Source organism: Mya arenaria, chromosome 12 (genome assembly GCF_026914265.1).
Source record: "Mya arenaria isolate MELC-2E11 chromosome 12, ASM2691426v1".
Taxonomy (NCBI): domain Eukaryota; kingdom Metazoa; phylum Mollusca; class Bivalvia; order Myida; family Myidae; genus Mya; species Mya arenaria.
In genome coordinates this window covers 53330662-53463296 of record NC_069133.1, presented here as the reverse complement: position 1 = coordinate 53463296, position 132635 = coordinate 53330662, and the positions used below count along the sequence as shown (strand labels likewise).

The window sequence follows — 132635 nt, the reverse complement described above, 5'->3', positions numbered from 1 at the left end:
ATGTGCATGTTTGGTGGATTGAAAGACACTGGCAATAAATAAATTTATGAGTGAGTGAGTGAGTGAGTGAGTGAGTGAGTAGTGAGTGAGTGAGTGAGTGAGTGAGTGAGTGAGTGAGTGAGTGAGTGAGTGAGTGAGTGAGTGAGTGAGTGAGTGAGTGAGTGAGTGAGTGAGTGAGTGAGTGAGTGAGTGAGTGAGTGAGTGAGTGAGTGAGTTTTGGGTGGGCTTTGGATGGATGGATGGGTGGATGGATGGGTGGATGGATGGATGGATAAATGAATGAATGAACGAACGAACGAACGAACGAACGAGTAAATGACTAAATAAATAAAATAAAAAATTAATAAATAAATAGTAAAAAAATAAAAAGAAAGAAAGAAACAAAATGATAAATAAATAAAGAAGTAAATAAATAAAACAAAGTAAATGTATCATAAAGCATGCACAATATTCGCAATAAAAGAGGCATATCGAGCGTTCAGCGTAATATCAAACTCTGAATTAAGTTTTGGCACAATCGAACACATATAAAAACCAGAATATAACGTAATGTTAAAAAACATATAAATGTACTACTTAAAACCCCACCATTGAAATGTCCCTGACAAACGAATCTTAGTTTGCTTTTGAAAGTTCTCCATATATTTGTTTGAGGTAAGCTCCCAGTTTAACACCGTCGTTGGCCACAATGTAAGCGTTGTAAACGTCGGAAAGTAGAGACGATGTATATCCGTCCAACAGCTTCGGCTCGTATTCGGGCATATCACCTCCTTTGGCTCTAAGTGCCAGTACAACACTGCAGGCTGTGCTTTGAAGCTTGTTTTGAAGCCTGTCAAGGGCGTTTTGCAATTCAGCATTGGCGGCGTCGATGTTTATGCTTAAACTTTCAGCTCCCTTAATGTCCTGGATATGGACGATGTATTCAAAAAGGAATTCGTAGTGGGATTGTAGAGCCTCAACCTGCTGTTAAACAAAATAGAAGAATAGAAGCATTTATCCGACAGATTATATTTAAATCAAAACCAAATGACCTGTTGAACATATGAATGTGTTTTAAAACACAATCAAATAAATACGATATATCTTAAAAATCAGATCAACAACACAAAAGTAAAACACACAACATAGTAAATTTGGTTATTTCACGTGTTCCCTGTTGCAGAATAAAAATATCTCACTGAGTGAATTTAAAAACACAAACAATCAAATGTGATATACAGTATCTTATGAATAATGTCAACAATACGTTTAGCACATTGGCTTAGCTATTTTGAGTATTGTATTTTTACTAAGATCAGAGGTTCGCTTGTTCTCCGTTGCTAAATTATTTTACAGTAATAAAGGTTAAAATTGTATGTGTCCATCATTCTTTAAGAATATTTCACTGGATGAATGCGCCTTTACGTTTAAATTTAATTATTCTAGTTCATGAAAGAGTTCAAATTACAATGTATATTTCAATACAAATATTTGTAAACATGATTGGAAGCTAAAACCATAAGTCAGAGATCATTGCCTTTAAAATGTTTCAATTATAATCTTTATTGTGTTTGTTTTCTCCAGACTGTACCATCTATACCCGTACGACTAAACAGGATTGGTTTGCTCAATATTTACTTGTACATAAACTGATGTTCATTACTTTGTAGCACTCGAGGGATGGGTAGATATAACTGAAGTTTATGTTCTGTTTAAAGACACATGCAACAGAATATCCAATATTGAGTGTTAGAATATTTATAGTGAATATGTGTGATTTTGGAATGCTGACCTATAGTTGGAAAGGCCACTTGGTCATTGTGGAATTCCATCAGTGGCGGAAGGTTATTTCCCCAATCAAACCAAATTTCAGGATTAACTGGCCGACCGACCGACCAATATATTTTGAATGATATTTCAATTTTGGTTTGACCTTTCACAAGAATACTTTCCATTTCGTATTTGTTAAGCAAATAAATGTATAAACATGCCCGTTACATGTCTGTTAGACCAATTTGAATGTATTATTTAACATGGTGTATGTACAATAAGTTGTTATAGAACAAGTATGTACTCACGTTGTTCACGGCGTCTGATATTTTATCTTGCGATATGGTCATTCTATCTGTATCCGCGAAATTACGACTATCCAAAATTGATGCAGTAAATAAATTCACTTTTCCAGATTCTTTGAGCTGTAAAAAAGCAATTTAAAAATTCATAATATACCTTATTGCAAATACACAAAATTTCATCAGCAAGTGTATCCAACTTATTCCATATATAAGTATTACCAAACTTTAATTCAGTATAGTTAGTTTCATCGAATTTAAGCGTCGGTGTGTTTATTGATCATAACGGTCGTCTTCAATTATGTGTTTTATATAGGATAAGACAATTTTATTTAATACATAAATAAAAAAAATACGAGTGTTTGTATACCATAAAAACGTCTATACCAATTTGGATATAATGCTACTGATATAATCTAATTAAGCTAAATACATGTTATAAAATACAGCAGTATGTATACTTGTGTCTTAATGCCCTGGGTGTCAAGCTCGATACCCTCAGATCTGGTCTGTATGTCAGTAAGTCTGATGCTGTAGTCCGAAGTCCCCACAGGGTCTTCTGCCAGTACCAGATTACAAGGGTTGTCCGCAGCAACAGATCGAACGGATCTAGGATGTGCAAGAGCACAAAGCGCGATACCAAAAACAACCATTGCCTTTAAAATCGACTCTGAAAATAAGAAATGAAAACTGCAATGCATTTGTGTGTGTTTTTATTTAATTGTTTAGTCTTTTGACATAAACATATTTAAATGATTATGATTATTTATGATAAGCAAATTTGAAGCTCCACATCTAGTGTTCACATATCAAATCCATATAATAGTTGATATTAGAAATAAAACCTTATTATATTGTACATTTTGATTCATAACTATTTCCAAATCACAATTTAGTTTCGTCAGCATATACTTGTCAAAATAGACATAAAGTGTTGTAGAAGTGCCTAATAGTCCCTACTTAATTCACAGTACAGTTATTAGTTTGTGTTCATTTCAGTTGATTTCAAATTAAAGAAATATATATGTATGATGATCACTCAAGTGACATATCTTGAGTATGAAGCCATGTGTTGTTAATAACTTAACTGAAACTTAATAGAGCTGTGTGATATCTGTCAATCTATTTTCACTATTCATATTGTAAGTGAAATTTTATTATTTATTTTTAATTTTTATATTACATCAATTAATATTTAAATTAAGTGTACATTCTTTATTCCTTTAATTCAATTAATTATTTTACTTATATGAAGTAAGGATAATTTTTTAAAGCTATATTATTCAGTAAACGCTTTTATTAACACCTTTATAATTCGTATAGGTAATATAAAGTAATATAATATCCTACATAAATGTGCGAAATATTGTCGCTATTAAACTTATCTTTTTGTTCAATAAAATACATGAAATTGCTTTGAAAATCTTGAATTGTAATATAACGTGTTCGGTGTAATATAAGAAATATAACACACGACTTCGGGCCATATGTCTATTGTCTCGGTCCATATACACGTTCGGGGGCTGACTGGTCGGTCCTTATAATGTCATTTAACCCTCAGTGGTGTGTAATATTTCTTACATAGTGAGATTAACAAAGCATTCGTGATCTTACTTAAAATGAACATTTTCGGAATGAAAAGTCAAATCCAGCTAACTCGAAAATAATAATCAGATGCACTACTTTGAGACAGTGATATCACATCGAGCCTCAAGTCTTTTTATACTAGCTTGAAAAAGAATTCCTGATATGCCTTCATGAGTAAAGAACTTTCGCTCTCAATATCACCTCTTGAAAGAAATATGAAACTTAGTTTAACTGTAATATCTTACGGCTGATTAGTTTATTAGGGAGAAACTGTTTTATCTTTACTATAATAACCTACATTTGGGGTGTACAAAATGCAAGGTATGCCATTCATAACTTTAGTGTTCTGAAACCGGATACTTTTCGGTACGCACGAGTCAACTTTACTTCATGTAAAGTTTTAAACTATTTCATTCATAAGGAAGTGAATTCCGTTCAAAGTAAGTGATTTATGCGAATATCAGCAAAGTACTTATTCATGTTATAAGTGGCATCTCGCAAACGGCATTTAAACTCAACTGCAAAATGTACAAATCGAGGGTGAATGCGAAAAGGATATAAGGTTTTAAGTGACACTCAACCCTCAATTTGAACATAGATACATGTAAAAGGGCAAGTCGTGTATCATATGCATCTTAATTATTTCCATTTCAACTAAAACAAAAGTTGTCCATCATCTGTACAATTTAAGTAATGAGCTATAGTGAACCAACAGATAAATATCGACTATAATATTAAAATAGGGCATGATGTTTTTTTAGTTTGTAATTTAATATTAAGGTGAAGTAGATATGAAATTGAACATTGGACACATGCCAATCTCAGGAAATGCAAGATAAGAAAAGATTCAATCTAGGCACTGACCACGCGCATCAATCCTGATCTCTTTCGAAGTTTATGCTGACACGTGAATACATTTTGATAGTGTCCTAAATCGAAGACCCCGAAGAGTGAGAGAGTGCTGTTTGGGAAGTTTTTAGCAAATCGGATTTGATTCCTTGTACAATTCCATATTTCCCTTTATTCTTATTAGGCCTGTTTTATATATTGGTTAACGGATTTTTTTTGAAAAAGTGTTGGACGGGTGTTGCGAAAAAAAGGAGTCACCTGATGCTGATGCAAAGACATCACTTAAAGTTGAGTTGTCAGCTCTTACAAAATATCGTTTAAATGCAGATGGAACGATGAAACTGAGAATTTATTTTATGTATGATCTCAGCTTCATTGAGGGCGCCATTTGGGGAACAATTTTTAAAACTGCACCCTAATGTTACAATGGAACAGACAACAGGTTTAAAATTAACATACATCAATTTCTACGTTAGTAGAAAAAAAATCTGATATCTTTTTTCAATTTTTTTTTGCAAATAATTTTTTCAAATGTTTTTTGGCAATTTTTTTTTTAGATTTTTTTAAAAATTGGGCGGCGGATCTGTTAACCAATTTATTAAAATAAAAGACCTATGTCGCTAAACTTTATATGGTTGGAATGAAAGTACAAGTAACTGTTATATGATTATTTATGAACAAACATAATGAATTTCTGTTTACCGATCAGCACTTGATACATAAAAGGACAGCTCATCAAGAGACTGTTTCGTTCATAGAGTTCATTTCCCAATAACTTGGTAAATCTGATTAGTAAATTCAAGTACTATTCATTCAAATCTTATCATTCTGATACTAGTGAAAATCCAAATTAAAAGCATACGCACTCTAAAAGTATGTATTTCAATCAGAGCGTTTAAAAAGATAAGAATATACATATAAGTTATTCATCACTTTTAATTGAAATTTACCAATGCGAGGGTAATTATAAAATGAAGCCAGATAAATTTCGTTTATAATAGTTTAAGATATTTATGATTTATCAGATGGCATATATACATATGGGATGAAAGAAAACTAAACTGTAATCTGGCTGATAAAGTAACAACTATCGAAAGGTTTTCATCAATATGAAATAGGAGGGAAAGCTTATCATTAAAACGTTTCAAAACTTCACTTGCTTTATTTAGTTTTCAGTTGCATCTTTTTACAATAGTGAAAAACACATCCTTATTCACAATTTCAAATGTTTTAGGAGCAACTCTTGCAAAGGAATATTTTATGAGAGATTTGTAAAGAAATCCATTTTAATTATTTGTGTTAAACATGTATGTTAATGTTTAGTTAAAAATGTGCTTGACTAGCCAATTCTTAGTGCCTTTTTGATGACATCTAGCCAAGTAAGTAAGCAATTTAAAACATTTTGACTTGACTTCATATCCTTGTTAAGAAAATACGAAACCTTTATTAAGGTAAAAGCAATAAACACAAAAGAAACCATCATTTGAACAGTGTTGAGTGTTTGACACCTGAAACTAGTCCTATTCTTGAACGACGTACGTTTGAGTGCAAGTGTTGCTTAAACTACATTCTGTTGATATCTTCTTTCGTAAAATTTGCTTAGTCATCAAAAACACCGTACATGTATAAACGGAAACATTTTATTTTGCTTGCTATATATTTAACCATAAAACAAAACAAAGCCTTACTATTTGGACATATTATGTTTTGGTCCTGTTGAGGTGACTACTACTACAACTGCTATTTCTTCTTCTTCTTCTTCTTCTACTACTACTACTACTACTACTACTACTACTACTACTACTACTACTACTACTACTACTACTACTACTACTACTACTACTACTACTACTACTTCTACTACTACTACTGCTACTGCTACTGCCGCTGCCGCTGCCGCTACTACTGCTACTGCTACTGCTACCACTTCTACAACCACTACCACCACTACCACTACCACCACCACCGCCATTACCACCACCACTACCACCACTACCACCACTACTACTACTACCACCACTACCACCACTACTACTACTACTACTACTACCACTACTACTACTACTACTACCACTACTACTACTACTACTTCTCCTTCTACTTCTACCACTACTATCAAACTTAGTCATGCAACGCAGTACATTTTACACACATGGATTGTCCCCGTTTCCCGGAGTTATCGTGAACATGTGTAAACCTCATTGCCGCGGCTAAACAAAACAAATATCATCGCAAGTGATGATTGAACATAGAAAAATCGCACAAAAAGCAAAACGCCTTGTGGGTTTGAGGGGGTTGGGAATAAATAACGAAAGAAATATAACAAACAAGTTGTTTTGGCCGCCAAAGATAACGTCTATTATGTCTGATAAAATAAAATGTATGGTTAACTCTCTAACATACATTTACTGAAAGGTAATCGGTATGCAAATACCTTTCAAATAATTCCAATATTGTATAGGCTAACATTGCATGAACATTAAACATTACTTATAGTGGAATTATTAGAGAACTAGCTTATGTTTCGGACAGATTTATTAAGGAATATGGAAGTAGATTACATTACGAATGATTTTTATTGTCCTACTAACTTAGAGTGAAACCTGTCAATATAAGTAAGTCTTGTACAGTATTTGAGTCTACATCATGTGAACAAAGAATATTCAAAAACTATATATCTACCACTTAGTTTTTATTGCTCTTAGCTTCACCATTTTGAGGCGAATGCCTGTGTGAAATGGCAACGTACCTTAGTAGATAAACCACCACTCTCTGCTAGAGTCAGCTGAATAAACTTATTTTGCAGATGATATTTGTGTCCTGTAATTGAGTATCTGAAAAACAGATAACACTTTTCAAAATGAGTTCTCATTCATGGCATACGATTCGTACCTAGTGCGCCTTAAGCCGAGAACAGTAACCTTATTAAGACAAAAATGGGAAAGGAAAAGTTTAAGCAGTGGTAAAATGTGTGCTTTAAACATCTAGTGTCCCCTTTGTGTTGTAAATTTAAAATCGGCTTCATATTTATGTGCACTGGTTAATTTTATTCACGTCAAACTAAACCGTTATCACTTCTGACTTGACATAAACTTCAATAATGTTTTTTTTTAGAAATGCTAAGAATGCTTCAAAATTGTAGCTTTAATGCTTTAACATTAGACCAAATATTAAAGGTTTGAACTGTTTTTGTTTCATTGAGTTAATGGTCAACATAATATGTCTATATATGTGGTATTGCTCTTGATTATACTCGAGGGAAAATGTCTCATGTCTCATGAACTGAAACGCTTATTTCCATTTTACCTTGGGTCTAGCATGGCGTTTGGGGAAAACTGCTGTAAATGACACTAACGTTCGAATACTTTTATTATTTGGCACATACATAATATAGAAACAATACAACACAAAATTGTATCAATATTTTCATTATTTAGAAATTGACCTTCTGATAGTGAGACTACATTCAGACGTACGATTTGTGTGAGCCTCCTCAACTCAGGCTACATACCATCCTACTGCTGTTATCCATTTTGGTATCAACCATTTTAATTGCTTCGCTACCTTCTATAGTACATTGGAATAAACAAGGAGATCCATCGTCGCCAAAAACCATCTATGTCAAACAATAATTATCTTCCCAATTATCAAAAGCTTATGTTGAAACAGACAACACCAATCTACACATAATTGATTGGAAGGGTCAGCAAAACCACATAAGATTTCCTTAGAGGCGAAACAGTCATGTAACCCTCAGCCTCACACTTTTTCCTACATTTAACAGATAAAGCACAATCGAATCGTCTTTCCATAAATTCGTGAACGGTGGCTCATTTCTAAATCCTTTTTTTAAGTTTGGAATATATTTCTCTTGCTATTTCATCAACGTCTGTAGCTATATCGTTTTTTCACTTTAAACCTTCTGGAGGTTACAGAAAAATACATCCAAAGTATGTAATGTCATACAAAATTGATCCGATGTTATGTGTCAAGTACCAAAACAACCGTCTAGAAAGAAGCAAGAACATATCGAAAAAGCAACCATAGTGTAATTATTTGTTTTAGTTATATACAAAGTCAGTTGGAAAGCAATCTGGCAATTATAAACTTGACCAACAACATTACACTACCATACATATGCAGGTTATTAAATAACTAAAGCTAATTGTGCTTATGTGTTACAATATGATTCTTAACCTGTTTTAAAATTATCTTATAATCATAAAAATGTTATATTCGCTTCTTTTATGTTTTGTGCTTTTGTTCTTTGGTTTCAGTATCTAAAACAACACAATTTGCATGGCCTCAATCGGAACTCCACGGCCATTTTCAATCAAAATTTTAAAACTCCACGCTTGAAATGTCCCTGCAAAATAAAAGCTAGTTTGCTTTCGAAACTTTTCCATACATTTGTTTGAGAAAGGCGCCCAGTTTGACACCGTCGTTGGCCAGAATGAAAGCATTGTAAACGTCGGAAAATGGCGACGTTGTATATCCGTTTATCAGCGTCGGCCCGTGTATTCGATGATATCACTTCCTTTGGCTCTAAGTGCGAGTACGACGCTGCAGGCTGTTCCTTGAAGCTTGTTCTCAATGCTTTCAATGACGTTTTGCAGATCAGCATTGGCGGCGTCGATGTTCGCGCTTAAATTTGCGCCATTGATGACCTGGATATGGACGATGTAATTAAGAAGGAATTCGTAATGGGATTGTAGAGCCTCAACCTGCTGTTAAACAAAATAGAGGAAATAAAATATTTATCCGACAGATTATATATAAAACAAATAAAGTGATCTGATGACCATGAAATTGTGTTTTAAAAACACAAACAAATTTTTAAGAATCAGACCAACAACAAAAAGTAAAACACATTGGCTTAGTCATTTTGATTATTGTATTTTACTTTGATCAAAGCATGGCTTGTTTTCCGTTGTAAAATCTTTTCACGCTGATACATGCTCATAATGTATTTGTCCGTCGTTTTTAAGAATATTTTACTGGATCAATATGCCTAAATGTTTACATAAAACAGATTTTAATCACGAAAAAGTTAAAACGACAATGTATATTTCAATACAAATATTGGGGAATACGATCGGAACCTAAAGCCTTATAAAGATCTTCTTCTTTAAAATAGTTCAATAAAGATCCATACCAATACGACGAAAACAGGGTTTATCTTTGAAATGAATTTGCATTAGCTACGCTGAATTGTATTCCTTCGTCTGCAGATAAAGTCGGGATCCCTTATCTTTGAAGTACTTAGGGATCACTTATTAGTTTATTATTATTTGTTTTATAATTAAGTTTCCTCAAGTTGATGCGTTCTTTGATAAGATTCACCTTTTACTTTTTTATTTTATTCGGGACTGTTGGGATTAAAGTGAGGTAGTCATAAACTGTTTTAAATCTCCAGTATATTAACATTTTACTGACCGTTCCAAGGCGGTACCTAACAATCCATCATAAACACATCTTGTTGTTTTATATAGTATATATGTACAGTGTTGTATGTGGAGTTTTGTGCTGTTGTTCCATGTTTCTTGTTTGTGACTTTTTTGTTCTATGTCTTGGGCATTCATCCTGTACCATTAAACGTGGTTTATGTTTAAACTTCTTGGCTATTGGACTTTTTTCTGTAGTTTTTCAATGGAAAGCATTAATTCGTACATAAACTTCAAGCAGGTTAGATGATAACAGAAGGGTGTGCAGACATGATTGAAGTTCATTTTCTGTTTGTAGACCCATTCAGCAATACCTAGTAGTGAGTGTGTTTAAATATTGATAGTGAATATTGGTAAAGGCCACTTGGTCATCGTGGAATACCATTAGTGGCGGAAGGTGATTTCCCCAATCAAACAAAACCTCAGGATTTATTGGCTGACCGACTGACCAATATGTTTGAATTGAACTTTCACCAGACAATTTGGATTGAACATTCATAAAGGTACTGTCAATTCCGCATTTGTTAAGCTAATAAATGTACTAGTATATACATGTATGTTACACCAAAATTGAATAGATTATTCAACGAGATATTCTACTGCACATACGTTTCATTATAAACATGCTGTATATATTATAAATTAATATCAAACGGGTATTCTCACGTTATTAACAGCTTTTGATATTTTACTTTGCGAGATGTTCACTCTTTCTGCATTCATGAAATTGTCACCATCCAAAATCGCTGCAGTAAATGAATTCACATTTCCTAATTCTTTGAGCTATAAATAAATAATTGAAACATAAATTATGTACTTAATTGGACTACACAAAATTATACCAGCAATTGTTTAGCAATATTTCCATTAACGTACAGTCAGTATTTATTGTTTGGTCTTATTTAAGCGTCGGCGTTTTTATTGATCATAACACTCATCGTTAATTATTTGTTTTATATTAGATGAGACTTTTATTTTGTTCAATAAAATAACGCGTTTTTTGAACGTATTTTTGAATTCTACAGAAACATATACGAATCACCTCTAATGATACATGTCTATCTAAATCAAGCTTAAGAATAATAAAGTTTACATCAGTATGTACATGTATGTCTGTGTTTTGATGCGCTGGGCGTCAAGCTCGATACCTTTGGGTCTGGTCTGTAAGTCAGTTAGTCTACTGATGTAGTCGGGTGTCTCTAAAGGATCTTCTGTCAGCACCAGGTTCAAGGGGTTGTCAGCAGCAACAGAGCGAATAGGTATTGGATGCGGAATAGCACCAAGCGCGACCCCAGACACAACCATTGCCTTTAAAATCGACTCTGAAAATTAGTAGAGATAGTAGCGGTGATAATTATGTCTATTTTATCTACTTTAGGTATTGTTAAGTTCTTGCAAATAAAGGTATTAAAATATAAACCAATTATAACGCATATTCCATTATAGGTACAATTAAAAAAATATTTGTTAAAAATAAATGAGTTATGAGTGGATTTCACTTATTCAAAACTGGATTTCTCTTCGATTTCCGATCAATTTTCGAAAAATTGCTGTTACTTTTTCATTGTTTGACAAATTTCAATAAAATTTGAAATTCAAACCCTTTATAAAGCCTATTCCAATATGTATGCAATCAATTTTATTAATTGTTTAAAATAAATGAGTTCTGAGTGGATTTCACATTATGAGTAGATTTCATGTGAAATCCATTGGATTCCGGTATCACCCCGTTTTTATCTTGATACGCACTATGAAATGATAATAGTAATCAGTTAGTTTTATAAGACTATTTATTTTAGGTAAGACTGTAAATACGAAATGGGAGGACAAGCTAAATATCAAAACGTTCATATAACAAATGGTGCACCTGTAGAAAACATGGATTTACAAGCTCGGTGATTTTGGTGAATGTAAAGGAGCCAGTTGCAAAAATATAGAACGACTCGAGGACATAAATGACGTGAATATGTAATAAGCTAGTATTTTGCTCTTCGCCTGATGTACTGTCAAGTAAAAGTTTTATTAGCAAATTCAATAAGAACATTGCCAGTACACAAAAAAACATACTAGATGATATTAATGACAACAAAAAAGAGTGAACTATAAACATGAAATAAATATGAGATTATTTTTACAACATTTTATCTTAATTAAGGACAAAAGTATGAACTACAACTATACATGAAATGTATTTAAACATGTTAATTATGCTAAGCTAGCATTTCTTTTATCCGTTGCGAATGATAAATAAGTAGCAATATTATTAAATATTTTATCATTATTACAGGACATCAAGTTGATTAAATGTGGTCATATAAGGCCAGTGAATATAATATCTTGGTATATAGTTTGTACGTTAATCCAAATAATGAGGACACACTAACAAAAAGTGATATTCGTTTTCTACAACATTCATATTACTTTTATTACAGTTTCTATCTTCTCGGTTTTTATTTCTATATCTTCCTTCTTCAATATTAATGTTGTGTGCCGAACATCTAATCTAGTAAGTAGTATCCTTAATTTATTGCTATTAATATAAAATAAATATTTTTTCAATTGCATAATCTTGTTTAAAATTAACATAACACTGTAGTTTGTTTGAATTTCAAACATTTGTATACCATTGTTGTAAGTAAGTACCATATATTCTTCTAACGGCAGCTATCTGTATATTCGTTTAATTCTCAATTCACTATTAACTGCAGCATTGCATAATTGCTGTCTTACACCTAAAATTTGTTTTAAGAGTTTTATTTGTACTCTCTCGATATCCTGTGTACGAGAACTTAATTGTATGCATGATTATTTTTATTTTATTGTTTTCAACGATTTTTAAACTACAATTTGTTAGAATTGAAACATGATTATAAATATGTACATGTAATGAGCTAGTATTAATCCCTATACTGATAGTAGCAATAACAACGTGACGTCGTATTTTACACTTCCCTATTCTGTACAATGTTAATACCACCCCTCACTCCAATGGATATTACTCCTGCAAACATTTATAATTACTGCCGAAAATGGTACCAAAATAATCATGAATAAATTATCTATCAAGTGTAGTACGGGTTTAATCTAATTATGTGAAACAAAATAAAACGTGCAAAAAGTTTCACAAGCATTTTTTCTAATATGACTTTTTTTCTGCCGGTCGTGGAACGGTGATAGGTTGTACTATATATAATGATATATTTGAAAACACAATTTTGAATTGTATTGTTTTAAAGCAACTCTTTAAGTACATTATTGGAATAATAATAGCTAGTCAAAACAAATTAATTTCAATATGGTTAACTTTTACTTACAGTTATAGTTTTAATCAAATGGTTTGTTTTGTGATGAAATTGAGGTGTAACAAAAATTAAAATTGTCGTTAATTAATTACAAGTAAACTACCTCAAGTTCTTTTTTCAGTATTTGAATTGAGTTGGTGGGGTAATTTAACATGGCAAATAGTGTACACTCACCATCACGGTGGATCACCGTACACCGGATATAGTAGCAAAAGTGAGCCGTAAACACTGCCAATTTATCAGAAAGGACAATGGTTTACTTATTTTTTGTTGTAAATAACCTTGTTGGATACAATGAAGTATCAATATATTGAGAATAGACATGTCCAAATCAACAGAAATCAACACAACTGTGGTGCATGACTTAAAAGCGTAAGTAAACGAGGGGTAAAGTAAATAGCGAGCGGGAAAAGGCAGGTTGAACAAACGTATTTTTAATAATTTGGCTTGTTAATGTCAAATAACAGAATTCTAACGGTGGATGGCGTCTGATAACACATTTAAGTTATCATAAATCAGGGGGGGGGGGGGGGGGGGGGGGGGGGGGGGTAGTGTGAATGCGGGTATCGAGGTATGGAAACTTTCTCTTATACTTATTTTGATAATGTTGTGCATATGGTGTTCGAGTTAGGAAAAATAAAAATGGCAAAACGCGACATAAAGTCCGGTTTTAAATTGTTACCTTTTAACCCCTGCTTCTAATTAAAATAAAAAATAAATATTATTTAGATGTATGCTACCCTATGCGGGTTAGTTCTGCACCATATCATTTTGATTTTTTTTTTCAATTTTTGTTCATTGAATGGGCTCTGAAATTTTAAAGTCAAAAACTTTAGACCATTATTTAGATGATTATAGGTTTTGTAGATCAAATGAAAAGAATGATTGCGATTTTTTGGTAAAAACATTCGACTTCGTCTGTAATGAACTAGGAATACCAATCGCCGAACAGAAACATGTTGGCCTTACAAATAAACTTGTTTTTTTCTGGTCTTGAAATTGATTCCAACGAAATGGTATTTCGAATTCAATTTTCAAAGCTGATAGAGCTACGTAATTTATTGAAAGCATTTTGGCAAAAATAGAAAATAATGCTAAAAAATTACAGTCTTTAGTTGGAGAGCTGTGTTTCTTCTCACAGGCAATATGGTCTAGCAGAGCCTTTTAAGGCGATTTTATGACGCTATGAGTGGCATCAAAACAACAAATACATAAGAATCGAAGGAGAAATGCAGGAGGACCTTTCAATGTGGCTTCTATTCCTGTCTGACTTTAATGGCTTATCATATATCCATGAGGATAAGTGGCTTGAGAATCATGTTTTTCAATTATTTACTGATAGTGCATGCAATGTAAAATTGGGATGTGGTTGCTTCTTTAACAGTTGTTGCTTTTTCTTTGCCTGGCCTCAGAGTTGGAGATTTTCTGAAGTACTGTTTGATATCACTTTCTTAGAAATGATTCCTATATTATTGGCTATGTTTTTATGGGGTCCCAAGCTCGAAAACAAGAAAGAATAAATAATGAGGGTCTTGTATCAGCAATAAACAAACAAACCTCGAAATCAAAGCGATAAATGGCAATAGTTCGTTGCTTTGTTTTACTTGTCATGACGCACAACATTGTCTTAAAGGCCGTTCACATTTCTTCCAAAGAAATTTTTACATGTATTGCGGATTCTGTTTCTCGCAGACAGTGAGACAGATTCATTGCAGTAGCGCCACACACAAAAGGCCAGCCAGATCGAGTCCCGGAAGCTTTTCTACTGACGATATCCGAAGTGAAACTGCAAGGTTAATTGATAAATCTCTTTCATTTCAATCAAGTTGGCCTTTATAAATTTGAAGGATTTAGGCGTTTGTATGGCATGTCCGAAACTTGGCCACCAAGCTTAGACGTGGTTGTTATGTTTCTGTCCTCTTTGTCACTGGTAGGTCTAGCTTATAGCATTGCAAGACTGTACAAAACAGCTATTGGCTGGAAATGCAAGCTTAAAGGGGAAAATATAAGTCACAGATAGTCATGTAGTTTCGACAGTTTTACTTAACAATTGATCCATCCAAAACTTTCATGACTATTGTGATTCGAGGGTCAAAATCGTGCCAGGAACAAAAGGGGCAGGTCATTCGGATTCCGCGTACATATACATACGTTTGTCCAGAAAAGGCCGTTCTTAGTAATATACAACGTGGACCACCACAGTCAACGGTCCGCTGTTATGCCACCTCGACGGCAAACCATTATCTAGAGTTCAATTTTTAGCTGTGTTGAAAAGTATTCTTGCAATGTTAGGGGTAAACTACAAAATGTTTAGTACCCATTCGTCTCGCATCGGCGCGGCGCCATCTGCAGCTATGTGTGGCATTGAAACACGCGGAATCATATCGGCCGGACGCTGGCGTTCAGATACATACAAAGGATATATCCAAATAGAATCAGTTATTGAAATGCCGGTATATCTGTTCTATTTTCGGACTTAGGACCGGCAACTGCAGTTTGGATTGTGGGTTCGTCCATCTAAAATGGGGCATTCACTTTAGCTAGACACCGTGGAATGAAGGTGAACTTACTCAGGCACGTGAATGTATGGTGGCAGGGATATGGGGGCTTGAGTTTAAGTGATTTAGAGAACAAGATAAGATTAATGGAAGAGACAGCTTCAGATGATCCGGCAATTATTATAAATCACTGTGGTGGGAATGACTTAGGGATGTTTAAAACTGTTAACATCTCAAATGTGCTTGCGAAAATGTTTGCCTGCTTTAAACTATTGTTTCCGTTTACAAAAAAAGTTTTGTTCTCAAATACTTCCAAGAACTCAATGGCGACATTCACACAACAAAAAGGCAATGGAAAACGCCCGGCGTAGAATAAACTGCGGTGTATGGAATAAAATGCGAAATGGGGATGGAGAGCATCTTTCAGACACCGGCAATGCCTTGTTTTTAGCCAGGATATCAGAATGTATTTTGCGAATTACGGCAAACCGAACCCTTGTAGAAATACAGTAACAAGATGAGCCAATTTAGTGTTGTTCATTGTAATTAGATTGGCTCAAGTTTGAATGATACCGTGCAAAAATATTAAGTTATTTTTGGCAGTGTTAGCTCTTTCATATCCCATTATGGCATAATACGGAGCATTCAAACTTTTCTGATTATACGACAAGTCTATAGCTTCTACGATTGGTTTCGTCGCTGGAAATTTTTTATGTTGAGCCGTTGGGCATATATAATAAGGACATGTTTAAGCTTAGTTTAGCATATCTATTGTTTTGGCCGTTGGGCCCAAATGTCCATAAAGTTTAATTCCTTATCAGTTAAAGAAAAAATGACATTTTGTGAATTTGAACTATATTCTATACTTTAAAAGTAAGCATAACTTCAGCGTTGTTTACCGCTCTGAAAATTTGTTTTCGTCTGTTTGATTGAATATTAATTGTATTAATTAACGTAAAAAGTACTCATGCCATTTACCGCCAAGTTGGCCGGCAGCTTAGTGGACTTGTCGTTTGTGTGTTACATGTATTGTGTTATATAAAGAGCCATGCCATTTACTGGCAAACCAAAATAAAACATCTCTTATTGAAAAGATACAGAGTTTTTGTGTTTACTTATTGACATGCATAGTCTGGAAGGTGTCATGATTGGTTACCGATAATCTTTTGACAGTGTTGATATTTAGAATTCCTAGTCAAAAACTTCAAGTTACAGAAAGTATATGTACCATATTTGGGGATTTTAACTTTTCTATTTTTTTTTTCTTTTTAACTGTGCGTTGTGGTTATTTTGTATCGTAATTGATTTATTTCATACCAGAAATTAATAGTGACACAATCACCACGCTGACGATGTGAAATTAATAGTAATGCATATGCTCCACAGCATTTTATCTCGTTTTGATTAAAAATCACTTATATAACGTCTGAAATAACAGAACGGCTTTACTTTACTGGCCATGCAAGTTCTCACCACCATTTGCCCTGATTAGATGATACATTAGGAACATATAATATTTTAATGTTTCTACAAATACTAATTATTACGACTATACCACAATCAGTATACTATTATCCACAGTACACTATTTTCAAATATACGGCTATACCAAAAGAAGCATTACACAGAAGAATACCCAGTACACAAAAAAACTACTAGTATACCCAATCCATATAATGTGAACAAAAAAGGCCGTTGGAGCACATCTTCACAGACAAATACTTGCATACAACTTACTTTTGAGAAAATGAACGATTCCTATAGTTCAGAAATTTATGTAATTTGTACATTCCAACTAAAATCAGATCAATATTGAACACTTGTGTAAATTTTGAGCGCGCTGTTCAAGTTTCATAAACGAATTGCTCTGCTTTCAAACACATCTGGGAGCTGTCGCATATTTTCTGGTTGGATAAAACATCTGACAATTACAATCAATGTTTATTAACATTTAAAATTAACAAATAGCATCAATATCATGTTTAAACTTACCTGCCGTATACATAAATTTTGACATACCGCGTTGTTTACGTCTCACCTTTGCTACTATATCCGGTGTACGGTGATCTCTCACCTTTGCTACTATATCCGGTGTACGATGATCTCTCACCTTTGCTACTATATCCAGTGTACGGTGTTCTCGCCCCATTGCTACTATATCCGATGTACGGTGATCCACAGTGACCATGTTTGCGATAAAAATGCATTAAATGCTAAACTCTGTCTTCTTTATTTTTTTGTTTTCAGTTAAGTTTTTGTTTAAATTTCCACAATAACCTTTATTTCAAAGGCTTCTTTTCTTCCCATTATTTTCCCATTTTCCCGTACCTGTTGGTTTAAGGACTTTTTTCTGAATTACTTTAGTCATTCAGCAGCACAAAGGATTGTTCAGACGTTCAGAAGAAATTTGTTAGAGGTTCCGGTTATATTTAGGAGAAATTGACACAAGGGTATATGCTCAATGTGCCATATTATGACTAACCATCATGAAGTTAGATCAACCTTAGCCATGCATAGGTGATGAACCAAGAAAATCTCACAAAACATGTAATACCCTTGTGCCTGGCTCTTGTCTTTGACCCAGAGTCAATTTTAGGTTTAGGCTTACGAGTCTGTCGCTGTTGTATGAGCCTTTTCATTACATTTTAAGCTATAACTTTTTCGTTATTACTCTTTTAAACTTCATTTAATAAAGATTAACTATTTAATAATAATTATCCATTTATGGCATACAATTCATAACTATTTGCCCCTTAGCAATTCAATTCAATTCAATATTTTATTGCCTCCAATAATGAAGATAGGAAAGTACATATGTAATACACGAAACACATACAAAGGGATTTGGTGAATAAACATGCATTTATATAATATATATATATATATATATATATATATATATATATATATATATATATATATATATATATATATATATATATATATATATATATATACATATACATACACATATACATATACAAACAAATATATACAACTAAACAAAACATTCATGCGTGTGATCATTGTTACAAGGTAGCCAATATCAATAACAATTCAAGAATATTTCAAGAAATATGGAGAATGTTCACGTATAACAATATTGTGAATAATAATAGATATAAGAAGCTGTTTATCTATCTATTTAGATACATTATGGAAATGCAGATGATTAGTGGTACAACAGTGATTATACGGTTACGACTTAAACAATATCATTGATTAATAGGTTTCTTCTATTATTTGCCTGTACCAAAACGACAGTAATGAATATAGATTTATATATGCTGGGGAAGGGAGATAACTAGAAGAGGTATTATTATGTCTTTTATCATCTTTTGTTCCCCTTGCACTGCAAATTTAAACACGGATTCTTATGCATGTGCATTGGTAAACGTTATTCACGCCGGGGTTATCAGTTAAGATTAAATTGATTGCTATGCTTCAAAAGTGTAGCATAAGTCAATATTGTTCCAATGAGTTAATCAGTAACATATAAATCCATAAAATATAGGTATCCCAACCAAATGTGCTCATTCTTAGTGTCATAAATATCTTGAACCACATGCAGGCTAGTACATCACAAAAACAAAATATGTTCATGAGATACAAATTCTTAACCGGATTCAACATCAGTTTTAGTTTGGAATGATAAGATATTTTTTGTTTATTAAAAAAGATTAATAATATAGTTTAAAATCCGGTGCCAGTGGTAAATCATTACTTTCAATTATTATATTCAACTTCGACCCATGACTACTTTTTACTCCATTCAAAATTGATTCCTCGACATCCTGTGGGAAAATACTGATTTTTTTAAACAGAAAAACAAACAAACACAAAATCAAAAAGTTTCCCAAAATAAAGATACATCAAAGATAGTATTTTATGAAGCTAAGATAATGTTGAATCAGGTTAAGAATTTGTAACTAATGAACATATTTAGTTTAAGTGATGGAGGCATACATGCCATGACCCCGGCGGGATCGGGGGCGGAATTTCGAGCCATCCTCTGGATGATAAAAATCCTAGATCTGATGTTTACCAGTCGTGTATATTGGCCATTGTCCTTTCAAACGAGACGCGCCCAGCAAAGACTATTATAAGTTGACTTTATGTCTCGTGACTTAGCTCGGCAGACGATCGCAAATCTGATAATTATGGTGGCACATTACTGCCGTAAGATAGCGTCTGCGATACTTTCTTGGTCATATAAATATCATAAGACTAAAACAGGCGTGAAGTGCTCAGAACTGCCACCTATTACCCTTTTTTAGCTATACAACAATAACAGGTTAACTAGTTATGGTTTGCGAATTCCACTTAAGGCCACACCAAATAAATGTTTCGTTCCTCGGATTTTTGCCCAAAAAAAGGAGCGAGCGAACGAAAAAAAAATAAAATACAATTTTGTCAGTTTTCATTAAACCCGAGGCGAACGAAGAGCTAAAATTATTATTTTTTCTTTATTATCAATAGAAATAAGAAAGATTGTTCAGTATAATTGCCCTCAAAGCTGCACTCTCACCGATTGAACGTTTTGACAACTTTTTTTTGTCTTGGAACGAGCCATTTTTTTTGCAAAAGTAATATAAGACTACTGACAAAAAATTAAATCACAGTTTTTTTTATATTTCAGTTACTGCTGTAAAATCCCTGCCAAATGATCCCCCCCCCCCCAACCACCACCACCCCGGGATACCTAGGTAAGGCCCATTCCCAGGTATTTTCAGTGTGTAGGCAAAACCACTGCATTCACTTGGCAATGCGGGGCCACATGAAAGTTAACAAGAGGCACATCAGTGCCTGTGCTCCACTGGCCAAAAGGTTCAAGCAAAGACCACCTAACGAACATTTTCGTCAAGTTTCATAGAAATACAATCATCAATTTTTGAGGAGAAGTTATTTAAAAAAACATTTTACTTTAATAGCTCTGGCTGCCATGTTGTGCAGTGGACCGAAATGATTTGGGCAATTTGAGTAAAGGAGCACCAAACAAACATTTCTGTCAAGTTTTATCGAAAAAAGGTCATCGGTTTCGACGACAAGTCGTATAAAGTTTTTTTTATTTTTTAGCTCCGGCAGCCATGGTGTGCAGTGGACTGGAACCATTTAACAAATTTTGGTTAATGACTACCCAAGTAACATTTCTGTCAAGTTTCATTGCAATACGATCATCGGTTTCTGAGGAGAAGTCGTTTAAAGGTTTTTCTATTTTTACCTCTGGGGGCCATCTTGTGCAGTGGACCGAAACCATTGAAGCAAATTTGATAAAGGACCATCCAAGGAACATTTCTGTTAAGTTTCATCAAAATCTGATCATCGGTTTCTGAGAAGATGTTCTTTAAAGGTTTTTCTATTTTTTTGCCCTGGCAGCCATGTTGTGCAGCGGACCGGAACCATTTGAGCAATTTTGGTTAATGACCACCCAAGGAACAATTCTGTCAAGTTTCATCAAAATCTGCCTATCCGTTTCAGAGGAGATGTCGTTTAAAGATTTTGCTATTTTTAGCTGTGGCGGCCATATTGTGCAATGGACCAGAACCATTTGAGCAATTTTAATAAAGGACCACCCAAGAAACATTACTGTCAAGTTTCATCAAAATCTACCGAACCGTTTCAGAGGAGATGTCGTTTAAAGATTTTGCTATTTTTAGCTCTGGCGGCCATATTGTGCAATGGACCGGAACCATTTGAGCAATTTTGGTAAAGGACCACCAAAGGAACATTCCTATGAAGTTTTGTCAAAATCCGCTTATCAGTTTCAGAGGAGATGTCGTTTAAAGTAAAAGTTTACGCACGCACGCACGCACGCACGCACTCACGACGGACAATCTGTGACGACATAAGCTCCATGGCCTTCGGCCAGTGGAGCTAAAAACACGACCCATTGCCCCCGCTGTCACCGGTATTCCCGGGTAGGGGGCAGCGGTTGCAATTTACTGGTGCATTATTGTCCCGGATTATGCTGCAAATGGAAACAAAATTTAAGGTGATAAACTTAGGTTTACCTATGTTTGGTCAATCTAGACCAGCGTTTATATCGCTATTGGTGAAAAGATATTTGTTCAAAACTGTACTATAGTAAGTAGTTTTGTCAGAATTTGGTGAAAAATGAGCTTAATACATGTTTACTCATGTCCCTGTTAAGTTGAGCTGTCATCTTCAGCATCGTCGTAACAAGGTTAAATTTCAGTCGCTTGTATTATGACTTGAATAAAATAATACTTAGTTGACCATTCCGATTTCTAACAGTCTCTAACAACACAATATAACAGCTACTAGTCTCAGATACACCTGCTTTATTGCTTAATAAATGATCCTTTAGTGCATGAGACAATGAACTATGACTTCAAGCATGCTAAAAACACATTTATTGTCAAAAATAAGATTTAATTTCCAAAATTTGAGCCACATTGTTTATACCGGAAGCCGCCATTTTGAATCTATTGAAACCCATGCTAAACCGATAGATATACAGAATAAAAAAAACCCATCGCATCGGTAAATTCCCTTTACAAAAACACGTAAACTAGCGTAGAAAAATGACAATTGATTATTTTTCAGCCTATTAAAAAAATATTTCGTGAAAAAATCTTGTTGGCGATCAAAATGTAGGTGCGCACCCAAATTTTTTTTTTTTATATTCTCTAAAAAAGGAGCGGTGAATACGCGGAGAGAAACATCAATTTGGTGTGGCCTAATAACTTAATAAGTAACATTATAACTGGTTAACTAGATAATATTTGTGTTACCACTTAGCTATAAATGCACTTTTAGCTTCTAGCAGTAACTGGTTATCTAGTTATGAATTGCGAATTCCACTTAATAAGTAACATAATAATTGGTTAACCAGTTCATGCAGTACAGCTAAAAAGGTAACAGATGGTAGTTCTGGGCACTATCAAGCCAGTTTTTAGTCTGATGATATTATCTTACCGAAAGAGTTTCGCGAAAATTAAATGGTTAACACGAAACAATTCGCGAACTTAAACTGGTTATCGTACGGCAGTTATATGCCACCATAGAAAATGACTATAAAAATAACGAGATTATTCAAACCAATGTTATTAGCATTTATGATGATCTGCAATAGACAACAACAACTAAGATATGCCTTAAGCGTTTCAGGCATAAAATCACGATGTTATGCAAGATATATACTATATGAGCCATAGTAAATACGTTCATTTCATGTCGGGAAGGGCGCAATATGAATTATCGGCTGAGAGTGGACTACATACATGCGAAAAAATGTGTTTGATAAACTGTTCAAACAAAATGAATGTGAAGAGATGTAGACATGTAGCCCGAGTTAGAAAAAAAAACAAAAGAAATTCGGGTTTCTGTTTTTTTTATTGCCCAAATGTTCATTCATACAAACATTTATAAATGACATAATTATATATGCATACCATTTAATACAAACCGTTATACTAAATAATATCAATGTGAACAAATAAATATTGATCTAACTCTTTGTTTGAAAATTCCTATTAGCGTTTGGGACTTGTTTTCAAATAAAAAAGGTAGACAAAAAAAATAAAAAAAATGGGAGAGGTGGTGTGTATTTGATGTTTCGGAATAGTGTTCCTAATATAAATGTTAAATTTAAAAATGAAAAAAAAAAACACCTACTAACTTTAAAAAACCTACTTGCTTTAAAAGAATGGATCTTATAAAGTACAGTTCTTTGGTGGATATTTCATTCAAATGCGCTTTTACAATACTACTATATACTGGAGCTGTTTTACTAAGATAATAAGTGTTCTAATTGTTGCCATCGTCTATTATAGGTGTTGATTTTATTCTTCATTGTTGCTATTGTTTTCTCTATTTTTAGTCGTTTATTGAGATATTGGACAAACATGGCACGTGTTGGTATTTTTCCTTCACATTTTGATTTAAAAATGAAATATTTTCCTAGAAGTATCATAAAATTTACTTGATAACCAAATTTTTCATTGTTTGGTATTAAATCACAAAAGAAATTACGTCCTTCATATTCAAGGAAAATATCAATATAATTGGCTAATAATAAGGGTTTAACTGTTGGCGGCAAATACTATTAAATGCTATTGTTTTAAATGGAAAGAATACTTTCGAATTGTGTACACCATTGATGAAACATCCGGATTCGATGAAAGTGTATGAACTATTACTTGCGAATAAAATGGAGAACACAATGCCAAATTCTTAGCGAAACTCGAATGTTTTAATTTAGAACATGACCATTACTTTACATTCTATTAAATAATTGTCTTGAAATTCGTTACAGAATTAAACGTTATTTTGGAAGTCAACAGCACCAACAGCAATTTATTTAACCATAAACTTACATCCCAACAGTCACATGAAGTACATTTTTTTTAATACAAAATACATTTGAATCGGTTTCAGTGTAAAATTTTATTATACAACAATCATAATGCAACATATCAAATGTATACATGCATGATATTACAACGTATAAGATATCAATTGTATACTAGTTTACCATTAATTCTAACAATGCAAGAAGTATTGACTTATTAACAGTTAAACAAAATTTAGTAAAAATGTATTTTTTGCTGGAACTCTTTTGTGCTTATAGTGAAAATAATTGCGTATGGATATGCGATCAATCGTGGTTGTTATGGATATGCGCGCAGCGATTCAGATTATGTTGATAGTCAAATCGGTCTTTAAATAGATCTTATAACCATAATTTTCAAAGGTGCGTGAAAACTGTTTTATGGTGTCATTTGAAGCGAGAAATACTTAATTAGCGTTCTAAATATTGGTACCCTCCGCTCGGGTCGGAATGAACCTATCTTACACTCTCGACCATGGGAGATACTTATAATCTGAGGTGGGAGAAAAAAGCATCTTTATTCTCTGGTTTACACGTGTTGTTATGATTACCCGAGTGTTTTGTGCCATGTGTATTATGATCAGAATCATTTACATTTTAAACATCAATGTTCCCCTACTTTGTACATTCAACAAAATGTTGATCTGATTAGAGCCATTCGTTATAAACGATGTAAACTGATTTAACAAAATTCCACCTACTATACACTATTTACTATGCAACTTCCATTCCATAAATAAACTGCCTTTCGGCAATTGCTGATTTCATCCGATGAACGCAATTTCTTCGGTTATGTTAGGATCGCGAATCATCGCATAACACTATGTATACATGGACATTGTTTATCTTGTTATTGTTATGCCCCCACAAAGTGGCGGCATATAGGGTTGCCCTTGTCCGTACGTACGTCTGTCTGTACGTACGTACGTCCCGAAGATTGTTTCCGATCTAATTCTTGAAAACTGTTTGTCCAATCCTCACCAAACTTTAAACACATGTTTGTGACCATAATATCTTGATCAAGTTCGATAGTCATGGAAATCGCTTTAGTCAGTTAGGAGTTACGGCCCTTTTGCCAAAAATACTTCAAAAATATATGTTTCCAATCTAATTCTTGAAAACTGTTTGTCCAATCCTCACCAAACTTTAAACACATGTTTGTGACCATAATATCTTGATCAAGTTCGATAGTCATGGAAATCGCTTTAGTCATTTAGGAGTTACGGCCCTTTTTTGCCAAAAATACTTCAAAAATATATGTTTCCAATCTAATTCTTGAAAAATATGTGTCCAATGTGGATCCAACAAGTTTTTTCCTGCCTGAATGGCGCCATATAACCTATACAGTCTTGCGATGCCGTAAAACCCAACTCAACTCAACTTATCCATATATGTGCAGATTATCCTGAATAATCATTATGGCTTATTTTCTGTGACAAAAAATCGAAGTGGGGGCATCCGTGTCCTATGGACACATTTCTAGTTTGTATTGTGTCAGCAGGTCCCGTACAAATCATCAACATATTAGAAGATGTAAATTTATGATATGTTAAATGTTTCGTTACCATAAGCTAGTGTTTCAATTTCACGTTTCAAAGTGATTTCAAGTGGTTGATCTTTTCCGCGTTATTGTGACGTCATTTGATAAACTGTTTCCGGTAAGGGTCGGGTCGTTCTATTAACAGAGTGTGTAAAAAGGATTTCTATAAGGTTTCCTTAAGTGAAATAAAGTGTTTTTTTAACAATCTCGAATGAAATCATGAACTATATTTATATAAATACAAGTAATGTATTGCGGGATTGATATCATTATCGGGGATATGAAGGCATTTCAGGGGTGGTTAAAGTACGCTTGGAGTCCTTCAGAGACTTTAACCACCCCAACTGCCTTCATACCCCGATAATGACATCAATCCCGCAATACCATCCCCAAATCATTAACTAGATCTTGAAGTTTATATATTCATTATTATTATTATTATTATTATTATTATTACTATTATTATTATTATTATTATTACTATTATTATTATTATTATTATTATTATTATTATTATTATTATTATTATTACTATTATTATTATTATTATTATTATTATTATTATTACTATTATTATTATTATTATTATTATTATTATTATTATTATTATTATTATTACAGACATGTTATTTCTTCAAGAGACAAAATGGAATCAGAAAGAAAGAGAAATACGAAGTTTTAAAACATTTATTTCTTAATTAATTTACTATGAAATCAACCACATCACATAATAAAACAAGAACAATTACGGTATATCTCAAATTCACAACGAAACAAAATTTTCATCACATTCTGACGCCATAAATCCCTCCAACCGTTTAGGGGGAGCTGGGCTGTCTTCATAATTCCTCCCATGTACTGCGCCCAACATGCGGTAATGGGCTTGTCGAGTTGCGTCGATTGCTTGAATAATGTGTTTCAAGTCACCGCAATCGACAGCCAACTACACTAAATCCGCCTCTCGTCTAAGATAAAAGACACAAGGCGGTAGAACCCCAATCAGGCCCCATCTGCCTTTGAATTGATGTGGTGAGGCCAACCTGAATAAACTACAGTATATTAGTAAAAGTGTGACACCAAATTGAACCTTTTGACAAAGAAGTATATTTATTTAGTAAGGATGTTATTAACATTGCAAAGCTTGCCATGATATATTATGCATTATGAAATTGTGTTTTGAATTGAATAACTCTTCGCGCAGGTTCTAGATGTAACGGGCATAGTCCTACAATACTAACAGAATATACTTACCGCTATCATGGTGCTCAGCTCCAATGTCGGCATTTCTGTTTGCTGGCTCTTTATGACGTCTAAGTACTGTACGCGGTCTGGGAGATCCCTGAAAAAAGCCTTGTTTTATGCATGTATGAAATACCCACTGAAGCGACATCCTGCCTCTGACACGTGACAATACATAATCATTAGTAACACTACACGTAAGGTAACGCTGCACTTTGTAGTAACTTAGCAACAGTCTTGTTTATTAACAGATCAGAACAGAGGGTTTATTAGACACTTGTACTTGATCTGAATACATACAAAACGTTATACATATAAAAAAGGTTCACGAAAAAAGACTGACCTGTTCAACGAGTTCCGTGCTGCCGTCACTGGTACCAGTCACAGTCAACATAACAGCTGCTGCTGTCAGTGGCACCAGTCACAGTCATCATCCCAGCTACTGCCGTCGTTGGCACCAGTCACAGTCAACATGCACCAGTCACAGTCAACATCCCAGCTGCTGCTTTCGTTGGCACCAGTCACAGTCAACATCCCAGCTACTGCCGTCGTTGGCACCAGTCACAGTCAACATGCACCAGTCACAATCAACATCCCAGCTGCTGCTTTCGTTGGCAACAGTCACAGTCAACATCTCAGCTGCTGCCGTCGCTGGTACCAGTCACAGTCAACATCCCTGCTGCTGTTGTCGCTGGCACCAGTCACAGTCAACATCCCAGCTGCTGTCATCGCTGGTACCAGTCACAGTCAACATCCCTACTGCTGTCGTCGCTGGCACCAGTCACAGTCAACAGCCCAGCTGCTGCCGTCGCTGGTACCAGTCACAGTAAACATCCAAGCTGCTACCGTCGCTGGCACCAGTCACAGTCAACATCCCTGCTGCTGTCGTCGCTGGCACCAGCCACAGTCAACATACCAGCTGCTGCCGTCGCTGGCACCAGTCACAGTCAACATACCAGCTGCTGCCGTCGCTGGCACCAGTCACAGTCAACATACCAGCTGCTGCCGGCGCTTCCACCAGTCACGGTCAACATCCCTGCTGCAGCCGTCGCTGGTACCAGTCACAGTCAACATCCTAGCTGCTGCCGTCGTAGGCACCAGTCACAGTCAACATCCCAGCTGCTGCCGTCGCTTGCACCAACCTTAACATCCCAGCTGCTGCTTTCGCTGGCACCAGTCACAGTAAACATCCCCTGCTGCTGTCGTCGCTGGCACCAGCCACAATCAACATTCATCCAGCTGCTGCCATCGCTGGCACCAGTCACAGTCAACATCCCAGCTGCTGCCGTCGCTGGCAAAATTCACAGTCAACATCCCAGCTGCTGCTTTCGTTGGCACCAGTCACAGTCAACATCCCAGCTGCTGCTTTCGTTGGCACCAGTCACAGTCAACATCCCAGCTGCTGCTTTCGTTGGCACCAGTCACAGTCAACATCCCAGCTGCTGCCGTCGTTGGCACCAGTCACAGTCAACATCTCAGCTGCTGCTTTCGTTGGCACCAGTCACGGTCAACATCCCAGCTGCTGCTGTCGCTGGTACCAGTCACAGTCTACATACCAGCTGCTGCCGTCGTTGGCACCAGTCAGAGTCAACATCCAAGCTGCTGTCGTCGCTGGTACCAGTCACAGTCAAGTCAACATCCCTGCTGCTGTTGTCGCTGTCACCAGTCACAGTCAACATCCCAGCTGCTGCCGTCACTGGCACCAGTCACAGTCAACATACCAACTGCTATCGTCGCTGGCACCAGTCACAGTCAACATCCCTGCTGCTTCTGTCGCTGGCACCAGTCACAATCAACATCCAAGCTGCTGTCGTCGGTGGTACCAGTCACAGTCAAGTCAACATCCCTGCTGCTGTTGTCGCTGGCACCAGTCACAGTCAACATCCAAGCTGCTGCCGTCGCTGGCACCAGTCAGAGTCAACATTCCAGCTGCTGTCGTCGCTGGCACCAGTCACAGTCAACATCCCTGCTGCTGTCGTCGCTGGCACCAGCCACAGTCAACATACCAGCTGCTGCCGTCGCGGGCACCAGTCACAATCAACATACCAGCTGCTGCCGTCGCTGGCACCAGTCACAGTCAACATACCAGCTGCTGCCGTCGCTGGTACCAGTCAAAGTCAACATCCCATCTGCTGCCGTCGTAGGCACCAGTCACAGTCAACATCCCAGCTGCTACCGTCGCTGGCACCAGCCACAACATCCCAGCTGCTGCTCTAGCTGGCACCAGTCACAGTCAACATCCCCTGCTGCTGCCGTCGCTGGCACCAGCCACAATCAACATCCCAGCTGCTGCCGTCGCTGGCACCAGTCACAATCAACATCCCAGCTGCTGCCGTCGCTGGCACCAGTCAGTCAACACCCCAGCTGCTGCTTTCGTTGGCAACAGTCACAGTCAAAATCCAAGCTGCTGCTTTCGTTGGCACCAGTCACAGTCAACATCCCAGCTGCTGCTTTCGTTGGCACCAGTCACACTCAACATCCCAGCTGCTGCTGCCGTTTTTGGCACCAGTCACAGTCAACATCCCAGCTGCTGCTTTCGCTGGCACCAGTCATAGTGAACATCCCAGCTGCTGCCGTCGCTGGCACCAGTCACAGTCAACATCTCAGCTGCTGCCGTCGCTGGCACCAGTCACAGTCAACATCCCAGCTGCTGCCGTCGCTGGTACCAGTCACAGTCAACATCCCAGCTGCTGTCGTCGCTGGCACCAGTCACAGTCAACATACCAGCTGCTGCCGTCGCTGGCACCAGTTACCGTCAACATACCAGCAGCTGCCGTCGCTGGCACCAGTCACAGTCAACATCTCAGCTGCTTCCGTCGCTAGTACCAGTCACAGTCAACATACTAGCTGCTGCCGTCTATGGCACCAGCCACAATCAACACCCCAGCTGCTGCTTTCGCTGGCACCAGTCACAGTAAACATCCCCTGCTGCTGCCGTCGTTGGCACCAGCCACAATCAATATCAAAGCTGCTGCTTTCGCTGGCATCAGTCACAGTCAACATCCCAGCTGCTGCTCTCGCTGGTACCAGTCACAGTCAACATACCAGCTGCTGCTTTCGTTGGCACCAGTCACAGTCAACATCCCAGCTGCTGCCGTCGCTGGCACCAGTCACAGTCAACATACCAGCTGCTGCCGTCGCTGGCACCAGTCATAGTGAACATCCCAGCTGCTGCCGTCGCTGGCACCAGGTACAGTCAACATCCCAGCTGCTGCCGTCGCTGGCACCAGTCACAGTCAACATCCCAGCTGCTGCCGTCGCTGGTACCAGTCACAGTCAACATCCCAGCTGCTGTCGTCGCTGGCACCAGTCACAGTCAACATACCAGCTGCTGCCGTCGCTGGCACCAGTTACCGTCAACATACCAGCAGCTGCCGTCGCTGGCACCAGTCACAGTCAACATCTCAGCTGCTTCCGTCGCTAGTACCAGTCACAGTCAACATACTAGCTGTTGCCGTCTATGGCACCAGCCACAATCAACACCCCAGCTGCTGCTTTCGCTGGCACCAGTCACAGTAAACATCCCCTGCTGCTGCCGTCGTTGGCACCAGCCACAATCAATATCAAAGCTGCTGCTTTCGCTGGCATCAGTCACAGTCAACATCCCAGCTGCTGCTCTCGCTGGCACCAGTCACAGTCAACATACCAGCTGCTGCTTTCGTTGGCACCAGTCACAGTCAACATCCCAGCTGCTGCCGTCGCTGGCACCAGTCACAGTCAACATCCAAGCTGCTGCCGTCGCTGGCACCAGTCACAGCCAAAATCCCTGCTGCTGTCGTCGCTGACACCAGTCACAGTCAACATCCTCGCTGCTGCTTTCGCTGGCACCAGCCACAGTCAACATCCCAGTTGCTGCTTTCGCTGGCACCAGTCACTGTCAACATCCCAGCTGCTGCTTTCGCTGGCATCAGTCACAGCCAACATCCCTGCTGCTGCCGTCGCTGGTACCCGTCACAGTCAACATCCCAGCTGCTATCGTTGCCTAACTTCATTCGATCACACAATAGAAAGATACATGCTAAGAATTAAACATAAAACCATCGATATTATTAATTTTGATATTAAAGGGTTTTCAAAAATATTAATGATTTTTAACCACATTTATATATTGTCCTCTTTGAGTTCGTGTTTCCTAAACAAAAATATTTCAATATTTCTAAATATCAATATTTTTAAACTATCCTTTTCTTTGTCTGTGTACCGAGTTCCAACCTCTTGCAAACCGGCTGCAACTTGAATGTCTGGTAACAAACAGGGTGGGCTTCAGCCTCTCTTACGGGAAATCAACTATATTTTGGTGCGTTTATTGCTTGATTGGGGGGGGGGGGGTAAGCTTATTTACCCTCGCTATCGGGTAATACCTATTCGGCAAGCACAATAAATTGATACGTCCGCGACGCGTCCCTTTAATACAGCTTATAAACAGGGAAGACAGTACACCCCTGATATAACAGCTAATAAAACATATCAGTGAATGCCATATTGATCCGATAAAATCTGTATCATTACTTTTTATCTAAATAAAAAGCGATTTAAGTTTTGTGCAGAATACGTTTTGGCGCTAAGTTTAAGTCTATATCAATCTAAATCTGTATGTCCATTTGCAGTACAAATCAATAATTTTATGTACATTCAGTGTCATCATAGGATATATACCATCTTTGTGTGGCAACTTACACAAATGACAATTAGTTATAAAGTTGAAACACAAAATAAAAAATAAAAACTTTGACAATGTTTTCATTTATTGTCTTGGAACGAGCAAGTTTATGCGAAAATGCATGGAAACCAGTCATATAAGACTGCCGCAGATTTTCATATGAAAGTGAAAAAAATATTTTATGCAATTTTCGTAAACCGTTTGTAAAGCTTTAAGCCATAAAACATCAATTTTCGAACGGAAATATGAATATCTGCGATATGATCTTTTGTCAGTAGTCTTGTATCCCTAGTTTGTAGATAATAACGCAAAAATTGGCTCATTCCAAAACAAGAAATAAAAAAGTTGTCAAAACTGCGAATCTGTGAGAGTGCAGCTTTAATATAATAATTTTATATGTAGAACACAAACAACTCAATTGTGAGAGAAATGTAAAGAGATGATATGGAAAACAAAGTCATTTCTTAATTCAAAAGCCTTTTAACTACAGTTGAACCCCGTTGGGTCGATCTCCGAGGGACCCGCGCAATTACCTCGAGCCTCGGCAAATTCGAGCCAAGCGGCAAGTTAAAGGAAATCATTCCTTTACATCTAGTTCGAGCCAACGAGGAATTCGAGCCAACGAGGAATTCGAGCCAACGAGGAATTCGAGCCAACGAGGAATTCGAGCCAACGAGGAATTCGAGCCAACGAGGAATTCGAGCCAACGGGGTTCGAGCCAACGGGGTTCGATTGTATTCATTGCTAGTTTTACCAGATGTGAATTAACTTTGACATACTAGGATGTTTTGAATAGTATAGTGGTATATAATTTCTACGAACATCAGCATACACTGGACACGTTATGACAAAATGAATTGACGTTTACAATGGTTGTACCATACACTGGACACGTTATGACAAAATGAATTGACGTTTACAATGGTGTACCATACACTGGACACGTTATGACAAAATGAATTGACGTTTACAATGGTTGTACCCGTATTTCAACTGATTTAAATATAGTCTTATAACCTGACGTAATGGTGTTCGATGAAGATAGATAAAGTGTTCACTAATCGAGGGGCAAAAGCGAAAAAGTTCTATCTTTTTTATTTAATGTCATTTAGAACCTTTTCGCATTCACCTCTTGACTTTATCTTAATCTACTTGATCTAAATATAATGCAACTACTGAAACATGGAATGAGTGAAAAAAAATATATTTTCATTGGGAACCTGAATTTTGCTGTACTATCAGATAAAGTAAATGCACATCCTTTTACATTAAGTGGGAGGCCCTTGATTTTTCTTCAAAAGAAAAGATTAATTTTAGTTTAATTCGATGTTTGTAAAACCATGTTTGTATGCATACTTATGTATTGCTTTACAATGTATTATTGTCAAGCAAAATATATGGGTATTTTGACACCAATCTGATTTTCGAAAAATTTACACCAGATCCAAGAAAGAGTTCAATAGAGAAAAAACGAACCGCTCAATAAATTATTACATTCAGCTATCGAAATTTAACTCCCACAGGTAAACTTGACAAGTTTTACCTTTAAAGAGCGAGCTCATATCCAATCTATTATGGTCATTATACATTGCAAGCTTTCATGTCTATATTAAAAAATGTTTGCGGGTAGAGGTATTGTTTAAATGTATAAACTGCAAGTACTTGTATATAGCATTTTAACATAAGCGTGCACATGTTCAGCAATTAAATAAAAACACACATAAAATCGCCTTTTCTAGGTATGGGAATATCCTACTTTCGTTTTAACAGTCGTGATACCCGATTGGATGGATGGCAATATTAGTCTATATTTGGTTTTCCTGCAGCGGGGTGGGTCTCCCACGACCACAAATAGGTGTACAGTCCAATCAGGAGTAGGGTTAGCAATTTAATTGCAGGCTCCTTTTCAAAGGTACCAACCTTATGCAAAGTCAGGAAATGCCGACTGAAAATTCTCATTTATCGCATTTAAATAAGCTATCACAGACAAACATGGCATCGTTCGAAAGTGTTTTCAAATCCGATAGAAATGAAGAGTACTTGTAAGTCTCAGTTATCTGAATGAAATATATAGCAATTGTCTCCAATATAAAAGATGCATCTAAAATCCGTATATGCATCTCATTGTATTATCAAAGCTATAAATATATAAATTATTATTTATTTCTTCATTTTCAGGTCCAATCGTCTGTGTTCTTATCACCATATGGTGCCTCGATAATGTGACGGGTAGCATATTTTCCGTAGAGGCGGATGGAGAATTATGCCGCCCGTGCCGCGGTTCGGCGTCCGTAGTCTGTCAAAACCTGAGGCACTTCCCAGGGGTCGGCGAAATCGTTGGCCCATTCATTGGACGACTGCAAGAAGATATAACTGATGTATACAACATTATTGCAAGGACCTCCGAAGATCTGGTAAACTTTCAAATGTTCGGTTATTTCAGTTTACAAGCACAGCTCTTCATGCAGAATGTGAGGCATGAACCAGTTCATACAAGAACTGACGATATTAACTCGCCGTACCACAGTGTCTTTTGGATTTAACAACATAATGTCTATACAGTCGAACCCCGTTGGGTCGAACACGCTTGGCTCGATTTCCTTGTTGGCTCGAACTTGATGTAAAGAACCGATTTTTTTTATACTGAAGGTTAGCATTCCCGCTCGAGCCAACGGGGTTCGACTGTATTGTTATTGATAAAAAACGGATTGTACTTTTATGGAGGTGCCTAGCTTGCTAGTTATTAATTTATTACAATGCAACTCGTCAAAAAGCAGAGAAGACGCAAAAGCAGTTTGTAGGAAGCATGCAATCTAGAAATAAACTTCTTTATTTCAAACGCAATATAACAAACCAAACCAATTTCTTACTTTCAGCATGTGCATCATAACGCTGACCAACGCTTTGCGTCCATCACTATTTCTGAGCTGGAAGACATTAACAACTGGGCATGCGCAAGACATCTTCTCCAGGAATCGCCACTGGTCAGTTATACCTCTTTAGTAACATGTCATATTTTTGTTTTTAAAATTAAACCTTGTTTTTAAAACCGGTTTAACTACCACCTAGTCAATTCATTTTGCACAGAAAGATTAACAGTGGCAACCCAACATTTATTGATAAGAGAAATTAAATCCCAAACATATTACTTACATTATACGCTATCTATTTTCTGTTTTCCATTGACGTTGTGTGCTCATAAGAAATCGCATTTTAGGAGTGTAAATAGTCGTTAGTTAATTCGCATGATGTTTCACTTTCAGGAAGGGTTGTTACATAAATCGTATGCACGATTTCTGGTATTAAAGAGTTACCTTCGGCTGGTACCAACTCTTTTCCTCTCAGCTCAGCCGCGAAACAAGGTGTACAGAAAAGCGGGAAGGAAAGCGGGAAAGGAACTAAAAAGAGTTCAAATTGAAGTGCACAGAATTCTTTGCAAACTTTATAGCTTCATCACAGTGATGAATGTTGGAAATATTGACCAGCGCATTTGCGACTCAAGTTGTTCAAGCGTTCTGCAGCTTGACGACGAAACACCGCAGATTGGCGACGAAACACAGCATATTGACTACGCTCTGAGGATACTCACATACGGAAAAAACATCATGACAGAGTTGAACACATCAATGAGTGATCTCGGTGAAATCGCCAGTGAGTGTTCATTTAACAGCTGTTCCCAGGGGTTACAACTATCCTGTCCAGGTAACGAAAACAGACGAGATGTGGAGAGAGGTCCCGAGGAAAAACGCAATAGAAGAAAGCAAAACAGAACCAAGAAAAATAGACGTGGGGGGAAGAAAAATCGAAACAGAAAATGCAAGGGACTGAAAGGCAAGGAGAGGAAAATATGCAAACGGAGGCTTCGAAACAAAAATAAGAAAAACATTGGTCAGAACGTTTCAATTTAAATTCGGAAAATTAAGTGCATATCACATTGAGCTTATAAACATTGACATAAAAAATTCCTTTAGAGATATAACAAGTTTTAAAGATACTCATTGTAAATATCCATCGCTGTTTCATGTGTTTGCTATTGCATTTACTGTGACTCTCAGGTGATATGATCTCACAAGTATGTATTTAATAACTTATTGTGTACTTGTCTTTTATACAATGTTTTGATAAAAAAGATATAGCACGGAGCTTGCAATTATATATATTTACTTAATATTTGATGTTTTAGGTACTTTTACAAACTGCATTTCTGTTTTGTGCTTTGAATGCCTTTTTACAATTGTATTGCTCATTTACCGATAGTTGTATTTTGTATTTTAGTCCTTTTATTTAGGTAATTTTATTGTTATCCCTTTTGATAACAGAACTTGTATTTTAGTGTGATATCTATTGAACGTTTTGATATTACTAAAACGATATGTTTGTTCTATGTTCTACTTCTCGAATTTTATTTTGGAATAAAAGTTTACACATTTAAATGTTTTAGTTTAAAACTTGTACATATCAGGTAAACAATAAATTGATTAATCAATAAATAAATTGTCGCAAATGTACAAAAACAGCAAATGCATATCTACAAGTCTGATAAAAGCAGTCTGGGATGAATGAATGAAATTGAATAGTTCCCTGTCCACAAAACTGAATGCCCCCTTACACTGCGTTACTCGTTGTTGTTGTTTTTCGATAAAAAATAACTTACTTGTATTAACTGACCCAGAATCGTCAGAACGTCTGATTTATAGGGCAGTGAGTTATAGCTTCTTTACGAACCAGTTTTTAGAGATGGTTCTTTTGAGCAAAGATATCAATCTTATAAAAAATAGTATACCCCCCCCCCCCCCCCCGAAACATATTGATGATGATATAAAAAGTCAACATTGAGGTACTTACGTTCGTTAACACAATCTGGTGACTGTTACTTTTATATATGTTTTTTTGAGATACCTAGTACGAAAATGCACCATGATAGGCTGAACGTCCGCTGAAGTACCCTTTAAGCTTAATAAAATAGTTGAATAATTTACTACTTATTATTTTTAAAACATAAACCAAAAAATCTACTAAATGATTATGATGATGATGATGATGATGATGATGACGACGATGATGATGATGACGATGATGCTGATGATGATGACGATGACGACGATGATGATAACGATGCTGCTGCTGCTGCTGATGATGATGATATGATAATGATGATGATGATGATGATGATGATGATGATGATGATGATGATTTTTATTTAAGAATCCTTCATCAAAAGTTCAAAAGCTCGCTTATCTATATATCCCAGGGGTCAAGTGGCGATAAATCAAATGCCCAGATGGAACACTGTAATATATAAAATTTATTGAGTTTGATGGGTTTATAAAGTAAGTATGTCTAGTTAGTTTCATTATGTCTCTATAATAACAAATGAATGAACAAGAAATTTTATGAAAAATAGTCTGTTGGAGTTTGTTGGTGTAAATAAGGGTAATCGTGATATAAGCCGGGACAAGTACAAACATTCATAGTTTGTGTTTGATGTTTATATAATGGTTTTATTTTTAACGAAATGCGAGAGAAACAAATCCGTAAGTGAAAATAGTTTGTTGTATATATATACATATATTGTTTTGTTTTGAAAATCGCTTTTACTACTTACAATGTAGTCTTAGTATCAACATTTAAAATAGACTAACTTAGTCAAGTCTTATTTACTTTGTTTTTAACAAAAATCCAACTAATATCAAACGCAAAGCCTTGAAAATTCTGTAGTCTTCCGTCTGAAGTGGATTATCCCAAAAACATTCATTTTGCATACCAAATAGTAATATAATATATTAAAAAAATATCTGCAAGCGTACCACTTACTACCCATAACAACTGGCATAATGCGGTACGCAGAATGTCAAAATGGTTGAATTTAATTTCCTACGCAAGTAAAATTTCTGGAAAGACAACAAAATACAAAAACGTATTACCTTATACATGTATAAGTAAATCGCCGATCAAAATAGTTTCTATAGAAATCAAGTAGAATGTATTCAATATCGTAAACCGCAGCCGATGAAACATCTACTTATAATACACTTCTATTAAATAAAACAAACACTTTAGTCAAGAAATCAAGATTGCATTCAGTTCAAATTAAAACAATAAAGCAAATTAAACAGTATCAAATAGTAACAATAGAAGGCAAATCTTTTCATGACACATTGGAATATACAGCGGGTTTATATTTATCTTCTCATTGATTGGTTGGTTAAGTCGCTAAAGAGAAAGTAGTCTGGTATTCCACTATTTAAATGTAGTTCGATGCAAAAACAGGCCGCTCGATAGCCAATGGAACATACAAGGGTCTGATTGACCTTTGTGAAAAGTCTGGAATACCCTTAAACGTCATAGAAAATCAGAAGATGCTGCTGTATATAACATAGCATATTGTCCAAATGTAGGTTTAATGTTTTATTCCAACACAATGATCAGCTTAAAAGGTTTGCAAGCCGTTCATTCTAATGTTATATCATTTTTGTGTGCATGAGATATAAAATATTTTTGTAAAATATTGTAATTTAGCTGAAATAAAAATAAATAATGTAATTGATTTAAATGTTAACACTTATTAACAAAATCAAGGATTATTTCTGTAATTATTTATTATCTGTTTCCAGCTATTGTCTTCGTGTGCTGTGCGTACGCCGTACAGTCGAAAACCTTCAAAGTGCGTCTATCATCGGACAAATGCCGACCATGTGGCGGAAGTCGTGGTGCATCTCCGTTTACAAATCCAATCTGTCCCCGGCCAGAAGACGTGGTTAAAGGGTATGCTGATTACATCAAAGACGACGTTCATGAACTACAACAAGATGTTTCCAATCTGAACAACCGGATGGTTAGTTTGTATAAATCGTTGATAATGTCCTTCTTTTGTTTTAATGCGAATGACTTTTTTGTCACTGATGCGGCTTTTCTGTAAAATCAAGACGCCTAAACTTACTTTTTTGAATGATAAGTAAGTGAAAGTAGCAATTGCTGTTATAAACAGTTAGTTTTATTTAAGCTTAATACAATGCAGTTAAAAGTAATGATAGCCATGTCGAGTAAACGCAGGGAGCATGACATGATTTGACTTGACTTGTTTAAATAACTGATTATTATCTTTATACCCCTTCCTTGGATCGGGATTCGGCCTTGGTGTATTTGCTTTTGAGTTTGGATAATGGTCACTAAGTGGGACAGATTTGGTTTCCTCCGGGTATTCCGGTTCCTCCCCTCCCCCTCCCCAATAGCCCTACCCACAAATCAGGATCACGCCCAATCCGTGTAACACGGTGCCGATACGTTGAGCGATATACAACACACTGTTATAACAATGTTTCACAATATTTGTAAAAACAATTGTTTATCTATGTAAAATAATTTATGTATTGTCATTTGTTACAGCACGGGCAGGTCAATGGAGATATCCGATTTAATCCTTTGGATATACGAGTGCTTGATGACGTAGATAATTTGCCATGTTCAAGGAAGCATATCCGGCGAGGCTCACTCGTGGTAATACATTGATTTATTTCTGTAGATTTCGGTCCTGATCGATTATATTAGTTCTAAGTACTAGTACTATTAAACCTTGTAATTCGGACGACAATAATAATGAAAACTAATTGCAATGTTTGTTCTGCAAAATCTTATGAAGTATAAAAGTATGTTTTGTGCTTATGCTTTTACGATATATCTTCTAAGACATTATAAATTAATTATATTTGATGTATAAATTTGTAGTAAAAACAAGTATTCAAATCTTATCCAAACAAGTGATAAAAGTTCCAATGTTTTAAATTACAGGAAACGGAGCTTCACAAGATGTACGCAACCGTGTTATTAATGGCAGGCCATCTAGATCTGGTCCCCAACCTCATTTTGCAATCGGACGTAGAGTTCCAGAAAAGTGTGTCAAGGACGGTGACAAAGCTAGACACGCATATACAAAGATTATTGTGCAAGCTTTACGACTTGATGACCGTAATGGGTGTCAGGCGGATAAACAAGAAGTTATGTAAATGTCAACGGAAAATAGACTTGTACGTTAACGTTGAGAGGCACGAATATGCATTGAGGATAATGACACATACATTGGAAATACTGAACAAGACCGGCGATACTTTCGATAAACTTGCAATAATGTCCCAAAACTGCTTGTTAACCGGCTGTGCCGAGGGCTCAAGACTTCAATGTTCGGACGGAGAGGCAAAGGCAGGGGGAAGGAGAAGGGCCAGGGGCAAAAACGAGAACCGGAACAAGAGAAAGCTTCGCCGGAAATGTATGAAGAAGTGCAAGCAGTTGAAAGGACAAGTAAAACGTCAATGTAAACGTAAATGCAAAGGAGGAAAAAAAGAAAACAATAAAAACGTGAATATGAATAAATCGACTTAATCAGCTTAAAATTACAATAATTGTGTGCTATGTTTTTGAACCTCAATTCAAGTGTTGTGAATTTTCCATGAGAACTGAAATTGACAATGATTAGATAAATCATAAACATTTCGTGCAATACAACATTCCAGGTCTCTCAGGAAACAGTTTTGATGTGATTGTTTGCTCAGTATTTTTAAACTGATCATCAATATGGTTCTCTTGCCGTATGTCTTCATATACAAATACCCGTCCTAGTACACAGCTGTAACATTATTCGTACTATTTACACTTTTATTTTGTGATCATTGAATAAGAGTTTGTGTAGAAATCTGTGCGTGCGTGCGCGCGCGCGCGCGCGCGCGTGTGTGTGTGTTTTCCATCAGTCATTTCAATTAGTCATTGGATGTGATAAATGTGTTGTTGTTTTTGTTTGGTTTTTTTGCTTTGATTTAAAAAAAAATAATAGTATTACAAGTAGTGATCAATACTGTCATGTTGTGATTTGTTATTCCATATAAATACATTCCATGTTGTTTATTGCAACGTTTTACTGTTAAATATGTAGACATCAAATGTGTTCTCAACCTAGTTTATGCATTTAAGTACCAATTTAAACTAATTATAATTCCTTTGCATTTCTTTTATGTTTATACATGTTATGTTTTTGCTATTTTTATGTTGAATAAAAAGATAGTTTTAAATAAGTGGAACTTTTCATTTTCCTGTTCATCTGAAACAATGAAAAGAATGTTTGTTGAAAATTGTTTGGACAAGAGTGAGAACGAGAACCCCCAGTGAGCATCGATTGCCCGGACCGGGCAAAGGCGGCGATTCCAACAATTATCGATAAAGATATTTTGACTAATATGTGGCCTGTCTGTCTTGTTTGTACGTTGTAAGGATCGCGGTCAGTGTCTGTCGGTGTTGTTCGTACGTTGTAAGGATCACGGTCAGTGTCTGTCGGTGTTGTTCGTACGTTGTAAGGATCGCGGTCAGTGTATGTCGGTGTTGTTCGTACGTTGTAACGATCGCGGTCAGTGCCTGTCGGTGTTGTTCGTACGTTGTAAGGATCGCGGTCAGTGTCTGTCGGTGTTGTTCGTACGTTGTAAGGATCGCGGTCAGTGTCTGTCGGTGTTGTTCGTACGTTGTAACGATCGCGGTCAGTGTATGTCGGTGTTGTTCGTACGTTGTAAGGATCGCGGTCAGTGTCTGTCGGTGTTGTTCGTACGTTGTAAGGATCACGGTCAGTGTCTGTTTGTCTTGTTTGTACGTTGTAAGGATCGCGGTCAGTGCCTGTCGGTGTTGTTCGTACGTTGTAAGGATCGCGGTCAGTGTCTGTCGGTGTTGTTCGTACGTTGTAACGATCGCGGTCAGTGCCTGTCGGTGTTGTTCGTACGTTGTAAGGATCGCGGTCAGTGCCTGTCGGTGTTGTTCGTACGTTGTAACGATCGCGGTCTGTGTCTGTCGGTGTTGTTCGTACGTTGTAACGATCGCGGTCAGTGTCTGTCGGTGTTGTTCGTACGTTGTAAGGATCGCGGTCAGTGCCTGTCAGTGTTGTTCGTACGTTGTAAGGATCGCGGTCTGTGTCTGTCGGTGTTGTTCGTACGTTGTAAGGATCGCGGTCAGTGTATGTCGGTGTTGTTCGTACGTTGTAACGATCGCGGTCAGTGCCTGTCGGTGTTGTTCGTACGTTGTAAGGATCACGGTCAGTGTCTGTTTGTCTTGTTTGTACGTTGTAAGGATCGCGGTCAGTGCCTGTCGGTGTTGTTCGTACGTTGTAAGGATCGCGGTCAGTGTCTGTCGGTGTTGTTCGTACGTTGTAACGATCGCGGTCAGTGTCTGTCGGTGTTGTTCGTACGTTGTAACGATCGCGGTCAGTGCCTGTCGGTGTTGTTCGTACGTTGTAAGGATCGCGGTCTGTGTCTGTCGGTGTTGTTCGTACGTTGTAAGGATCGCGGTCAGTGTATGTCGGTGTTGTTCGTACGTTGTAACGATCGCGGTCAGTGCCTGTCGGTGTTGTTCGTACGTTGTAAGGATCGCGGTCAGTGTCTGTCGGTGTTGTTCGTACGTTGTAAGGATCGCGGTCAGTGTCTGTCGGTGTTGTTCGTACGTTGTAAGGATCGCGGTCAGTGCCTGTCGGTGTTGTTCGTACGTTGTAAGGATCGCGGTCAGTGTCTGTCGGTGTTGTTCGTACGTTGTAAGGATCGCGGTCAGTGTCTGTCGGTGTTGTTTGTACGTTGTAAGGATCGCGGTCAGTGTCTGTCGGTGTTGTTTGTACGTTGTAAGGATCGCGGTCAGTGTCTGTCGGTGTTGTTCGTACGTTGTAACGATCGCGGTCTGTGTCTGTCGGTGTTGTTCGTACGTTGTAAGGAGCGCGGTCAGTGTCTGTCGGTGTTGTTCGTACGTTGTAACGATCGCGGTCTGTGTCTGTCGGTGTTGTTCGTACGTTGTAAGGAACGCGGTCAGTGTCTGTCGGTGTTGTTCGTACGTTGTAAGGAACGCGGTCAGTGTCTGTCGGTGTTGTTCGTACGTTGTAACGATCGCGGTCTGTGTCTGTCGGTGTTGTTCGTACGTTGTAAGGAGCGCGGTCAGTGTCTGTCGGTGTTGTTTGTACGTTGTAACGATCGCGGTCAGTGTCTGTCGGTGTTGTTCGAACGTTGAAAGGATCGCGGTCAGTGCCTGTCGGTGTTGTTCGTACGTTGTAAGGAGCGCGGTCAGTGTCTGTCGGTGTTGTTTGTACGTTGTAACGATCGCGGTCAGTGTCTGTCGGTGTTGTTCGTACGTTGTAAGGAGCGCGGTCAGTGTCTGTCGGTGTTGTTTGTACGTTGTAACGATCGCGGTCTGTGTCTGTCGATGTTGTTCGTACGTTGTAAGGAGCGCGGTCAGTGTCTGTCGGTGTTGTTTGTACGTTGTAACGATCGCGGTCAGTGTCTGTCGGTGTTGTTCGTACGTTGTAAGGATCGCGGTCAGTGTATGTCGGTGTTGTTCGTACGTTGTAAGGATCGCGGTCAGTGCCTGTCGGTGTTGTTTAAACGTTGTAAGGATCGCGGTCAGTGCCTGTCGGTGTTGTTCGAACGTTGAAAGGATCGCGGTCAGTGCCTGTCGGTGTTGTTCGAACGTTGTAAGGAGCGCGGTCAGTGCATGTCGGTGTTGTTCGTACGTTGTAAGGATCGCGGTCAGTGTCTGTCGGTGTTGTTTGTACGTTGTGAGAATTTCGGTCAGTGTCTGTCGGTGTTGTTCGTACGTTGGTGAGAATTTCGGTCAGTGTCTGTCGGTGTTGTTCGTACGTTGTAAGGAGCGCGGTCAGTGTCTGTCGGTGTTGTTCGTACGTTGTGAGAATCTCGGACAGTGTCTGTCGGTGTTGTTTGTACGTTGTGAGAATCACGATCAGTAGCTGTCTGTTTTGTGTCTACGTTGGGTGGATTTCGGTCAGTAGCTGTCTGTTTTGTTTGTATGTTGTGTGGATTTCGGTCCCGGAAAATTGAATTTTGGAAGTGACATTGCCAGAAAGCACTTATAAATTTGCAAATATTACAGTGGACTAAAAAATTAAATACAATGGAAATAATCAAGACAAGCACTGGATATACAATATAGCGAAAACTCTGTTTAGAAGTACCAAGTTGAGGCATCACAGACACACGGAACACACAACGCTACCAACACCCAGTTTCTAGGTAGAAAGTTGAGGCACACAGATACACGGAACACACAACGCTACCAACACCCAGTTTCTAGGTACAATGTTCAGGCATCACAGATACACGGAACACACAACGCTACCAACACCCAGTTTCTAGGTACCAAGTTGCGGCATCACAGATACAAGAAACAAACAACGCTACCAACACCCAGTTTCTAGGTACAAAGTTGAGGCATCACAGACACAGGGAACGCACAACGCTACCAACACCCAGTTTCTAGGTACCAAGTTGAGGCATCACAGACACACGGAACACACAACGCTACCAACAACCAGTTTCTAGGTACCAAGTTGAGGCATCACAGAAACACGGAACTCACAACGCTACCAACACCCAGTTACTAGGTACCAAGTTGAGGCATCACAGATACAAGGAACACACAACGCTACCAACACCCAGTTACTAGGTACCAAGTTGAGGCATCACAGACACACGGAACACACAACGCTACCAACACCCAGTTACTAGGTACCAAGTTGAGGCATCACAGACACACGGAACACACAACGCTACCAACACTCAGTTTCTAGGTACCAAGTTGAGACATAACAGACACACGGAACCGACAACGCTACCAACACCCAGTTTCTAGGTACCAAGTTGAGGCATCACAGACACACGGAACACACAACGCTGCCAACAATCAGTTTCTAGGTACCAAGTTGAGACATAACAGACACACGGAACTGACAACGCTGCCAACACCCAGTTTCTAGGTACCAAGTTGAGAAATAACAGACACACGGAACCAACAACGCTGCCAACACCCAGTTTCTAGGTACCAAGTTGAGAAATAACAGACACACGGAACCGACAACGCTACCAACACCCAGTTTCTATGTACCAAGTTGAGACATAACAGACACACGGAACCGACAACGCTGCCAACACCCAGTTTCTAGGTACCAAGTTGAGGCATCACAGATACAAGGAACACACAACGCTACCAACACCCAGTTTCTAGGTTCAAAGTTGAGACATAACAGACACACGGAACCGACAACGCTGCCAACACCCAGTTTCTAGGTACCAAGTTGAGAAATAACAGACACAAGGAACCGACAACGCTGCCAACACCCAGTTTCTATGTACCAAGTTGAGACATAACAGACACACGGAACCGACAACGCTGCCAACACCCAGTTTCTAGGTACCAAGTTGAAAAATAACAGACACACGGAACCGACAACGCTACCAACACCCAGTTTCTAGGTACCAAGTTGAGAAATAACAGACACACGGAACCGACAACGCTGCCAACACCCAGTTTCTATGTACCAAGTTGAGACATAACAGACACACGGAACCGACAACGCTGCCAACACCCAGTTTCTAGGTACCAAGTTGAGAAATAACAGACACACGGAACCGACAACGCTGCCAACACCCAGTTTCTAGGTACCAAGTTGAGAAATAACAGACACACGGAACCGACAACGCTACCAACACCCAGTTTCTAGGTGTAAAGTTGAGACATAACAGACACACGGAACCGACAACGCTGCCAACACCCAGTTTCTAGGTACCAAGTTGAGAAATAACAGACACACGGAACCGACAACGCTACCAACACCCAGTTACTAGGTACCAAGTTGAGGCATCACAGATACAAGGAATACACAACGCTACCAACACCCAGTTACTAGGTACCAAGTTGAGACATAACAGATACACGGAACCGACAACGCTGCCAACACCCAGTTTCTATGTACCAAGTTGAGACATAACAGACACACGGAACCGACAACGCTGCCAACACCCAGTTTCTATGTACCAAGTTGAGACATAGCAGACACACGGAACCGACAACGCTGCCAACACCCAGTTTCTATGTACCAAGTTGAGACATAACAGACACACGGAACCGACAACGCTACCAACACCCAGTTTCTAGGTACCAAGTTGAGACATAACAGACACACGGAACCGACAACGCTACCAACACCCAGTTTCTAGGTACCAAGTTGAGGCATCACAGACACACGGAACACACAACGCTGCCAACAACCAGTTACTAGGTACCAAGTTGAGACATAACAGACACACGGAACCGACAACGCTGCCAACACCCAGTTTCTATGTACCAAGTTGAGAAATAACAGACACACGGAACCGACAACGCTACCAACACCCAGTTACTAGGTACCAAGTTGAGGCATCACAGATACAAGGAACACACAACGCTACCAACACCCAGTTACTAGGTACCAAGTTGAGTAATAACAGACACACGGAACCGACAACGCTACCAACACCCAGTTTCTAGGTTCAAAGTTGAGACATAACAGACACACGGAACCGACAACGCTGCCAACACCCAGTTTCTATGTACCAAGTTGAGACATAACAGACACACGGAACCGACAACGCTGCCAACACCCAGTTACTAGGTACCAAGTTGAGGCATCACAGATACACGGAACACACAACGCTACCAACACCCAGTTACTAGGTACCAAGTTGAGGCATCACAGATACAAGGAACACACAACGCTGCCAACATCCAGTTTCTATGTACCAAGTTGAGATATAACAGACACACGGAACCGACAACGCTACCAACACCCAGTTTCTAAGTACAAAGTTGAGACATAACAGACACACGGAACCGACAACGCTGCCAACACCCAGTTTCTAGGTACCAAGTTTAGGAATCACAGATACAAGGAACACACAACGCTACCAACTTCCAGTTACTAGGTACAATGTTGAGACACCACAGACACACGGAACCGACAACGCTGACAACACCCAGTTTCTATGTACCAAATTGAGACATAACAGACACACGAAACACACAACGCTACCAACACCCAGTTACTAGGTACCAAGTTGAGGCATCACAGATACAAGGAACACACAACGCTGCCAACATCCAGTTTCTAGGTACCAATTTGAGGCATCACAGATTCAAGGAACACACAACGCTGGAACACACAATGCTACCAACACCCAGTTTCTAGGTACAAAGTTGAGACACCACAGACACACGGAACACACAATGCTACCAACACCCAGTTTCTATGTACCAAGTTGAGACATAACAGACACATGGAACCGACAACGCTGCCAACACCCAGTTTCTAGGTACCAAGTTTAGGAATCACAGACACAAGGAACACACAACGCTACCAACATCCAGTTTCTAAGTACAATGTTGAGGCAACACAGATACAAGGAACACACAACGCTATCAACACCCAGTTTCTAGGTACCAAGTTGAGGCTTCACAGATACAAGGTACACACAACGCTACCAACACCCAGTTTCTAGGTACAATGTTGAGACACCACAGACACATGGAAAAAAACAACGCTAACAACACCCAGTTTCTAGGTACAATGTTGTGGCATCACAGATACAAGGAACACGCAACGCTACCAACACCCAATTTCTAGGTACAAAGCTGAGGCATCACAGATACAAGAAACAAACAACGCTACCAACACCCAGTTTCTAGGTACCAAGTTGAGGTATCACAGTCTCACGGAACACACAACGCTACCAACACCCAGTTTCTAGGTACCAAGTTGAGGCATCACAGATACAAGGAACACACAACGCTACCAACACCCAGTTTCTAGGTACCAAGTTGAGGCATTACAGGCTCACGGAACACACAACGCTTCCAACACCCAGTTTCTAGGTACCAAGTTGAGGCATCCCAGATACAAGGAACGCACAACGCTACCAACACCCAGTTTCTAGGTACCAAGTTGAGGCATCCCAGATACAAGGAACGCACAACGCTACCAACACCCAGTTTCTAGGTACCAAGTTGAGGCATCCCAGATACAAGGTACACACAACGCTAACAACACCCAGTTTCTAGGAACAAAGTTGAGGCATCACAGATACAAGGAACACACAACGCTAACAACACCCAGTTTCTAGGAACAAAGTTGAGGCATCACAGATACAAGGAACACACAACGCTACCAACACCCAGTTTCTAGGTACCAAGTTGAGACATCCCAGATACAAGGAACACACAACGCTGCCAACACCCAGTTACTAGGTACCAAGTTGAGGCATCACAGATACAAGGAACACACAACGCTACCAACACCCAGTTACTAGGTACCAAGTTGAGGCATCACAGATACAAGGAACACACAACGTATGATAACGCTACAAGATGACACTCATCGCACATGAAAACGCTTAACATAACAACGACCGCATGAGATAACGGATAACCAACACCGCATATGATAAAGCTACAAAATAACTAACTCCGCATATGATTACCCTACAAGATAACAAATACCACATATGATAACGCTACATGACAAAAATCATCGCTCATGATAACGCTACAATATAACAAACATCGTACATGATAACAGATAACAAACACCGCATTATTGTATGATAACGCTACAAGATCACTAACACCGCATATGACTACGCTTCAAGATAAAAACACCGCACATGATATCGCTACAAGATAACAGACACCGAATATGATTACTCTACAAGACAACAAACACCGCACATGATTGGGCTACAAGATAACAAACACCGCTTATCATAACGCTACAAGACAACAAACACCGCACATGAAAACGTTACAAGATAACAAACACCGCACATGATTACGCTACAAAATAACAAACACCTCATATGATAACGCTACAAGATAACAAACATCACGCATGATAACGCTACAAGAAAACAAACACCGCACATAATAACGCCACAAGATAACAAACACCGCACATGATAACGCTACAAGACAACAAACAACGCACTTGATAACGCTACAAGATGACAAACACCGCACATGATTACGCTACAAGATAACATACACCGCACATGATAACGCTACAAGACAACAAACATCGCACATGATTACGCTACAAGATAACAAACACCGCACATGATTACGCTACAAGATAACAGACACCGCACATGATTACGCTACAAGATAACAAACACCGCACATGACAACGCTACAAGATAACAAACACCGCCCATGATAACGCTTCAAGATAACCAACACCTCTCATCATAACGCTATAAGACAACAAACACCATACATGATAACGCTACAAGAAAACAAACACCACACATGATTACGCTGCAAGACGACAAACATCGCACATGATAACGTTACAAGATAACAAACCCCGCACATGATAACGTAACAAGATAGCAGACATCGCACATGATAACGCTACAAGATCGCAAACACCACACATGATAACGCTACAAGACAGCAAACACCGCACATGATAACGCTACAATATAACAAACACTACACACGATTACGCTACAAGATAACAAACATCGCACATGATAAGGCTACAAGATAACAAACCCCGCACATGATACCGCTACAAGATAACAGACATCGCACATGAAAACGCTACAAGATAATAAACGCCTCATATAATAACGCTACAAGATAACAGACACCGCACATGATAACGCTACAAGATAACAGACACCGCACATGATAACGCTACAAAATAACAGACATAACAATAAACCAGACATAAGTATCTTACTATCTATGTCTTATACAAATGATATATAGACTCAAAAGAAATGTTACATGCACTGTCAAACCTTAAAAAAGACCCAGTTTATCGAAGACCTTCAAGACTCTTAAAGAGAGACACAAAATAAATACATACACAGACCACACACCATACAAATCCTGGACAGACCACATACCATACAAAACCTTAACAGACCACAACCCATACAAAACCTTGACAGACCACACGCCATACAAAACCTTGACAGACCACACTCCATACAAAACCTGGACAAACCACACATCATACAAAACCTTGACAGACCACACAACATACAAAACCTTGACAGACCACACACCATAAGAAACCAGGACAGACCACACGCCATACAAAACCTTGATAGACCACACACCATACAAAACCTTGACAGACCACACGCCATACAAAACCTGGACAGACCACACACCATACAAAACCTGGACAGACCACACACCATACAAAACCTGGACAGACCACACACCATACAAATCCTGGACAGACCGCACACCATACAAAACCTTGACAGACCACACTCCATACAAAACCTTGACAGACCACACACCATACAAAACCTCGACAGACCACACACCATACAAAACCTTAACAGACCACACACCATACAAATCCTGGTCAGATCGCACACCATACAAAACCTTGACAGACCAAACTCCATACAAAACCTTGATAGACCACACACCATACAAGTCCTGGACAGACCACACACCATACAAAACCAGGACAGACTACATAACATACAAAACCTTGACAGACCACACACCATACAAAACCTGGACAGACCACAGAACATACAAAACCAGGACAGACCTCACATCATACAAAACCTTGATAGACCACAAATCATACAAAACCTTGACAGAACACACGCCATACAAAACCTGGACAAACCACACATCATAAAAAACCTTGATAGACCACACATCATACAAAACCTGGACAGACCACACACCATACAAAACCTGGACAGACCACATAACATAAAAAACCTTGATAGACCACACATCATAAAAAACCTTGATAGACCACACACCATACAAAACCTGGACAAACCACACATCATAAAAAACCTTGATAGATCACACGCCATACAAAACCTGGACAAACCACACATCATAAAAAACCTTGATAGACCACACATCATAAAAAAACCTTGATAGACCACACACCATACAAAACCTTGATAGACCACACATCATACAAACCTTGACAGACCGCATAAAATACAAAATCCGGACAGACCTCACACCATACAAAACCTGGACAGACCTCACATCATACAAAACATGGACAGACCACACACCATACAAAACATGGACAGACTACACCCCATACAAAACATGGCCAGACCATACAACATACAAAACATGGACTAACAATACACCATACAAAACATGGACAGACCACACGCCATACAAAACATGGACAGACCACACGTCATACAAAACATGGTCGGACCACACACCATACAAAACATGGACAGACCACACACCATACAAAACATGGACTAACAACACACCATACAAAACATGGTCGGACCATACATTAAAACGCATAAAATAGTGATAAACATTGGGGTTAGCACCATGGAACTGTCAGTAATATGATATAATATGGAAGTACATAAACATAAATAAGTGATGGGAAATTTGATAGTATGACTACTACCTACATTCCCAATAGTACCTTGGCATTACTGTAATTATATAAGGTTAAACTTCAATCTACATCATCTACGACGGTATTCCAATTAAAACACTGTTGATAAAAGAACATATTTATTGAGGATTCCTGTGTGGAGTATTTAGATTATCGGGAACCCTCCATCACCTTGGCTGTTTATTTATCAACCTAATATGATATGAACGGAATATTTTACTTCCTTGTTAAATCTTAAACCGGGAATAAAGTGATTTAAACCTCAGAGTTGCGCAAACAACTGTGAATATAAGGACAGTTTCGTTATCATAACCAAGGTCTACCGATGATATTTTAAACTCCCACGCATGCCGCAATTTGATAGTATTTGAATAGCTATTGAATTTGTCAAGGACTTTCGATATTCTGGTATGTGATTCATGAAGCTAAGACACGTTGACCTAGATAGCGTGGGAACCAAGCTGTCCACCAATCGCATTCTCCTTGTCATTTATATCGAAACCATGAAACTATACATCGGATTGTAAGCAATGTGGGTATAGCGATAGTATTGGAAAATTCGCTGACTAAAGGCCGCTTTAAATAGTAAACTAGCGTGCTTAACCGCAGCTTTACATGGGGAAAGCGTTTAACTATGCTTAACATTGGAAAAGCCCAAACGCAAATACTACAAGTGTGAATGAAAGTTATTTTTTGTATAAAAGACATTGATATGAAATTTAAACTAATTCGTAGCATATTTATCAAGGAGCATTCACCAACACCGTATGTCTTGTAACTTGACACTATAAGATGTAAAATACGTGACAGTAATAGAGTGACACATTTAGTTTCGTTACTATCTTTCAGCAAACCAGAAACTATCCACAACATGATTTTTTTTTAGATTCTTTGCATTAAACTAGCCATCGATTGAAAACAATATTAAACAAAACATGTTATAAAAGATGTTATTTTAGGAAAATAGTAAATATTATAAAAAGATCTAAACAAATTAAGATGTCGTTTGTTAAAAAAATCATAAGTGTATGTGAAAGTTCAATTTCGGCGATCTACAAAAAATATAGCGGGCCTATCTCGGCCACAGAGGCAACCCGCTCATTTTTTTGTAGATCGTCAAAATTTGACTCTAACTTATTTGGTGATTATTGGTACATTCGTCAGAATCGATCTACATCAAACAAATGAACCGATCTACATCATACAAATGAACCGATCTACATCATACAAATGAACCAATCTACATCATACAAATGTACCGATCTACATCATACAAATGTACCGATCTACATCATACAAATGTACCGGTCTACATCATTCGAACAAAACGAAAATTTGAAAAATCGACGATATTCATTGGCCCACATAAAATGCAAACACTGAATATATGATAATTTTTACTAATGTCACTAGTTTGAAAATTAGCCTTCGTGAAAAAAAGACTGACTGAGATATACCCTTCAAAACTATTTTTGTGCATTCGTCAGAATCGATTTTCGTTAAATAATTGAACAGACAATTAAAAAATCCTCCATTGTCATTGGTCCACTCAAAAATGCAAACACAACGTGCATAATGGAACTTGATTTGCCACTTCGCATTTTGAGTAAGCCCCAGTCAACAACGCACGCAACAACGTATATCTCCCATTATATCTGACCAATTTCTTTTTCGCATTAAATACCAAAACTGCGGTTCATCATTCTAATTAACTGACTGTCAGACTTCCTCTTTTTTTCTTTTTTGATAACCAAATTTTTGTGGGATTCCTTTGTATAATTATAGTTCCAAATCAATCGCTATTCTTCCTGGATAAGATTTCCGACCAGATCACATGGGAAGCTCGGCATTTGGTTTCCGCCGGGAGATCTAGTATTCCCAAATTGCGTTTATCTTACATATGTATATCTTATTTTTAAAGCAACGAAAACAAAAAGAGAACTATATGAATGTAAGGATTGCGTCATGTTATTTGCGTTCATACAATATGAACGGTCTGATGCAGTTTTGCCCACTACTATTGAATACTTGACATACAGTCGAACCCCGATGGCTCAAACTCGTTCGGCTCGAATTCCTCGTTTGCTCGAACTAGATGTAAAGGAACGATTGCTTTAAACTGAAGGTAAACAATCCCGCTTGGCTCGAATATCCCGAGGCTCGAGGTATTTTCGCTGGTCCATGGGAGTTCGAGCCAACTTGGTTCAACTGTATGTGATATAAAACCATTTTTTTTTAATTCAGTAACTGAGAGTTCGACCATTGGAATTAAAGATGTTGATGGATATCGTTATGAAAAAAGAAGCAATTGAAATGCTTTATTGTTTTTAGTTCTACCATGAGAAATGTAGAAATGAGAGTGAAAAAGGTTGAAAGTAACCTGAATTTAATCTGATAAAAATGCAAAGAAACGCTTTTCATATTTGTTTACGTATTAAATATAAATTAAGGATTCACCATAAAAAATATTGTATTAGAAGCCTTCAGCTCAACCCACCTTTAGTAAAACAAATAAATATGCTGAACTAATATTTTAAGCAAGTACCTTAATTCTACAAAAAAATGTTTTAAAACCTGTTAGCTTTATAACTCTTGGAAAGGAGTACGAAGATCTGACACTGGCGTTATTGATTTGTGTTGTATTTATTTTACATGAACTACCATTAATTTAAGAAGTGTCCTGGAAAAAATTAGTAAAGTTTTATTTTCCCTCATTACAACAATCTAAAGGGACATTCTTGAATAACAAAATATGAAACAGATCTCGGATTTCATCCCGTACCCATTTATTCTGAAGTCCCTCCTACGCTGACTTTGTTAAAGAGATAGCTGTTTTTACACTAACTAGGCTGTAGCAAGATAATCATTGACACGAAATACCCTCATGACTCTTCTTATGAAATAATTATATTTTCCTTTATTGTCCAGTGCGCCATTAGGTAGGAAAATGCCTTCTTGAATTGTTGTATGGAAATATGAGTCGTTATTTAAACCTTTTTTTGAAATAAGATATGATTAAACAATATAATCTGGCGGAGACAAATATAAAATCCCTTCTTGTTAACCAATACCCTTATTGCTGGATTATGTTTCTTTTTAATAACCATATTTTCTATGTAAATGAATAATAGAAAGTATTGATTTTTACTTTCATTTCCTTAAATACAAAACTCCAAAGAGGCTTATCAGTCTCACGCTAATCTTAGAAATTCTGAAGTACACACTGAAGTGAGAATCAGATGATTTTATGACACAAACTACCTTATGTGCACAAAATACATAAAAATGGTAAAATAATTAAAAACGCTTACCTATTGTGTCGAATATAAAGCATGCGTTGGTGCAATGTTATACAATAACACCTTGAAGTAGGGGCAAAAAGTTGTTTTAACACATATTTAAATGTAAATGCCAATTATTTCATAGTATCGATTAGTTAATTTTCAGCTTAATTTTTGCTTTAAGTAACAGGTCTTGTACCATAGCGTCTTGCTCAAAGTGCAGTAGGTAGCGCGTGTATATTATAATACCGTACCATACTTACTGTGCGCAGCTTACCGTGCAGTAGGTATCGCGTGTATATTATAATACCGTACCATACTTACTGTGCGCAGCTCACCGTGCAGTAGGTAGCGCGTGTATATTATAATACCGTACCATACTTACTGTAAGCAGCTCACCGTGCAGTAGGTAGCGCGTGTATATTATAATACCGTACCATACTTACTGTGCGCAGCTCACCGTGCAGTAGGTAGCGCGTGTATATTATAATACCGTACCATACTTACTGTGCGCAGCTCACCGTGCAGTAGGTAGCGCGTGTATATTATAATACCGTACCATACTTACTGTGCGCAGCTCACCGTGCAGTAGGTAGCGCGTGTATATTATAATACCGTACCATACTTACTGTGCGCAGCTCACCGTGCAGTAGGTAGCGCGTGTATACTATAATACCGTACCATACTTACTGTGCCCCAGCTCACCGTGCAGTAGGTAGCGCGTGTATATTATAATACCGTACCATACTTACTGTGCGCAGCTCACCGTGCAGTAGGTAGCGCGTGTATATTATAATACCGTACCATACTTACTGTAAGCAGCTCACCGTGCAGTAGGTAGCGCGTGTATATTATAATACCGTACCATACTTACTGTGCGCAGCTCACCGTGCAGTAGGTAGCGCGTGTATATTATAATACCGTACCATACTTACCGTGCGCAGCTCACCGTGCAGTAGGTAGCGCGTGTATATTATAATATCGTACCATACTTACTGTGCCGCAGCTCACCGTGCAATAGGTAGCGCGTGTATATTATAAAACCGTACCATACTCACATTGCGCAGCTCACCGTGAAGTAGGTAGCGCGTGCATATTATAATACCGTACCATACTTACCGTGCACAGCTCACCGTGCAGTAGGTAGCGCGTGTATATTATAATACCGTACCATACTTACCGTGCGCAGCTCACCGTGCAGTAGGTAGCGCGTGTATATTATAATACCGTACCATACTTACTGTGCGCAGCTCACCGTGCAGTAGGTAGCGCGTGTATATTATAATACCGTACCATACTTACTGTGCTGCAGCTCACCGTGCAATAGGTAGCGCGTGTATATTATAATACCGTACCATACTTACTGTGCCGCAGCTCACCATGCAATAGGTAGCGCGTGTATATTATAATACCGTACCATACTTACTGTGCCGCAGCTCACCGTACAATAGGTAGCGCGTGTATATTATAATACCGTACCATACTTACTGTGCCGCAGCTCATCGTGCAGTAGGTAGCGCGTGTATATTATAATACCGTATCATACTTACTGTGCCGCAGCTCACTGTGCAGTAGGTAGCGCGTGTATATTATAATACCGTACCATACTTACTGTGCCGCAGCTCAACGTGCAGTAGGTAGCGCGTGTATATTATAATACCGTACCATACTTACTGTGCCTCAGCTCACCGTGCAGTAGGCAGCTCATGTATATTATAATACCGTACCATAATTACTGTGCCGCAGCTCACCGTGCAGTAGGTAGCGCGTGTATATTATAATACCGTACCATACTTACTGTGCGGCAGCTCACCGTGCAGTAGGTAGCGCTTGTATATTATAATACCGTACCATACTTACCGTGCGCAGCTCACCGTGTAGTAGGTAGCGCGTGTATACTATAATACCGTACCATACTTACTGTGCCGCAGCTCACCGTGCAGTAGGTAGCGCGTGTATATTATAATACCGTATCATACTTACTGTGCCGCAGCTCACTGTGCAGTAGGTAGCGCGTGTATATTATAATACCGTACCATACTTACTGTGCGCAGCTCACCGTGCAGTAGGTAGCGCGTGTATATTATAATACCGTACCATACTTACTGTGCGCAGCTCACCGTACAATAGGTAGCGCGTGTATATTATAATACCGTACCATACTTACTGTGCGCAGCTCACCGTGCAGTAGGTAGCGCGTGTATATTATAATACCGTACCATACTTACTGTGCCCCAGCTCACCGTGCAGTAGGTAGCGCGTGTATATTATAATACCGTACCATACTTACTGTGCCGCAGCTCACCGTGCAGTAGGTAGCGCGTGTATATTATAATACCGTACCATACTTACTGTGCGCAGCTCACCGTGCAGAAGTTAGCTTGCGGATAGTATGATACCGTACAGTACTTACGGTGCGACAGCATTACTAAAATGCATTTATGGAAAATAGTAATTACTGATAACAAGATTGTCACCGTGTATTTAACAGCTGAAAACGCACAAATATTAAATGACTGATGAATGCTAAAATATTTACAGTGATCAACTATGGTCTCACGAGGTAAAAATACCGTGTTTTCTGCCCCTTTCTTTCAAATTCAACAAGGTATCCTTCATAAGAACCATTGTTTTCGATATTAATCATGCTTTTCGGTAAATTAAAGCAATTGTATTAATTGTGGTATAACTTATTTGGGAGTAAGAGTGCATCTTTAAGCTATTGGGCGTGGGCCTGTAGTTTTCATAGTATTAGGTAGAACAGTACTATTGAAAGGAATTTAAAACGTTGACTGAGTGAAAATACAGATACTCTGGCCCCTCCATATTTTGATTATGGAAGTTCTCTGAGGCACGGATGCCGGAATGTTGACCAAATTATAGCAGTTGAATTATGTTATATTCCCTAAACTAATTAATTCTCTAACTTTGTTTAAGGATTTATTTTCTTCAGTCCTTAGGTTGTTGGAATATGTCCATGTTTTGCTGTTGTTATTATTTATAATAATCTTTTTTATAGATACAATTCTACGTTTCGACTCATATTCATATTTTTTATACAGCTGATGTTACTTGTATGTGTATGTCCAATAACCAACACTGACTTCATCTTATTAAATATAATAAAGCAATTGTGAAACTTGTATAAGGAATCATATCATTCCAAAATCGTGTCGTCTTTGAGATAGATAAGATATACCAATTCCTTTTACTTAACACTAAAGGTTTCCCAGAGTTTGTTAAGTAAAGGGAGGTCTGTCGTTGTTTGATCTATCATGACCATTTATAATTTCTATGGTAATCAAAATAATATATTTAACATCAAAATTCCCCAACACCATATAATAAAACACGAAAACACGGCTAAACTAAATAATTTATCCTTAAGCGAACTTGGGGAAAGTTGCCATCAGTTTACTTGATACATTGTTAAGCAATGATTCTGATTATGAAAGGTAAACTATCATATTACAATAGTTGGTTTCATAGTATCGAAACCTCACTTTCTGTAAGTAAGTCAAATATTTGAATAGTTACAGTTGCAAACCCATGACCGTATAAATACCCGACCATGCAAATAGGAATCATTTACTATTTGGTAAACTAGACAAGAGGATGAATTCTTTAGGTATTCATTATATTAATTTACATCGCGCTCTATCATTTTCTGATCATTCTAACATCCGAGTTTTAATTGTTTTAAAAAATCTAAACATATGTTTTATATATTCTTTTAGGAGTGTTGATATTATTTTTGGCGATGCATCTTGTGCTCGCCACTCCAATAAGACGCATCTCTCGGAAGCGGAACGCACACAACCGGACGAGAAAATTGCTGCTCGATGGCGACATGTGCGACCAATCGCTTTCAGGGTCGGGGCAAACCTTTCCAAAATGGCTTCCGTACTTCATGAATCTCGAAGCAGATTATAAGAACACACTTCATCATATCGTAAGTATGTTTGAACGTAGCCAAAACTAGCGTATTCATTATTGGATGATTCAAGTGACATCATTTTAACATTAGTTAAAGGCACAACGGAACAAACACGCTGCATGTAACATAACAGTTAATTATAGTCCATACGACCGGACATGCCCATTTCAACAAGCTATATGAAACAGTTGCAACCACTAGTCGAGTAATTGACTTCAATGAGGTTATATGATGACGTAACTGATGTAACAGTTGCATCCACTAGTCGAGTAATTGACTTCAATGAGGTTATATGGTGACGTAACTGATGTAACAGTTGCAACCACTAGTCGAGTAATTGACTTCAATGATGTTATATGGTGACGTAACTGATGTAACAGTTGCATCCACTAGTCGAGTAATTGACTTCAATGATGTTATATGGTGACGTAACTGTTGTAACAGTTGCATCTACTAGTCGAGTAATTGTCTTCAATGAGGTCATATGGTGACGTAACTGATGTAACAGTTGCAACCACTAGTCGAGTAATTGACTTCAATGATGTTATATGGTGACGTCACTGATGTAACAGTTGCATCCACTAGTCGAGTAATTGACTTCAATGATGTTATATGGTGACGTAACTGATGTTACAGTTGCATCCACTAGTCGAGTAATTGACTTCAATGAGGTTATATGGTGACGTCACTGATGTTACAGTTGCATCTACTAGTCGAGTAATTGACTTCAATGAGGTTATATGGTGACGTAACTGATGTAACAGTTGCATCCACTAGTCGAGTAATTGACTTCAATGAGGTTATATGGTGACGTAACTGATGTAACAGTTGCATCCACTAGTCGAGTAATTGACTTCAATGAGGTTATATGGTGACGTAACTGATGTAACAGTTGCAACCACTAGTCGAGTAATTGACTTCAATGATGTTATATGGTGACGTAACTGTTGTAACAGTTGCATCTACTAGTCGAGTAATTGTCTTCAATGAGGTCATATGGTGACGTAACTGATGTAACAGTTGCAACCACTAGTCGAGTAATTGACTTCAATGAGGTTATATGGTGACGTAACTGATGTAACAGTTGCATCCACTAGTCGAGTAATTGACTTCAATGAGGTTATATGGTGACGTAACTGATGTAACAGTTGCATCCACTAGTCGAGTAATTGACTTCAATGATGTTATATGGTGACGTCACTGATGTAACAGTTGCAACCACTAGTCGAGTAATTGACTTCAATGAGGTTATATGATGACGTCACTGATGTTACAGTTGCATCCACTAGTCGAGTAATTGACTTCAATGAGGTTATATGGTGACGTAACTGATGTTACAGTTGCATCTACTAGTCGAGTAATTGACTTCAATGATGTTATATGGTGACGTCACTGATGTTACAGTTGCATCTACTAGTCGAGTAATTGACTTCAATGAGGTTATATGGTGACGTAACTGATGTTACAGTTGCATCCACTAGTCGAGTAATTGACTTCAATGAGGTTATATGGTGACGTAACTGATGTTACAGTTGCATCCACTAGTCGAGTAATTGACTTCAATGAGGTTATATGGTGACGTAACTGATGTTACAGTTGCATCCACTAGTCGAGTAATTGACTTCAATGATGTTATATGGTGACGTCACTGATGTTACAGTTGCATCTACTAGTCGAGTGATTGACTTCAATGAGGTTATATGATGACGTAACTGATGTAACAGTTGCATCCACTAGTCGAGTAATTGACTTCAATGAGGTTATATGGTGACGTAACTGATGTTACAGTTGCATCCACTAGTCGAGTAATTGACTTCAATGAGGTTATATGGTGACGTAACTGATGTTACAGTTGCAACCACTAGTCGAGTAATTGACTTCAATGAGGTTATATGGTGACGTAATTGATGTAACAGTTGCATCCACTAGTCGAGTAATTGACTTCAATGAGGTTATATGGTGACGTAACTGATGTAACAGTTGCATCCACTAGTCGAGTAATTGACTTCAATGATGTTATATGGTGACGTCACTGATGTAACAGTTGCAACCACTAGTCGAGTAATTGACTTCAATGAGGTTATATGATGACGTCACTGATGTTACAGTTGCATCCACTAGTCGAGTAATTGACTTCAATGAGGTTATATGGTGACGTAACTGATGTTACAGTTGCATCTACTAGTCGAGTAATTGACTTCAATGATGTTATATGGTGACGTCACTGATGTTACAGTTGCATCTACTAGTCGAGTAATTGACTTCAATGATGTTATATGGTGACGTCACTGATGTTACAGTTGCATCTACTAGTCGAGTAATTGACTTCAATGAGGTTATATGGTGACGTCACTGATGTTACAGTTGCATCCACTAGTCGAGTAATTGACTTCAATGAGGTTATATGGTGACGTAACTGATGTTACAGTTGCATCCACTAGTCGAGTAATTGACTTCAATGAGGTTATATGGTGACGTAACTGATGTTACAGTTGCATCTACTAGTCGAGTAATTGACTTCAATGAGGTTATATGGTGACGTAACTGATGTTACAGTTGCATCTACTAGTCGAGTGATTGACTTCAATGAGGTTATATGGTGACGTAACTGATGTTACAGTTGCATCCACTAGTCGAGTGATTGACTTCAATGAGGTTATATGGTGACGTCACTGATGTTACAGTTGCATCTACTAGTCGAGTAATTGACTTCAATGAGGTTATATGGTGACGTAACTGATGTTACAGTTGCATCCACTAGTCGAGTAATTGACTTCAATGAGGTTATATGGTGACGTAACTGATGTTACAGTTGCATCCACTAGTCGAGTAATTGACTTCAATGATGTTATATGGTGACGTCACTGATGTTACAGTTGCATCTACTAGTCGAGTAATTGACTTCAATGATGTTATATGGTGACGTAACTGATGTTACAGTTGCATCCACTAGTCGAGTAATTGACTTCAATGGTGTTATATGGTGACGTAACTGATGTTACAGTTGCATCCACTAGTCGAGTAATTGATTTCAATGAGGTTATATGGTGACGTAACTGATGTAACAGTTGCATCCACTAGTCGAGTAATTGACTTCAATGAGGTTATATGATGACGTCACTGATGTTACAGTTGCATCCACTAGTCGAGTAATTGACTTCAATGAGGTTATATGGTGACGTAACTGATGTTACAGTTGCATCCACTAGTCGAGTAATTGACTTCAATGAGGTTATATGGTGACGTCACTGATGTTACAGTTGCATCCACTAGTCGAGTAATTGACTTCAATGATGTTATATGGTGACGTCACTGATGTTACAGTTGCATCTACTAGTCGAGTAATTGACTTCAATGATGTTATATGGTGACGTAACTGATGTTACAGTTGCATCCACTAGTCGAGTAATTGACTTCAATGAGGTTATATGGTGACGTAACTGATGTTACAGTTGCATCTACTAGTCGAGTAATTGACTTCAATGAGGTTATATGGTGACGTCACTGATGTTACAGTTGCATCTACTAGTCGAGTAATTGACTTTAATGATGTTATATGGTGACGTAACTGATGTTACAGTTGCATCCACTAGTCGAGTAATTGACTTCAATGGTGTTATATGGTGACGTAACTGATGTAACAGTTGCATCCACTAGTCGAGTAATTGACTTCAATGGTGTTATATGGTGACGTAACTGATGTTACAGTTGCATCTACTAGTCGAGTAATTGACTTCAATGAGGTTATATGGTGACGTAACTGATGTTACAGTTGCATCCACTAGTCGAGTAATTGACTTCAATGAGGTTATATGGTGACGTCACTGATGTTACAGTTGCATCTACTAGTCGAGTAATTGACTTCAATGAGGTTATATGGTGACGTAACTGATGTTACAGTTGCATCTACTAGTCGAGTAATTGACTTCAATGAGGTTATATGGTGACGTAACTGATGTAACAGTTGCATCTACTAGTCGAGTGATTGACTTCAATGAGGTTATATGGTGACGTAACTGATGTTACAGTTGCATCCACTAGTCGAGTGATTAACTTCAATGAGGTTATATGGTGACGTAACTGATGTTACAGTTGCATCCACTAGTCGAGTGATTGACTTCAATGAGGTTATATGATGACGTAACTGATGTAACAGTTGCATCCACTAGTCGAGTAATTGACTTCAATGAGGTTATATGGTGACGTAACTGATGTTACAGTTGCATCTACTAGTCGAGTAATTGACTTCAATGGTGTTATATGGTGACGTAACTGATGTTACAGTTGCATCCACTAGTCGAGTAATTGACTTTAATGATGTTATATGGTGACGTAACTGATGTTACAGTTGCATCCACTAGTCGAGTAATTGACTTCAATGAGGTTATATGGTGACGTAACTGATGTAACAGTTGCATCCACTAGTCGAGTAATTGACTTCAATGGTGTTATATGGTGACGTAACTGATGTTACAGTTGCATCTACTAGTCGAGTAATTGACTTCAATGGTGTTATATGGTGACGTAACTGATGTTACAGTTGCATCCACTAGTCGAGTAATTGACTTTAATGAGGTTATATGGTGACGTAACTGATGTTACAGTTGCATCTACTAGTCGAGTAATTGACTTCAATGGTGTTATATGGTGACGTAACTGATGTAACAGTTGCATCCACTAGTCGAGTAATTGACTTCAATGAGGTTATATGGTGACGTAACTGATGTTACAGTTGCATCTACTAGTCGAGTAATTGACTTCAATGGTGTTATATGGTGACGTAACTGATGTTACAGTTGCATCCACTAGTCGAGTAATTGACTTTAATGATGTTATATGGTGACGTAACTGATGTTACAGTTGCATCCACTAGTCGAGTAATTGACTTCAATGAGGTTATATGGTGACGTAACTGATGTTACAGTTGCATCTACTAGTCGAGTAATTGACTTCAATGATGTTATATGGTGACGTAACTGATGTAACAGTTGCATCCACTAGTCGAGTAATTGACTTCAATGATGTTATATGGTGACGTAACTGATGTAACAGTTGCATCTACTAGTCGAGTAATTGACTTCAATGAGGTTATATGGTGACGTAACTGATGTTACAGTTGCATCCACTAGTCGAGTAATTGACTTCAATGAGGTTATATGGTGACGTCACTGATGTTACAGTTGCATCTACTAGTCGAGTAATTGACTTTAATGATGTTATATGGTGACGTAACTGATGTTACAGTTGCATCCACTAGTCGAGTAATTGACTTCAATGAGGTTATATGGTGACGTAACTGATGTTACAGTTGCATCCACTAGTCGAGTAATTGACTTCAATGATGTTATATGGTGACGTAACTGATGTAACAGTTGCAACCACTAGTCGAGTAATTGACTTCAATGAGGTTATATGATGACGTAACTGATGTAACAGTTGCATCCACTAGTCGAGTAATTGACTTCAATGAGGTTATATGGTGACGTAACTGATGTAACAGTTGCATCCACTAGTCGAGTAATTGACTTCAATGAGGTTATATGGTGACGTCACTGATGTGTTCTGTATTGTAATTTATCAGCACGCTAGTTGTTGCATGTTGTAGCTACATTCTGATAGTAGACTTCATGTAAATATTCAAACAAAGAAAGCACACTACATTATGGAATAAATCATCGTTAAAATAAGTCCCCAACTTGACAAAATAAAAACAAATAAATATTAACTTTTAGCTATTGCCTGTTTTACCATTTTAAGTCATATCATTGTTAAATGGTCAGCAGGAATACATGTACCAGGAAATCCTTATATTGGTGTAAAAACATGAAGCCCGACATACTTCCATAGTGTTAATCATTCTATTTATTTTTTCTTAGGCGTGCAAGTTCAACGCCGAGTGTAACACGCCGACCTTTGCCTCCTATCAGCCAAGCCAAGACAGTCCAAAGGTAATTTGCAATCAAATGATGTAGCTTTTTTCAAAAAACATACAATTAATGTTCACTGGATAAACAATATTTTGTTTGTATGTCATATCTAAGTTTGTGCAATTAACATACAATTTTATTATAAAAATAGTGCATGTAAATAATATACTCGCATTTAGTATTTAAAGTATAAATTATCATTTTAAAACCACCAAATCATCGGAAAAGCGAGTTGAGATGATTTCGAAGCTAATCGTGATGAAAGTTGAATGGCTGTTTTATCGTAGTGAAAACATAATACATCAGAACAGAAAGCGAAGTGGAGAACGCATTGACTTGAATAAGAAAACAAACGGGAATTGATAGTTTGTTTAATGATACAGTTAAACGTAAATATAAATGTTAATGTTATTAGGAAGAAAAACTATATTATTGTAAATTTATATCCAAGTAATTTTATAACATGTGTGTTCTATAAAAGGCGAGATGTGCCAGGGAATACATCGAAAAAACAATGGAAACCCTAGAGAAATATCTGGACACATTTCTTAGCATGTCTCACTGCATCACACCTATGGAGAAAGATCTAGGAGAACTTAACAACATGCTAACGAACGATCTCCACGACACCATAGAGTTGCAGGCGCCGCAGTTTCGTGTTATAGAGACGGGCAGGAACAGGTGTCAGATGCAGGTGTCTAGTCTTTATGAAGTTTATGTGAACAGCTTGAGAGACTTCGGGTCGTTCTTGACTAACGTGATTGGCATGTTAAAATTAGAATAATTTGATGAAGATGAATTAATAGACAACGATAAAAGTTGAGAAAAGCCAAGCAACCTAAGTTTGGTAATCAAGTAGTCAAATTTATTTGTGAACTATATTTCGTACAAAATTTATATACTCCTAAATGTGTTCAATTTGTACTCAAAGAGAGGTAACTGTGTTATATGATATCGGGGTTTTAGGGCAGGACAGTAATCTCTCTTGATTGTTCCATATCAATTATGTGTACACTTTTTTATTGTCGTTCTATAGTATTTATGTTGTTATTGATTTTATATATATTTGCATGACAAAGGCATGAAATTTGTTGTATTTGCGAAAGTGGTCTTATTGTAGCTATTATGATGTATGTTGTATATTGCAAAGTTAAAGTTTGGCAGCTTTTATATTTTGAAAATAACGATGACTTTGAAAATTGTAATAGAAATACTATCTATAGCATACCTATGTTTGCATTGACTTATTGCAAACAGGTTTGAGTGAATATGTATGTGTTGTTTAAGTTTTCAAACTGTTATAAAATCTGGAATATACCAATTTTACCTTAAAACTTAAAGCTTAAACTATTCCTTTTGAACTAAACAGATGTTTTCATGTATTTTCATGCATGCACATTTCAGTCAATTATTTCTGAAATGACTTCGGGTTTTATGTTCATATCATCATAACAAAATGTACCGGAATTGTTTACGAATAAGACGCAGGATGAGCTACCATTCGAATTTGTATCCAAAGTCGAGCCGGATTTAGCGCTAGTCTTGCTTAGCTGCGGTTTCTTTATTGGGACAAGCATTTCAATATTTGTATGTTAAGTAATACTACTTTTTTAAATGTGTTACCGCATACATGTACAAACAAAAATCTGTGATACAAAAATATTTACATAACTATGTACGACCTACCGTGCGAGTGTTATATGGTGATTAAAATACTAAAACTGCTTTTGTTTCCTCTGATTCCATAGCAACAAACTTGTAAGACAAGCCGTCATCCATCATCCTCCCAGAATTAAGAAACACATGCACTATGAATAATAGTTGACCATCCCCGGCCCAGTTTAAACAGATTATTTCAAACAGATATCATAAAAGTAGGGATGCAAACGAATGGCAAAATTATTATTCGAATATTCGGTAATTCTTTCGATCGAAAATTCGAATATTCGATTACCGAAATACATATTTTGGAAGATCTAGCAAACTAGTAGTATCATTCGCTTAAAATTACAATGGCCGGGGCAATTTGACCCTATTTGTCGTAGCGGCGGACCCCGATTTTCCCCAAATAAGTCTTTGAAATTCGCAATTTTCAGGAAGAAAAAACAATACATTATAAACAGACAAACAACAAAATCGAATAATTTCAATTCCGCTACCTTTATAATATCTGTTACAATGTAAAATTAGATGGATTCCTAGTCAAATAGCGTTTTGCGCCAACGGATGGTCTTTCAGTAGGACAAGCAGCCTCGTTCTGAGATTGACCTCTAAATTGACTAAATATAACTATGGAAACCCAAACCAACCCGGGAACTAGAAAATAATTTAAAACGAAAACATATCTGGACTTGACTTATCCAGAGTTCAACAATAAAGGAAAAATTTCCTAAAACGCTATACTATACATTTACATTTCAACATTGTATCGAAACATGGAAAACAATTTAAACCACATATATGTAACAACATTAATGTAGCACATGGCATTCATATCACCACGGCGATTTTAGCTACGTTGCAAAGCTTAATTTGCAGCCAAGACAAAAAATTGGTGTTAAAGCCGATTCCAAGTCAGTTATAATAAAAGCGGGGGGACTTTTTACAGAACCCGACGATATGTCCCTAAATGGCATGTGATACGTGTTAGTGTATTGTCATCGCATTCACACCTCTGGCATTAGGGCCCAGTCGTTGTAAAAACAAAACAAACGAACTTTATGAACAACAACAGTGTTGTAGGCAAAATGATTTTTATTCTCTTTATTGAGAATTAGTATCATTTCTCTTTTTGTCCGAATATTCGAATACCGATTTTGACATTCGAATACCAAACGTTTGATCGAATATTCGAATATTCGTTTGCATCCATACATAAAAGCAATGAAGTTAGGAATTGACAAAGATACAAGAAGTAGCTGCTTCTTATAAGATATTTTGAAAATAAAATATGGCGTATAAGTGTTCATTACCTTTGATTATATCATTAATACTTATATTGTGCAATACAGGTGTGTTTGATAACAGGCTCATTGTTAATCGTGTTACTTGTACGTGTTCGATATGCTATTTCACTATTTCACTATTTCACTATGTAATAATAATGACCAAACACAATTTTGCCATTATGCCAAAAACATGTGAACTGTAAAAGCTACAGAGCTTAATCAGTCAGAAGATAACGCATAATTCTACATAGCATATCTATCTTTTTATATAAGGCTTTTGAATGAAGAATTGAATGTGTTTTCTAAATTGTCATGTTTACAAATGGCACATTTTCTTAGATATTTTATTAATACAAACAATTAAATTTTCTGAGAGTCAACGATGTCGTTGAAATTGTTAAAAGTGAGAGCGGGATTCAATTTCAAAAACAGTCAACAATATCAAAATATTATTTAACTGTTTGATCATTTTTATTTAACTAATAAATCTCTATAAACTACCGGAAGGCATATAATAACCAGTTATCATTCTACTTATAAGCCATACTATGGCCGATCAACAATCAAGCATGTTTTACCTTTTTTCATAGCGTATATTGATTGCCCTGTTCCCATCCCAACAGTTGTATACTTATTTTTGGGATGGATACGATTACTCAGGGTGATACAAATGAGCAGCAAGACCGTGGCTCGAACACGGGACCCTTCGCGTACAGGACGAGTGCTCTACCGACTTAGCTACAGAACCGCTTACACACCTCCTCACCACCTGTATAAGTATCGGTACCATGACACTCAAATGTGAAAGCAAACACTTCTAAATTCATTCGGTAAAACGGAAGAAATTTCATTGTCATTATTCAAGACAGAGAAGACCCTTTGGGTATCCTCCAACATTTATTACATGTGCGGTAACGTTCCAATCATCATTATAAACGAAAATATCAACAAGGCAGTAAAACAGCCAAACTCCATGTACACATTTAAATACGCGCGGTTTCACCACTTGGAACCGCGCTTGATACAAACAACAAGTGAACGTCCGGTAAAGAAAGATGATCACCGGAGCACTACTAGACAATGTTACAAACCAAATATCCGGTTAATAAGTTCCGAGCCTTAAGGTTAGTTTTCTAACTTTTGGTTATCACGGCAAACAGAGTTCTCAGTGGTGTTGTATGATTTTCTTCGAACAATTTCGGAAGGGTACCACCAAATGAACATCCCTGTAAAAAGTGGCTAATCGGTAAGGAAGAAGATGTCGTTTAAAACAATTGCTGACGGTTTTCCTATAAATATATTTGCAAAACAGGTGACCTCGGGGTCAATAGACAATGGTTTCTTTTAAGAATATTTTTGAAGTTTTACCTTTTTGTTGCCAAGACGACAATACTTTTGTATGGAATTTATTTCTTTAATCAAACTTTAGTATGAATCAAAAAAGAAACCTCCTTGTGAAGTTTCATCAAAATTGGACAGGCGGTTAAGGAGGAAATGTCGTTATAAAAATATTAACGATTTCCGTAATATAATTAAGGTGACCGCGGGCATGGTTAATTTTCATCCCAGGGTCATACTTTGAAGACCAATATACAATGTAATACATCAAATGGCTTAGCACTAGACCTCATGTTTTTTTAAAGAAGGTTTTTAAAGTTTTACCTTTTAGCTGCCATGACAACAACAGATGCCATGTCGATCAGCCTCGAACAAAATACAGCGATACAATACGGTCTTGGTTTAATTTAAAGCCACTGTACTTCTAGCTTTCAATGCATTATTGATTCACGTGCCGTTAAAAAGGTCTTGATTAACTATTTAGCAACTGGGCTTGTTTCACATAACTAACGTTCCTATTGCTTTATTGGTCTTGTTGCCTTTAAGCATGGACTTGCTTAACGTTTAGGCTACATAGCTTGTTTTTGCAGTTTCTATTGCTTCGTTGCTCCTTGTGCCTTTACACAAGATATTACAAGCTACTGGCCTTGTCCCCATAATTTCTTTTGTTTTATATGTTCAGATTTTGAGATTATACAAATAATTTTTATTTCATATTTTTATGCTTGTTGTCATATCGCGTCTCGCTAATTCGTTTTCTTTATTTCTCATTGTGCGAATAAACAAGGTATTGGTTAAGTTTAGGCTTCAATGTTTTTCCCTGTTGTTTCTATTTCTGTATTGGTCATTCAGTACTTTCACAATGACCTGGTTAAAGTTTAGGTTACACGGCTTGTCCCTATAGTTCCTTTTACTTTATTAGTTCGTGTGTCCCTCAACATGGTCTTGGTTAAATTAAGCTACTAGGCATGTCTCTGTAGTTTGTATTGCTTCATTGGGCCTTTTGCTCTTAGACAAGGCCTTGATTAAATTTCAGGGTACTGGGCTTGTCCCTGTTTTTTTATTGCTTCATTGGGCCTTTTGCCCTTAGCCAAGGCCTTGATAAATTTGGGCTTGTCTCTGTAGTTGTTATTACTTCATTGGTCCTTGTGCCTTTAAACATGGCCTTGATTAATGTTCAGGCTACTGGGATTGTCCCTGTATTTGCTATTACTTTATTGGCTCTTTTGCCCTAAAACATAGCCTTGATTAAATTTCAGGCTACTGGGCTTTTCCTTGTAGTTTTTATTGCTTTACTGGTTAGTGTGCCCTTAAACAAGATATGGTTAAATTTAAGGCTACTGGGCTTGTCCTAATAGTTGTTTTTGTTGAGTTGGTCCTTGTCCTCTTACACAAAATATCAATTAAATTCTCAGCTACTAGTGGGAATGTCCCTATATTTTCTATTACTTTATTGGCTCTTTTTTCCTTAAATAAGATGTTGTTTAAACGTTAGACTACTGGGCTTATTCCTGTATTTTCTATTGCTTTGTTGGTCCTTTTGCCCTTAAACAAGGTCTTGATTAAATATTAGGCTTCTTGGCTTGTCTCTGTACTTTCTATTACTTGACTGGTTCTTGTGTCCTTAAACAACGTCATGGTTAAATCTAAGGCTACGTGACTTGTAGTTTATATTCCTGCATTGGTCTATGGGTTTTTTAACAAGGCCTTGGTTACTAAGTTGTTTGTGGAGTGTTGTGCTGTTGTTCCATGTGTCTGGTTTGGGATTGTTTGTTTTTGTATTCTATGACTTTGGCGTTAACACTGTGCCATTAAACGGGGTTTAAGTTTCCCCAAGTTAATGTTTACTTTGATAAGATTTACCATTTACGTTTTTTACTTTATTCGGGATTGTTGGTATAAGAGTGAGGTAGTGTACACAAAATGGTTTAAACCCCCAGTAAATTTACATTTTACTGACCGTTCCAAGGCGGTACCTAAAAATCCTTGATAAACAAACGTATTTTTTTATATATATATAGTATATATTCACTGTGCTGTTTGTGGAGTTTTGTGCTGTTCTTCCATGTTTCTTGTTTGTGATTTTTTGTTTTTGTGTTCCATGTCTTTGGCGTTTACCCAGCGCCATTAAACCGGGTTTATGTTTGTTGTTGTCTTGGGTTGTTGGAACATTTCCATGAGCTATTTTAATATAATTCTTAATGTTGCGTAACAAAGAGATTAGCTAATCAACAAAACAAATACTCCGCTTTATAACATATACAATTCTTCGTTTCGGCGTATATACATATGCGTTCTTTTCTTATTGAGCAATAAAATATACGTGGATGATCGTTGTACGTGTATGTCCATTAATCAATAATTACTTCATTTTATTTAAACATTATGAAGCATTGTTAAACAACTCGCAAATTAGGAATTATATCATTTCAACACAATGTCGTCCTTAAGATACATAATATATTCAAATTCCCTTTATTGAACCATAAAGGCATCCCCCATCTTTAAAACAAAAAGAGAGGCTGATCGCTATTTAATTTTACCATGACCTAATGGAGTTTATATGGTATTCAAAATAATATATCTAACATACAAGTTCCCCCAATAATATGACATAAAGCATGAAAATACGGGTTCAAATAAATCACCCATATACCAACAGGAGGATAATCAAATTAGGATTGTGATAATGAAAGTAGACGGACATTCCAGCATCATGTTACATATAACGAAACTATTCTCTCTGTGAGAAAGTTTCATAAAACAAATATTTAAAATAGTTACAGTTGCAGACCCATGACCGTTACTATAAAATACCACTACCATGTAAATTGGCACTTACTGTTTGGTAAATTATACAAGAAGATGAATACTTTAGGTACCTAATAAATAATTTACATAACCTTCTAGTTTGTCTCTCATCATATTTGCATCTGATTTTTAATTGATTTGAAAATAACTATATATATTTAATATATGCTTTCAGGATTATTCGTATCATTTTTGACAATGCATCTTGTGCTCGCCTCTTCAATAAAACGCAACCCCCGGAACGTGCACAATGGGAGGAGAAGATTGCTTTTCGATGATGACATGTGCGACCAAACGCATTCAGGGCCAAGGCTCACCTTCCCAGTATGGCTGCCGTACTTAATGAAGATCGAAGCAGATTATAAGAACACACTTTATCTTATCGTAAGTAATTTTGAATGCAACCAAAATCTAGTGTGTTCATTATTGAATGATTTTAGTGACATAATTTTAACATTAGTTGAAGACACAATGAAAGAAAGTCGCTTATCAATTTAATATAACAATAAATTATAGTCCATACAACCCGAAATTCCATCTGCATGCTCATTTTTACAAGCTATATGTAGCAGCTATTGCATCAACTTTCCAAGTTACTATCTTATACACGCGAGGTTATTGGATGAAGTAACTAATGTATACCATGCTGTTAAGGGCATCGTTCAATAATTATAACAAATATAAGTGAATACAGTTGTAAGTTATCAGCACGCTAGTCAGATTTTATTAAAATATGATAAAAAGGAAAAGCTCGTCAGTGTGGTACATATAATTCTTTAAATGAGTCCCCAACATTGACAAGGTTAAAAGAATAACAATATTGAGCTAACTCATGCCTTTTGTTAACCATATTCAGTCATGTCATTAATAAACGGTCAGCAGGACAGCAGAAATACCAGGAAAATCTTTATTATGGCTTAAAAACATTTTAGCTCACCATATGACAATATGATAAACTGTTCTATTTACCTTTCACTTAGTCGTGTAAGTTCAACTCCGAGTGCAACGTGCCGACCTTTGCCTCCTACCAGCCAAGCCTAGATAGTCTTAGTCCAAAGGTAAAATTAGTCAAATAATCTACCATTTTGTTTAAAAAAAACTCAAATAGAAAGTTAATTACTGATTTAATGAAAGTCTATGTTCACTTAATATACAGTATTTTTTTAGTTTGTCATTTAACGTTTGTGCTGTTAACTTCCAATTTAATAATAATAATAATAATAATAATAATAATAATAATATCCTCGTAATATTTTTTTCGTAGCTAATGGTGATGAAAGTTAAATGGCTGTTTCTGCAATTCATACTTCATACAATTGATATGTTTTTGTGGTCAAAACATAATGAATCAGACAAAAAAGCGACATGTGGAGTACATTAGTTTGTATTAAAACATTATCAACAAGTAAACACAAACCTATTTCAATAACACTGTAATACAGATTGTAATATTATTAGAAAGAAGTTTTTTTTTTAATTGTGAATGGTATTTATATCTAAGTATTAAACATCACATTCGTGTTTTCTTACAGGCGAGATGTGCTAGGGAATACATCAATAAAACTATGCAAACTCTAGAGACATACTTGGACACATTTCTTTATATATCTGACTGCATCACATCTCTGGAGAAAGATCTAGAATTTCTAGGAGACCTTAACATTCTCACGAACGATCTCCACGACACCATAGAGTTGCATGCTCCACTTGTCATAGAGACAGGCCAGAGCGTGTGCCCAGAGCGGCTGTCCAGTCTTTATGAAGTTTATGTGAACAGCTTGAGAGACTTCGGTTCATTTTTGACTAACGTGATTGGCATGTTAAAATTAGAATAATTTGGTGAAGTTGAATAAACATACACTTATAAAGTTGTGAATTAGCCAAACAATCGAAGTTTGGTAATCATAAAGTCAAACTTAACATTGATTTGATAATTATATTTCGTCCGAAATGTATATACTCCTAAATGTGTTCACTTTTTTCTCAAAGAGAGGTAATTTTGTTATATGATATCGGGTTTTAGTGCAGGACAGTAATCTCTCTTGATTGTTTTATATCAATACTGTGTTTACGTTTTATTGTCTTTTTTGAAATGATATATATTTAAATGAAAAAAAATATGTGTTGCACTTGCGAAAATGGACTTATTGCTGCTATTATCTTGTAGGTTGTAAATTGCAGAAGTATAAGTTTGGCAGTGTTATGTTTTAAATAACGATGACTACTAATTGTAATGGAAATATGATCTATAGCATTAATGTACTGATGTTTGCATTGACTAATTACAAACTGGTTTAAGTGAATATGTATGTACTGCTTAAATTTTCGAACTGCTATAAAAACTGGTTTATGCCCATTTTACCTCCAGACTTGAGGCTTTAACTATTACTGTAGATCCAAAAATCTATTTCATGCATTTATGCAATAAAATTAATTTGTATGCACATTTTTATAACTAACAAAATCATATCTGAAATGGCCTATGGTTTAATGTTAACATCATCATATCAAATAGTGCCGGAATTGTTCGCGAATAAGATGACTCATTTGCAGAAGGCGCTGTCATGCGAGATTGTCAACCAACTCGACCCGGATTGAGCGCAAGTCTGGCTTAGCTGCTGTTTCTCTCATGGGTCTGCCATGCATTTCAATATTTAATGTTAAGCAATACTACTTTTTGCTTTAAAATACTACTTTAATTTTTTTTATTTAACCATGTTACCGCATACATGTATAAACAAAAATCTGTGATCCAAATGTATATACATATCTTTGTACGACCTTGCTTGTGAGTGTTATATGGTGATTAAAATCCTAAAACTGTTTTTCCCTCTGATTCCATAACAACACACTTGTTAGACAAGCCGTCAAACATTCTCTTACACGAATTAAGACACAAATACCCTAGGAAGAATTGTTGACCATCACAGGCCCAGTTTAAACAGATTATTTCAAACAGAAATCAGAAACATGTTAACAAGCTTGCAAAATATGATTACTACAAAGCCATGAAGTTGAAAACTATACAAAAATCAGCTGCTTCTAAAAAATATTATGAAAATAATATATAGCGTTTAAGTGTTCATAACTTGTGGTTATTGAAACTAGCATTGTTCTTTTATCTTCGGCAATACAGTTGTGTTTGATTATAGCCTCATTGTTAATCGTGTTACCAATACAGCTTGGCTAATCTATTACACTCTTTAGTTGTAAATGGCCAAACGCATTTTGCCATTATGCAAACAACATGTGAATTGTTAAAAGCTACTCAGCTTCATCGGTCAGATAAAAACGCATAATTTTATATATCGCATCCATCTTTTTATATAAGGCTTTTTAATTAATAAGTGTGATTGAATGTGTTCTCTAACTTGCCATGTTAACAAAGGGCACGTTTTCATTAGTTCTTTTATAAGAAACAAACAATTGGCAAAGATTCATCGATTGGCAAATTTAAATCAAAATATAAGATTACGATTTTGTTAGTTGTTATTGTTTATTGATGACGTATGGATTAAGTTATTTTAATATTCACAAATGTTCATTAACAACATTTAATGCATATGGATACTTAAAGGGACTGTACACCAGATTGGCACCAAATAAAGTTTTTTTCTGTAACGAATCTCAGGACAATTATCTAACAAAATGTGTTACGCTTTGATATCATAATTGTAAAAAAGTACCGAAATGTAAAAAAAAAATGTGTCGGAGACCTGCTTCAAACCCGTGTCGCCAAAGTTGCAGTGCAGCGTCGTATCCACTGAGCTATGACGGCTTACTCTAATTGGGTGACATAATTAAGCAATACACCTACCTCAGTAATATCACGTGATAACACCGATTAGCCAATCACGCATAAGGAATGAATTCTTCCTGGTAGACATAACCAGTGATATTTTTAATAGAAAAATACGAAATAACTGCTTAACTTGAATAAATTGTAAACTAGGTAGTACTTCAGTTAGTAAGTTACAATACATTGTACACATCGATGCCAAGTTTGTGTCAGTTTTCGACATTTTTTATTTTTTTTGCTATTTTATCATACGGAGTACAGCCCCTTTAAGATAAATTATAAGAATATGGTGAGCCTGCATGTGCGCGCTGACGTTTGAATTGGAATTGAAACGAGCTTCAATTTTATAACTGTGGACAATATCAACATGTTATTTCACTCTTTGAATCAGTGGAATATCACTCTTATTTGATTGATAAATCTATATAAATCACCGGAAAGCATATAATACCCAGTTATCCTTCTACTTATAAGCCATATTATGGCCGATCAACGATCATGCATGTTTAACCTATTTCATAGCGTATATTAAATCCACTGTTCCAAATGATATAAACGTTGTTTTTTATTTATAGTATGCTTTTTTAGGATGGCCACGATAAATTGCATTTAATACTCAAATATGAAAACAAACACTTTTAATAATTCGGTAAAACTGAGGGCGTAAACAATATTTAACAAAAGAAATTTCATTGCCATCATGCAAGACAGGAAAGACCCTTTGAGCATCCCCAAACAGTTATAACGGAGGCGGTAACGTTCCAGTTCATCGTCATAAACGAAAATTTCAACAAGGTAGTAAAAACAGCCAAACTAAATGTAAATGTTTTAATACCCGCGGTTTCACTCCAGTAGCAACAATAGCACCTTAAAACTGCAGCAAAACAAATTGCTGCTTTTCAATTGCTAGATATATATATATATATATATATATATATATATATATATATATATATATATATATATATATATATATATATATATTATTTTAAAAGTAATTTTCTATTACTTCATTTGCTCTTTGGTCCTTAAACAAGTTGTTAAATTTTATGATACTATGCTTGTCCCTGTAGCTTCTATTGATTTATCAGTCCCTGTGCCCTTAAACAACGCCATTGTTAAATTTCAGACGACTTGACTTGTACTCGTTGTTTATATTGCTGCATTGGTCATTGTTGTTTTAAACAGGATATAGGTTATATTTCAGGCTACAGGGCTTGTGCCCCTAGTTTCCATAATTCTATTCAGAAAGGCACTACTCAAAGGAATTTGAAACGTTGGTTGAGTAAAGATGCATGTTTTTTGGCCTCTCGATACTTTGATAGTCATAGTCCTCTGAGGTACAAACGCCGGATTTTGACCAGTTTAAAATAGTTTGTATTCCCTAAATTAGTTCATTGTCTAACTGTGCTTAAAGAAAGCATTTGTTAATTCATCATGTCTTTGGTTGCTGGAACATTTCCATGAGCTAGTTTGTTGTTTTGCTATTATTCTTATATTTGAGTATTCAAAAGATTAGTTAAACAAAATAACAGGTAATCCGCTTTATAAACTATACAATTCTTAGTTTCGACTTTTACACATATTCTTTATTTTCTTATTGAGCAATAAAATATACAGTTGATGTTCGCTATATGTGTATATCCATAATAATCACTTCATTTCATTAAAGAATATGAAGCATTGTTAAACTTGCAAATTAGAAATAATATCATTTCATAACCGTTTCGTGCTTGAGATAAGATATAATAATTATCCTTTTACTTAACCATAAAGGCTTAACCATAATGAGTCTAATAAGTAAAAATAGAGGTCGATCGTTGTTTTATTTTACCATGACCATATGAAATTTATATAGTAACCAAAATAATATATTAAACACCAAAGTTCCCAAAATAATATAGAATAAAACAAAAATCCACTTTCTCGAATAAATTATTCACCCAACAGGAGGATAATCAAAATAGGATTGTGGTAATGAAAGGTTGAATTTCCAGCATCATATTACATTTTGATACTCTTTTTTTTGGACTAGTTACAGTTGCAGTTCCATGGCTATAAAAATATGACTTCTATGAACGGTAACATCACTTACTGTTGGGTAAACAAGACAAGAAGATGAATGCTTTAGGTATCCAAAAACTAATTTACATAGCGTTCTTTTTTGCCTCTCAACATATTTTCATCTGATTTTTAATTGATTTAAAAATAACTACATATATTTAATAAATGCTTTCAGGATTATTCGTATCATTTTTGACAATGCATCTTGTGCTCGCCTCTCCAATAAAACGCAACTCCAGGAATGTGCACAAAGGGACGAGAAGATTGCTTTCCGATGATGACATGTGCGACCAGTCGCATCAAGGGCCGGGGCTCACCTTCCCAGAATGGCTTCCGTACTTCATGAATCTCGAAGAGGATTATAAGAATGTACTTGATCTTATCGTAAGTAAATTTGAATGCGGCCCAAAACTAGCGCATTCATTGTTGAACAATTTAAGTGACATAACATAAGTTGAAGACATTATGAAAGAACGTCGCTGTTCAATAAAACATAACAGTCAATTAAAGAACATACAAGCCGACATTCCTTCTGCATGCTTATGTTTATATCTATATATAGCATCCGCTGTCCAAGTTATTGAACACGCGAGGTTATTGGGTGACGTTACTGGTGTTAACCATGTTGTTAAGGGCATCGTTCAATAATTAGCACAAATTTAACTCAGTACAGTTGTAAGTTATCAGAACGCTAGTCAGGTTGAATAAAAATATGAAAACAAATTAAACGTTTTACAATATGGCACAAATATCGTTTAAATGTGTCTCGAACATAGACAAGATTAAAAAAAATATAATATTGAATGGTCAGTAGAAATACCAGGAAAATCCTAAATATGGTTTAAAACATTGTAGCTCACCATATTACCATAAATGCTTAACTGTTCCTTTTACCTTTCACTTAGGCATGTAAGTTCAACGACGAGTGCAACTTACCAACCTTTGCCTCCTATCAGCCAAGCCAAGACAGCATAAATCCAAAGGTAAAATCAGTCAAATAATCCACGAACTTGTTCTTTAAAAGTCACACAAATAAAAATAGTTCAGGAATGATTCAATGTAATTCAATGTTCACATGATAAACAATATGTGTCATTTCAAGTTTGTACTGTTTACTTCCAATTTATTAATAATAATAATAATAATAATAATTAAAAATTATTAATAATAATAATAATAATAATAATAATAATAATAATAATAATAATAAACTCGTATTTTTTATTCTAATAATATAATATCTTATTTAAACAACCGATCTATGGAGGAGCGAGTGACAATTATTTCATTACTGATGTGGTGAAAGTTGAAACGCTGTTTCAGCCATTCATACTCTGAAAAGTGTTTGTGTTAAGATATTATAAATCGGACTATAAAGCTCACGTAGAATACAGTTTTTAGTATGAGAAAATCGGGTTGTATTACAACATAATCAACAAGGAAACACAAACGGGAATAAAAAGCTTATTTAGTAATACAATCCGTATAAGAGGTTTTAATGGTTTTATAAAGAAAAATATTTTATAATTGTGAATGGTCTTTATGTCCAAGTATATTTCATAACATTCGTGTTTCCTTACAGGCGAGATGTTCTAGGGAATACATCAATAAAGTAATGGAAACCCTAGAGAAATACTTGGACACATTTCTTAACAACTATGACTGTCTTATATCTCTGGAGAAAGATGAAGAATTAATAGGAGACCTTAACATTCTCACGAACGATCTCTATGACACCATAGAGTTGCATGCTCCACTTGTCATCGAGGCAGGCGAGAGCGTGTGCCCAAAGCAGCTGTCCAGTCTTTATAAAACATATGTGAACAGCCTGAGAGACTTCGGCTCATTCTTGACTAACGTGATTGGTGTGTTGAAATCAGACAGTTTCAGTGAAGTTAAATAAACAAACACTGATAAAGTTTGGCAATGAAGTAGTTTATTTGTGAATTTTATATTTGTCCAAAATGTTTATTCTCCGTAATGTGTTCAATAATTACTCAAAGAGATGTTATCTTGTTATATGCTATCGGGTTTTAGTGCAAGACAGCTATCTCTCTTGCGTGTTCAACCCAATAATGTGTTCACATTTTTTTGTTGGAATTGAATTCATATATATCATTACATGTGTGCTGTATTTGCAAAAATGGACTAATGGCCGCTATTGTATGTTGTATTTTGCAATGTTTTGATTAATGTCACCTACTATATTTTGAATGAACAATGACTGCTATTTATGACGAAATAAGTATCCAATGCATACTTATGTTTGCATTGACTAATAACGAACAGTTATGAGTGAAAATGTATGTGTTGCTTAATAAAAATGATCGAACCTCTTTAAATCATTTTGTGCTGACTGGTACATGCTCGTTCTTTTCCCAGACTTAAGGCTTAAACTATTCCTGTAGAACCAAACATATGTTACATGTATTAACTAAATGACGTTAATTTGTATGCACAATTGAATCATTGAGTATATTTCATACCAAAAAATTAGTGAGATAGGTCGAAGAAAAGATGACAAACCAACGATGCTAGAGGCCCAAATGTTACGCGGTTTTCTAGCATCGCTGCGTTTATTAATTGGGGTTGCCAAACTATTCAATATAAATGTTCTTTTTAACTGTGTTACTGCTTACATGTACTAATCAAATATCAGTGATACAAAAATATATACATGAATGTGTACAACCTAGCGTGTGAGTGTAATATGTCGATTAAAATGCTAAAACTATTTAGTTTCGTCTGATTCTATAGTAACACATTTGTTAGACAAGCCGCTAATTCCCCTTACGAAGAATTTAAAAAAAACGGAACAGTTTGCCATCACAGGCCCATGTCAAATAAAAATCAGAAGCATGTAAACAATCTTGCAAAATTTGTTTCAAACAAAAGTAATGAAGTTAAGAATTGAAAAACTACAAGAATAAGCTGCTTCTTAATAAGATATTTCGAAGATGATATACGTGATATAATTATTCATTACTTGTGGTTATTCAAGCTATTATTGTTCCTTTTGATGTTCAATATAGATGTGTTTAAATATAAGCTCTTTGTTAATCGTGTAACGTGTCGAGCTAGGGTTTCGACCAGCTCGACATTCCAGTTCGACATTGAAAACTCCCTATATAATATCGAATGTCCAGCTAGGATTCTGTCCAACTCGACATTCCAGCTAAACATTCCAGCTCGACATTGTTATTTTACTATATAAATTGAATGTCGATTGCCGAATGTCGATGGCTGAGCAAACTTCACACACGTCTATTTTTAAATTCATTCGGTTCAACTATGCCCATAAACAATCCTCATAGAACAAATTTCATGGTCATTATTAAGACAGGGAAGCCCTATTTGAAGGGTGGTACCGGTCCGGTGTATCATCATAAACGAAGAATATCAACAAGGCAGTTAAAAATAGAAACACTGCGGGTAAAAATTCAAATACCCGCGGCATCACTACTTAGATCCACACTTGCTGGGAACCAAACTTGCTGGGAACCACACTTGCTTGGAACCACACTCCTCCCGTTTTAAAGCTGGACTCTCACAGATTTAACGTTTTTACAACTTTTTTTTTGTCTCGGAATGAGCAAATTTTTGCGTAAGTATCTGCAAACCATTGATAATAGACTGCTGAACAAGATCAGATCGAAGTTTTTCATATTTCCGTTCGAAAATGGCTAAAACGTTACTAACGGTTTAAGAAAAATGCATAAAAGATCATTTTTTAACCTAAATAAAAAAAATCTGCGATCTGATTTTTTGTCAGCAGTCTTATATGGCTGGTGTACATGCATTTTCGCATGAATTGGCTCGTTCCAAGACAAAAAAATAAAAAGTTGTAAAAACGTTCAGTCTGTGAGAGTGCCGCATTAACACATCCACACATCCAGTATTAAACTAATTAAAGTGTCCTATTCGAGGCGATGCGTTCATAAGTCGCCTATATGACCGTAACAACGGGTGTTCTATATGACTGTACCATTACTACGGTCACAATAGCCACTTGAAACTGCAGTAAAACAAAGTGATACTTTCAATTCTTAGATGTATATTCCACACAGTCATAATAATTTCACATATATTCCACAAGTAACCACCAAAGTGAATAAACAATATGACAATGCCAACCTTTTATATCTGATTCAAATGAGCTGTTTACCGTATCAATTATCCTAGACATGTTGGCCTGGAAGGTAACTTTAATTACTAGGCCAAACAAAAGTGGTTTGGTTTGGGTAACATCCATTTCAAAAACAGGTAGGGTAGGTAGGCTTTTATATATTTAAAAACAAAATTTAGGCTTTATACTAGAACGTTATTTTCATCATTGGAGAATGGTGTTAAAGTAATCTACTGTATAAAGTGTTCAATGTTGTTGTGTTTTTTTCAAATTTTTTTACCAACTGCTATAAAAACGGTAGGGTCGGCGCCTATTTCGTAGGTAGGGTCGGGAGTTACCCAAACCAAATGTATTTTTTTAGGCCCAGTATAAAGAACAGATGCCACGTCAATATGCCTCGTACAGAATACAGAGATACAATTGCAGTTGTTCTTTTATGGTCAATGAAAAACAAAGGCCGGCTACAGCGGGACAATGATGCACATGTTTTATTTCCACCTGTTGCCCGACCACATCATTATTAATGTTAGTGCATACGCTTACTATGCAGCCAGAAACCATTTAATAAACATATTAAATATGTAAAGTTATCAGTCAAATATATAATTTTCATAAAGATGCACTTTTATTCCCAAATAAGATTTACCGCAATTAATAACATTGTTTTAATATTCCAAAAAGATAAATAAATGTCGAAAACAATGCTTCTTATGAAGGATACCAAGTTGAATATGAAAGAAATACGCATAAAATATGGTATTTGTACTTTTAATAAGAGACTATAGTGGACCACAGTAAATATACTAAATAGTTTAGCATTCACCAATCATTTAACATTTTTTTGAGCGTTCAGCTTTTAAATGCACGTTTACAATCAGCTATCAGTAATTAAATTTTCCATAAATGCATTATTTAGTAAGTAGTTAAAGGGTTATCAGTCATAATGATGTTTGTTATACATGTGTATGTATTGATTTTATTTAAGAGTGTCACTTTAAATTTTGTGCAAAAGTTCCTGCCCAATGTTTAAACGTTTGAGCAGATGATGACGGACATAAACCAACATATGTTCAAAGTTCAAGTGACAATAATGTATTATAAAGTTGCACAATGAGGTCATTCACTTGCTTGGTTTGTTCATGTTCTTTGATTTCATCAGTGCAATTAGGACAACATTTACAAACAACAATATTTTGATACACGAAGTTCTCAGGCGCGTAGCTGCCTAAACGCAAGTACGCGGTTGAATCCACATGATTCTGACAAAAACATCAGCCAAAGTTGCAGCATGCGTACTTGACTACAAAATCCTAAAACTCTACTTTTTTCGGTTCTAAATAAATCACCAAAGAGCGCCCAGAATTCACCAGATTGCACCATGGTTTTCAAACTTTTCCGATGGGGCATGCCCCCGGATCCCTCTTGCACAATTATGAATCCGCATAAATACAGGGCTAGCTACGGCCTTGGTTGTATGATGTGTTTTGTTGGATTCAAGGCTACCGGGCTTGTTCCTGAAGTTTTCATTCGTAATTTCATATTTAATTTCGTTCCACGAAGCGTAATCCTCACCTCCTAATTTTCGCATTAAAGTCTATCAATAAAAATACTGTTACATTACTTTCAGAAAGGTTATATCTAATTGTTGGATCAAGGGGAATACTCATTTTCGCTTAATGCAATTTCAAAAATGTAACAAATGTTAAGGGCTTGTCGTTTTTTATTTAAATATGATCGTGAACATTTGCATACACCTTACACATTACAAATGAGAGCTAGTTTCGATAGTGGGTGTGAGATAGTTAATATGAACAACCAATGCAGTCTTTCAACGATGTGAATATGAAGCATTATTACGGGAGATATCTGAGTCGTATAAATATCAAACCAGTCCAAACTAACCCTCGTCTATGGTATCGTATTAACCATACAATACGTATATATGAATACCATCAAGTAATAAACACGCCCAATAGACCAGTTAATAGTTGTCACTCAAACAGTCAGCCGACCAATAATGCGGATAAATACTCTGTAAATTAATAAGAGCACGTGGTTGTTCAACCAAATGGATAAACTAGAATAACTCACCGAATAATCTCGAAAATTGCTTTAGCGACCGATCAATTCCCGACTGACACATTAAATTTCAGGGGCGGGTGCTAGCCTGGGTTATCTGCCCTTACCACTTCATTATCGGTTCTCTTGTTGTGCAGAGTACGCTGGGAACCAGACAAGGGCAGATCCATGGTTTGACGTTAGAGGGGCGTAACTAAGGGGCGTAATTTTTTGACTCGCGCCCCTCCCATAGAACCGGACTTATTTGATTTAAAATGAGGGCGGGGCGGGGGTTGTAAATAAGACAGAATTGCCATGTCTGATACTCACAACTCATTTTCATGTAAGTGTATGTATAAATAGCATGTTTGAGATTGATAACTGTACTAAGAACATATACATATCATAGTTTTATGTTTATATTTTTTGTAATTTCATGAAAAATGGTTGTGCAAAATATCAAACAATTTATCCCGTTCTGGCAAATTATTACTGGTCAAAAATTCACTACCACCAAGCAAGCCTTGTTTTCCTTTGAAAAAAAGCGGGGGAAATGAATGTATAACTTAATACTCTAGTTCACCTGGTGTCAAAATCCAAATAAAGGGGAAAACTTGTGGTATCGTGTTCTACATGTACGTGAACCCCATGAGTAACTCAAGAAAATCATGTGGCGCGAAATATGTCATTTTGGGGGTAAATACATGAAAACAGTAAATGAAACTGCGAATTTCTGAAATTCGTCCCTGATGAACGAACAGTTAGGTGTTAGATATTTGGTGTCATAAAATTTTAAAACATCATAATCTGATCAAATGTCAATAAATGCCAGCAGAATGTAGTAATTTCATGGTGTTTTTATTTCTTTTCAGCCAAAACGTGTTTTTTTTTTAATTAATAATAATATACTTTTGTCTTAAATTATGTTCCCCGTATGGTATCCTCATTACGTAATTATTGAAATTGAGAGATAATGTTTATCTTGGAAAACTGTGGAAAACTCTCTTAGAAACTGTGCAATTCTAGAATTTGGTTGTTAAAGAAACAGGGGTTTATATTGTGAGTTTATCATTATTTTGATGTTATAGATTGTAATCACATGACTCCACATATAGTACATATCAAAATGCAGAATCATTGTTTATTTTATTTTCTTGATTTTAGGCTAAAACAAATATATACAATACTGAATTCCGGACAATTGTTAAGATTTTTCTTAAATCAGGTTTTGGGGATGAGAAACTTAATGGCTTAACATGTCCTCATTATTTTCTTCCTTGCATGTTTCATATTTAAATGATGATGTCAAAAGAAGTGAACGAGACTTGTAGAATCCATTTCTTGTACAGTCAGCGGTGTATAATGTTCAATGACATGTACAATATATTAAAAAAATGAATTTTTGGAATACAACATTTTACTTGTACTTTAGGTTCCCATTCGAGGGGTGAATTCTAGAAGGTTCCCAGTGACATTAAATGAAGAAGATAGAACCTTTTTGCTTTCATCCCTCGCACTGGACTATTGTATGGAAAATCATATTATCATTCTCTTATAGTATATGACATCGAGGAAATAGAGAAAAAATACTTAATATCTTCGGTGAAATGTATATACAGTGACCAACACTGAAAGTGTCAGTAAGAAATTAAAATAACAGGGTTAATAAAATGAAATGTTATTTTTTTATATCAATATGTTAAAAAACAGATTTGTTCCTTTGAAATAAAGCTAAGCAGATGCGTAAACGAGTAACACACAAACAACCAAAACAGTGGCGGCGCTGGGATGTAGTGGTAACACGCTTTACTGTCAATCCAGGGGTCGCAGGTTCAATATCCCACTGCAATACTAAACAAATACTAATCGTTTTCCGGTGGGACGTTAAATGGGCGTCCCATGTGACAGTGCTGTACAATAGTGCATGTTTAACAGCCAAGGTAGCTCAAACCAGGGTTATATTCTATCTATATGCTCCTAAACATAAAATGATTAACAATCTAATCGAAGAACTCGCCGAATAGGCATGACCCGAGTGCGAGTATATATAAGCTCTCGTGCAACATCAAGCCAACGAGAGTGATTAATATAAGTTGAAATAACTTGTTTCATAATCATTGTAAAATTAAATAATTTTAAACAATGAGAGCTCCGGAATTTGTCGAGAAGTTTGTTTACTCTTGTGTTACGTACCCACTCATGTCTAATTTTTTATTTACCGGCATGTTCTTTACTAAAACAACATGCATTTGGGGGGAAATCATTATATGAATTACTTTGATTGTGGACCTACATGTCATTTCCATTACGAATATATCCTTTCTGAAATGCAGTTGATTTGAATGTTACCTGAGAAGACCGCAAGTAATGCAGGTGGTTTGAATGTCACCAAAAAAGACCGCAAGTAATGCAGGTGGTTTGACTGTAACCAGAGACGACCGCAAGTAATGCAGGTGGTTTGTCTTTAAACAGAAAGCAAGTAATGCAGGTGGCTTGACTTTAAACAGAAAATACCGAAAGTAATACAGGTGGTTTAACTGTAAACAGAAAAGACCGTAAGTAATGCAGGTGGTTTGTCTTTAAACAGAAAGCAAGTAATGCAGGTGGTTTGACTTCAAACAGAAAAGACCCCAAGTAGCGCAGATGGTTTGACTGTAACCAGAAAAGTCGCAAGTAATGCAGTTGGTTTGACTTTAAACAGAAAAGACCGCAAGTAATGCAGGTGGTTTGACTTTAAACAGAAAAGTCGCAAGTAATGCAGTTGGTTTGACTTTAAACAGAAAAGACCGCAAGTAATGCAGGTGGTTTGACTGCATTAACCAGAAAAGACCGCAAGTTATGCAGGTAGTTTGACTGTATTTACGAGAAAAGATCGCAAGTTATGCAGGTTGTTTGACTGTATTTAAAAGAAAAGACCAGAAGTAATGCAGGTGGTTTGACCGTATTTATCAGAAAAGACCGCAAGTAATGCAGGTGGTTCGACTGTAACCAGAAAAGACCGCAAGTATCGAGGTGATTTGAATTTATTTACCAGAAAAGACCGCAAGTAATGATGTGGTTTGACTGTATTTACGAGAAAGGACTGCAAGTTATGCAGGTGGTTTGACTATATTTACGAGAAAAGATCGCAAGTAATGTAGTAAGTTTGACATATTTACCAGAAAAGACCGGAAGCAATGCAGGTGGTTTGACTGTATTTATCAGAAAAGACCGCAAGTAATGCAGGTGGGTAACTGAATTTACCAGAAAAGACCGCAAGTAATGCAGGTGGTTTGACTGTATTTATCAGAAAAGACCGCAAGTAATGCAGGTGGGTAACTGAATTTACCAGAAAAGACTGCACGTAATGCAGGTGGTTGACTGTATTTACCAGAAAATACCGCAAGTTATGCAGGTAGTTTGACTGTATTTACCAGAAAAGACTGCACGTAATGCAGGTGGTTGACTGTATTTACCAGAAAGGACCGCAAGTTATGCAGGTAGTTTGACTGTATTTACCAGAAAGGACCGCAAGTTATGCAGGTGGTTTGACTGTATTTACCAGAAAGGACCGCAAGTTATGCAGGTAGTTTGACTGTATTTACCAGAAAAGACCGCAAGTTATGCAGGTGGTTGACTGTATTTACCAGAAAAGACCGCAAGTAATGCAGGTGGTTTGATTGTATTTACCAGAAAGGACCGCAAGTTATGCAGGTAGTTTGACTGTATTTACCAGAAAAGACCGCAAGTAATGCAGGTGGTTTGACTGTATTTACCATAAAAGGACCGCAAGTTATGCAGGTAGTTTGACTGTATTTACCAGAAAAGACCGCAAGTAATGCAGGTGGTTTGACTGTATTTACCATAAAAGGACCGCAAGTTATGCAGGTAGTTTGACCGTATTTACCAGAAAGGACCGCAAGTAATGCAGGTAGTTTGACTGTAACCAGAAAAGACCGCAAGTAATGCAGGTGGTTTGACTGTATTTACCAGAAAGGACCGCAAGTAATGCAGGTAGTTTGACTGTATTTACCAAAAAGGACCGCAAGTTATGCAGGTAGTTTGACTGTATTTACCAGAAAAGACCGCAAGTTATGCAGGTAGTTTGACTGTTAACAAAAAAGACCGCAAGTAATGAGTTGGTTTGAATGTATTTACCAGAAAAGACCGCAAATAATGCAGGTGGTTTGATTGTAACCAGAAAAGACCGCAAGTAATGCAGGTGGTTTGACTGTAACCAGAAAAGATCGCAAGTAATGCAGGTGGTTTGACTGTAACCAGAAAAGACCGCAAGTAATGCAGGTGGTTTGACTGTAACCAGAAAAGACCGCAAGTGATGCAGGTGGTTTGACTGTAACCAGAAAAGACCGCAAGTAATGCAGGTGGTTTGACTGTAACCAGAAAAGATCGCAAGTTATGCAGGTAGTTTGATTGTATCCAGAAAATACCGCAAGTTATGCAGATGGTTTGACTGTAATCAGAAAAGAACGCAAGTATTGCAGGTGGTTTGATTGTAACCAGAATAGACCGCAAGTAATGCAGGTGGTTTGACTTTAACCAGAAAATACCGCAAGTAATTCAGATGGTTTGATTGTAACCAGAAAAGACCGCAAGTAATGCAGGTGGTTTGACTTTAACCAGAAAATACCGCAAGTAATGCAGGTGGTTTGACTGTAACCAGAAAATCATTAATTAAATCACTTTTTTAGATTCTTCGTAGCAATTGTTTCATACTATGCAAGTCTAAATAACCTGGTTTCTAATCAAGGTTTTCTGTGTTGATTTCTTTTTTAATGAAACCATAGTTCTCTTTAAGTACACGAATAAAGTTTTATTCAAACAAGAGAAATCTTAATTTAAATCATAAAGCACATTTCGCTTATGCTAAATACAAATATCTTCAGCTATAGGGCTTGAAGTATGACAAATAAACAAATAATTTTTGACAAAATAAAAATAAAACTGTTTCATATTTTTCGTGTTTATACCCAAAAAAGTTTAATCAAGATTTTATTTATGTTATGTGACATGTATAAAATGAAATTAATCCGTAAATAAAAATGTTTGCGCATTTTAGTTCCCCGTTTTATATAATTGACTTAACTGTTTATAATAATATTAGTAGAGGGAAAAATAAAATAGGGAAACAAAATGCGCCAACATTTTGTTACTACAATCAATGACTGTAATAACCTCATCAGGGAAACACCGGCTGTTACATCCACCCTCAAGGTACAGAAACAATGAGGAGGCAGTCTGTGTAATTTTATGTTTTCATTGTTATCAATCAGTGAAATTCCAGTGGATATTTAGATCTAAAAAGTCAGGTATTCAGAGTCATTGGAAAAAACAACAACATTTAAATAGTACTTATACTACAAAAACACATCACACATCATAGTTGTTCATCGATGTCAAATTAAATTGTTTGATTAAAAATGTTATTGATGTAGACTTTTGTGCTGCTTTATGTCTTGTATTTTGCCGACTCTACCGATGTTCATCAATTATTACGTTATCGTTTAATTATAATAAGATAACGTACTGTTATCAAAATCATACTTGAAGTAAAAAAGCGTTGTTTTTTGTTTAAATAATATTGTTTTTTAATTCCAACCATTTCATGTTTTTTTAGAATTTGTGTTCTAGACTTTATTAATATATGCATGAGATTCTACTAACTTTTACCTGACCCAAAGATGCACTCTTACTCCCAAATAAGGTTACCAAAATCAATATAGTTGTTTTATATTATCAAAAATGATGAATAAATGTCGAAAACAATGGTTCTTATGAAGGATACTGAGTTTAACTTGAAAGAAATGCGCATAAAACACGGTATATCTACCTTATGATACAATAGTAGACCACCGTTAATATTTTTTGCGATTTCTACTATTAAATACACGGTTACAATCTTGTCATCACTAATTAAAATTTTGCATTATTTAATAAGTAGTCAAAGGTTGATCACTCAAAATTGATGTTCGTTATACATGTGTATGTATTAGTTTTGAATAAGAGTGTCACTTAAACAGCAGTTAAGGTATGTTATTTTTAGTTTCATCGCATCCTAGTACGACTCTAGTATAGTTATTGTGCCTGAGGGCAACAGTGTCATTGCAACATGTGACCGTCACATGGCGGCGGCTGTTACAGGTGGCCGTCTAAACTTTTTATAAACAATCGATTGTTATAGCCTAACGAATTATATTTATCCTAATGTTAAATACGCCTTTCGGAAACAGTAGTTTCAGTTGATCTACACTGATACTAACTCTACCAACTACCCTACTGACGCCGCCTAGCAACGACTTAAGCGTTATCCTTGTTTTTAATTGCATACTTATTTAAGTATATGCTCGTACATTTTTTTGTAAATTAACCTTTTTATGTAAATGTACGATTACATACTTATATAAGCTGCTTGAAAACATGTTAATATGTGGTGCCAACTACAGTCCTTCACCGCAAACAGTTCGTCGCATACTGTTCGTCACCGCATACAGTTCGTCACCGCGTATTGTGCGTCACTGCAAACAGTTCGTCGCATACTGTTCGTCAACGCATACTGTTCGTCATCGCATACTGTCCGTCACCGCATACAGTTCGTCACTGCATATTGTGCGTCACTGCAAACAGTTCGTCGCATACTGTTCGTCAACGCATACTGTTCGTCATCGCATACTGTTCGTCACCGCATACAGTTCGTCACCGCATATTGTGCGTCACTGCATACAGTTTTGTTAGAAAATATGCCAATAAACTCACGCCGCATATAGTTGACGAGTTTATAATATACTAGTTCTACTTTAAGGAAATAAACGGCAACTGTGGCGATAACTGATGACAAATAAAAGTAATGCGCCAAAGGAACTATATGCGGGATGGGGGCACACGCCCGCCGTATACATACACACGCCCGCTCCATTAGGACACCCCCCCCCCCCCGCCGCAAACAGACACACGCCCGCCCAATGAAGACACATGCTCGCCGCATAAAGACACACGCCCGCCGCATACAGACACACGCCCGCCCCATGAAGGCACATGCCCGACGCATAAAGACACACGCCTGCCGCATAAAAACCAACGTCCACCGCATACAGACACACGCCCGCCCCATGAAGGCACACGCCCGCCGCATAAAGACACACGCCCGCCGCATAAGGACACACACCCGCCGCATAAAGACACAAGCTCGACTCATGAAGGCACACGCCCGCCGCATACAGACTCACGCCCGCCGCATAAAGACACACGCCCGCCCCATGAAGGCACAAGCTCGCCGCATACAGACACACGCCCGCCGCATACAGACTCACGCCCGCCGCATAAAGACACACGCCCGCCCCATGAAGGCACAAGCCCGCCGCATACAGACACACGCCCGCCGCATACAGACACACGCCCGCCGCATACAGACACACGCCCGCCGCATACAGACTCACGCCCGCCGCATAAAGACACACGCCCGCCCCATGAAGGCACAAGCCCGCCGCATACAGACAAACGCCCGCCTCATGAAGGCACACGCCCACCGCATACAGACTCACGCCCGCCCCATGAAGACACACGCCCGCCCCATGAAGGCACACGTCCGCCGCATACAGACACACGCCCGCCGCATACAGACGCACGCCCGCCGCATACAGACTCACGCCCGCCCCATAAAGACATACGCCCGCCGCATACACACGCCCGACCCATGAAGACAAACGCCCGCCACATGAAGACACACGCCCGCCGCGTACATATTGCATTATTGCAGAACTGTATGCGGTAATGAAATGTATGCGGCATAACAATGCTATGCGATATTGTCGTCGTCATACGCACCCCAGTTGACAAGCTTATTGTCCGCATAATGACATGGTATTGAACGTAAGTAATTACTGCTTTACATGAAGTCATTCTTTACAAAATGGCCTTACAAACACCATACTGATAGCCATATAGCAGTTAAAATATATAGTTGTCCATTCACCAACTTGAGTATAGCTTCCTAGCACACCGGATAGGCATTTCCGGTGACGTCAGCCGTGCTGGAAAATTCCATCTGGCACCCCCCATGCCAGATGAGTCACGCGGTGTGACGTAATACTTTTTATTTCTTTTATTATACACTTTATATAACCATAATTATGAGATTTCAATAGATGAGTTTCATAAACATTAACTTTGCAAAATATATCTTCATAGCAAAACAAAATAACCCTTAAAAGACGTGATATCGAAGGAACTTATTGACGAATGCAGTGAATATAAATTACTGCGCGTCATGACGTCAGTAAATATCATCGCACGCGCTTTTTAGTGAAATGTACAAAAATGCGCTTTTATATGTGTTTTCTTCACAAAAAATGTAATTCAAGGTATGCTAGGAAAAATATCATGTGTGTCCGTTCCGGATAGAAAAATCCGACCCTCGGGCACGCTGCGTAGCCGGTAACTCGGCAAGCCTCGTTACCTTGGAACGCAGGTGCCCTCTGGTCAGATTTTTCTATCCGGAACGGAAACACATGACAGATAATAGTAATATTTCGCAGCTCAGTAAAACTAAGCAATGTATATAATGTACAGGTGAAGCGATGTCGACTTCGAGCGGCATGGCTTAATTGCACTATTTATATTTCTGACATGAAAAAAATGATTGTTCATGTTTATGCGACATGTGAACGCGAGCTAGAGCTATTTGGGAAGTGTACATGCGTGTCCCAACGCAAGCATGTGTAATGTAATAAAACAACAATTAAAAACTTCTTGGTTTATTTAACCTAGTACGAGAAGTTACAACCGATTAGAACGAAAACTACACCGTAATCAAAGCCATTATATGATAATCAACCCATTTTGCGAAATACTGAAACCATCCGTCTAAAAATGATACATGGAAAGAATTTTAAACTCAACTTATAATGATAGCCATAACATCCAGCGAAGTCATGGAACCATCAATGATGACATGCTACATGCTAAATACCTTCAAACCCAAATCAACAAAATAAATAACAAATCCAGCAGTACACAAAACCCATCAGTATAAAAGTTGCAAAATAACTTTGAACTCGCAATGTCATATGATTTTGTGTGGGGTCACAAGTGGGAAAAAGTCTTACTTTAATAAGAACAAATAAAAGATGCTAAAGGCAGAAAAACAAAACTGATCATTCTGTTACAAACAGAATCAAAGTGCCACTTTAATTGGGTTAAAAGTTAATTTCTATTGTTTTTTTATAAATACATGAAAATGAAGAAAATGCTTTTCTCAATCAAGCATGTGCACGGTAAGTCGCGTTAAACACTAAAAAGGCCAGCATTTAACTTTGGTCTTATGTAATAGCTAAATGATTAAAGTAAATTCTTAATGATTAAGATTGGGCGGACTGAGCGTTGCGAGGGAGTGTGTAACGGATGAGTGACAGTAGGGCGACTTTTAAAGACCCACGAAAGGTAAAATTCTTAATGATACCATCTAGCACTTAATTTATGGCTTTCTGCAATTTCATTGGCTAAAAATGTAGGTTGTAATCTAAAAACGATAAGTCGGCACCGAACTGCGCTTAATCGTTTCGAAGGCCAAAACCAATCAAAAACTATTACAAGGTAATAAGTACTTAAGTTCTTGTTTACGTACTCTATTTAACAGTTCGTTGACATGAAGAAAATTCTTAATAATTAAGGTATTACTTCAGGTCATTTGTCTAACTTAGAATACAATCTCATTGGCTGATACCGTGGATTGTCAACACAAAATTTGACGCTGGGAATGTGTATCGGACGATTGGCAATAAGCGGAGCTTTAAACACCCACGAAAGTTAAATTCTTAAGTCTAGTACTTAATAAATGCCTATCTGCCTATCTGCAATTCCATTCGCTTTGCTCACTCCGCCCATTCTTAATAATTAAGAATTCACTTCATGTCATCTAACTATTACTTAATACGTGTTTTCTGCTGGCGGGAGACCAAATTATCATTGTATCGGCTCTGCATCCGGAATCAAAGGTCATGTTCACTGCAGACGAAACGACCATATGAAAACGGCGATGTAAACAATAAGGGAAGTAACACCGTTAAAAATAATAGATACTCGAGCTAGGTTACGGTCGTTAACAATATTGACACAGCGCTAGCTCTACTGAGCAACTAAATAATTGGCGTATTTTGTTATAAGAGTCGGAACACTAGTATATTTTATCCGTTTAATGCTTACAGTAAGTAAGAGTTCATCTATGTTAGACCCCCCTACATCCATTCGAAATATTTTTAATGTCTTTTTCGTATTTAAAAGTGTTGTTTTATTTTACTTTCAGTTCAAAAGTTTACTTGAACAAGACAACGAGTATGACGCGACGCGCCTGAATTTGCAAAGTCTGAGAAGTTGTATAATTGTAAGTCTTAACGTGAAAGTGTGGTACTAATTGAAGGACGATATGCAATTTTAGGCGATGGAAACGAAGGTTATAATCTAAGATATCTAAGATTAATTTATTGATATTTGTAAAAACTAACAAAAAACAGTTTGTGGTGGTCATAAATATTGTTTTCATTCAAATGTATTCACAATCACTGAAGCAAGTTTATACAGACCTTGCTTCATATGTCAAAATCGGTTTGGATATAAATGCAAACGTTTTAAAACGTCACTTCAAATCTATTTGTATACGGTATCATTTGTAATTCCACATCAACATTGAATAGTAAAATATAAATGTCAGAATGATATTTCTAAAAAAAGGGAGATAAACATTTATAATATCTTATATAAACGTTTAATGATAAGTTATTGTTCTTTCTAATTCTTTTCCTTCTTAATAGGAATCAATGTTTGGCTTTAAATAGCATTGAAAAGACTGTATCAAAATCAACTGTTTTAAATATACATCAAATATGTGGGTTTTCAAATCTTATGTCCGTGTATATGTCCTCCGAATGCTACTGATATACATCGATATACATAGAATTGTTGATTCAGAATTGAGAAAAAACATTGGTTTCATGAAGTATGTAAAATAGATTAAAGACAACTCGAATCGAAAAAGTGAAAACAAGTGTTCTCCATATTCAAGGGAAGCAACGACGTCATGTCATACTATTCAATAGGACTGATTTTTGTCCACTAGTCTGCTTACAAGGAGTTCTTAAGGTCTGAACAAAGATTGACACTGGTCCAATTCAAATATTTAAAAAAGGTAGCCAATTAACTCAGATGACATGTAGATTGTACTGCTTTGCCTTTTACATCATGAAAAATGACAACACTCCATAAAGCGAAGGAAATGTTCCATCACGAGAACAGTCAAACAAAAGATGAGCATATATGTAAATTCCATGATTTTCTGTTTAAACGACGATAAACCAACGAACACCTCTCTCTTTTCTACAGGCGAAGGAGTATATATGATCATACAACATAATGGACAACAAGAGTGGGAACATTAAATATAACATAGTCATAGTGTTTGCTAAACGATTATCTAAAATCTACTCACAGTCTTGATCGGAAAGTTCAATTTAACATATTCTTGTCAATTATCTTGACTTCCTGTGGTTCATTGATGCGAAAGCCGACGGCGCCATCTCCGAATCTATGAATTTCCGGCTGTTGGATGCAGAGATATCCGCCGGGCCGGACGTCTTTGTAAGAAAAGAAGGGGAACGGGTTGTCGCCCCAATGGTCTAGGTAAAACTCTACATGGCTTTCATTGTCGCTGTCGTCCTTGATAGAAAACAATATGTTTCTAGTTAAGAGCAGTTACGTGTTTTTGTACCGAACATATTAATGGTAAAGTTTCATAATTTATGACATTAAGGGACTTAGAAGACAAGTCAAGTAACATGATCAACATCTTCGAACAAGAGGACCACACTGGAAATATGTGTTGCTTTTAAGCTACTTTTATAGACACATTACTTGTTAATCAGTCTAATCTTCTTGATGATACGAACAAAAATAAGAAAACGGCTTGAAGGCATTAAAGTTGCAATACTTCATAGTTACAAAAAAAAAACGTTATATGCAAATGGCAAAAAGGTCATTCGGAACATTTTTATCGTTCGAAATCAGCCTCGGATGTATGTCGGTACATCAGTAGAAGTATTTTAGAAAATTGTGAATGATATCATTAATTAAATGTTGTGTTTTAGCTTGTATTTATTGATCTAAGTTAAAATTGATTGCTAGTGAAGTGTATTATTGCAAATATTATTAAGATGCCCAAGAGTTTAAAGTCATAAGTTTAACTGCTAAATCAAATTACTACGCGATCTACTTGCAGCGAGCGGACTTAAACATACCGAGTATGTAAACCGTCCAAATACATCCGAGGTTGTTTTCGATAAGAAATGGCCGAGGACCTCCGAATGCAAAAAGGTGGGTTTCACCATATTTTAGAAAATAGGCAAACCTTGAGATAGACGCCATGCCTCATTGCGTGCTCATGGTAGCGGAACATGAAGGCCAGGAGCACGCTTGGTCGATGGGCCAGAGCGAAGAAGAGGTGGAAGGGAAACATTTCCTCCCAGGGCACGTTCTCAAAACTCGTGAGAATCTCATGAAACGGGAACATCACGCGGGCTAATACAATTGCTTTCTGAATAAAATAAGACACATTTTAACAGGTAAACAGCGTCCGTATGTGTTGAACATATGTGAAACAGCGTCCTTATGTGTCGAACGTATGTGAAACAGCGTCCTTATGTGTTGATCGTATGTAAACAGCGTCCTTATGTGTCGAACGTGTGTGGAACAGCGTCCTTATGTGTCGAACGTATGTGAAACAGCGTCCTTATGTGTCGAACGTATGTAAACAGGGTCCTTATGTGTTGAACATATGTGAAACAGCGTCATGTGAAACAGCGTCCTTATGTGTCGAACGTGTGTGGAACAGCCTTATGTGTCGAACGTATGTAAACAGGGTCCTTATGTGTTGAACATATGTGAAACAGCGTCATGTGAAACAGCGTCCTTATGTGTTGAACGTATGTGAAACAGCGTCCTTATGTGTTGAACGTATGTTAAACAGCGTCCTTATGTGTTGAACATATGTGAAACAGCGTCATGTGAAACAGCGTCCTTATGTGTTGAACGTATGTGAAACAGCGTCCTTATGTGTTGAATATATGTGGAATTATGTGTTGAACATATGTGAAATTCGTCCCCACTGTCGATATTAGGCGTGACATTCGTCCCCACTGTCGATAGTACATATTAGTCGTGAAATTCGTCCCCACTGTCGATAGTACATATTAGTCGTGAAATTCGTCCCCACTGTCGATAGTACATATTAGTCGTGAAATTCGTCCCCACTGTCGATAGTACATATTAGTCGTGAAATTCGTCCCACTGTCGATAGTACATATTAGTCGTGAAATTCGTCCCCACTGTCGATAGTACATATTAGTCGTGAAATTCGTCCCCACTGTCGATAGTACATATTAGTCGTGACATTCGTCCCCACTGTCGATAGTACATATTAGGTGTGACATTCGTCCCACTGTCGATAGTACATATTAGGCGTGACATTCGTCCCACTGTCGATAGTACATATTAGGCGTGACATTCGTCCCCACTGTCGATAGTACATATTAGGCGTGACATTCGTCCCCACTGTCGATAGGACATATTAGGCGTGAAATTCGTCCCACTGTCGATAGTACATATTAGGCGTGAAATTCGTCCCCACTGTCGATAGTACATATTAGGCGTGAAATTCGTCCCCACTGTCTATAGTACATATTAGGCGTGATATTCGTCCCCACTGTCGATAGTACATATTAGTCGTGAAATTCGTCCCACTGTCGATAGTACATATTAGTCGTGAAATTCGTCCCCACTGTCGATAGTACATATTAGGCGTGACATTCGTCCCCACTGTCGATAGTACATATTAGGCGTGACATTCGTCCCCACTGTCGATAGTACATATTAGTCGTGACATTCGTCCCCACTGTCGATAGTACATATTAGGCGTGACATTCGTCCCAACTGTCGATAGTACGTATTAGGCGTGACATTCGTCCCCACTGTCGATAGTACATATTAGTCGTGACATTCGTCCCACTGTCGATAGTACATATTAGGCGTGACATTCGTCCCCACTGTCGATAGTACATATTAGTCGTGATATTCGTCCCCACTGTCGATAGTACATATTAGGCGTGACATTCGTCCCCACTGTCGATAGTACATATTAGGCGTGACATTCGTCCCACTGTCGATAGTACATATTAGTCGTGAAATTCGTCCCACTGTCGATAGTACATATTAGTCGTGAAATTTGTCCCCACTGTCGATAGTACATATCCGGCGTGAACTCAGTTTCTTTAAAGTAATACACCTACGATTGGACTTACGTTTCTACATACGCTTTATATGTTATTCCCATGTTGATCATTTGCCCCAAGTCATATGACTTTGGTGGAATATAATTGAGTAGCATATGTCACTATAGTTTATTAAGCCAAGTTCACGGCCTTTACATTGGCTCAACAGAAATAAGTGTTGAATGAATGCGACATATGGGTATGTTGTAAACCTTTTATATAATTGGGCTGCAGACAGCGGGCACGGAATAAGTAGCATACCTTTGACATAGAAGAGCGGATACTAACATGTGAATGGTCGGCCAGGCCGACGGAAGATGGTACGGGTGGACTGACGAGTCCAAACTGGTTGTCCAGGTAGCTCAGTGATTAGCGCACTCGCTTCTCACCAAGGCGACCCCGGTTCGATTCCCGGTCTGGGCGCATGTGAGTCTGGTTAGTGGTCACCAAGCCGGGCAAGAGGGTTTCTTTCCGGGCACTCCGGTTTCCCCAAAACACAAGACCACACTCTCGCACAGCATCGTGCCAACGACAGCGACTTAGTATAAGTTATAATATATAATGTTTAAACCAACTGGTGTATTCATGTTTTTAGTTCATTTGCATTTGATATGATCTTGAAAAGGGTTAACAAAAGAAACCAAATACTGTTTAAATTAGCTCACCAACCAATGTTGCAGTAACTTTTATCACTAAACAGAACGCAATCTTTAATGGGATGCTTACCTGTAGGGATCCTGCAGGACGCGCCTCATTAATGAGACATTGCTCTGGTGTCAGCATGGCAAAGAACCTATCTAAGCCTCCAGGATGATTAGAAGTGTTAATCGCAAAATTGGGTTCTCCGTCCGGAAACATACTTTCCCTCTGCGCCCGTTTCTGTCGCTGACGTTCTTCAATGATTCGCTGTTCTTCCTCCGTGTACACCTAGGATTGCAAATGGGTCATATTTTATACAGATGAGGACTGATTTCTGCAGTGTGATATCCGTAGAAAAAAGTAAGCAATTCACTTGACCTTATTTTTACGAATATTTATATTCCTTATTCTACTCCGGTAGATCTACAAAGAACGAAAAGTAAATGCACGAGCATACATAAATATAATCATTATATGTAACACGAATTTCAGCAATTGCAAAAAAATTATATGGAAGAAGTAACAAAAACTATGAATTTGATCAAACTTAACTCGTACCCGGACGCATGAACGTTTGTGAGAGGTCCAGTCCTGACGTTGACACTCGTGCGAGCAGTAGAACACAGCCTTGCAGCGTGAGCACTTCAGGCTACATCCGCTTGTCTCACAACTGCAGCAACGTTTTATAGACGGATCTGCGTCTGCCATCCCTTTCTTTATTTCATGTGCTGTATTTTGAGTTGTTTTAGGGCCCTTTTCATCGAATGTCCTGTGCGTTTCATTGTCGTTTGTTTTCCCTTCTGCTTGATCAATATCGGAGCTGTTTGCAGACAAGCCCGACATGCATATTTGTTTATGAGTTGTCCAGTGTTTTCTCTGGCAGTTTACCGAGCAGTACAAGGAAATCTTGCATCTAGAGCATCTTAAACTACAATTGGGCTCGCTGCAAAAGCTACACAAGTGTGCTGCCAACTCTTCGCACGACGGTTTATGCTGTTTCCAGTCAGCTTTTTGACATAACTGAGAACAGTAGTAGACGCTTTTACACTTCGCACACCGTTTGGAACTCTCGGGTTTTGCACAGCGGGCACACAATGTAGAAGGCTTCTGTACTTTCGCAGCCTTGTTTTGTCTACTGTTATACTCCTGCTTAAATTTTGATGTTAAATCGACCGTACCTTTGCGCTCATCTTCATTATTCAGTGGAGCTGTAGTCTCCTTGTTATCTGAGGTCTCACCTTTGGCAGATGTTGACGACGTCGGTCTATTCAAACCAGCTCGATTACTTCTACTTAAGTATGATGAACATGAAACGGAATGATTGGGCCAGTTAGCAATCTGGCATTCCTTAGAGCAGTAGTAGACGGAGAAGCAGCGTGTACACCGTCGTAAATCACCCTCTTCTTTGTGGCAAAATTCACACGACAAGCTCCGAATAATTGACATTGCTGAAACAATATAACGTCAATTGTTATATAGTTTCGGAGCGTTTATATATATATATATATATATATATATATATAATAAAAATGATATTTCACTGTTTTAAACAGTGATAATACCAATTTGATATGTTTCACGCACTGGCACCGGATTTTCAAACTCAATCGCCTTTTTAAAAAATCAAAAAAAATCTACATTTTTCAATATTTTTTCACATTTTCGGTATTATAATTTTTAGTTTAGAATTATAAGATTTTTTTTGATTTTTTAAAATAATGTTTGAGTTTGAAAATCCGGTGCCAGTGGTTTTACTGTGTGGAAAGTTAAGCCCAAAGCGCGCACTGAGCTAGAACACTACATCAACGACGTCATTTCCGAATTGACGTAACATGCGCATACAGTATGGCGTTTTTTTTTATAAAATGCAAATAAATGTATTTTAATATAAATTTAAGGCATATAATAAAAAAGAAAAATTGTTTGCAGTATATGTTCGCAGTATATTTCACCTCGTGAACACCAGTAGTGTATATTAACATTTGGTGCTCACTCGGTGAAATACATTACGATATTACACTGAAACAAACAATTATCCTCTATATTATGGAGTTTACATAAGGGCGTTTGAACAAATTGAAGAGATAAGGTGAAAAAAGGGAAAAATAAAAGTGTTTTGGTCTCAAATTTATGCAATAGTATGTACACTAAGCGCATGAGATAATTTAAATGAAACCCAAAATAATATCTTTAAGGTAATCGCAGATAATTTTCGTCGATGCAAAAATTGAAAAATCAAAATTAGTTAATTCTTTAATCGCAAGAGAATAACCAGTTGACGTGAGAGCAGAGTTGATAACGCACTAAGTTATGGTCGTTTGTTTGAGCCCTATATCAGGTTTATTTTTTCGTATCGGTTTTGTGCTTAAATATTGAAGCCGAGCTGATTTTTATGAACTTTTTAAAAGAATAGGTCCAAGCCAGATAAGCTTGAAAGTTAATTGCACTGTGTGTGGTTTTGAAAATATATATATGTGTTGGCGAAATGCCAACAAAATTGTGTGGTTTTGAAAATATATATGTTTTGGCGAAATGCCAACAAAATTGTGTGGTTTTGAAAATATATATGTATTGGCGAAATGCCAACAATGTCGAGCCCGCGTCTGAATAGAAATGATGAAACAGTTATGTAAAAGGTTGTTGAGTTAAATAAAAAAATATATATAAGAAGTGTTACACTGGCATTGTCGTAAAGTGGGAATGTACTTGGTGGAAATTAAATGCATAACAGGGATGACAAACAAACAAATTACAAGGTAAGCTGAACATTTTTCCATGAATAAGATGAATAATCTTGCACTCGACACTGGCATCTCAAAATGAACAAGTGTATTTTAAAATCCCCCACTGTCTGGCCAAGCTACAGCCCGGTCAGGCCAAAATGCAAAGGAATGTTGACCAACGACATTTAAGGTTGACCGTGACCTTTGACCTACCGATATGAGTTTTTTCATGAAATACACCGGCTTTTCATGGTAAACAGTTGTGCCAAGTTATATCAGAGTAGCCCAGTGCATGGCCAGATAACAGCCCGGACAATTAAAAAACACAAGGAAACTTCACCAATGACATCTAATTGTGACCTTCACATCTGACCGACTGGGACAAGCTAAACTACAAGGAATTTTGAGAAATAAATTGTGACGTTGACCTTGACAAACCGATATTGATCTTACACATGGCACGTCAACTTCTCGTGGTGAACATTGTGCCAAGGTATTTTAAAATCCCAAAGTGCAGGCTCACATAAACAGTCCATTACCAATTTACAGCCCGAACAAGCCAAAATCGGACGGATCGACGGATAGACGCACAGACGTACTTACATACAGTGGTGTGTTTCGATAAATAGTCCTGAAAGTTAAAGTGAACATGCTCGTAATAAGTTAAGGTCTTACAAATTACATAAGCATACCTATGAGGCTGAAACCGATTATAAGATAGTTCTACCACTCTCACGTAGATATTATTTGGCAAAGTTTAGATGTGGCGTTGCTCCTTTAAGGATAGGAACTGGATTACCTTAACTTCAAAGAACATGTCGATTTTGTTCAACTGACATAAAAAACGAGATACATGCATTATTAGAATGATCCATGTATACAAGTATAAGGTAAACACTGTTTGATGCTGCGTTAACAATTGAACCAAACTTTGATCTCTAAACAGTTGTTAATGCATTTGTTCACTCAACCGGATCATTACTTAGTGTGGTCGTTGTGAAGTGTGTCTTGACTAACGGGCGAGTGTTGTCATCTGCAAGCAAAGCTCCTTCCGTACTGTTTTTATTAAAGTGATTCGTGCGTAGTATTAAAAGTCAGTTTCACAACAAATTAAACTATAATATTGTGTAATCAAAGAAGAACCACAAATATCCGCGTACATCCTTTAACGCTGCTACATTCATGATGATTACGTCACAACATATTAGTGAAAACGGAAACTATGTACTAGTTACATGACATGAATTAAAATCTTAATGATTAAGAATTGGGGGAGTGAGCGTAGCGAACGAGCCCATCTTAATCAATAACTGTAACTGTAATAGTCATAGAATACAACCTCATTGCCTAGTGAGTACACTGTCAGCGCAAACTCTGACGCGTGTGTATCGGTGAGTGGCAGTGGGCGGACCATTTAAACACCCGCGAAAGTTCCTAAAGATTAAGCCTAGTAATAAATGATTGACTATTTGCATTTCATTGGTGGTAACTTTAGATTTATTCTTAATTCGCATTCAACACGTAAATCGTCTATCAATTTTGAAATTGGAAGTACAATGTTTTTGAAGATAATGGCAACCCGTTGGTTCAAAAGTTATTTCAACCATAATGTTTCGTCATTTAGAATACAACCTACATTTTTAGCCAATGATATTACAGAAATGCAATCATGAAGTACTAAGCTTAATTATTTAGAATATTCATATACCTCCAAAAATAAACATTAACCTTTACTAAATATTTTGAAACATATACATTGTAGATGCAGTGCGAATTTGAGGTTGACGATAACAGTATCAAACCTAACTTTAGTATTTACTAAACAGATTAAACTTAAATGTAAATAACATAAATCAAAAGGCAAACTACTTCACTTACCTAACAGTACCGAGCTGACATCTGTTAGATATTCTTATCAATTGTGCAATTCATTTACCATTTACTGAAAATCGAAATCGAAAGTAGATTTATTTTTCAAAAAACAGGGTATGTAATTGATCGTTTCAAACAATGTGAACTAATCGATTAATTATACAGGTCATCGTGATTTAATCACTCTGATGATTAAGACCAATTGTTGTTCTTTTTTAAAAATGTGAATACCATTTTAATAAAAGTCAACATATAATATTTTATTTATAACTCTATTCCTTGAAAATAGATACTGTTAAAGGGATGTGTACAGCATTTTCTGATTATTATGTGCGTACAACAAACACGATATTTAGGATGAACATTTGTTAGAATGTTACTTTGAACAAAATCAATGCAAGAAAGTAAAGTACAAATTGGATAATTTAACCAAAATAGGTTTAGAAAGTAAAATATATTTTTAATATATATATATATAATAAAGTGTTGCGCAGTAAGAGTCGATCTGCGGCCTTTCAGTCTGTGTACGATAACCATACCCAATACAACTCGGTAGACTGTTTTTTTAGGTGTGGGGCGGGGGGGGGGGTATTTGTGAACATTGCAGCTAAGGTTGTCAGTATTCAAATGGTTATGTTCAAGGGGCAGAAAGCGATCGGTAATGTATTTCTCTATTCGTAAATATAAACATATCCACTGGTCAAACAGAAAATATTAAATATAGGTGTGTTCCATTTTATAAGATATTCAAACAAAGGTGGAAAAATACCTTGCATAAATCCTTTCCAAATATATTGGAGGTCTGATCTCACATTTGCGATATCCATTGCTGATTAAATGTCTTCTAGCATCTTACATTTGAAATATCATTTGCCCATTAATCATTTTAGCAACGATTTCGATATGATAAAATAAATGATATTTCTGAAAATATTTCAAATGACTTCATCATTTTTTGAAAATACCAGGTAGTTAATACGCTGAAAAAGAGCCAAATAATAGCAGATAACAAGGTTAAGTTAGTCATGATTGTTTATACATTGTTTTGATTACTAAGGTATATGTTGAAAATTGTGAATATTAAATAAGAAGTTAAATACTTCTCTGAAAATGTTTTGTTTTGTTTTTATAAGGTTATAATGCGTTTTTAAAAAAAAATCCTTACCACAATTGTTATTTCCCAAAAACTGTATGTAAAATTACTTTATTTTCCTCTAGGCCGATCCTTGACTTGTTATTGATAAAAAGGGGCCTCAAAGACGTCATCATTTTTCAAACACATTATAGACAGTGTAGATACCAAGGTTCATGTTTGGTACATAATTCTTTTGATTACTAAGGTTACAGTAAGGTATAAGTTTACCCAAAGAACATCGTTTATTATATGTTTTCCGGTAGTTTATAGAGATTTCTATCCAGGAAACAAAACTGATATTGATATTTCTCACTGTCGCGAATTTTAAACCCGTTAGCGCGCACATGGCTGGAACACAATTTCAATGAAGTTACGTGCGCATACAAATTGGCACGGAAGTGGAACGAGTAATCATCAATCAGTGTGGACATACCACGTGGTTTGTGACGTCACATTTAGTTACAACGTGAAGTAAAATACCGCTCGACTCAAAAAGGATTATCGCTGGAAGTTTGTTATTTTTATATCAATTTTTACAAAACCTAGCGGAGGCTAAGCGGAAAATTGTACACTACACTCGGTTACTAAGCGACATGTTGAGTAATTTATAGTTTTTTCAAAAATCGTGGGCAAATGCTGAAAATGGACAAAATATTGTTTGGTATGACGAGAAGCAAATTACGTTTCTGGTCCAAAAAGTTGTTTATATATATATTCACCATGTTTGCCTTAAAACGGAAGTCTCGGAATGCATATTCTATCCCCAGGATATATACATACCTACAAATAAGGCATACAGTATATAGAAATATCAAATGTTTGTATTTTGTTATGACGAAAAGCAAAACCTATTTGGTTATGACGAAAAGCAGTTTTTTTAGGAACAATTGCTGACCTCTCTCCATCTTGCAATGAGCCCACTTTGAACCTGTTTTGCAATGAGCATTGGTTATGTGTTACAGCAATTAAAAGACATATACATATATGACAACTACATTTTTTTGTCACTGCTAAGCATGTCACTCAATTTATTGATCAGAAAACTTCATGATTTCAACAACACGTTGCATGTTCTTCATAAGCTTGTCTGGTATTTTTTGACAAAAATGGAGTTTATGTGTCGTCAGTAGGTTAGAAGTGCACCTACATGTAGTTCACATTAATTGTGTTTCAATAAAAACCCTTAAAACAATTGAATGTAACTTAAACAAACGTTTATAGAAGTAAACGTTGCCATTTCGTCTTTTTTCATTATCAAACTTGATTAAATGCATATTGATAGACATATGTTAACGTGGATACTTAAGTGATAAACCTTGATGTCGAGCAACTGAAGCAAAACCATGTTTATCGGCCCAATACAGAGGGTCAATGATTTAATCAAACACAATGTTTTCTTTTTTCAGAATGATGCGACCTCAGTACTGATTCAGGTACCAACTTTTGCCTGGTAGGTGGACTTTTTCTTAACATTTTGAAAAATGTATGCGTCCAGTACGTGGCGAAAAACATATTCTTCGATCGACATCTTAGTTAGGTATCATAACTTTAAAGATAAAAATGTTATTGAAAAGATTGTGGCTTAGGAGGCAATGTTTACAAATAAACGTGTTGATATTTTCCACAATTTTTCGTATTTTCTCGGCAAATATGGCATATCGATGCATGTTGTAAATGTGCTTGCATGTATATATTCCTATTTTCTAAACTTCATGGTTATTGCTCGACTGTACACTTTCCTGGCCGATTTTTTGTTCCTTAACCCCCAATTTTGTTTATTGCAAGCACATTATCCACATTTTGGTGAAATGTAAACAAACTTCTGCACAATTGTTTAGCCGTAAGAGAAAACGTTTTTAGTTCTGAGAATCGCTAATGATCACGAGTCTTTCAGTTACTTTGGTATGTGATGTGTATCATAATTTGAAGTCAACGACTTTTTCACTTCAGGAACTTCACCATGGTCCGATTTAGAAGGCAAACGATCCTCACGTTATACAGAAAATCACACAAGACCGCAGTGGCAAAGACATCCGTCAATACAAGAACATAAAATGCTAGCCTGTCGCTTCTGAGATTACAACTCCCAAAGTAGTTGGATTCTTAGTGTACAAAAAGAGATGTTTAACGTCTTTAACTCGTAACAGAACACCCAAAAACACACGATTAGCCCTCGAAATACCACATAAACATATGCGCGTTTAACGCGCCTGATAAAATATGGAAAGTATTCAATCAATGAAGTCAATTTTCTACAAGATATTTGAAGACACATTAAAATGATATGGTTCGGAAAACACCTCCGCCATGCATTATTCTGAGGAGACGAAATATTTCTATAGGACTTGTTTGGCATGTTCATTCCCTGCTGTGCATCCCTTGTTTATTGCACTGGGTCACAGAAGGGGACAATTTCCTGTGTATTTGTTTGTTGACACAGAGGCATTTAGAGCTGACACTTCGAGCGTAGATAGTCTCATTGTCTCACTAATACATAATCAATTCTTGTATAATTTGTATATCCAATGTATTTATTAATTTGACCGATGGGATATAAATAATAAACAAATAAGAATAATACGTGTTTTAATAGTTATATAAATGATATAATTCAATCCACTTTAAATACATGGTCACCATTGTAATATACAAATTGTGAAGCTTTATGGTTAAATCATATTAATGGGCTTTATATACATGTATAGAATATAACATTACTCTTATTCTTATTCTAAAGCATTGTAATAATAATAATAATAATAGTTGTATTACAATTTGAAAAAGTAAAAAAAAAACACTATAAGACAAGATCATTTGTTCATTTCTATAATGAAACATCTAGGTCACTCAGATCTGAGAACTGATAGACAGCAGACAGCAATACAGATAAAGATCAAAACACAGAAGTTGTTTACTGTACACGGATGGGGGAGGTCACTTATAGATGCGAAGCAGCTTGTAGTCCTATGTCTTCATCTAATCCGTTGCTTTCAGCATTTATTTTAATTGTCACATACCTGTGAACCCCCTGTACTGACTGAATTTCCATTATTTTGCTCTTCACGACTCACTGCACTTTTTCTCACATTCACGTGAAATTAATTTTTCATGCTTCTTGTTTTCTTGGCTCAAGTTTGTTCCTGAAGTGAAAAAAGTCGTTGACTTCAAATTATGATACACATCACATACCAAACTGAAATACTCGTGATCATTAGCGATTCTCAGAACTAAAAACGTATCCTCTCAAGGCTAAACAATTGTGCAAAAGTTTGTTTACATTTCACCAAAATGTGGATAATGTGCTTGCAATAAACAAAATTGGGGGTTAAGGAACAAAAAATCGGCCAGGAAAGTGTACAGTCGAGCAATAACCATGAAGTTTTGAAAATAGGAATATATACATGCAAGCACAGTTACAACATGCATCGATATGCCATATTTGCCGAGAAAATACGAAGAATTGTGGATAAAATCAACACGTTCATTTGTAAACATTGCCTCCTAAACCACAATCTTTTCAATAACTTTTTTTATCTTTAAGGTTATGATACCTTACTAAGATGTCGATCGAAGAATATGTTTTTCGCCACATACTGGACGCATACATTTTTCAAAATGTTAAGAAAAAGTCCACCTACCAAGCAAAAGATGGTACCTGAATCAGTACTTTTCATTCTAAATCCGCCATTTTGTTTGCCATGAAACATTTTTCTCACTTAATGTTTGCATGAAATGAAATTACGTCCTCCCCCTTGTTTTTTCTTTGATCGCCTGCTTCGCTTCCCCATGGCAAGGGGAGGCCGCATCATTCTGAAAAAAGAAAACATTTTGTGTGATTAAATCATTGACCCTCTTTATTGTGCCGATAAACATGGTTTTGCTTCAGTTGTTCGACATCAAGGTTTATCACTGAAGTTTCCACGTTAACATATGTCTATCAATATGCATGTGAACTACATGTAGGTGCACTTTTAACCTACCGACGACACATAAACTCCATTTTTGTCAAAAAATACCAGACAAGCTTATGAAGAACATGCAACGCGTTGTTGGAATCATGAAGTTTTCTGATCAATAAATTGAGTGACATACATAGCAGTGACATGTAGTTGTCATATATGTATATTTCTTTTAATTGCTGTAAAACATAACCAATGCTCATTGCAAAACAGGTTCAAAGTGGGCTCATTGCAAGATGGAGAGAGGTCAGCAATTATTCCTAAAAAAACTGCTTTTCGTCATAACCAAATAGGTTTTGCTTTTCGTCATAACAAATACATACATTTGATATTTCTATATACTGTATGCCTTATTTATAGGTATGTATATATCCTGGGGATAGAATATGCATTCCGAGACTTCCGTTTTAAGGCAAACATGGTGAATATATATATACACAACTTTTTGGACCAGAAACGTAATTTGCTTCTCGTCATAACAAACAATATTTTGTTCATTTTCAGCATTTGCCCACGATTTTTGAAAAAACTATAAATTACTCAACATGTCGCTTAGTAACCGAGTGTAGTGTACATTTTTCCGCTTAGCCTCCGCTAGGTTTTATAAAAATTGATATAAAAATAACACACTTACAGCGATAATTCTATTTGAGTCGAGCGGTATTTTACTTCACGTTATAACTAAATGTGACGTCACAAACCACGTGGTATGTCCACACTGGATTCACCGAGGTAATTCGTTTCCGCTTCCATTAAGTGGCTGTACCACATAATCGCCGTGCCACGTTTTGGACCAATGACAACGCTTGAGTTGTGACAGAAATTACTCAAATCCCGCCATTTTTTGATCGGCAAGATTTCCCTCTAACAATCGCGAAATAGTGTTTTCATCGGCGTCTGTCAAGGGGAAGGCTGTCTATTCTATAGCATTCTGGTTTCATGGTGTTGGACAGGCAGTCTGAAAACAACAGGACTTGTTCCTCGTCGAATCTATACTGGCGTGGTAGTGACCGTTTGGGGATAATTCACGACCTGCATCCGTTCGCTGCCTTTAATAATTTCCTTTCATCAATTCAGAAGTATTGATAATTTATTGTGAAGTTTGTCAAGAAACATTTTACCGAGATGTTTTCCATACCATGTCTGTTGACTCACTCGATATTTTTCGAGTGTATTTGAAACGGTTTTAGAATTTGTCTTGCAATTTTGCTCTCCATACAGTCTGATGGTGCCTTGTCCAACTCTTGTAGCTCTGTTCATAATTTGGTTTAACTCTTCGCCACCTAGAAAATCTGGTACATACATTTCAAAGATCGATGGCTTAACTGTACTATTTATTCGACCGAACCAACGGCCGGGACTATGTGGTTTATACACTATACAGAATATTCTGTGCAGGGCGCGGTATGAAAGGTCATTTTTGTTTCTTTCTGAAAGAGTTAATTAGGTTCCAGTTATTTTCAAGAAAGGGCCATGCAGCTGCTTCGAAACGGATTTAATTGGGTATACAAAACGATAAATAGATATACAGCAAAGATTGTATACTTATTGAAAAACAATCTGTAACAGAACGTATAAATGCGATGTCACATATGGCTTCTTTAGATTTGGTGTTTCAATGCACGCTCTTATTACACACATATCTTCATTACCACCCATACACTAGATTTAAAACTTCACAATCTGTGGTGTTATTCAATATTGGTCTTAATTGAATCTAAGAGCGATGTAACTAATTGGATTGCTCGATATAATTAACAGACCTAATTGAATTGAGTCAATGATGTATGAAGTATAATGCTTACATATTTTAATACTCTTTGCAAAAGTTTTTTCAAGATTTATTTTAAGACATGTTGGTATGCTTGTCTCGAGCACTCATACTCAAGCGCATAACTCTCGTCCAAGTGAATGAATCACGACGCAAAATCACAGGTGCCAAGGACAGCGCAAATAAAGTATCAGGCGACCAGGTCATTGGATATTTATATATATTAAAACAGGATGTGCTGAACAACATTTCTATTAAATAAATTGATGTTCATCATGTCCAGGACATATATATACCATCCCCTATTCTCCTGATTTTTTTATTTGTATGTTGTTCAACACGCCTTATTGACATATAACATGATTTTGTCTCTTGATACTTAATACAAATGTTGTTCAACACGCCTTGCTCATATATTCCTTGATCTGGTCTCCTGATACTTTATAGGAATATTGTTCATCACGCCTCGCTCATATATTTCTTGATCTGATCTCCTTATACTTATAGGAATATTGTTCAACATTCTTTGCTCATATATTCCCTGATACTTTATAGGAATATTGTTCAACACGCCTCGCTCATATAATCCTTGATCTGATCCCCTGATACTTATAGGAATGTTGTTCAACTTTTTTTGCTCATATATTCCCTGATACTTTATTGGAATGTTGTTCAACACGCCTCGCTCATGTATTCCTTGATCTGATCTCCTAATACTTGTAGGAACTTCCGGATACATTTTAGCCAAGACAAGTCAAGCGAACACGTTTATTCTCTCAAATTCAAGAACAAAATGGGTTGTAGTTAATAATAAAGACAGTGCTATTCAGAGGCTCCTGTGTAAGATCGTAAAATATTTCATTGAGTGGGCTGCAAAAGCTTTTTTTCTGGCATTTGTAGCGAGAGAACCGCTTATTGATATAACACTCGCCCTGCGTTTTCTCGTTAACCAAGATCAGCACGGAAGACAATACAACATTGAAGGCCAGATACTTTGTCAAATAATGAAATATTAACTTACTCACTCAATACGTGAGTAAACTAATTATTCACTAATCTCAAAATACAACAACACAAACAGTGTAGGAATTGGCAATGTATTTGGTGAACATGTACACAGGAAAAGACAGTATTCGGATGCTGGAAGATTGGTAAAAGCGTCTAAGCACATCCGGATCGTAACCTTGGTCAATCGTGGCCACGTCACCTTAGAGTCAGCAGCAACTTTAACGACTAGTATCTTGGAAAACATCATAAAGCAACTGGAACGAAACTAAATATACGGTGAATCTCTAATCATAAACGTAACAAATAAGTTACTAACTTACGTTAGACACTCACAGTGGAACTCCGTAAATGAAATAAAAATACACATTAATAGAACACATGATACAGCAAAATCAACCTGAAAATAGGAATGGGTAAAGGGATATATGACGAACGTGAACTGAACACATTCCTGTAAGGTTTCAGGAGGCTAGATAAAGGGATATATATGACGAAAGAGAGCTGAACAACATTCCTGTAAGGTTTCAGGAGGCTAGATAAAGGGAAATATGACGAAAGTGAGCTGATCAACATTCCTATAAGGTTTCAAGGGTCTAGATAAAGGGAAATATGACGAAAGTGAGCTGAACAACAATCCTGTAAGGTTTCAGGAGGCTAGATAAAGGGAAATATGACGAAAGTGAGCTGATCAACATTCCTATAAGGTTTCAAGAGGCTAGATCAAGGGAAATATGACGAAAGTGAGCTGATCAACATTCCTATAAGGTTTCAAGGGTCTAGATAAAGGGAAATATGACGAAAGTGAGCTGATCAACATTCCTATAAGGTTTCAAGAGGCTAGATAAAGGGAAATATGACGAAAGTGAGCTGATCAACATTCCTATAAGGTTTCAAGGGTCTAGATAAAGGGAAATATGGCGAAAGTGAGCTGATCAACATTCCTATAAGGTTTTAAGGGTCTAGATAAAGGGAAATATGACGAAAGTGAGCTGATCAACATTCCTATAAGGTTTCAAGGGTCTAGATAAAGGGAAATATGACGAAAGTGAGCTGATCAACATTCCTGTAAGGTTTCAGGAGGCTAGATAAAGGGAAATATGACGAAAGTGAGCTGATCAACATTCCTATAACGTTTCAAGGGTCTAGATAAAGGGAAATATGACGAAAGTGAGCTGAACAACATTCCTTTAAGGTTTCAGGAGGCTAGATAAAGGGAAATATGACGAAAGTGGGCTGAACAACAATCCTGTAAGGTTTCAGGAGGCTAGATAAAGGGAAAAATGACGAAAGTGAGCTGAACAATATTCCTGTAAGGTTTCAGGAGGCTAGATCAAGGAAAATATGACGAAAGTGAGCTGAAAAACATGCCTGTAAGGTTTCAGGAGGCTTGATCAAGGGAAATATGACGAAATGGAGCTGAACAACATTCCTATAAGGTTTCAGAAGGCTGGATAAAGGGAAATATGACGAAAGTGAGCTGAACAACATTCCTGTAAGGTTTCAGGAGGCTAGATAAAGGGAAATATGACGAAAGTGAGCTGAACAATATTCCTGTAAGGTTTCAGGAGGCTAGATAAAGGGAAATATGACGAAAGTGAGCTGAACAACATTCCTGTAAGGTTTCAGGAGGCTTGATCAAGGGAAATATGACGAAATGGAGCTGAACAACATTCCTATAAGGTTTCAGAAGGCTGGATAAAGGGATATATGACAAAAGTGAGCACAACATTCCTATAAGGTTTTAAGGGGCTGGATAAAGGGAAATATGACGAAAGTGAGCACAACATTCCTATAAGGTTTTAAGGGGTTGGATAAAGGGAAATATGACGAAAGTGAGCTGAACAACATTCCTGTAAGGTTTCAGAAGGCTTTATCAAGGGAAATATGACGAAAGTGAGCTGAACAACATTCCTGTAAGGTTTCAGGAGGCTGGATAAAGGGATATATGACAAAAGTGAGCTGAACAACATTCCTGTTAGGTTTCAGGAGTCCAGATAAAGGGAAATATGACGAAAGTGAGCTGATCAACATTCCTATAAGGTTTCAAGGGTCTCGATAAAGGGAAATATGACGAAAGTGAGCTGATCAACATTCCTGTAAGGTTTAAGAAGGCTAAATAAAAGGAAATATGACGAAAGTGAGCACAACATTCCTATAAGGTTTTAAGGGGCTGGATAAGGGATATATGGTGAAAGTGAGCTGAACAACATTCCTGTAAGGTTTCAGGAGGCTTGATCAAAGGAAATATGACGAAATGGAGCTGAACAACATTCCTATAAGGTTTCAGAAGGCTAGATAAAGGGAAATATGACGAAAGTGAGCTGAACAACATTCCTGTAAGGTTTCAGAAGGCTTTATCAAGGGAAATATGACGAAAGTGAGCTGAACAACATTCCTGTAAGGTTTCAGGAGGCTGGATAAAGGGATATATGACAAAAGTGAGCTGAACAACATTCCTGTTAGGTTTCAGGAGTCCAGATAAAGGGAAATATGACGAAAGTGAGCTGATCAACATTCCTATAAGGTTTCAAGGGTCTAGATAAAGGGAAATATGACGAAAGTGAGCTGAACAACAATCCTGTAAGGTTTCAGGAGGCTAGATAAAGGGAAATATGACAAAAGTGAGCTGATCAACATTCCTATAAGGTTTCAAGAGGCTAGATAAAGGGAAATATGACGAAAGTGAGCTGATCAACATTCCTATAAGGTTTCAAGGGTCTAGATGAAGGGAAATATGACGAAAGTGAGCTGATCAACATTCCTGTAAGGTTTTAAGGGTCTAGATAAAGGGAAATATGACGAAAGTGAGCTGATCAACATTCCTATAAGGTTTCAAGAGGCTAGATCAAGGGAAATATGACGAAAGTGAGCTGATCAACATTCCTATAAGGTTTCAAGGGTCTAGATAAAGGGAAATATGGCGAAAGTGAGCTGATCAACATTTCTATAAGGTTTCAAGGGTCTAGATAAAGGGAAATATGACGAAAGTGAGCTGATCAACATTCCTGTAAGGTTTCAGGAGGCTAGATAAAGGGAAATATGACGAAAGTGAGCTGATCAACATTCCTATAAGGTTTCAAGAGGCTAGATAAAGGGAAATATGACGAAAGTGAGCTGATCAACATTCCTATAAGGTTTCAAGGGTCTAGATAAAGGGAAATATGACGAAAGTGAGCTGATCAACATTCCTATAAGGTTTCAAGGGTCTAGATAAAGGGAAATATGACGAAAGTGAGCTGATCAACAATCCTGTAAGGTTTCAGGAGGCTAGATAAAGGGAAATATGACGAAAGTGAGCTGATCAACATTCCTATCAGGTTTTAAGGGTCTAGATAAAGGAAAATATGACGAAAGTGAGCTGATCAACATTCCTATAAGATTTCAAGGGTCTAGATAAAGGGAAATATGGCGAAAGTGAGCTGAACAACATTCCTATAAGGTTTTAAGGGGCTGGATAAAGGGAAATATGGCGAAAGTGAGCTGATCAACATTCCTATAAGGTTTCAAGGGTCTAGATAAAGGGAAATATGACGAAAGTGAGCTGATCAACAATCCTGTAAGGTTTCAGGAGGCTAGATAAAGGGAAATATGACGAAAGTGAGCTGATCAACATTCCTGTTAGGTTTTAAGGGGCTGGATAAAGGGAAATATGACGAAAGTGAGCTGAACAACATTCCTGTTAGGTTTCAGGAGTCCAGATAAAGGGAAATATGACGAAAGTGAGCTGATCAACATTCCTATAAGGTTTCAAGGGTCTCGATAAAGGGAAATATGACGAAAGTGAGCTGATCAACATTCCTGTAAGGTTTAAGAAGGCTAAATAAAAGGAAATATGACGAAAGTGAGCACAAAGTTCCTATAAGGTTTTAAGGGGCTGGATAAAGGGATATATGGTGAAAGTGAGCTGAACAACATTCCTGTAAGGTTTCAGGAGGCTTGATCAAGGGAAATATGACGAAATGGAGCTGAACAATATTCCTATAAGTTTTCAGAAGGCTAGATAAAGGGAAATATGACGAAAGTGAGCCGAACAACATTCCTGTAAGGTTTCAGAAGGCTTTATCAAGGGAAATATGACGAAAGTGAGCTGAACAACATTCCTGTAAGGTTTCAGGAGGCTGGATAAAGGGATATATGACAAAAGTGAGCTGAACAACATTCCTGTTAGGTTTCAGGAGTCCAGATAAAGGGAAATATGACGAAAGTGAGCTGATCAACATTCCTATAAGGTTTCAAGGGTCTAGATAAAGGGAAATATGACGAAAGTGAGCTGAACAACAATCCTGTAAGGATTCAGGAGGCTAGATAAAGGGAAATATGACGAAAGTGAGCTGATCAACATTCCTATAAGGTTTCAAGAGGCTAGATAAAGGGAAATATGACGAAAGTGAGCTGATCAACATTCCTATAAGGTTTCAAGGGTCTAGATAAAGGGAAATATGGCGAAAGTGAGCTGATCAACATTCCTATAAGGTTTTAAGGGTCTAGATAAAGGGAAATATGACGAAAGTGAGCTGATCAACATTCCTATAAGGTTTCAAGGGTCTAGATAAAGGGAAATATGACGAAAGTGAGCTGATCAACATTCCTGTAAGGTTTCAAGAGGCTAGATAAAGGGAAATATGACGAAAGTGAGCTGATCAACATTCCTATAAGGTTTCAAGGGTCTAGATAAAGGGAAATATGACGAAAGTGAGCTGATCAACATTCCTATAAGGTTTCAAGGGTCTAGATAAAGGGAAATATGGCGAAAGTGAGCTGATCAACATTCCTATAAGGTTTCAAGGGTCTAGATAAAGGGAAATATGACGAAAGTGAGCTGAACAACAATCCTGTAAGGTTTCAGGAGGCTAGATAAAGGGAAATATGACGAAAGAGAGCTGATCAACATTCCTATAAGGTTTTAAGGGTCTAGATAAAGGGAAATATGACGAAAGTGAGCTGATCAACATTCCTATAAGGTTTCAAGGGTCTAGATAAAGGGAAATATGGCGAAAGTGAGCTGAACAACATTCCTATAAGGTTTCAAGGGTCTGGATAAAGGGAAATATGGCGAAAGTGAGCTGATCAACATTCCTATAAGGTTTCAAGGGTCTAGATAAAGGGAAATATGACGAAAGCGAGCTGATCAACAATCCTGTAAGGTTTCAGGAGGCTAAATAAAGGGAAATATGACGAAAGTGAGCTGATCAACATTCCTATAAGGTTTTAAGGGGCTGGATAAAGGGAAATATGACGAAAGTGAGCCGAACAACATTCCTATAAGGTTTCAGAAGGCTTTATCAAGGGAAATATGACGAAAGTGAGCTGAACAACAATCCTGTAAGGTTTCAGGAGGCTAGATAAAGGGAAATATGGCGAAAGTGAGCTGAACAACATTCCTATAAGGTTTCAAGGGTCTAGATAAAGGGAAATATGACGAAAGTGAGCTGATCAACATTCCTATAAGGTTTCAAGGGTCTAGATAAAGGGAAATATGACGAAAGTGAGCTGAACAACAATCCTGTAAGGTTTCAGGAGGCTAGATAAAGGGAAATATGGCGAAAGTGAGCTGAACAACATTCCTATAAGGTTTCAAGGGTCTAGATAAAGGGAAATATGACGAAAGTGAGCTGATCAACATTCTTATAATGTTTCAAGGGTCTAGATAAAGGGAAATATGACGAAAGTGAGCTGAACAACAATCCTGTAAGGTTTCAGGAGGCTAGATAAAGGGAAATATGACGAAAGTGAGCTGATCAACATTCCTATAAGGTTTCAAGGGTCTAGATAAAGGGAAATATGACGAAAGTGAGCTGAACAATATTCCTATAAGGTTTCAAGGGTCTAGATAAAGGGATATATGGCGAAAGTGAGCTGATCAACATTCCTGTAAGGTTTCAAGAGGCTAGATAAAGGGAAATATGACGAAAGTGAGCTGATCAACAATCCTGTAAGGTTTCAAGAGGCTAGATAAAGGGAAATATGACGAAAGTGAGCTGATCAACATTTCTATAAGGTTTCAAGGGTCTAGATAAAGGGAAATATGGCGAAAGTGAGCTGATCAACATTCCTATAAGGTTTCAAGGGTCTAGATAAAGGGAAATATGGCGAAAGTGAGCTGATCAACAATCCTGTAAGGTTTCAGGAGGCTAGATAAAGGGAAATATGACGAAAGTGAGCTGATCAACATTCCTATAAGGTTTCAAGAGTCCAGATAAAGGGAAATATGACGAAAGTGAGCTGATCAACATTCCTATAAGGTTTCAGGAGGCTAGATAAAGGGAAATATGACGAAAGTGAGCTGATCAACATTCCTATAAGGTTTCAAGGGTCTAGATAAAGGGAAATATGGCGAAAGTGAGCTGATAAACATTCCTATAAGGTTTCAAGGGTCTAGATAAAGGGAAATATGGCGAAAGTGAGCTGATCAACATTCCTATAAGGTTTTAAGAGTCCAGATAAAGGGAAACATGACGAAAGTGAGCTGATCAACATTCCTATAAGGTTTCAGGAGGCTAGATAAAGGGAAATATGACGAAAGTGAGCTGATCAACATTCCTATAAGGTTTCAAGGGTCTAGATAAAGGGAAATATGGCGAAAGTGAGCTGATCAACATTCCTGTAAGGTTTCAAGGGTCTAGGTAAAGGGAAATATGACGAAAGTGAGCTGATCAACATTCCTATAAGGTTTCAAGGGTCTAGATAAAGGGAAATATGGCGAAAGTGAGCTGATCAACATTCCTATAAGGTTTCAAGGGTCTAGATCAAGGGAAATATGGCGAAAGTGAGCTGATCAACATTCCTGTAAGGTTTCAGGGGTCTAGATAAAGTGAAATATGGCAAAAGTGAGCTGATCAACATTCCTGTAAGGTTTCAGGAGGCTAGATAAAGGGAAATATGGCGAAAGTGAGCTGATCAACATTCCTGTAAGGTTTCAAGGGTCTAGATAAAGGGAAATATGTCGAAAGTGAGCTGATCAACATTCCTGTAAGGTTTCAGGAGGCTAGATAAAGGGAAATATGGCGAAAGTGAGCTGATCAACATTCCTGTAAGGTTTCAAGGGTCTAGATAAAGGGAAATATGGCGAAAGTGAGCTGATCAACATTCCTATAAGGTTTCAAGGGTCTAAATAAAGGGAAATATGGCGAAAGTGAGCTGATCAACATTCCTGTAAGGTTTCAAGGGTCTAGATAAAGGGAAATATGGCGAAAGTGAGCTGATCAACATTCCTATAAGGTTTCAAGGGTCTAGATAAAGGGAAATATGGCGAAAGTGAGCTGAACAACATTCCTATAAGGTTTCAAGGGTCTAGATAAAGGGAAATATGGTGAAAGTGAGCTGATCAACATTCCTGTAAGGTTTCAGGAGGCTAGATAAAGGGAAATATGACGAAAGTGAGCTGATCAACATTCCTATAAGGTTTCAAGGGTCTAGATAAAGGGAAATATGGCGAAAGTGAGCGGATCAACATTCCTGTAAGGTTTTAAGGGTCTAGATAAAGGGATATATAGCGAAAGTGAGCTGAACAACATACAACTTTAGAATCAGGAGTCTAGGTCCAGGACGGACAGGCAAATTCGATATGTCAGGTGGCGCCACTTAAACCATTGACGCAGTCCGTATCATGGCTGCACACATGGTCGCATTTTATTTTCAAAACATGTAAACGGAATATGTCCAAATTGTAACAATATTTGTCAACATTTGAATATCTACTTAAATTATGTACGAATATGAGTGGCCAGATTCCAATTTCAAAGTCTAAAAAAAAGTCATTTTAACAGATCAGACTCAACGCATGATTTTTGTTCTGCTTTTAAGGGGATCCAACGTTAATTATTGTTGCGGAATTCTAGGTGATGGACATGTTCCCTGGGAAACAAAACGACGGATTGTTTAGATATTTTTGTTTTGTTTTGGAAAGATATTTTGACCCCGTGCCTTATATCACTGTTATCGTAATATAAATACCCGGAGGCCGGACGTATATTTCAAGATGCCTAAACAAAACAAGTTATTAAATGTATGAGCTGAAAGATTGTTTGTTTCGGAAATAATCTTTACGATAATCGCGATTAACTATTTCCTTATTTTGTTTAGTCAAGATTAGGTAATTAATTCGGCAAGCAAGTCACTTAAGCATGATATGCTTAATATATTTCAAGAAACTGGGACCTCTTATCTATTTCTTATTGAAAATATGCAAACGAATTGACCATACCAGAACCGACAATGTCCCTTCAATATTTTTTTTGTTTTCCTCAAGACCAGTCCATAACTTGCTATCGTTCAGAAGAAGGCCTACAAGACGTTATCATTTTAAAACTGTGTATTTGAAAACAAACGCAAAATACTAACCTGAAAAAGTTTGTTTCTTTAAATGTAATGATGCCTTTTTTAAAACTCCTACCAGAATGTTTATTTCACCACATATATATGTAGGGACGAAGTTCATTCGATATTGCAATGTCATTGGAAAAGGATCAAAAATGACGAAGAAGGTTAAAAAAGTATATATTTTATTAATCGCTAAGCTATATGTTTACCACTATGATTTTTTTCTCAAACATTTTGAAATAATATTTGTAAACAGAGTCGAAATCTAGATGGTCGCCAATAAGTACAATTATATAGTTATAATAATACGAGAACCCTGTTGGATCAGGAGGTCATGGTAGCGATTTGCCAAGAGTTTTCCAGATTTACACCGATGCCAATCGTAGCAGTAAGAGGCAGGCTATAAGATAATGATGCGTAGAAGTTGTTTTAAACGAGATACATAAGTCGTTTAAACGAGTTACTAATTCATTTTCATGACTTACTAAGCTGTTTAAACGAGATACTCAAGTCGTTTAAACGAGTTACTAATTCATTTTCATGACTTACTAAGCTGTTTAAACAAGATACGCAAGTCGTTTAAACGGGTTACTAATTCATTTTCATAATTTACTAAGCTGTTTAAACGAGATACGCAAGTCGTTTAAACGGGTTACTAATTCATTTTCATGACTTACTAAGCTGTTTAAACGAGATACGCAAGTCGTTTAAAGGAGTTACTAATTCATTTTCATAATTTACTAAGCTGTTTAAACGAGATACTCAAGTCGTTTAAACGAGTTACTAATTCATTTTCATGACTTACTAAGCTGTTTAAACGAGATACTCAAGTCGTTTAAACGAGTTACTAATTTATTTTCATGATTTACTAAGCCGTTTTAAACGAGATACATAAGTCGTTTAAACGAGTTACTAATTCATTTTCATGACTTACTAAGCTGTTTAAACGAGATACTCAAGTCGTTTAAACGAGTTACTAATTTATTTTCATGACTTACTAAGCTGTTTAAACGAGATACTCAAGTCGTTTAAACGAGTTACTAATTTATTTTCATGACTTACTAAGCTGTTTAAACGAGATACGCAAGTCGTTTAAACGAGTTACTAATTCATTTTAATAATTTACTAAGCTGTTTAAACGAGATACTCAAGTCGTTTAAACGAGTTACTAATTCATTTTCATGAGTTACTAAGCTGTTTAAACGAGATACTAAAGTCGTTTAAACGAGTTACTAATTTATTTTCATGATTTACTAAGCCGTTTTAAACGAGATACATAAGTCGATTAAACGAGTTACTAATTCATTTTCATGACTTACTAAGCTGTTTAAACGAGATACTCAAGTCGTTTAAACGAGTTACTAATTTATTTTCATGACTTACTAAGCTGTTTAAACGAGATACTCAAGTCGTTTAAACGAGTTACTAATTTATTTTCATGACTTACTAAGCTGTTTAAACGAGATACGCAAGTCGTTTAAACGAGTTACTAATTCATTTTAATAATTTACTAAGCTGTTTAAACGAGATACTCAAGTCGTTTAAACGAGTTACTAATTCATTTTCATGAGTTACTAAGCTGTTTAAACGAGATACTAAAGTCGTTTAAACGAGTTACTAATTTATTTTCATGATTTACTAAGCCGTTTTAAACGAGATACATAAGTCGATTAAACGAGTTACTAATTCATTTTCATGACTTACTAAGCTGTTTAAACGAGATACTCAAGTCGTTTAAACGAGTTACTAATTCATTTTCATAATTTACTAAGCTGTTTAAACGAGATACTCAAGTCGTTTAAACGAGTTACTAATTCATTTTCATGACTTACTAAGCTGTTTAAACGAGAAACGCAAGTCGTTTAAACGAGTTACTAATTTATTTTCATGATTTACTAAGCTGTTTAAACGAGATACGCAAGTCGTTTAAACGAGTTACTAATTTATTTTCATGACTAACTAAGCTGTTTAAACGAGATACTCAAGTCGTTTAAACGAGTTACTAATTCATTTTCATGACTTACTAAGCTGTTTAAACGAGATACTCAAGTCGTTTAAACGAGTTACTAATTCATTTTCATGACTTACTAAGCTGTTTAAACGAGATACGCAAGTCGTTTAAACGAGTTACTAATTCATTTTCATGACTTACTAAGCTGTTTAAACGAGATACTCAAGTCGTTTAAACGAGTTACTAATTTATTTTCATGACTTACTAAGCTGTTTAAACGAGATACTCAAGTCATTTAAACGAGTTACTAATTTATTTTCATGACTTACTAAGCTGTTTAAACGAGATACGCAAGTCGTTTAAACGAGTTACTAATTCATTTTCATAATTTACTAAGCTGTTTAAACGAGATACTCAAGTCGTTTAAACGAGTTACTAATTCATTTTCATGACTTACTAAGCTGTTTAAACGAGATACTCAAGTCGTTTAAACGAGTTACTAATTTATTTTCATGATTTACTAAGCCGTTTTAAACGAGATTCATAAGTCGTTTAAACGAGTTACTAATTCATTTTCATGACTTACTAAGCTGTTTAAACGAGATACTCAAGTCGTTTAAACGAGTTACTAATTCATTTTCATAATTTACTAAGCTGTTTAAACGAGATACTCAAGTCGTTTAAACGAGTTACTAATTCATTTTCATGATTTACTAAGCCGTTTTAAACGAGATACATAAGTCGTTTAAACGAGTTACTAATTCATTTTCATGACTTACTAAGCTGTTTAAACGAGATACTCAAGTCGTTTAAACGAGTTACTAATTCATTTTCATAATTTACTAAGCTGTTTAAACGAGATACTCAAGCCGTTTAAACGAGTTACTAATTCATTTTCATGACTTACTAAGCTGTTTAAACGAGATACGCAAGTCGTTTAAACGAGTTACTAATTCATTTTCATAATTTACTAAGCTGTTTAAACGAGATACTCAAGCCGTTTAAACGAGTTACTAATTCATTTTCATGACTTACTAAGCTGTTTAAACGAGATACGCAAGTCGTTTAAACGAGTTACTAATTCATTTTCATAATTTACTAAGCTGTTTAAACGAGATACTCAAGTCGTTTAAACGAGTTACTAATTCATTTTCTTGACTTAGTAAGCTGTTTAAACGAGATACGCAAGTCGTTTAAACGAGTTACTAATTTATTTTCATGATTTACTAAGCCGTTTTAAACGAGATACATAAGTCGTTTAAACGAGTTACTAATTCATTTTAATGACTTACTAAGCTGTTTAAACGAGATACGCAAGTCGTTTAACGAGATAATAAAATAACACGTATGCTACCTCTATGCCACCGTTCATTATTCCGTTAGTGTGTACGATGTATGTTTTAACTTTTAAACAAACTCTGGGATGTTATTACAATGTATGTTTTTACTTTACTACTCTTTTTAAAGGCAACCAATCCTCTTTTTTTCCTAAATTCAATAATTTAACATTTTCTCCATTTTCAAACTATGTTTAATCATAGATTTAAACGACAATGACGTCTAGGAAGGGCTGAAACTATATTGAATGTTATAATATTTGTAGCACGACCAATTTGTTCTTTTTGTTTGATTTGATTGTATGTGTATGTGTAAATTGTATTTGATTTGTACTGTTTACAAAAAAGAACAATACAATATGATTAAACTAAACTAAGCTAACTCACAATGACTATATATTTTACAGTTAAGATCGAAACATATTATGAATTTACATTTTAGTCTACCCAAATGCTTTTAACAAATCGTTCATTGTACGTTGCTGCATTTATCCAGTTATTAGCAATCCATTTTGTTCCTTTAGTGACGTCACATCCGCCATGGTATGAGTAGTCATCAATCTCCCCGAGGTAATTCGTTTCCGCTTCCATTAAATGGCTGTACCACATTATCGCCGTGCCTCGTTTTGGACCAATGACAACGCTTGAGTTGTGACAGAAATTACTCAAATTCCGCCATTGATGTGCAAGATTTCCCCCCTCCAAAAATCGCGTCATAGTGTTTTCATCGGCGTCTGCCAAGGGGAAGGCTGTCTCACCGCCTCCGTCAACATTGTTCAAGAAATAAAGAACAGTAGCATAGCGACAGATTCTACAGCATTCTGGTCCCGGTGGTGTCGGACAGGAAGACTGAAAACAACAGGGCTTGTTCCCGGTGTTTCTCGTCGAATCTAAATGGGCGTGGTAGTGACCGTTCGGGAGGTAATTCACGACCTGCATCGATTCGCTGCCTTTTATGATTTCCTTTGATAGATTCAGAAGTGTTGATAATTTATTTTGTAGATTGTCAAGAAACATTCCACCGAGATTATTTCTGTTCAACCATGTTTGTTGGCTTACTCGAAATATGTCCTGTGTATTTGGGTCTGGTTCATTATCCTCTCCATATATTTGACTGGTACCCAGTCCGTTTCTTGCAGCTGAATTTATGATATGGTCACACTCTTCGTCACTTAGAAAATCTGGTATTTCAAAGATCGGTGGTTTAACTGCACGAGTAATTCGATCAAACCAACGACCGGGACTAAGTTCAACAGATACGATCGTTCCTACATCGCCGGGATCCAGGCGCGAAAGTGGCGGAAAAACGTAAACCTCTTCTTCTTTTGTCGTCTGAGAGGTTGCATAATATTTCAGTAAATTATGTGGATCAAAGGCATTTTCATCAGAGTCAGCGTTGGAATGTCCGGTATAATCATCACTTAATTGTCCATGAGCCGTGTGCAGGTGAATTTCATTCAATAAAACTAATAATAAAATGTTGCGCAGATACGAGCACATTTTCATAATCGCATCTGTCCAGAAAAGCTCGATGCAGTATGCTGCTTAAATAAGATATATATGTTAAATACACTAAAGGATATACACTGCGGAGGAAGCACTATGGAAGGCCATTATTGATCATGAGTAAAAGAATAAAGAATTAATTATGTTTCATTCATTTCCAAGAAAGGGCTATACAGCTGCTTTGAAACTAATGTTATTGGGTATACACAGCGATAAAGGGACCTACAGCAAAGACTTTATGAACATATTTCTGTAAGAAAACGTAAAAATGCTTTGCCATTTATTGCTTCTTTAGTCTTGGTGTTTCAATGCACGCTGTTATTATACACATGTCACCATTACCACCAATACAATCGAGTCAAAACTTCAACAGGTCATTATAAGGAATCAATAAATTATTCATGCATGTATTAATTCTCGATGCAAAGGTTTTTGTTATAAACATGTTGGTATGATTGTTTCGATATGGTCAACAATGGCATTATTTAAGCATATAATAATTATACCACTGCCGTAGGACAATAGCACTGGCATGGTTGAAGCATATATACCACTGCCGTAGAATAGTAGCAATGACATTGTTGAAGCATATATACCACTGCCGTAGAACTAGTGCACTGGCATTGTTGAAGCATATATACCACTGCCGTAGAATAGTAGCATTGACATTGTTGAAGCATATATACCACTGCCGTAGAACAGTAGCACTGGCATTGTTGAAGCATATATACCACTGCCGTAGAATAGTAGCACTGGCATTGTTGAAGCATATATACCACTGCCGTAGAATAGTAGCACTGGCATTGTTGAAGCATATAGAATAGTAGCACTGGCATTGTTGAAGCATATATACCACTGCCGTAGAATAGTAGCACTGGCATTGTTGAAGCATATATACCACTGCCGTAGAATAGTAGCACTGGCATTGTTGAAGCATATATACCACTGCCGTAGAACAGTAGCACTGGCATTGTTGAAGCATATATACCACTGCCGTAGAACAGTAGCACTGCCATTGTTAAAGCATATATACCACTGCCGTAGAACAGTAGCACTGGCATTGTTGAAGCATATATACCACTGCCGTAGAATAGTAGCACTGGCATTGTTGAAGCATATATACCACTGCCGTATAATAGTAGCACTGGCATTGTTGAAGCATATATACCACTGCCGTAGAATAGTAGCACTGGCATTGTTGAAGCATATATACCACTGCCGTAGAACAGTAGCACTGCCATTGTTAAAGCATATATACCACTGCCGTAGAATAGTAGCACTGGCATTGTTGAAGCATATACACCAGTGCCGTACATCGTTGAAGCATATACACCACTGCCGTAAAATAGTAGCACTGGCATTGTTGAAGCATATATACCACTGCCGTAGAACAGTAGCACTGGCATTGTTGAAGCATATATACCACTGCCGTAGAACAGTAGCACTGACATTGTTGAAGCATGTATACTACTGCCGTAGAATAGCAGCACTGGCATTGTTGAAGCATGTATACCACTGCCGTAGAATAGCAGCACTGGCATTGTTGAAGCATATATACCACTGCCGTAGAATAGCAGCAATGACATTGTTGAAGCATATATACCACTGCCGTAGAATAGTAGCACTGGCATTGTTGAAGCATATATACCACTGCCTTAGAATAGTAGCACTGGCATTGTTGAAGCATATATACCACTGCCGTAGAATAGTAGCACTGGCATTGTTGAAGCATATATACCACTGCCGTAGAATAGTAGCAATGGCATTGTTGAAGCATATATACCACTGCCGTAGAATAGTAGCACTGGCATTGTTGAAGCATATATACCATTGCCGTAGAATAGTAGCACTGGCATTGTTGAAGCATATACACCACTGCCGTAGAATAGTAGCACTGGCATTGTTGAAGCATATACACCACTGCCGTAGAATAGTAGCACTGGCATTGTTGAAGCATATACACCACTGCCGTAGAATAGTAGCACTGGCATTGCTGAAGCATATATACCACTGCCGTAGAATAGTAGCACTGGCATTGTTGAAGCATATATACCACTGCCGTAGAACAGTAGCAATGGCATTGTTGAAGCATATATACCACTGCCGTAGAATAGTAGCACTTGCATTGTTGAAGCATATATACCACTGCCGTAGAATAGTAGCAATGACATTGTTGAAGCATATATACCACTGCCGTAGAACTAGTGCACTGGCATTGTTGAAGCATATATACCACTGCCGTAGAATAGTAGCAATGATATCGTTGAAGCATATACACCACTGCCGTAGAATAGTAGCACTGGCATTGTTGAAGCATATATACCACTGCCGTAGAACAGTAGCACTGGCATTGTTGAAGCATATATACCACTGCCGTAGAACAATAGCACTGGCATTGTTGAAGCATATATACCACTGCCGTAGAATAGTAGCACTGGCATTGTTGAAGCATATATACCACTGCCGTAGAATAGTAGCACTGGCATTGTTGAAGCATATATACCACTGCCGTAGAATAGTAGCACTGGCATTGTTGAAGCATATACACCACTGCCGTAGAACAGTAGCACTGGCATTGTTGAAGCATATATACCTCTGCCGTAGAATAGTAGCAATAACATTGTTAAAGCATCTATACCACTGCCGTAGAATAGTAGCACTGGCATTGTTGAAGCATATACACCACTGCCGTATAATAGTAGCACTGGCATTGTTGAAGCATATATACCACTGCCGTAGAAAAGTAGCACTGGCATTGTTGAAGCATATATACCACTGTCGTAGAATGGTAGCACTGGCATTGTTGAAGCATATATACCACTGCCGTAGAATAGTAGCACTGGCATTGTTGAAGCATATATACCACTGCCGTAGAATAGAAGCACTGGCATTGTTGAAGCATATATACCACTGCCGTAGAATAGTAGCACTGGCATTGTTGAAGCATATATACCACTGCCGTAGAATAGTAGCACTGGCATTGTTGAAGCATATATACCACTGCCGTAGAATAGTAGCACTGGCATTGTTGAAGCATATATACCACTGCCGTAGAATAGTAGCACTGGCATTGTTGAAGCATATATACCACTGCCGTAGAACAGTAGCACTGGCATTGTTGAAGCATATATACCACTGCCGTAGAACAGTAGCACTGGCATTGTTGAAGCATATATACCACTGCCGTAGAACAGTAGCACTGGCATTGTTAAAGCATATATACCACTGCCGTGGAATAGTAGCACTGGCATTGTTGAAGCATATACACCAGTGCCGTACATCGTTGAAGCATATACACCACTGCCGTAAAATAGTAGCACTGGCATTGTTGAAGCATATATACCACTGCCGTAGAACAGTAGCACTGGCATTGTTGAAGCATATATACCACTGCCGTAGAACAGTAGCACTGGCATTGTTGAAGCATGTATACTACTGTCGTAGAATAGCAGCACTGGCATTGTTGAAGCATGTATACCACTGCCGTAGAATAGCAGCACTGGCATTGTTGAAGCATGTATACCACTGCCGTAGAATAGCAGCAATGACATTGTTGAAGCATATATACCACTGCCGTAGAATAGTAGCACTGGCATTGTTGAAGCATATATACCACTGCCTTAGAATAGTAGCACTGGCATTGTTGAAGCATATATACCACTGCCGTAGAATAGTAGCAATGGCATTGTTGAAGCATATATACCACTGCCGTAGAATAGTAGCAATGGCATTGTTGAAGCATATATACCACTGCCGTAGAATAGTAGCACTGGCATTGTTGAAGCATATATACCATTGCCGTAGAATAGTAGCACTGGCATTGTTGAAGCATATACACCACTGCCGTAGAATAGTAGCACTGGCATTGTTGAAGCATATACACCACTGCCGTAGAATAGTAGCACTGGCATTGTTGAAGCATATACACCACTGCCGTAGAACAGTAGCACTGGCATTGCTGAAGCATATATACCACTGCCGTAGAATAGTAGCAATGGCATTGTTGAAGCATATATACCACTGCCGTAGAACAGTAGCAATGGCATTGTTGAAGCATATATACCACTGCCGTAGAATAGTAGCACTGGCGTTGTTGAAGCATATATACCACTGCCGTAGAATAGTAGCAATGACATTGTTGAAGCATATATACCACTGCCGTAGAACTAGTGCACTGGCATTGTTGAAGCATATATACCACTGCCGTAGAATAGTAGCAATGATATCGTTGAAGCATATACACCACTGCCGTAGAATAGTAGCACTGGCATTGTTAAAGCATATATACCACTGCCGTAGAATAGTAGCACTGGCATTGTTGAAGCATATATACCACTGCCGTAGAACAGTAGCACTGGCATTGTTGAAGCATATATACCACTGCCGTAGAACAATAGCACTGGCATTGTTGAAGCATATATACCACTGCCGTAGAATAGTAGCACTGGCATTGTTGAAGCATATATACCACTGCCGTAGAATAGTAGCACTGGCATTGTTGAAGCATATATACCACTGCCGTAGAATAGTAGCACTGGCATTGTTGAAGCATATACACCACTGCCGTAGAACAGTAGCACTGGCATTGTTGAAGCATGTATACCTCTGCCGTAGAATAGTAGCAATGACATTGTTAAAGCATATATACCACTGCCGTAGAATAGTAGCACTGGCATTGTTGAAGCATATACACCACTGCCGTATAATAGTAGCACTGGCATTGTTGAAGCATATATACCACTGCCGTATAATAGTAGCACTGGCATTGTTGAAGCATATATACCACTGCCGTAGAATAGTAGCACTGGCATTGTTGAAGCATATATACCACTGTCGTAGAATGGTAGCACTGGCATTGTTGAAGCATATATACCACTGCCGTAGAATAGTAGCACTGGCATTGTTGAAGCATATATACCACTGCCGTAGAATAGAAGCACTGGCATTGTTGAAGCATATATACCACTGCCGTAGAATAGTAGCACTGGCATTGTTGAAGCATATATACCACTGCCGTAGAATAGTAGCACTGGCATTGTTGAAGCATATATACCACTCCCGTAGAATAGTAGCACTGGCATTGTTGAAGCATATATACCACTGCCGTAGAATAGTAGCACTGGCATTGTTAAAGCATATATACCACTGCCGTAGAATAGTAGCAATGACATTGTTAAAGCATATATACCACTGCCGTAGAATAGTAGCAATGACATTGTAAAAGCATATATACCACTGCCGTAGAATAGTAGCACTGGCATTGTTTAAGCATAAATACCACTGCCGTAGAATAGTAGCACTGGCATTGTTGAAGCATATATACCACTGCAGTAGAATAGTAGCACTGGCATTGTTGAAGCATATATACCACTGCCGTAGAATAGTAGCACTGGCATTGTTTAAGCATATATACCACTGCCGTAGAATAGTAGCACTGGCATTGTTAAAGCATATATACCACTGCCTTAGGACAGTAGCAATAACATTGTTGAAGCATATATACCAATGCCGTAGAACAATAGCAATGAAATTATTGAAGCATATAAAAACAATACCACTGCCGTAGGACAGTAGCAATGGCATTGTTGAAGCATATATACCACTGCCGTAGAACAATAGCAATGAAATTATTGAAGCATATATACCACTGCCGTAGAACAATAGCAATGAAATTATTGAAGCATATAAAAATAATACCACTGCCGTAGGACATCAGCAATGGCATTGTTAAAGCATATATACATATATACCACTGCCATAGAACAGAAGCAATGGCATTATTGAAGCATATATATACCGCTGACAAAGGACAGTAGCAATGTCATTGTACAAGCATATATACCACTACATTCGGAGAGTTGAAATGTCATTATTGAAAATATCGACCACTGCCTTAGGACAATTTCAACGGCCTTAGTATAGTATATACGAGGGCATCATTAAATCCTACCTACACAGTAGCAATGGTATTCTTAAGGCATATATTACACTGACTTAGGACAGTTGAAATGGCCTTATTGAAGTAAATACCAATGCCGGAGGTCAGTTGTAATGGCATTGTTGAAGCATATATACCACTGCATTAGGACAGGTGTAATGGCATTGTTAAAGCATACATACGATTGCCATAGGACAGGTGTAATGGCAGTGTTGACGCATATATACCACTGCCTTAGGACAGGTGTAATGGCAGTGTTGAAGCATATATACCATTTCCTTCGGACAGCATATATACCATTGCCTTAGGACAAATGTAATGGCATTGTTACAGCATATATACCATTGCCTTAGGACAGGTGTAATGGCATTGTTATAGCATATATACCATTGCCTTAGGACAAATGTAATGGCATTGTTGAAGCATATATACCATTTCCTTAGGACAGGTGTAATGGCATTGTAAAAGCATATATACCATTGCCATAGGACAGGTGTAATGGCAGTGTTGAAGCATATATACCACTGCCTTAGGACAGGTGTAATGGCATTGTTAAAGCATATATACCACTGCCTTAGGACAGGTGTAATGGCATTGTTGAAGCATATATACCACTGCCTTAGGACAGGTGTAATGGCATTGTTGAAGCATATATACCACTGCCTTAGGACAGGTGTAATGGCATTGTTGAAGCATACATACCACTGCCGTAGGACAGGTGTAATGGCATTGTTGAAGCATACATACCACTGCCGTAGGACAGGTGTAATGGCATTGTTGAAGCATATATACCACTGCCTTAGGACAGGTGAAATGGCATTGTTAAAGCATACATACCACTGCCGTAGGACAGGTGTAATGGCATTGTTAAAGCATATATACCACTGCCGTAGGACAGGTGTAATGGCATTGTTAAAGCATATATACCACTGCCGTAGGACAGGTGTAATGGCATTGTTAAAGCATATATACCACTGCCGTAGGACAGGTGTAATGGCATTGTTAAAGCATACATACCACTGCCGTAGGACAGGTGTAATGGCATTGTTAAAGCATACATACCACTGCCGTAGGACAGGTGTAATGGCATTGTTAAAGCATACATACCACTGCCGTAGGACAGGTGTAATGGCATTGTTAAAGCATATATACCACTGCCGTAGGACAGGTGTAATGGCATTGTTAAAGCATATATACCACTGCCGTAGGACAGGTGTAATGGCATTGTTAAAGCATATATACCATTGCCGTAGGACAGGTGTAATGGCATTGTTAAAGCATACATACCACTGCCGTAGGACAGGTGTAATGGCATTGTTAAAGCATACATACCACTGCCGTAGGACAGGTGTAATGGCATTGTTAAAGCATATATACCACTGCCGTAGGACAGGTGTAATGGCATTGTTAAAGCATACATACCACTGCCGTAGGACAGGTGTAATGGCATTGTTAAAGCATACATACCACTGCCTTAGGACAGGTGTAATGGCATTGTTAAAGCATACATACCACTGCCGTAGGACATGTGTAATGGCATTGTTAAAGCATACATACCACTGCCGTAGGACAGGTGTAATGGCATTGTTGAAGCATACATACCACTGCCGTAGGACAGGTGAAATGGCATTGTTGAAGCATGTATTGAAGCATAGATATCACTGACTTAGGACAGTTGCAATGGCATTATTGAAGTATGTAAACAACTGACTTAGGACAGTTGTAATGGCATTGTTAAAGCATATATACCACTGCCATAGGACAGGTTTAATGGCATTGTTGAAGCATATATTGAAGCAGTTGACAGTTGCATTGACATTATTGAAGCATTTTTACCACTGCCGTAGGACAGTACCGACGGAATTGTTGAAGAATATATACTATTGACTTAGGACAATAAGTATTGGTTAAATGAAGCATATATTCCACTGCTGTAGAATAGTTGCAATGATATTGCAATGGTATTATTTAAGCATATATACTTAGGACGGTAGCGATGGCAATGTTGAAGCATATATACCACTGACTTAGGACAGTAGCGATGGCATTGTTGAAGCATATATACCACTGACTTAGGACAGTAGCGATGGCATTGTTGAAGCATATATACTACTGACTTAGGACGATAGGGATGGCAAAATTGAAGTATATATACCACTGACTTAGGACGGTAGCGATGGCATTGTTGAAGCATATATACCACTGACTTAGGACAGTAGTGATGGCATTTTGAAGCATATATACCACTGAATTAGGACGGTAGCGATGGCATTGTTGAAGCATATATACTACTGACTTTGGACGATAGGGATGGCAAAATTGAAGTATATATACCACTGACTTAGGACGGTAGCGATGGCATTGTTGAAGCATATATACCACTGACTTAGGACAGTAGTGATGGCATTTTGAAGCATATATACCACTGAATTAGGACGGTAGCGATGGCATTGTTGAAGCATATATACCACTGACTTAGGACGGTAACGATGGTATTGTTGAAGCATATATACCACTGACTTCGGACGATAGCGATGGCAAAATTGAAGTATATACCACCACTGCCTTAGGACAATAACAATGGGTATACTGTATTTGAAGCATATAAAACCATTGTCGTTTGACAAGTTCGCCCCGATAGTTTCCGTTACAGGTAAGCAAGGCCTTGCACACAGGCATTGCCACACGCTGTACACCCACTATAAGTGTATATTATCCATGTACGAGGAACATGGAAAATGGATTTCAGAAATTGCTTTTGCCTTCTGATTATTACCGTTTTTACCTGACTCGTGATTTAAAATCGTGACAAAATGCACACTGTTTGTATCACTATTTGTCTCGCACTCCATCAATTATATATGATAACAAACCACAAACAATTTGATGTCAGGCACCAATTAAGATTTGTACACAATGTTACAATTGTTACTGATAAGCCATTTAATGAGAAAATAGCTATCATTTTACACGTCAAAAAAAAAGTTTGACCAAAACGATTCAACATCAACATAAGTTTTGTGCCCTGAAGAATAAAAAAGAAACTGACCTTCTAGTCTTAATATAGATTGTTTGTAAATGTATGTGCACATTTATTT

The 132635-nt window shown here is 37.2% G+C and overlaps 3 protein-coding genes and 1 long non-coding RNA gene across 6 annotated transcripts; all 4 read right to left on the bottom strand.

Moving 5' to 3' along the window:
* Positions 1–26384: 26384 nt before the first annotated feature.
* On the bottom strand, positions 26385–27542 carry LOC128211244 (uncharacterized). The gene is made up of 3 exons (XR_008257246.1): positions 27207–27542; positions 26876–26963; positions 26385–26664 (listed from the first exon to the last, which is right to left on the bottom strand). It is a non-coding gene; the product is annotated as an uncharacterized LOC128211244 (long non-coding RNA).
* Positions 27543–32453: 4911 nt separating this feature from the next.
* Positions 32454–103514, bottom strand: LOC128211237 (uncharacterized). Of its 3 annotated transcripts, none has more exons than XM_052915789.1 (7): positions 103383–103514; positions 102620–102683; positions 98577–99466; positions 98106–98306; positions 95462–95647; positions 94547–94773; positions 32454–33880 (listed from the first exon to the last, which is right to left on the bottom strand). In XM_052915789.1, exons 3-6 carry the CDS (start codon positions 99462–99464, stop codon positions 94564–94566), a joined length of 1485 nt encoding a protein of 494 aa, XP_052771749.1. In that variant the 5' UTR covers positions 99465–99466; positions 102620–102683; positions 103383–103514; the 3' UTR covers positions 32454–33880; positions 94547–94563. The 3 variants fall into 3 exon arrangements, with proteins under 3 accessions (XP_052771749.1, XP_052771748.1, XP_052771747.1); XM_052915788.1 differs by lacking the exon at positions 32454–33880 and adding an exon at positions 37652–38436; XM_052915787.1 differs by lacking the exon at positions 32454–33880 and having other exon boundaries at positions 91805–94773.
* LOC128210785 (serine-aspartate repeat-containing protein F-like) lies at positions 39947–55773 on the bottom strand. Its single transcript, XM_052915135.1, has 3 exons — positions 55740–55773; positions 40774–42896; positions 39947–39973 (listed from the first exon to the last, which is right to left on the bottom strand). Exons 1-3 carry the CDS (start codon positions 55771–55773, stop codon positions 39947–39949), a joined length of 2184 nt encoding a protein of 727 aa, XP_052771095.1.
* Positions 103515–121849: 18335 nt separating the features above from the next.
* Positions 121850–123638, bottom strand: LOC128212470 (transmembrane prolyl 4-hydroxylase-like). Its single transcript, XM_052917945.1, has one exon. It carries the CDS (start codon positions 123597–123599, stop codon positions 122532–122534), a length of 1068 nt encoding a protein of 355 aa, XP_052773905.1. The 5' UTR covers positions 123600–123638; the 3' UTR covers positions 121850–122531.
* Between the last annotated feature and the right edge of the window lie 8997 nt (positions 123639–132635).

Bases quoted from the DNA above. Each gene is read 5' to 3' on its own strand.
- LOC128210785 (XM_052915135.1), bottom strand. From the start codon at position 55,773: ATGAGCTGCCTACTGCACGGTGAGCTGAGGCACA. The intron at 42,897-55,739 runs GTAAGTATGGTA...CAACACCGACAG, and splicing joins GCACGGTGAGCTGAGGCACA to GCACTGACCGCGATCCTTAC. The intron at 39,974-40,773 runs GTACAAACAAGA...TGTCAATTTCAG, and splicing joins CTGACCGCGATCCTTACAAC to TTCTCATGGAAAATTCACAA.
- LOC128211237 (XM_052915789.1), bottom strand. From the start codon at position 99,464: ATGTCAATTATTCGGAGCTTGTCGTGTGAATTTTGCCACAAAGAAGAG. The intron at 95,648-98,105 runs GTAAGCATCCCA...TATTTTATTCAG, and splicing joins GTCCTGCAGGATCCCTACAG to AAAGCAATTGTATTAGCCCG. The intron at 94,774-95,461 runs GTTTGCCTATTT...TTTTCTATCAAG, and splicing joins GGCATGGCGTCTATCTCAAG to GACGACAGCGACAATGAAAG.
- LOC128212470 (XM_052917945.1), bottom strand. From the start codon at position 123,599: ATGAAAATGTGCTCGTATCTGCGCAACATTTTATTATTAGTTTTATTG.